Source organism: Lissotriton helveticus, chromosome 6 (assembly GCF_964261635.1).
Source record: "Lissotriton helveticus chromosome 6, aLisHel1.1, whole genome shotgun sequence".
Taxonomy (NCBI): Eukaryota; Metazoa; Chordata; class Amphibia; order Caudata; family Salamandridae; genus Lissotriton; species Lissotriton helveticus.
Window position 1 is genome coordinate 1,755,102,683 of NC_136067.1, and position 144,179 is coordinate 1,755,246,861.

Sequence of the window (144,179 nt, forward strand, 5' to 3'; positions counted from 1 at the left end):
TACAAGGGGGAGAGACGAGGCAACTGCTATCATATATTTCGATATTGACACTGTCGATGGAGGCGCCCCTGACATTGCTAATATCCAGCTGGAATGCATACCCACAACACCAAGCCTTGATTTGGAGAATGAGATTGAAATGGGTGAGCAAAGTAATAACTCATCGCTCGTACCAGAAACTGAGACAATCATAAGTAAACTTACACTTGAGAAGCAAGTGGCTGACAATTCAACTGGAAAGAACGACTGCTCACTAAACGATGAAATCGAAAGGGCAGAAGAAAGTTCCAACTATGAATATGAAGAAATCTCTGAAGAGGGCGAGTTAGAAAAGGAAGCTACTCCTACTAGAAACCATGTTGGTCTAGCCACAAGTACAAGAAGAACAAAACTAAAGGCTAAGACCAAACAAAAACAAATGACCCGCAAACTATTGAGTAAAGATCCTGTCGCCAATAGAAAAGGGCGCAAGGCTATAGTCGACGATAGCCCATTGAGGAAGTGGATCGAAGCTAAGGGAGGAGTGAAGGGTATGGCCCTGAGGTTATCTGGAGCAAGCTTCGATGACAACTTGCATGTACATGTACGTGATAAAAATATACTCCCTAGACCAGACAATGTGGAAAACACAAAAACCAACCTGAAAGCAATAACAATAATAACTTCACCAACTTCACCAATTGAAAATAGATTGGTTAACCCCGATGATACTATTGCTGTACAGCTCAATGCTCTAACTACTCCTTTATCTGCCAACTCGATTAAGGACCCGGATACAAGAGACGCAAGAGAGCCCGTTAATTCGCCCACTGCTTCAACAAACTTTAGCATAAGGTCAATACCGATTGAAACCGACATTTACCCATTGGAAATTTCAAATGCTGACCCTGCTGATCTTACTGAAATAACGACTATTATTTCAAGTCGGACCTCCCCGGTTGCTAATCACTTGACTGTAACATTAGAACCTAGTCAAATAATAAACAAACCGCAAACTTCAACGTCTAAACTAGGGGAAGAAACACATAACCAACTAGACAATATATCTATGGGCCTAATCATGCAAACTCTTATGGCACAGAGGCAGGAAAGTCATCAACAACACCTACAGCTGAGAGAGGACAATATTAAACTACAGGCTTCCATGAGTGAAGTGTGTCAGAAACTTGGTGGGGTCACACAAGAGATGGAGGACTTGAAGCAACGAGTCGTGGGAATCGAAGAAAACACTTCACGATCAGAGCCAACCACGAGAATTCACTCAGCTCGCATCTCTCAACTAGAGGCTAAAGTCGAAGATATGGAGAACAGGGCACGTCGACACAACCTAAGACTGTTTGGAGTCCCCGAGGGTGTCGAGGGGGCTGACCCCCGAACTTTTGTCGTGAAACTTTTTCAAAAAGCTTTCTGTGATCTATCTGATTGGGACTGCGACTCCCAACTTCAACGGGTACATAGACTGCCCTCCTTCCAAAGGAATCAAAACAATAAATTTCCTAGACCATTTATAATATACTTTGGGAACTTTCTATTGAGACAAGCGGTAGCTCTTAAAGCGAAAGTCAATAATCCAGTCACTTTAGATAATATCACTTTTTTTGTACGCTCTGATCTGTGTAAGGCTACAATGGACCGACGCTGGGAACTCCGCAAACTAATAGATTCTTTTAAAGCTATTGGCTGCACAGTCTACCTACAGGAACATGCCCGCCTCAAAGTCATCAGGGATAGTCAATCACTATTCTTTACTGATCCAGAGGAGGCGATAAAAAATTTAGAGAAACTTACGAGAGAGAAAGCTTAAAAACTCAACAAGACTCAATAAGACTCAATAAGATACAAATTTGACTATTTGAAGTCATATTACTAATGGAGGAACACTCCGACTGGAATATAATCATTTTGATTATTTCTCTTGTGTTTCATTCTCTCTGTCTTTTTATTACACATCTTTTTAGTCTACTATTTTTCTCCTTTTTCTTTTCGCTCTCCTCTCTTTAATCTATATTCTTTTCCTCTGCCACTTTAAAGCTCTCCTATTCTGTTGATATATATATATTTTGAGCGTTAGCGGAAAGGAGCAGACTCCATGCTCACAACTTCACTGTGCTGCCCACCAGCGGCAGCAAGGGATAGAGGGGTGCTCCCCCCTGGGGGATCTCAAGGTGAGGGGGTGGTTGGGTGGGATTGAGTTCTTTGGATGGGTAGGGGGCAAAAATGGGAAAAAAAATTATTGCAAGAGCGAAAAATGCACAAAAAGCTGTAATCAGGCTATTGAATTTATTTTACGGAGGAGATTGAGCAATATCAATATAAGTTATGTCTTCTCTTAGATGTTTGGTTTGGAACGTTGCCGGTCTTAATAATAAATGTAAAAGAAATTTGGTACAAGAAGAAATGAACATGTACAAACCGCATATGGCATTTATTTCAGAAACCCATATTAGATATCATGATCCCAAACTCCTATCACAAATGGGCTATGATCTCGTTGTTTGCTCTACCCTAGGGGCATCAGTCCGAGGAGTTGCTATCTTGAAACAAAAGTGGTTAAGAATGAATGTTATCAAAACTGCCGCCGATGCTAAAGGCAGGTGGGCAATAGCTCAATTGCAATTTAATCCAAAATGCTATGTATTCTGTTTTATTTAAGGACCAAATTTCGCTTTACCCGAATTGTATGAACAATTGACTATTGAGTTACTTGATTGGGATGGGGAATTGTTGATAATGGGGGATTTTAACTGCGTTATGAACTACGCTATAGACTCTACAAGTAAAGGAGTTAGAAATAGGATGGGCAAAGTGAGATCAGCTATAGTGGAATTAGCTAAGATGCACAACCTGAAAGATGTTTGGCGTATCAAACACCCTACTACTCCCGACTTTACATATTACTCAGCCCCACACCAAACCTTCTCTAGAATTGATATGGTATGGACAACAGACAACATTTTAGAGAACTGTGAAATAGAAATCTGCCCTAAAGTTACCTCAGATCACAATCCGATATTGTTTGCATTTAAAATCTTGGACTCTAAACAAACAGCCCGGCAGTTCACATTCCCCAGATATCTACTTATGGACCCTAAATTCATTATGGGCATTAAGAACCACATACAGGAATATATATCACTAAATATTAACTCTACTGCTGTCAATTACGTATGGGATTCATGTAAATGTAACATTAGAGGCTACGAGCAACAATATATCTTTCGGGACAATGCTGAAAAACGAGGGGTAGAAAACTCTATTAAATCCAATATTCTAACAGTCGAACAACAACTTTCAGATGCTATAATACAAGGCAAAACCAATATTGAAGAGTTAAGTCTAATACTAGTTTCATTAAGGGCAGCACTAAAGAAGACTCTTAGGGAAAAATATAGCTCTAAAATAAACAAATATAAACTTGCACAATACGAAGGGGGAGACAGAATCGGGAAAATTCTGGCTTACAAGGTAGCAGACAAGAAGACCAAAACTACTATAAAATCAATAAAAGGATTAGACTCTAAAATATATAGAAAACCAGAGCAGATCTTGGAACAATTTGTCAAATATTATTGTCATCTTTATACCCCAGAAAACACACCTACTTTAGAAGCAATAGAATCATATCTAGAAACACGTTTACCTGAAAGATTGGACCCAGAAATAACTAGACTACTCAGCACTAAAATTTCCACTGAGGAAATAAGTAAAGCTATACAAACACTCCCCCTAGGTAAGGCCGCAGGAGAAGACTGTTTGCCTATGGAGATTTATAAGATCTGTGAACAGGAATTACTCCCTCTACTCCAGCAGGTGATAGACTCTATGGGGGAAACAGGAAGCGCTCCTACTTCATGGCGCACCGCCAAAATAGTCTTTTTTTTAAAAAAGAACAAACCACCGGAAGAGCAGGGATCATATAGGCCAATCTCACTAATCAATACCGACGCTAAAATCTTTGCCAAAGTACTAGCAAATCGCTTAGCTCCTATAATGCCTGATCTGGCTAACTGCCAACAACATGGATTCGTGGTGGGGAGAGACACCACTGCACATGTCAATACTGCGGTAACTGCTTTCGACGTTGCGGCGGTCACTCTTGCCCCACTCGGAATGGTCATGTTAGATGCAGAGAAAGCATTTGACCGAGTGGGGTGGGAATACCTCTGGGCAACATTAAAGGTGTACGGTATACAGGGACAATCTCTGGGATGCATCCAATCTCTATATGAGACACCAACAGCAATAGTCAGCTATCTGGGAAACAACTCGGATAACTTCCCAATAAAAAGGGGCACTAGACAGGGGTGTCCTCTTTCACCCCTGTTATTCGCTTTAGCTCTACAACCATTTTTAAACGCGCTAATAGCTCAAGAGTATATTACCCCAATAGAACATGAAGGCAAGCGCTTAAAAATCACCGCTTTCGCCGATGACATCGCCATATATACCACTGACCTGGCACAGGCCATACCTAACATAATCAAGGAAGCCAGCGATTTTGGCGATGTCTCGGGATATCGGCTAAATGTCAATAAAACACAAGTGATAGCGAACTATCAACCTTTACACCCGATAATAGGACTATGCCCTAATGCTACCTACTTAGGAGTGAAACTTACCTTCAACATCGATAAAATCATTCCATTAAACTATGATCCCCTACTTAAAGATATCACTTCCACTCTTAAAAATTGGCACAAAATACCACTCAGCTTGATTGGACGTATCAATATAATCAAAATGAAGATAGTACCGAAAATACTTTACCTACTTGGATCCATCCCGCTACAACTGAACAAATCATACATTAAGAAAATAGAAAGCATCTGTAGCAGCTATATCTGGGGATACAAAAAAGCCCGTAGGTCAATGATGGCACTGAAACTATCAATCGACAAAGGGGGACTAAATTTCCCCGATCTAAAAATGTACTTCTTCGCCACTTTTATTCAACGCATACGTAGTCTTTTGTCTAAAGAAGGTCCTCTATTCTACCACCAATTTATGCTAGGATCACAAAGTAATCAATCTTTGTTTCGGGTACATGACCCAAATTACTACAAGAGAGTCAAATTTAAGATTGCTAGAGCTATTAAAAGAATTTGGGATCAAATTATGGACACTGATAAAATACCTTTTTTTAATGCTGAACTACCAATATAGGGGAATCCAGGGATGCCAAATATTTTTTCCGATGGCGCTTGTGCACAATGGATAGATCAGGGTATCAACATCCTAGGAGATCTTTACGGTCCGGAAGGCTTTTTAAGCTTTAATACACTAAAAATACTCTATAAAATTAAAGATACTACGTATTTTAAATACATGCAGATACAAGATTTCTTGATCAATAAAATGAAAATCGAGAGAGTAGAGCAATCAGACATTTCTCAATGTATCTACTTGAACCATACTAAATCTCTCATTAGTAAAAGCTACACTCTCCTAAATAAAGGCCAAGTAGGTGATTGTGGGAAAATGGCGGACAAATGGACCAATAGGTTGGGAATTAATATTAACCCTAGCCAGATTGCGGGCTCACTTAAACAAATTAATCGGGTGGTTCAGTCCTCAAATTTGAGGTTACAATTCAATAGGACAATCACTCAAATATATTATACACCACAAAGAATTTTTAGCTGGACCGCTGGCAACATCTCCAATGAACGCACCAAATGCTTAAAATGTAATAAGGAAGCTTCTGGCATAAAACACATGCTCTACCAGTGCCCGAAACTCTCAACTTTTTGGCTGGGAATAACTGACGTCCTTAACAAAAAACACATAACAACACCTGCTCTTTCTGCCCATTTAGTTCTGCTAGACATACAAGACATCAATAGCAACTTTAAAGACTTAGTATCAATTATTTTTGCTTGTGCCAGATTGGCTATTGCGTGGACCTGGATATCGAAAGAACCCCCAAGTGTCATGGAATGGTGGTATCTTATCCATGAAGTATACACTATGGAGCTCTCATTGGCTAAACTAAGAGGCCCTAAAGCATTAAAAGGACGGTAAAAAATATGGGGAACATTTATCAACTAAACGGATGATCTTACCGAGTGACCGGCACGTTCGTACTTCTCTTTGGTATGTTTTAGACCCTCGTGAATATCTGTATTACAATCTCCTGCTTCTTTTTCTTCTTTTTACTTTTTTCTTTCCTTTCTTCTTTTTCTCTATATAACGATAATTATATGTAATGATAACTATGTATATACGTTCAATTAATGTAATTTTATTATTGTATTTTTTTTTCTTCTCATCTTGCAATAAATAAAAAGATTTAAAAAAAAAAAAGTGTGCACCCAGTCCAAACAGGAACCACAATCCTAGTCAGGTTAAGTCACAACACACCCTAAATTATCCTGTGCTCACCCTCCGGTAGTATTTGTGCAACACTTCAAACAGCAACATAGGGAAAACACCACAACACAACTCCACACCAGGTTAGAAAATAGAGAATAATTGTATTTAAAAAAGCAAGACCAAAATGACAAAAATCCAATAAGTAGAAATTGAGATATGAATTTTTAAAGAATAGACAGAAAAATAGTGCTTCAAAGTAATAAGCACCTATTTTAGATGTGAGATGGAGTTGTTTCTATGCCAAAGAAGCTAACTCTCAAATCACCCTTGGTGTGAGCCTGACATGTTGCGGCATGAAGTGCTACTGGGTATTTAGGGTCCTGTTTGTGGATTGCACGTATGTGTTCCGCAATTCTGTCCTTTGGAGGTCGAATAGTGCTGCCTACATAGAACTTGCCACAGGTGCGTTCAATTATATATGTGACGAATCTGGTAGTACAATTGATGTTGGTCTTGATGGTGTATGTGTCTCCTTTGGCACTGGTGAAGTCTTTGGTGCTATGTTTCACCCACCTACAAACGGAACAGAAGCCACATTTGAAAAAAACCCTGATTATGTGGCGTAAGCCAATTAGCGGCTGTGATGCTACGCGAACAGTAGGGCTCAAACTATTCTTTAAGGTACGTCCTTTTCTAAAGGTAATCTAAGGGTAATCAGAGATGTGATCATGCAAGCTTCTATCAGCTCACAAAATGGCCCAGTGTTTGGAAAAGCTCTTACGAATTTGATGGTGTAAATCATTGTAAATCATTGAAATCCATAATCATGCGTGTAGTGTTGTCAGATGAATGGGTGCGAATCTTGGATTTGAGGGTGTCTGCCCTCTCCACTTTGTTTTACCCTTTTAGCTGCTGTCTGAAGTGTGGTGGTGGCGTAACCCCTTCTGGAGAACCTGTCCTGCTATTCATATCTGTGGCCTCACTATAGACCACCTAAGAAGTATAAGTGTTAGAGAGTAAAGTACACTAAACAGTGTTACCAGTGAAATTGTGATGCACCCTGATATTCCTCAAACTCAGCTTCCCGTTTCTCACAGACACTTCTTTGCTACACTACCCTCACAGCAGGCTTCTCCGGTAAACCACGAGTTTTATCACACGCTAGGTGCTTTTATTTGGCTACGGTGCACATAAGTTGATAGTCCCTCTTTGGGACAAGTACCAAAGTACCTCATTTGTATGCATAAGTGCCAATGTTTCCACCAATTTCCCTTGTATCATTCCCAGCCCTGAGGAGTCGGTAGACGATTGTCCCGAAGGTGACGAAACACGTGTCGGCTGGTTTGCCCTTAAGAACGTTAAAATTACTTCACTTTTCAAGAACCTATCAAAGAGAGAAAACTTTTTTGACTACTCATATGGCTTTGTTTTTGTTTGTGAATGTTTTTTAGTGTCCACCTGTTATATTCAAATAGTGTGTGCAAGGGTATTGTGCTGACATTTCAAGGTGTGTTGGCTTTGGCCAATAGACATACTGAGGGGTTTTAGGGCTCATCCCCTCACCCTTTATGCACCCTTTTTACAACCAAGATTTCTAAACACACATGCGTCCACTTTTTAGCAGTGCGCCCTGTCTTCTCTTTTCCTTCACTCAAAAGCCTTTAGAGACCTTTTACTTAGTGACGCCGGGGGGGCAGCCGCTTAGCAAACTTTACTCTCTAACACTAATACTTCTTAGGTGGTCCACAGTGAGGCCAAAGATATGGATAGAGACAAAGCCGCGATGGAACTTTTTGATAACTTAGCCAAAGGAATGTCTACACATGTAGCGTCTTCCAGCGGGAACCAACCGCAAATGGAAGGATTAAAAGAGAAATTTACCAAGCTAGAAAAACTGAAGAAACAAGAAAAATCTAAGTCAGAGTTCTTCAAACTGTGGGGCGGGCCCCCCCAGGGGGGTGCGACACCATCCCAGGGGGGGCGCGTCGCAAGCCTTCACCCATTACAAATGGAAATTTTCTTTCTTTAAAGAACTCCCGGTGACAGAGGGTTGGAGGGGGGAGGGAGGGGAAATCATTGGGCATGACGCGCCCATGCGTTTGTTTGTGAAGTGCTAACTGTTCACCATCCCAGGAGGGGGTTAATAGGTAGCGCTGACATAGCTGCCAAGGTTTCAGATTGCTATGTATGACATTCCAACTTCTATGAGTGACATTTTCTCGCGAACAAAAATAATTCAGTCAACACGAAGGAAACTTCCAAATATCAGAAATTGCAGCCATTTGAATAACAAAAAACTCTTGCAACTGCTTTAGAGCACCAGAAATGGAAGGACACTAGTGGCAAATCACACACCGGCACCCGTAGTCTAAAGAAAATACCTGAGCCTCAAGTGAAGTACCCAAGAAGGATGACGGCCTGCTGAGATTACTGTCTGCAGAATTAAATGAAATCTGAGATCTCTTGCAGATGTAAACTTGAAGGATGACGAGCGGCCCTGCGCCTGCAGATTTCTGTATCTTAGTTAATTATCATCTTATCTCAATGATGTTACAACAGATGAGAGCGGACAGTGGGCATCTGAAGAATGCTGATGATGACGTGAGCCATAACGGGCCTCCTTCCTTTCCTCCCCCTCCCCAGCCGGGCCCCAGTGCCGAGAGAGCAGGGAGAGCGTGCTGGTAAAACTGTCAACCATAGTCTGTGAAGATAAATCTAGTTAGTCAGGGCGGCCATGATAAGGATGAGGAGACAGAGCAGCCCTGCGGCCAGGCCTGCAGATTTGAAACTAAATTGATTGTGTGAGTCAGACTGAAATAATTTACCAGAGATGATCAGACTGAGTGTGCGTCTCCAAGGCAGCGCTAATGTCACACAAGCACTAATTAAACTGTGTACACTAAGTCTGCCTGGCACGTAAACACTTACATAATGAACTGGAGTTGCTTCAGACTGCTACTGTCTCTGCGTTCCGGTCCATCCGGTGGCTGCGGCGTGAACCACACAGGGGCACGCTGCATCATGCACTCTTCTTCTCCCAGCAGTCACTCACTGACAAGTCCCCCACCCAGCCGCACTTTGCGCCCGCGATGTCTGCAATGCCTCTGATGCGCAGCGGCGCGGGCAGCCATGTGTCCTGTCAGTCATTGTAGTGTAGCAGGAGTGACTAAATCGGTCACTCACTTACTGCTCTGTCCGGCAACGCTGCGGGGTTTAATTATATTTGCGTCACAGACAGCAGTGGCAGCGTACGGAGGACTCGAATCTCAGTTTGAGTTCCCCGCCACTACTGAACTCTCTTCCTCCGGTCCAGGACATGACGGAGATTGGGCCACCTGGTGTGCCACAGCGTTAGCAACCACTGCTGAGCCAGCCTGGGCAGGCCTCGCACCCGCTCTCGGTAATTGTCAGAGTGTGAATGTCACTCAGTGTGTCTGATGCGTCTGGTGTGTCTAAAAGACGCGCAGCGCGGGAAATATAAATGTTGCCAGCACGAGTCAGCTGTCGGATTTAATTTGTTGCCATACATTGTAACACTCTCAGCCACTCCAGAGCTGAGAGCAGACAAAATTAACTATTAACTTACTGCTCAGTGCCTGCAGCAAGTCTGCAGGGAGCAGCTGGCAGGCGCTGACGGCGCGCTCTGGCACCCTGCTTGCCAGAGTTTCAGAGTGGCAGAAATGCGTGACAATGCATTTCAGTGTGGTGATGCGGAACACCGCACCGAAATGCGTTAGCATCACACCTGATGCGTGATGCTTGGCAGGCCTGCGCTGAAATGCTTCAGCTGCAGTGGGAGGCAGGATGTCTCCTCAGCTAAAACCGAAAGCACAGGAAGAGACAGTCCTGTTCCTTTGCATTCGATTTCAAAGCAGAGGAGACTCCTTGCCTCCCACTGTAGCTGAAATGAATGTTCCATAGCTGCCAAGGTTTAAGAATCCTTTGTGTGACACTTTTATAATTTCAGTGTAATTATGAGTTACATTTCAACCACTGAGTGACACTTTTCCTGCAAGCAAAATCAAGCAGTAATGACGAGGGAAATGTATATAAACATTAGAAATGCCACGCATATTGGAGCAATTCAATATATTCACTTGTATAAATTCTAGACCGCCTTGGCTGCAGAGTTTATGTGAGTTATCAGTTCTTTAAAAACAATTTCTCTAATATCAACATTTGCATTGTGTTGCTTGGCTTTTTATTCCATAGGATAACTCTGTTATTTAATGAAAGAATCATACATTGACTTGAAAGTCAAAATTGGCTAAATATATTTACGAACAAGCTACCTGAGAGCTTCAGAATATTAAATGGCTTTTAAATGTAACATATTGTTTACGATTGCCATGCTGCCACCAGCATTCCTATTTGATTATATTTTCTGAAATTCAAATGCTTTGTATGATCGTGGCGGTATTTAATTCACAGTTCTTCTTACCCCCATGCACAGTCCTCCTTCCTGTTGCCTCACTTAGGTAAACTTCTGTGCCATCCTGCTCACTGGCACTTGGATCGCCGGTGGAAAAGGCCTAACGCCACTGTATGTCGATTGGATAGTAAAGACTGTGGGCCTTGTAAAGTTATTTTCTGCCTCGTCGCCACTGTAGCAGACGCAGTGTCTCTACCATGCCGGCGGTAGCTGGGCTGCCAAATCTACAGTTGTCTTCTGTTAAACAGACACATACATATATGACTAAAAAATACATCATGCCTGCAGGTCAGCCATGCCAGCATGGTGTTCTTGTCATCAGTTGTGGCCCCTGACTGTAGGCCTCCCAAAGCAGAAGGTGGTGAGTCCATCCTAAACTAAAATCCCCCATGCTGTGGTAGTGCTCTTCCGTTGCGTGGTACTTTTCTGCCCTACTACTAGCACTATACTAACCTAGACACATAGCTAAAAAAAACTGTAACAGCAATCTATTCACGGCAGCAGCGGATAAGTGTTTAAAAGATTTCACTGATAACTACAGTTTAGATAATAGATATGGCCCGTGATATGTACGCGGCGGTCGATTATGTAGTGTACTAGATTCCAGAAATTTCTGTCAGGTGGTGGGGGGGCCCAACATCCAAAACATTTCTGCTGGGGGGGCTCAACCTACAAAAGTTTGAAGACCTCTGCTCTAAGTGGTGGGACGGCTCCACTTTAAAGCAGTACATGAAGCTCAAACGCATCCCGAGAGGACTTAGAGCACAGATATTCCCTACCTATGATGATTTAGATCTAGACTTACTAGGTAAATGGGAGGAAGCACTTACTCACAATTCATACACCTTGATGGACATACTCATAGAAAGTGCAGATCGCAAGGTGTCCAAACTGCAGGTTGAAATATCAACATAAGAAAAGGAGATCAAAGATTTGAACCTTCCAGATGCCACTGTCAAAAACTATACTATTCTTGATGACATCCTTATGAAACATCAGAATGATATCAAAACTAGAAAGGCCAGACAGCTAAAGAGAGATGAGATCGACTACAGAACAGGGAGGGTCTTTACATATGCTAAGAAATATGACTCCCTGGTGCGTAGTACTCTGACTCCCAAGGAAACTACCAACGTAGGAGTAGAACTCAGCTCAGCATCGTCTAGCAACACTTCATTGAGCCCAATCAGTACCAGTGAGAGTGAGACTAACGTTACAGATAATATGGGACAACAAACATCGTCTTTTTAACAGGAACTACAACGCATCAGGCGAGGGTAGAGAATTCCAGCAACCCGAGAAGGGGTAGATCCAAGTTTGGCGGGGGGAGAAGGGGCAAACTCAGAAGAATACATGAAAAAACTGAGGTAAGGGACAATGAAGCGCTAATCAGCCATGTAAATAATGAGGTGGAGGTTATCAACCTTTCTTCCAAAACTTTAGCACCTGATATGATCTCTCTTCTCAGTACCGGTCTTTCTTTTTACCCCCATGCTATGGGTGATATCTGCCGTTTGAAAATTTACTTATTTAAGTTTGTTAGGAGTCTTGAACTCAAAAAGCACTTTGCATGTAACATGTCCACAAATAAAGCATCTAAAAACATTCCAACTCTCTTTGAGTCTGATGTGCTCACAATTAATGACATACAAACAACCCAACTTCTTCTATCTATTGCAGACCAGGAACACACACCTTATGAAATGGACTGACTATTGGAAGAACTTAATATAGAGCCTGACTACAGCATTGCCAGTGGCCTCAGATCCAAATCCAAGTGGATCCCAGCCCTACCTGGGGGCAATGCAATTGACAATTTTTATAAACGAATGTTGGAAGACATTGACAAGCTTGAGCCACAACATAACGGATACACTTTCAAATACAAAGACAAACTCAAACGGGGCGAGCGCATAGCTCTGACCTCAATCACCAATGACCAAGACATAACAATAAGGGAAGCTGACAAGGGGGGGGTGTAGTGGTAATGGATAGAAGTGAGTACCAAGATGAGATACTCTCCCAGCTCAGTGATGAAACTTGTTACAAACGTCTAACACACAACCCAATAGGACCACTGACCATTGAAATTAACAGGAAATTGGGTTTGTGGAAAGAAGCAGGATTACTAGACAATGACGAATACCTCTACCTGAAAGTCTCACGTCCCTCATACCCTTGGTTATACACATTACCTAAGGTACACAAGAACCTACTTTCCCACCAGGCAGACCTATCGTGTCAGGCATGGGTGGACCCACTGAGAGGATTGCAGAATACGTCGACCTTTTTCTGGGCCAACTCGTGCGTAACCTTCCATCCTTTATACAGGACACCAAACACATTCTTAGTACACTCTCTGATCTCCAATGGCAGCCAGGTACCATCCTTGCGACCCTGGACGTGGTAGCTCTCTACACAAGCATTAATTCAGAACTAGGAATGAGAGCGGTCCAACTTGCCCTACACAATAGGCCAGCCACGATGTGGCAACACACGACCATGCTAGTGTCCATGATGGAGATAATTCTGAATAACAACTTCTTCCTCTTTGACAAGGTCTGGTACAGACAATCGAGGGGGTGGGCCATGGGATCCAAATTATCACCCTCTTTTGCCAATCTCTTTATGGGCACCCTAGAACCAGATCTCATGTGGGGCCCTAAAGGGGCTGAGTTCATTGACTCAATAATATTTTGGGAACGATATATAGACGATTGTATTCTTCTGTGGTCCGGCACCCAGGATCTTTTGCACAAATTCTTCCAATATTTGAACACAAGCACATGGCAAATTAGTTTCACCATGAATTCAAGTACTTCCGAGGTAGAATTCTTAGATATTGAATTTTACGTCAAAGAAGATGAGTTACACAGCAGACTTTTTAGGAAAGAGACTGCGTGCAGTGCAATTCTGCACGCCACCAGCTCTCATCCTAGACACCAGATACAGGCCATACCATACGGCGAATTCCTGCGAGTCAAAAGAAACTGCAGTGAAAAAACAGAATTTGAGAAATATCTATCTGAATCGCAGGACAGGTTCTCCAGAAGGGGTTACTCCACCATCACACTTCAGACAGCAACTAAAAGGGTAAAAAAAAGTGGAGAGGGCAGACACCCTCAAATCCAAGATTCGCACCCATTCATTTGACAACACTACACGCATGATTATGGATTTCAATGATTTACACCATCAAATTCGTAAGAGCTTTTCCAAACACTGGGCCATTTTGCGAGCTGATATAAGCTTGCATGATCACATCTCTGATTACCCTCAGATTACCTTTAGAAAAGGACGTACCTTAAAGGATAGGTTGAGCCCTACTGTCCCGCGTAGCGTCACAGCCTCTAATTGGCTTACCCCACATAATCAGGGTTTTTTCAAATGTGGCTTCTGTTCCGTTTGTAGGTGGGCAAAACATAGCACCAAAGACTTTACCAGTGCCAAAGGAGACACATACTTCATCAAGACCAATATCAATTGTACTATCAGATTCGTCACATATATAATTGAATGCACCTGTGGCAAGTTCTATGTAGGCAGCACTATTCGACCTCTAAAGGACAGAATTGCGGAACACATACGTGCAATCCACAAACAGGACCCTAAATACCCAGTAGCACTTCATGTCGCAACATGTCAGGCTCATACCAAGGGTGATTTGAGAGTTAGTTTCTTTGGCATAGAAACAACTCCTTCTAACATGCAGGGTGGCAACAGGGAACTACGGTTGAGACGCACTGAGGCTATGTGGATTATGCACCTCCGTACAGTCGAATGGGGCCTAAATTATGACCATGAGCTGCAATATTTTCTGGGGGACTAGTTGCACATCCACTGTGTGACTCGCCCAAGTTACTGGCCAAGGGTCACTTGAATGAACGGCATAACATATCTCCCTTGGTCGATTTCTGAATTTTGATTTACAATGTACCGATGCATTCTGTATTAATTGGAAATGGACTCATTTGTTCATCACAACGAAGGAGTAACGTCCAGAGATGTTCTATTTATTAGGGTCTGTGTCACTGAACCATGAGCATTTCCCTTCTTATTTAGTTTGTATTGTATATAAATTGTCATGTGTAAACTACTACTCGAGCATTACTAAACTCTGAATCCTAAATGTTGCATTGTCTAATCTACGTACTGCATGGATTGTATATTTGAATTGGCAGAAATATCCAACTAATTATGGAGCGTTTTCGATTTACTTTTCCGCATTCTTACCAAGTGATCAATAATATTTTGTTCGGTAATTGTTGCGCTATACCGAACCAATTTATCCCAACATGTCTAAATTCAGGGTTCATTTTAAATACTGTTAAATATGAAATAATGTCTTTATGAACTGGGATATTGAGATGTGACTGCCACTCAAGTCTGACATGATCCTTGTTAATTTATCTTGTTGAACAAAATGTTTAGATTGTTGAATCTTTCTTATTCGCACATTAATATTTTATAACATGAAGTGGGGCTGCTTCTCTAGTCATATATGATCCTTGTTATATATATTCTGTGTTACTTCAAGAACTTTTGCATGATATTAAATAATAACACAATATCTTTCTTCTAAGCATGAACACATCACACAAAAAAGTCTTTTCACTGCGAACCAGCTCACTCTTATGCTCCACCTTTTCGATTTCTTACATACTCTTTTATTATCCTCAAAGTATTTTCGGGCTTCCTCCTCTCCACAGTGTCTTTATTGTCTAGACACTTGCACAATCGTCCTGCGCATATCTGTATTCGAGATAGCTTTGTTTTTATTTAACCAGTTTGATAATGGCCCCGTGACACATAATACTGCCGTTTTCAACCTCACTGTCAGGATTGGTAGTAGCTCAAGGATAAATAATTGCCACTAACCTTAACCTTGTGACCAGCGGAGACGATGTATGAAGAAATGCTTCCCAGTTCCTCCCAGGCACGATTACCAACAAAGGAGGATTGAAACCCTCTGCGTGAACTCGTGCCCCAGGGGAAAAGGGAAGTGGACAAAATAACAAACTAGCTGTGGTCTCTGTGATTCCCTCAAGGTCTGGTCAAAAGAGCTGCTAGGCACCAGGAAGGACTTCCACCCTGCAAAAGGGGAAGACAAGGCAGAAGATATAACACCTGTTCTCTCCTGAATGATAATAGCTAAAGGTAATATAGCTTTGTCTCTCCTTACCAGAATTCCTACAGCTAAACGAGGTGAATCTTCCCTTTTCTCTCAAAACAAAAAGTGCAAAACAAAATAATATTGTCCAATCCAAAGGTTTCTTTTGTAGGTGTATACAACCAAAACACAGTGTGTGACTGTGACTGGAGAAACGAAAAGTGAAGGATTCCCAATGTCACTCTTAGTTTAAATACACAGAAAGAGTTCATGTCCGACAAGGCAAGCGTTGTTAAAGGCACAACGCTATTTTAAACATACTGTTCCTCAGGTGTTAGGACTTGGTTAGAGACTTGCCGGAAGCAACAGATCCGCAGGGTTCAATACAATGTACGTGCCGTATATTGGACAAACGGCTAAAATTCATTAGCAGGATAAAAGAAGCAGCGCTAATTTCCCTGAACACTGCTAGTTACGATATTACACGGAACGCGTCTTAAGTATCAGACGCGTGCAGAGGCAATATCGTATCTCACCCGCTGACTGCAATCTAAACGCGAAGCAGCGCGTTTAAAACTGCACCGCGTCTTTTCTTTATAAAGCATACAAGAACACGAGGCAAGACGCGGAGGAGTCGAGCCCGCACTCCGTCCGCTAAAGTACCTGCTACAAGTCACAAGAAAACACGGATCTCCAGTACAGCGTCCCGGACCACAAAGGCTTCAATCTTCAAGCTGAAATCCGGCGGGGAACACCATCCGCCATTCCTGAAGAAACCAGATTGATTGACAAGCACCTTCTCAACATGAAGGAGGTGCTTTAGTAAGTTCCGCCCTGAGCCTCATGAGTCTTGCCCCATGGCATGCTGGTCGCTGTAGTTTTCCAGATGATCACCCTTGTGTTATGTCGACCAGGGAAACAGCGGAATCTACGAGAATGGTATGGTAGTAGCCCTGTCGGCAACGTGATCGCTACACTCACTGACGGGTTGACATTTCAGCTTTTTTGATCCGGGCTACCATATGATCGATGACTTTTCACTATTTAGTCACTTCCGCATCCGGTCACGTGTCCAAACACACAACACAGAACGCGCCGAGCGGGAACATGATCACGTCCTCACCTTCTGGTAAGTCCCTGAACGACCAGGCTACACGATTGTTCCAAAACCGTTTTGCTATTTGTTTCAAAATAACGACTTTACAATGGAGCTCATCCAAGTCTCCTCTTCTTGTTATCTCACAGACGGCGCTACAATACGAGGAGTTATCCGCTCCTGTACACGCCGCCCCAGCAGCCTTTGTGAACAACTCCATGGGGCATTTCCACACGGAGTATGGTAACTAATATTTTCCCGCTAATTAACTCACCATGATTTTCTCCGCCCAACGGACAGATCTCATTGGCATTTATCCTCCACCCCCCTCCCTTCTCTTTCACCAGGTTTTCACAGAACTTACAAAGATTTCTCGATTTCTCGATTGAAAGATTGATTGACATTATCAACAGGACCCAAAGATACGATTTTATCATTCCTTAATCTGGTGAGTTCTCCCTATATATCTTAATATAAGGCACTCCCCCCCCTTTCGGAATCTGACTCACCAATCGGCCATCTAGCCGCCAACTGTGGGGACCTCTAATGTTTATTCCGCCCCCTTTTCTTCCTCTCTCCAGATCATTCTGTCTCTGAATACTTACACTTTGGCATTAGTGCCCTGAGCCCTGCCGGGTTGGAATTATCACCGGCGGAGCGGTGAGCTTCCTTACCCGTTACCCCTTTTGAGTAATTACACTTGCCATATGCCACCTTAACTGATTCCCATTTTTCTCGTGTCTCCTGCTTCCTTTCCCTTTTCTAGACCTCCAATTTGAACTTTACGTGAATCCGCCTGTACTCGGGTGGAACAGAATACTGAAGGGGGAGACGTTTTGAAGTAGCAGGCGGCGGCGGGATACCAAGATTACTGAATTTGAATCGGCAAATGCGAGACCGGCTAGCAACACGTGTAGCTTTGAATTGGAATCTGCGGCGCCAGGCTGAAAAACTGTATACCGCACGCCCTGCTTTAAATACGCAGAACAAACATGGGTACAATCTTATTTATTGAGAGAATCTTCAGTGAGAATTGAGAACTGGAAAGGAAGTTATTGATGCCAAGGAGATACGGAGGAGTACATAGAGTTGAGCCCTGAGGAAGCCGGAGGGTTTTCTTTAACCACGGCGAAACGCGTTGGCATGACATAAGGTATTGGAGTTGAGAAACAATTAAAAAGAAGAAAGAAATCTTCAAGAGCCCAATGAATTGTCTTATGTCTTCTATATAACCCATATTGTTGTTGTGATAAGTGGTGTGCTGCGATTTCTGTTGTTATAATTTTACGTGAATCATAGGTAGGATACAGCCGTGTTTACACTCCACTTAGGCACCTGCATGTTTTGATCATTGAAACACCTGTCCCGTCTGTTTTTGATGTGACACTTCGTGCACTAAACTACTATCAGACATTACACCAGTTGTAACTCTAGCAACGTTGTCTGTGCCATGTGGTGTCTTTGCAACAATATATATTTATATATATCTATATATCTATATCTATATCTATATCTATATATATATATCTATCTATCTATCTATATCTACATCTATATATATATATATTCACTGAAAAAACCATAGGTTATACACCATATATAGTTAGGAATTAGCATTTAAAAAACCTTATTTTACTCACACAAAACCATTGAAATTCCATATATAGTTAGTTGCACTAACTATATATCGCGCACCCGCAATCCACTGCTGATCATGTCACATATTACATCATTCATGACATGGTCAGTGACATCACTGATGACATCACTGATGACATCTCAAATGACATCACTGATGACATCTCAAATGACATCACTGATGACATCACTGATGACATCTCAAATGACATCACTGATGAGATCACTGATGACATCATCCAGTGACTGTGTGTTTCTGTAAAGTTTAAATATGTTTTACATATTGAAGAATGAGTAGATGTATAAGTGTCTGGACGAAGGATTTAGTAGGTGCATGACTGAATGTATGAGTGAGTGATTAAATGTGTCTCACTGAGTGCATGGGTTAGTGAGTAAACTGTCTTAATTTGTGCATCATTATGTCTGTTGTTCTGTAAACTGCTGCATGTGTTGATCAGTAGCTATATGATTAACTATATGGGTTATTGATTGATTGTCCAAGTATTTGTATAGGAGACTGAGTGTGTGTGTGGCTGGCTGGGAGGTGTGTGACTCTGTGCAGATCAATGTGTACTTGTATCAATGATTGTATAAGAAAGTAAGTATGTGTTAGTATATGTTTGAAAATGTAAGGTGCTCTATGTTTAACTGTATAGACAAGAAAATGGAAGTGTGATTGATTCTTTACAGGACTGACTAGGTGTGTGAGTAACTCCATGGATGAGTGGCAGAGTGTAAGTGTCTGTATAGGTGTATGAGTGCATATGATAGTGTTGTAAAGATGAGTGATTGTATGTATGAATGATTGTATGGGTGAATGAGTGAATGTGTGTGTAGACGTAGGAATCAGTGAGTACGTATGTAATAACTAGTATTGGTGTGTCAATGGTTTCAAAAATTATACTCTGTATTTAACACTGGGTGAAACAGAGGTTATATTAAAACGTGAGGAGATGCATTGTATTGTCACATGAATGATATCATCAGTGATGTGGTCATTGATGTCAAATGAGATGTCATCAGTGATCTCATCAGTGATGTCATTTGAGATGTCATCAGTGATGTCATCAGTGATGTCACTGACCATGTCATGAATGATGTAATATGTGACATGATCAGCAGTGGATTGCGGGTGCGCGATATATAGTTAGTGCAACTAACTATATATGGAATTTCAATGGTTTTGTGTGAGTAAAATAAGGTTTTTTAAATGCTAATTCCTAACTATATATGGTGTATAACCTATGTTTTTTTCAGTGAATTTTCAAGGTTTTGTAAATGCTAATTCCTAACTATATATGGTCTATAACCTATGTTTTTTTCAGTGAATTTCAATGGTTTTTTAATAGCAAATATCATAAGCTGTCGAATGTCAAGTACGTGGTAAGTGAAAACATTTTCGTGTTTATGCACACTGATCTGCTTTGAATGGTGCCCCCCCCCCCCCTCATTTCTATTAGGAGTACTCTCTCTTTGCAGATAGTGAAAGGTAGTTAACGCAGGCCTTTGCCCCCGTTGTAATCCGTCGTGCCTGCTTCTCTCTCCATTTGATTGATTGTTATCCAAGTATTTACTGTTTTAGAATTAGTTCTCTTTGGTTCATTCTCTATTTACAAACAAACACAGAGTCGCAATACTCTGTTTAGTCTTTGCAGATAACGAAAAATCGTGTAAAAAAAAAGAAAAGGAATCGAGCAAAATCAGTAGGCCACTAATGGGATCTCTTTTTGACCTCGCTAAAATAGAAACATTAGGAACAACCCCTCATGACAAATACAAAACTAGTGAGATGAACTGAACTCCACACAATGATGGCTGCAAAACAGCTCGGCTCCGCCACCCACCCCGCCCAAAATAACGATAAAGAGCGGCTGCCATGATTGGTTGCGGAATGGCCACAACGGAGCTACGAAATGGTGCTGCTCTCATGCTAACCCCAGCTTCAGTCTGAAACATCCAGAAACACTGTAGACTACCAATTCGATCAGTTCCGGTAGCGCCCCAATGTAACCCGGTAGAGAAGAACTAGCCCTCCCCTCTTTGACTGATGGTTCTTGTTGCCTGTCCTTTCTGTTGTCATTTAACAGAACTATTTAGCCTGCTGAAAGGGGTTGTGTTTCGACCGCTGGTTGGTGGAGACATTTTGACTATATTCTGGACCTGCGTTGTCGCGTAATGCGTCATATGACGCGCCGCGTTAGCGCATCCGGAAGTCATCCGGGGCGCGCAGCGCGTAACGTAAGCATAACAAGTCATGTGACTTGTTAATAAAACTTTTCATTGGTTCATTTTACTTTTCTTATTCTAATGATGAAAGCCTTGGTCATATCACCTAAAAATTACGCTTTTAATTACTTCCGAACATTATTTTCTCTTAAATATATGTTATAATGTTCCAGGCTAATGTACTTTCCCGGAAATTTTACAACTGTCCTGCAAGTAAAATATATTCTTTTTTCGAGAAAAAGAGCGTTTCTTCGTCCCATGACGGAGCCGTTGAGCAAAAGAGGGTCGACCTGCTGTCTTAGTCGCCGATACGCCTGAATATGAGATTCTTATCGATCACTTTATGTTGCAGGAATAGAAAACACAACAGCCCTTGACCATTTATCTTTACTGCGTTCCTTCGTATTATACCTTTTACCCTTCATGTAATTGGTCTGCTTTATTTCACTTGCCTTTTAATGATTCTAAAACAGTGACTATTATTAAAAACTTTACCAATGTATACACTACTACCATGTTTTCTTTTAAAAACCTTTATTATGAAAATTTCATTATACAAATACGAGCCTATAACCACGTGGGCCTGCCACGGAGCAAACTGTAATCGTATATGATGAATAGACATTTACACTGTAGAGGAACGTAACGGGCGGGCCATTAGGTTGCAAAAACTAAGGTGTCTAACAGTTACGGAATCGGTGGACGTACATTTTATAATTAAAATACGACAGGGCCAGTTACAATAAAATTATCTAGATATACATTTGCGGGCAAGTACCATGGGTGACGTTAATTCGAATTTTCAACAGTACAGTAATCAATAACACATCAGAACTTAATATCAATAGGGATGTCGAAATATTCAATCAATTCTCGTCCCCGCCCGCCATGTGCTTCAAAACTGCATACGTATCTCGTGATTTCAAGGTTCTGCAACCAGTACACAACAAGGAGTTACGAGTCCCATTTATTCCGGCGCCATTTTGGGCGAGGACGGGCAGGTCCAGGATATAGTCAAAATGTCTCTACCAACCATCGACTATGATGATGTTCATATGCTGTATTTATTAGAGTAACACTCATCTGCCCACATGAAATTAATTTACCACAATCTAAACATGTCATTTTAATCTTTCCAAAGTTCTTCTAAATATTTGGGACCGTTTCCCTTGCCTCTGAAGCTCTCAGTGCCACTTCTTTGATGAATGTACTAGCAGGTCAGGGGTTCTCCTCCAAATCTCTCTTTTATGCAGCACTATAATTAATTGGTGCCACCTCTCCATATGACGATGCATGGTATAGTTACCACAACTATATATTTTTTCGGTTCCTCTGGAGAGTTCATCGTGGCAGATGAAGCGTGTAACATACCGGGCATTTACCTTTTTTTGCATGTACAGGAAAGGAAAAAAAAATCGAGCGTTCGAGTTCTTAGGTGTCCCAGGGCCATTTTAGTGGACCAGGCCCAAATCCAAAGAACAGCTATCTCACAGGCTAATGGGGCGACCCACGCCGAGTTTCAGCATTGTAGGATGACCACACAAGTACAGCAACTTGCTAGACATCACCTCGGTGCCATCCGGATCTCGGCGCCCCACTGCAGATGAAGTGCCTCTCAACTATGAAACCACCACGGTGACATCCGGATCTTGGCGCGTTGTGCTGCCTTCGGCCTATTCGCACATCGGTCCGCTACTGACGCCATCTCACAGGCTAATGGGGTGACCCACGCCGAGTTTCAGCATTGTAGGATGACCACACCAACTTGCTAGACATCACCTCGGTGCCATCCGAATCTTGGCATCTCAACGCCTAGTGGTATCTTCCATACAGAAAATATTGTTACGCTGCCTTTGGCCCCATTCGCACATCAGTCCGCAACTTAGACATCACCTCGATGCCATCCGGATCTTGGCATCTCAGCGCCTTGTGGTGTCAGTCAGAAAATATTGTTGCGCTGCCTTTGGCCCCATTCGCACATCAGTCCGCTACTGACACCATCTCACAGGCCAATAGGGCGCCCCACGCCGACTTTTACCATTGTACGATGGCCACACCAGTGGCACAACTTCCTAGACATCACCTCGGTGCCATCCGAATCTTGGCATCTCAACGCCTAGTGGTGTATTCTCTTCAGAAAATATTGTTGAGCTGCCTTTGGCCCCATTCGCACATCCGTCCGCAACTTACACATCACCTCGGTGCCATCCGGATCTTGGCATCTCAGCGCCTTGTGGTGTCTTCTACTCCGAAAATATAGTAGAAAATATTGTTGCGCTGCCTTTGGCCCCATTCACACATCAGTCCGCTACTGACACCATCTCACAGGCCAACAGGGCGCCCCACGCCGACTTTTACCATTGTACGATGGCCACACCAGTGCCACAACTTGCTAGACACCACCTCGGTGCCATCCGGATCTTGGCATCTAAGCGCCTTGTGGTGTCTTCAAATCAGAAAATATTGTTGCGCTGCCTTTGGCCCCATTCGCACATCGGTCCGCTACTGACGCCATCTCACAGTCCAACGGGGCGCCCCACGCCGACTTTCAACATTGTAGGATGGCCACAGAAGTGCGACAACTTACTAGACACCACCTCGGTGCCATCCGGATCTTGGCGCGTTGTGCTGCCTTCGACCTATTCGCACATCGGTCCGCTACTGACGCAAACTCACAGGCCAACGGGGCGCCCCACGCCGACTTTCAGCATTGTAGGATGGCCACACCAGTGCGGCAACTTACTAGACACCACCTCGGTGCCATCCGGATCTTGGCGCGTTGTGCTGCCTTCGGCCTATTCGCACATCGGTCCGCTACTGACGCAAACTCACAGGCCAACGGGGCGCCCCACGCCGACTTTCAGCATTGTTGGATGGCCACACCAGTGCGACAACTTACTAGACACCACCTCGGTGCCATCCGGATCTTGGCGCGTTGTGCTGCCTTCGGCCTATTCGCACATCGGTCCGCTACTGACGCAAACTCACAGGCCAACGGGGCGCCCCACGCCGACTTTCAGCATTGTAGGATGGCCACACCAGTGCTGCAACTTGCTGGACACCACCTCGGTGCCATCCAGATCTTGGCGCGTTGTGTTGCCTTCGGCCTATTCGCACATCGGTCCGCTACTGACGCCGCCTCACATGCCAACGTATTTTCTCCTAATTTTACACCCTATGCCGCATAACAGGTCATGTGACTTGTTTATAAAACTTTTCATTGGTTCATTTTACTTTTGGTTTCCTAATGATGGAAGGCTTGATCATGTGACCTAAAAACAACACTTTTCATAGGATGAAAACTTTTTTTTTTCCCCAAACGATGAAAGCCCCACCTTGTTTCTGGATGTTTCAGACTGAAGCTGGTGTCAGCATGAAAGCACCACCATCTCGTAGCTCAGTCGTGGTCATTCCGCGAGCAATCATGGCAGCCGCTCCCCACCAGAAGCCTGCAGGAGTCGGAGCCCCCAAAACTTTTGATGAATTCTCAAGGCGGAGGGGACGCTTTCGAGAATGAGGTCCAAGACCTAGCAGACAAGCGTCCGATTTCCAAGGTGTCCCAGGGCCATTTCAGTGGACCAGGCCCAAAAAGGAAACAGCCTGCCGCCATTTTGAGAGTCCTGTGACAGCCGCCTATCGCTGCACCGCAAGAGTGGGCGCAACTCAGCTGAATTGCGGCTTTTGACACAGTGGACCAAAAACGGACGGAATGGCAACTGAAACGGTAAAGGGGCGCCCCACTACAACAGATGACACTCCACCTGGAGAGGCCCGTTCACGCCGCCTCCCCCGGGGCGCTCCACGCCGTTATTCGGAGCAGCATTGTAGGATACCAAAACCAGTGCGGCAACTTACTGGACATCACCTTGGTGCCATCGTTCTGCTGCCTTGGAACTATTCGCGCAACAGTTTGCTACTGATGACCCACCCCCCGCGACGCCCCATGCCGTTATTTGCTGGGTGGCAACTTACTAGACATCACTTTCGTGTCATCTAGATTTCAACGCGTTCTGCTGCCTTGGAACTATTCGCACAACAGTTTGCTACTGATGACCCACCCCCCGCGACGCCCCACGCCGGAAATCTGGACGTTGTGCTGCGTTGGGACTATTCGCACAGCCGACCGCTACTTCGTTGTTTTTCCCTAAAAATGTTTATATGTTATTACTATTTTTGTTTTCTTGTATATATTTATAAATTATTAAAGTTTTATAATCTTACTACTTTGTCGGAGTGCTATATATTTTTAATGTGACACATAATTGTAAAAACTTTGATGTACAAACAGTCATCCCTGGAATCTTCCGCTTCAGGCTCGGTCCCCTCCCCAATCACAATACAGGATGGTTTTCAGATAATAGCAACGCTTCTGCTGTGACGAATCTCATCGAGTGTGGGCCTTGATCTACTATAACTCCTTTGAAGAGGGGTGATTCTTTACAGCTGTGGCCATAAACTACATCTGCAGGGCTAGCTGATACCCTAGGACCAGCCTGGACAATCGGACACAGAGGAAAAGGAGTGTCAGAGGGTGCGGTAGTGAATAGGGCGAAAGGGAGGTGTCGGGCGGGCACAGGGTGTGATTCTCAGGGAACAGCAGCGCAGATGGGGGAGGTTTATTACCCATGCATAAGACAGAGAGCGGGGGTGACCACTGCCTGGGGGAGATGTTGGCGAGGGTGGGGAGCCATGCTAAGGATCGACAGCGTGCACAGAGTGGGTCTGGTCAAGGCATCTAAAATGGCTGCCGTGCACGACAAAAGTGTGGCATTTGAAAAAAGACAAGATGGCGCAGACAATGTTTTTCAACACTTCCTGATTTCCTTCGAATCGAACGTTAACAGACGTTGGGGCATATTACCAAAGTTAAGCGATATTTATCCCTAACGATGCTTAGCAACGATTTTTTTACCGTCAGAAATTATCGCAGATAAACCTTGCTATTATCAAGGTTTATCGGAAATACGATAAAAAACGACCGCAATGCATTAATATCGCTGAAAACTCAGCGATATTCATGCATTACCGAGCTAATGCTCTTAGCCATGTTATCCACCTCCCATTGGATAACATGGCTAAGAACTGCTCAGGGCAGGTGGTAGCTTTTAGAGATATTCGCCCTTATCTCGAATATTTCCAAAAGTTGATAATAGGAGATAGCGATGTTAGCGACTGTTTCCAGTCGCTAACATCTTGGCATGCCCACTTTGCATGTCATTAGTGATAAATATCACTCACATGCAAAGTGGGGCCCAAGATGGTCACTATCTTCTACTAGCCGTCGCTAACTGGTGTTAGCAACAGCTAGGTAATACACATATAATTTTATCTCCGCGAAGCGGAGCGCTGTTACAGATATATATCTTGTTTCTGAACGTTAATTTCTCAAAATGCACTGAAGCACATATATTGAGACCTAGCAAAGGCACATCGGGCTACCAGTCCCTACAATTTTGCCAAGTTTCGTGCAAATCCATTCAGCTGTTCGATCCTACCGAGAGACAAGATGGCGGCCGCTACGGACTGTTTGGAATGTTTACAGACACCGGAGAGCCAATCAGCTTCGCTTCGCAAAGCTCCGTAACGCGAAAAGTACGCGAAGCGGTGCGCTGTTACAGATATATACCTTTTTTTGAACGTTAATTTCTCAAAATCCACTGGAGCACATATATTGAGATCTAGCAAAGGCACATCGGGCTACCAGTCCCTACAATTTTGCCAAGTTTCGTGCAAATCCATTCAGCTGTTCGATTATTATTATTTTTATTTTTTTTTGCCCCGCGGGGCCCTTTTAAAACCTCCACATCAAACCTAGGGGGTGAGCGACAATGTACTATGCCCCCTTATGGTCATTTGCCCCTTCGCTTCGGCCTCCTCTTGTCTCTCGATCCTACCGAGAGACAAGATGGCGGCCGCTACGGACTGTTTGGAATGTTGACAGACGCCGGAGAACCAATCAGCTTCGCTTCACAAAGCTCCGTTGCGCGAAAAGTCCGCGAACCAGAGCGCTGCCCGGTCCGCTGTTACAGATATATATCTTTTTTTAAACGTTAATTTCTCAAAATCCACTGGAGCACATATATTGAGACCTACAAAAGGCACATCGGGCTACCAGTCCCTACAATTTTGCCAAGTTTCGTGCAAATCCATTCAGCCGTTCGGGCTAAAAGTGAGGCCAACCGCCCTATGGAAAACTCAATGTTAAAAACACGTTTTGGGACCCCCCTTTTTTCTCGGCCCCCACTGGACGAACCCCCCCCCAAATTTTCAAGGGCTGCTCAGAAACAAAATGTGCCATTTTCCTGAAAATTTCAGCCGATTCCGTCCACAAACGCCAAAGTTATTAGACATAGAATTTTCAAAAAACCCATAGAGAAAAAATCCTAACTATATATACCTACTGGCGACCGCCAGTAGGTAATAACTATATATATATATATATATATATATATATATATATATATATATATATATATATATATATATATATATATATATCGCAGCACAAATCAACTCCATCAAGTTGAAAAAATGGCAAGCACACTGGTATCCGACTTCCAAGATGGTTTATTGCAAACCCCCCTTCACCCCAGACAGACGCGTTTCGCTACACAAGCTTCGTCAGTGTCAGTTCGTGTACAAAAAATAATCGCCATTTAAACCCCACCAATCAATGCTTTCTTCATCAACATGAAAGAAGGTTTCAATGATAAAGGCAGTGGCCATCTTGTAGTATATAAAATTACATACATTTCATTGGTTTAAACGGCTGTTAATAAAGTGCTAAGTGCTCATTTTAAGAAAATAGTTTTGGAACAACAAACAGTTCATTTTTTGAAGTACATTCCATAGAAAAATTAATCATGTGCATTAATGCATAAATGGTCACAATATAATTTTTATATATAGGTGATGTTGCCCTGTATGGGCATTGATTACATTTTTTTATATATGACCTGAGCTGTGCTGTCTCAAATTGGATGTCAAAGTATTTCGAGGATACAGTTGCTGTTCATTATTGTATGATTACATTTACAGATAGAATGGGCTTTTGTTGCACATGGTCCCATGTGCAAGATTACAAGTGAACCCACATCTTCTCATCATTATTGAGACCCCAAGGTGTCATTGTTTTGAGGTCAATAATGTATCTGGACTCTAAAATTCGGAGTGCCTTTTCCCTGTCTCCCCCACGTTCTAAGCGGGTCACTTGATCAATGCAGTAGTAACTTAGGAGTTCCCTATTACTCTGGTGGTATTCCAAGAAGTGGCGAGCAACCGGATAAGATCTATCCTTATTCGCGATTGCTTGCATATGTTCCAATATCCTAAGTTTGGTAGGGTTGATGGTGCTCCCTATATATCGTTTTTTGCAGGGACATTCAAGGCAATAGATTGTATAGTCCGAATTGCAATTTAAGAGTTTAGTTATTTTTCTGTTTTGTTTTCCTGTTCCCGTTCTACCTGGATAAACAGAGGCTTTTTTGCTGAATTTACACGCTTTACAGCGGAGACAGGGAAAGAATCCCTTCACACCAGCTAGATTCGGGGGCTGAATTTTGGATGAAAAATGACTGTGGACTAAGTGATCCGACAATGATTGACATCGGCGGTATGTTATTAAAGGTCTATCTGAAAGATGTCTTTTCAGGACATTGTCAGTGGCTAGAATGTGCCAGTTTCTCGTAAAACTTTGGACCAGCTCACCAGATTTTGTATTGAAATTGGTGATCATTCTGACCTGTTCTTTATCTTTTTTGGCATTTTTGACCAACAAGAGATCCCTCCTGTTCACTGTTGCACTTTATCGGCAGCTAACTTGAGTATGTTATTGGAGTACCGTCTATTTTAAAATCTTTCAGTGGCCTCAATTCGAGCCTGTTGGTAATCGGTGTTTGCTGAACAGTTTCTTTTTAATCGCAACAATTCAACGTAGGGTACATTTTTGATCAGACTCTTAGGATGATAACTGGCCGCATGTAGCATGGTGTTACCCGCTGTGGGTTTTCTATAGAGTCTCGTCTGTAGAGTACTCTCTTGTATGAATACCTCCAAGTCCAAATAACATACACTAGTTGAACTGATTGTACTGGTGAATCTCAAGTTTAGGTTATTGTTGTTCAAAATGGGGATATATTCCTCAGCCGAGGTTTGATCGCCACGCCACACTATAAACAAATCGTCTATATATCTGGTCCACAGTAAAATCTTATCATTCCATCTATCATTAGCTGCTCCCCATGCCTCGTGCTTCTCCCACCAGCCTACGAACAAGTTCGCATAGCTGGGGGAGAAGCACAAGCCCAAAAAAAAAAAATATATATATATATGCAACAAATCCAAGTCGCTGACTCGCGCTATATCGAGCGCCACTCGTCGCAACACTGGACACAGACCCAGAGTAAGTGCTCAAGATGATGATTTTATTTTCCCAATGCCATTTTTGACGCGTTTCGCAGCACACAGCCGTGTGCTCACTCGACAAATGAGTGTTGCACAGAGTAGTGCTTTTAAAGTGACAGGGCACATCTATTGATCACGTGATCCATTCAACTATAGACATAGAAGACATATTTTTGCCCTTCATGAGTGTTATAATGTATATCTGTATAATACATTTGCTAGAAATATAACATTCAACGATAAAATCACACTAAAATAGTGAAATGAGATTGATAGCTTTTTTACAATCTGGCATTTTTCAATATAACACTCACGACTTACTATGTTGTACAAAATAGAGTACTATAGTATGGGTCACATGATCCAAAACATCATTCTGTGAATATAATGTGATAAAGTGCTCTGGTGCAGAAAGTGAATTAAATATAGAGAAACTGTTTTTATCTTATACCTGATGTGTATTAACTCCATTGCTTGTCAAATACAATTTTAAACAATTTAAGAAAAATTCATGATTTATGTATTGTTAAAATCTGATATAGAGAATCTATATATGAATTAATCCATTAGTAAGAAAATTGATATACATATATACAACCAAATACAAGTCTAAAAGGGGGAAACTTATTTTATATATATACATATGTATCAAAATCTTCAAATACTCATCTCTGTAGTGATGGATCAATGCTTATTTTGTGCAAAGTCATATGTGTTCGATCGTACTCCTGATTACTAGTGATATATACATTCATGGAGCTCCAATTTGTAGATCCCCAGTTTTTCTCTCTCAATGGCAGGCCGTTATATACAAATACCTGGGCATGTCTTGGTACGAACATAATACTGAGAATGCAGATTCTAGTTTGATGCATCCTATGTCATAATTTTGAATAGGCCTATGCACGCTATATACATTTATAAATATTAAATATTGAATATTAAATAATTGAATATAAAATATTAAATACTAAAATGTATCAAATATAAACTATGATATTAAAATAAGAAAGAAAGAGAGCCCTTATCAAACTAAAATAGCATGATTGTGTCCCTTCCGAATATGTGTTGATTGTCTTCTACCAGGACTGTTCTATGGGTATTCTATTCATATGCCTGCCATTAGTATGTGTACTGAAGGATTACTGCTGATTTTAAGAATTAGTGAACCAGCATGGTAATTGATATTTGTATATTTTCATGTTTTCGGTCTTAAAGACATGTGCACAAATCCTCAGTAATGTTTAATCCATTCGGATATTTAGTATCAAGTTGTGATATATATCTTGTTTCCAACTTTCTGAGTTTACCTTCACGATCCCCGCCCCTTCTGTTAGGTGGAACGGCATCGATTAGAAAGTAAGTGAGGCTCTTATTATTTGATTGGTGACATTCTTTAAAGTGCCTCACCACTGAATATGTGTTGTCAACATTCTTTATGGCACGAAGATGTTGGAGAATTCTAACAAGGGCATGTAGTTTTGTGCTGCCAACGTAGCGTAGGCCACATGGACAGATTAAAACATATACTGTGTATTCAGCCTTGCAGGTTAACAATTTTGAAATTGTGTAGGGTCTATCACTAAAGAGAGTTGTGTATGTAATGGTGTTAATTCCGTGCGTACAAGCCTTGCATGTTTTGCAACGGATAAATCCCTTGTGTGTTTCAAGCCAGGATGTTTTGTCTAATATTTCGGGATTAGATACTACCAAACAATCCCTCATTGAGGGTGCCCTACTATGAGTAATGGACACCCTCCGCGGAAGCAGGGGTCCTATTACAGGATCATTAAGGACTAGAGGCCAACACGTTTGCACTATTTTGTTGATTTCCTTATGCTGGCTACTGTAGCCCATGATAAGACGAAATTCTGAAGTAGTGACTTTTTTGTCTTTTGGGTCATTACACACTACTTGTTCTGAGGATGTCTTGGCTGTTAGCAATGTGTTGCGGTCTAAGGTGTTTGTTTTTGTGATCACCTGATCCACTATTTTATGAGAGTATCCTCTGCTCAAGAAGCGCTGCTTACTCTGTTCTTGAGCTATCTCGAGTTCACTTTTTGTACTACAGATGCGCTTGAGTCTAAGCATTTCACCATATGGTATGCTGTTTATCAAATGGCGTGGGTGGGCACTCGTGGCATGTAATACCGAGTTAACTGCTGTCCTCTTGCGATAAAGCCTAGTTTCCAACTTGCTATTTTCAACAAACACCTGAGTGTCCAAAAAATTCACACTTGTTTGGCTAATGTCTGCTGTGAATTTAAGGTTCAGGGAGTTTTGGTTAATCTGGGTTATGAACTCTTCCGCTTCATCCTTAGTGCCCTGCCACACTATAAATAAATCGTCGTTGAAGCAGAGACATACCTTTACCTTGTTCTCCATAATTTCTGAAAACTGTACCTTGAGGACCAGATCCTCCCATCTGCCCATATGCAGGCAGGCATAACTACTCCCTGAATTTGTTGGTACAACAAGTTGTTGAACATAAACACGTTGTTATGTAAACAAAATTTGATCATGGCAATTAACATTTCACTATGATCTTGATAAATATAAGACCGTTGCGCCAAATAATGTTGAATTGCTGTAATACCATCCTCATGTAGAATACTCGTATACAATGCTGATACGTCTAGTGCGATTAATAAAAAGTCTGGACTCCATCCAATGTCCTTAATCTTGTTAAGAAAGTCGCTTGTATATATATATATATATATATATTGGACAGACCACACAGAGAATAGAAGCTAGACTATGTCAAAACCATAGCAGGATTAGAGGCAGGTCTTGTTAGCACCCCTGCCTGCACATTTGTTTGGGAAAAAACACAGTGAAAATGACATAAGATGGCAAGCCATTGAACTTGTAAAAGAAAAAACCCATGGAGCAAATCTTCAACTCTTAATGAACAAGCCACAATGCCCTTGAACCTTAAAATGTAACAGTATTTGGAATGAATTGAACTCTATAGAGGCATGCAGTTCTGTTAAATATAGTTGTAATCTTTTTTCACACAAATATCTCTGTTCATCGATCTCCAGTTCAAGGATATCCTGCAATGAGATCACAACCTTAGCACTGGTTTCCGTGAATTTTGCAATATAATGGCATTATGCTGCAGATCGTGTCTAATAGTGCATGTATGTCCTCCATGGGGTTATACATGTTATTGAAATATTTTGGATGCTTAATATTATTCACATAACAATGAATTGTTAAAACATGCATTCATATTGCATCATATCTGGCTGGGCATGCACCCTGAATTTGGAAACCACAATATCGATGGGACACAATATTGAGGACCGAATATCAAAAATAAAATATTACCAGGTAAGTAAGTATGGATTTTCTGTACCTAACCCCCATACATGTACCTACAAGATACATATATCTTCAAGGTAAGTAGTTGTTGAGTTAGGAATAGAAAATCTAGACTTCCTTATATGCACGTAGCTTTCAGTATTTTGTCCATTGATTTTCTGTCCTTGATATTCTTTTACCACAGTATTGTTGTAGTCAATAGTAAGTAGTACTATCTGGCAGTAGCCACACAGTGTGTCCTTTTGGGACTTATTTTAATTATTTGTTACATTATATTTTACAATGTATAGTTCACCCAATCAGATTTCATTTAATTGTTTGAATCTTATAATGAATTGGTTGAACGTTCCATCATTCTTGTATTACATACATGAACTTTCTCTGTCACTCAAACGTACTGAATTATTTAAAACAAATGGTCTGCACTGTGTGCTGTAATCCTTACGAACAGTCTACAGCCTGCCAGCACTGCCAAAAAAGTCACCAATTATCCCTCTATTTGTCCTTTTTTGATAATTAACATTTTTGCATATTATGCAGTTTTTTTAATCCCCTATATTTAGGTCTGGCATTAGCCAAGACCTTTTGATTTTATTAAAAAAACATATATAATATATTTATTTAATGGGGCTTTCAGCCATCCCTCTTTATCCATTGGTCTGTTGTGTCATTCCCATTTTGCTTCCACCCACTACAGCATACTGCATGGGGCAATGGGTCAGCCTACTTGAGCTTCTGGTTCACGTCACTTTGAGTGACTGAATTTCGCTCTTTCACAAGGTAACATTCACAAACAGTGTAGTTCCCTTAGGGGCCAGTGTTGTCTGATGTGATAGTAGGGTGCATTTGAAGTGAGCATAGGGCACATTCCAGCATTATCAGTTTCTGTCTCCTTCCAATGCTGTTGTAAATTCCTTTTGAAGTGGACTGCTACTACTTCACAGTATACCATATTGTGTTCCTGGACTCGGTTTCAACATTGGTTCTTTAATAAACTTTGCTCAGGAGGAAAACAAAACTTTATCATGTTTAGCACTTGTAACATTTTTATTTAAACATAGGTGGGGTATAAATTAAATCAATCAACTCGGATTTGTAGAGCATGGCTAATCACCCACGAAGATATCCAGATTCTAGGTTCTTGCTGGGATCAGTTGAAGAGACAGGTCTTGAGTCCCTTTCTGATTTCATGTAGGGAGGATAATGTACGGAGGTGAAGAGGAAGGCCGTTCCAGGACTTGGCGGTGAGGTAGGAGAAGGATCATCCTCCACTCTAGCTTAAGCGAATATGGGGAGTGTGTTTGAGGGAGAGGAATCCGGAGCATAGGGGACTGGAGGGTTGGTGGAAGTACAGTTGATGGTTGATGTGTGGTGCTTCTTGGTAATGGAGGGTTTTGTAGGCATGTTAGCACCTTGAATTGGCATCTTTTCTGGATGGGGAGTCAGTGCAGGTTCCTGAGGTGGGGGTGATGTGGGTCCATTTGGAGCGGTCAAGGATGAGTCTAGCAGCTGAGTTCTTTATTGTCTGGAGTCTCTTCAGGAGTTGGGTGGTGATTCCTATGTACAACACGTTGCCGTTGTCCACCCGGATGAGGTGCCGCAGACTGTGCTCTTAGATTCTGAGGTGAAGGGTTTTACTATCCATTACTTTATTCGTATACCCTCTTTCTTTCATATTTTCCATCTACATTCTTTCTTATTTTTCCAATGTACTTTCACTCTTTCTTTCTTTTTTCTTCTTTATTTCTTTTTGCTTTCTTTCATACCTTCTTTTCTTCTTTTTTTGTCAATCTTTTTTCTTTCCTTATCTATCCTTTCTTTCTTATTTGATTCTTCCTTTTTACTTTCCTTCCTTCCTTTCTTTTTTGCCTTCTGTCCTTCATTTATTTTTTATTTTTTGTCTTCCTTCTTGTTTCTTTCATTCTTCCTTTTTCTTTCCTTCATTCGATTAACATTCCTTCTATCTTTCTTTTTTCCTCCTTTCTCTCTCTTTTGCTTTTCAATCTTTCTTACTTTCATTCTCACTTTTTCCTTTTTTCACATTTCTATTTCTTGCCTTTTTTCCTTCTTTCTCTCTTTTTCCATCTTACCTCTTTGCATCTTTAGTTCTGGCCTTCTTTACTTTGTTCTTCGTTCTTTCCTTCTTTGTTTTTTTCTTGCCTTCTTTCCTCATAACTTTTTCCTTCTTTCTTTGTTTTTCCTTCTTTCCTTTATACTTCCTACTTTCTTTTTGCCATCTTTCACTCATTCTATCTTTCTTCCTTCTTTCTTTCTTCTTCTTTCTTTTTTGCCTTCTTTCTGTTTAGCGTTATTTCTTTCATTATTTACTTCTTCATTTTTTTCCTTCTTTTCGCATTCTTTCTTTTTTCTTTCCTTTCTTTCTTTACTGCCTTCTTTCTTTCTCTATTTCTTTCTTTTTGCATTTGTTCTTCCTTTCTTTCTTTCCATCTTTAATTTTTACTGCATTTGCTTCTTTCTTTCCTTCTTTTTTGTCTCCTTTCTTTTCTTTTTTTGCCTTCTTTCTTCCTTTTTTTCTTGTCTTCTTTCCTTTTTTCTTTCCTTCTTCCTTCTTTATGCCTTCTTTCCTTCATCCTGCCTTCGTCCCTCCTTTCTTCCTTTTTTACCTTCCTTCCCCTTTTGCTTCCGTCCCTTCCTTCCCTTTTGCATTTCTTTATTTCTTTTTTCCTTCCGTTTTTGTCTGTCTTCCTTTTTTCCTTCTTTCCTTTTTTTCTTACCTTCTTTCCACAGAGGAGGCTAGAAGCCAATGCCAGACTCACACAATTTTTTAGATCTGTATTATCCAAGACCTATTAGTTGTGTTAAAATGATATATCACCTAGTTATAGGGGGTTTCAGTCAGAACTCATCCATTAGTCTGTCTCCATGAATAGAACCAGAATATCTGAACCGCCGCCTCGCATTCCACATACCCGTTAGACAACTCTGCTCTGCCCAACTTGCCCTAGTCCCCATCCCACGGATCCACAAGACCAGAACCGGTGAAAGATCCTTCTCCTACCTCGCCGCCAAGAACTGGAACACACTGCCCCTCCACCTCAGGCAATCCGCATTGTTGACCCAATTCAGAATGGACATCAAGACCTGGCTCTTCGACTGAACCTCCACGCCCAGGCAGATCAGCGGCTCTCATCAGTGCTTTGAGAACCTCACGGGGTGAGTAGCCATGCTATATAAACTTCGGAATGATTGACGGTGTCATTCACGTGTTTCTTACACCTACTCCATGCATAAAAGGGCAATGTTAGCCCACTTCAGCCATTGACTGACTTCGCTATATGAGTTGCAGCATGCTTCCCTTTCACAGGGAGCAAATCCACGCACAAGGAAGTTCCCTTCAGTGCCCGGTGTACCATCGTAATGTGTACTTGTTTGAGACCAGAAAAACACTTTTGCCTTTAGCCATGTTTTTTTTAGATTCAATGAGGGCCCAGCAGCTTCCTGTACAATAAGGTTTTTGCAGAAAGCATGACAAAATAGTTGCCAAAAGGCTGACAGCCATACCTATTTCTTTGGCAATGCTTGTTCCAAATATTTTTGTTCGATTGCAGCCTAGTATTCATGTAAGCACAATTAGGATGTATTTCCATTTCTACTAATGTGCTTCAGCGGGTGGCCAACTTCGATATATCGAACACTCCAAACATGCAAACTATCTCATCTAGAAAGAGCACCGAATGATCTGTGGGGTTGCTCCTCATTTCAGTTGAGTTCTTGCAGCCCAGTAGGTGGGCACACCAAGGGTGTATAGAGGAGTGGTTAGCACTACTGTTCTCCCAAACACTAAGCATTCACATTTTGCTTCAGTGCTCCGGTTACATTTTTGGGACTCTCCTCTCAAACTCCAGGGAACTATATGTTAATTTCCAGATAATCACCCTCCTCCAATTAGTGAATAATGTTACACTATTTTGGACTAAATTTCAATGATAACCACAGCAGTGTCCTTTTCCCCAAACAGGCGAACTACTCTTGCTTTTTTCCGTCCATCAGTAAGTGTTCACTGCTCCTTCCATAGGTGATGGTTCACCCGTGCCCTTTTTTCACTCTGTAGCACTATTTATTTGCAGATTTTTCTTCACACTGTATCCGTTTCCAAATCCATTGCAGATTGAGCTCTTCTACTCAACCCCAGTGAAAGACATCACTTAGAATTTTTCATTCCACAGTTTTATTAGTAAATCTCAGCCCCTTTTTTAGGTCTCGCTGAACCAATGCGTAAGCATTGTTCAGCGAGATTATAGTAAAGCTTCCGAAAAACCTCCCCAAACTGCGGATTCGATCCAGTTCATGTGAGCCAGGCAAGTGCACAGCGCCAGCCACATCACACACCATGCCTCGGCATCAGACTTCAAAGGAAGCAGCTTCCCGCCCCACCCCCAATCAGACTTCAAAGGAAGCCGATCCCCCGCCCCCCTCCGCGCAATGCCAGAGCTTGTTTTTCGCGCTTTTTTTTTGTTCTTTGCAGCCCGGCCGCGCGGCCAATGCTTCATTCCACCTACCACTTTACACTGACTTGTTCACTTTCCTTCCATTCCTATCTCCTTTTCTCAATCTCCTCCTTCGTGTACTCCTCTTTATCAATCTCCCTGTCTCCCATTCTTCATCTTCGATGCATCTTTTATTTTCTTACATGCTTGTGTGTACTTTCTCCTTTCTTCACCTTCCTCCATATTTTCTACCACTTTATCGCCTGTATTCTCATGTCTTCTTTATTACTGCCTTCCTTATTTGATTTCCTCTTCTTTATTCCACCTTCCTTGTTCTTGCTCCTGTTTTCTCTATCTTACCTCATTCCTCGTTCTTTTTCAACATTGCCCCATCCTCTTCAGTTGTTCTTTCTCTCTGTGCTTCTGCCTTTCTCCGTCTCTCCTTCTGCTCATTATTTCTTGTGTCCCCCATGTGCAGCTTCCCGTCTTTATGCCATCCATTCTCTTCTTTCTACCCTGTCGATCTTTCCCCTCTATTCCTTCCACCCTGCATGCCTTCCTCTACTGCTTCCTTCATTTTCTCTCGCTTTCGCGCTTTATTTCCTTAGTCTTTATTCTGTCAATCCACTTCTGTTCTCCTCCCTCATAACCCCCTCCTCCTTTTATCCCTCTCTTCTCTTGTCGCCCCTCCTCCTTTCTTATCATCTTATTTTCTTCCTCCTCTCCTTTCCTCCCTTGTCTTCCCCTCTCTTTCTTGCTTCCTCGGTTCCTCCGTTCCTGTCTGTGTCCAGCTCCCTCTCCCTGGCACCTCCCACCTCTCCCGCTGCCTGTCGACGGCCCTGACAGTCGGGAGCTGGAGCCTGTGGGGGCAGAGTGGGATTCGCCGTGATTTATGCCGTCGGTATAACAGCAGACACACTGCAGTCCATCACTGCAGTCTCCCCCTGATTAAAATTCAGCTCTGGCCCCGACTGCAGCACTCCACAAATGGAATATTCTCCATAATTTCCGAAAATGCTTGTTTTTCTTGTTTAAAAAAGTGACCTTGTGTGACGTAATTAGTGTTCATTTAAAGCGCTGCAATACCTTCCGATAGAGTTTGCGCTAAATAAAAGTGCAGAAAAAACACACAAGAAAAATCAAACGCTTTAAAGCAAGAAAGGAACTCCTCGGTAGGTGAGTCACCCAGTTGGTGTCACGAGGCCCCCATAGGCAAAGCGGATGTTTTTTGCCATCCCCAGACCCCAGCTCTGCTGATTATCCCGCAGCTACCAGACCTTACAGTGACACCTCGTCCGCCAGAAATCCCTCGGCCCCCCTCTCCAATCTCACACCTCACCAAAGAGCCTTAGATCGGCATTGAACAGGCCAGTGCTCCCCCCTGGGGTGCTACCTCCGGCCATAAAAGACCCAAAGCTTTGAAGTATAGCACTGCAAACCGCAGCCTGGAACAGGCACTGTCTCCGCACAGACAGCGCCTCCGGGACCATAGAGCGCTACAGCTAGCACGTTCCACTCCGGTGACGTCACTAGCTTATCTCACCCGACGCTGCACAGGCAGAGTGAGCTGGACTGGGGGCAGCTTTATGGAGCGCGAGCTGGACCGGAAGAACACCCGTTACATTCACATTCATTTTATGTTATTATTATTTTTATAGGCAAGGGGAGATAAAGTGATTTGCCCAGAATCACAGGATGTTGAGCTGACGCCGAGATTGGAACCCGATTCCCAGTTCCAAAGTGAACAGCTCTGGCCGTAGCACCACATCCTCTCCCACGTAAGACTAAGCCACCACCCTCTTCAGTATTGGCCTACACATTGTTGGCAGTTTCTGAGAATGTCCCATTCCCAGTTATGCCCCAAGGTGGGCTGTAGGTGACTGTGCACACAAGACAGCCAGCAATTCCCAGAGTGAGAAGAGCAGGCCAGGGAGGCAGCCCCCTGCCCCTACATCATTCCAGCAATATGGAAGGGATCCTCCCAGGCCCCTCCCTAACATCCCACATACAGTCCAAACAATACCACTCAGTGCCACATAATTACAAGCCACACAATTACACTGCACTCCATGCACCATACACTCCAAATACCACTCAGTGCCACATAGTTACACACCAGATAATTACACTGCACTCAATACAATATACACTCCAGATACCACTCACTGCCACATAATTGCACCGCACTCCATGCAACATACACTCCAAATACCACGCAGTGCCACATAATTACACGCCACATAATTACACTGCACTCAATGCAACATACATTCCAAATACCACTCAGTGCCACACACGCCACATAATTACACTACACTCAATGCAACATACACTCCAAAAACAACTCAGTGCCACATAATGACATGCCACATAATTACACTGCACTCAATGCAACATACACTCCAAATACCACTCAGTGCCACATAGTTACACGCCACATAATTACACTGCACTCAATGCAACATACACTCCAAATACCACTCAGTGCCACATAATTACCCGCCACATAATTACACTGCACTCAATGCAACATACACTCCAAATACCACTCAGTGCCACATAATTACACACCACATAATTACACTGCACTCAATGCAACATACACTCCAAATACCACTCAGTGCCACATAATTACACACCACATAATAACACTGCACTCAATGCAACATACACTCCAAATACCACTCATTGCCACATAATTACACTGCACTCAATGCAACATACACTCCAAATACCACTCATTGCCACATAATTACACGCCACATAATTACACTGCGCTCAACGCAACATACACTCCAAATACCACTCAGTGCCACATAATTACATGCCACATAATTACACTATCTATCTAACACCCTCACTCTATCTATCTATCTATCTATCGCCCTCACTCTATCTATCTATTTCCCCTCACTCTATCTATCTATCTATCTATCTATCTATCTATCTATCTATCTATCTATCTATCTATCTATCTATCTATCTATCTATCTATCTATCTATCTATCTATCTATCTATCTATCTATGTATCTATCTATCTATCTATCTATCTATCTATCTATCTATCTATCTATCTATCTATCTATCTATCTATCTTTCTATCTATCTATCTATCTATCTATCACCCTCACTCTATCTATCTATCGCCCTCTCTCTATCTATCTATCGCCCTCACTCTATCTATCGCCATCACTCTATCTATCACCCCCACTCTATCTATCGCCCTCACTCTATCTATCGATCTATCTATCTATAGCCCTCACTCTATCTATCTATCGACCTCTATCTATTGCCCTCACTCTATCTATCTATCTATCTATCACCCTCACTCTAGCTATCTATCGCCCTCACTCAATCAATCAATCACAGCATTTATATAGCGCGCTACTCACCCGGAGGGTCTCAAGGCGCTTGGGGAGAGGGGTCCGCTACTGCTCGAACAGCCAGGTGTTGAGCTGCTTCCTGAAGGCGAGGTGGTCTTGGGTCAGGCGGAGGTGGGTCGGGAGGGAGTTCCACGTCTTGGCGGCGAGGTAGGAGAAGGATCTTCCTCCTGTGGTGGCTCTTCGGATGCGGGGGACGGCGGCGAGGGCGTGGTTGGTTGAACGAAGCTGGCGTGTGGGAGTGTAGAAGTTGATGCGGCTGTTGAGGTATCTTGGGCCTTGGTTGTGTAGGGCTTTGTGTGCATGTGTGAGGAGTCGGAACGTGATTCTCTTGTTGACCGGGAGCCAGTGCAGGTCTCTCAGGTGTCCGGAGATGTGGCTGTGTCGGGGGATGTCCAGGATGAGTCTTGCTGAGGCGTTCTGGATTCGCTGGAGTCTCTTCTGAAGTCTGGCAGTGGTTCCGGCGTAGAGGGAGTTGCCGTAGTCCAGTCGGCTGGTGACGAGGGCCTGGGTGCCCGTCTTCCTGGTCTCGGTGGGGATCCACCGGAAGATCTTACGTAGCATGCGCAGGATGTTGAAGCATGACGAGGAGACGGTGTTGACTTGTCTGGTCATGGAGAGGGAGGAGTCCAGGATGAAGCCCAGGTTGCGTGCGTGGTCTGTTGGTTTGGGTGCGCTGCCCAGGGCGGGGGGCCACCAGGAGTCGTCCCAGGGGGAGGGAGCAGATCCCAGGATGAGGACTTCCGTCTTGTCTGAGTTCAGTTTCAAGCGGCTGTTCTTCATCCACGCGGCTACGTCTTTCATCCCCTCGTGTAGGCTGGCTCTGGCGGTGGCGGTGGCGGGGTCGTTGGTGAGGGAGAGGATCAGCTGGGTGTCGTCGGCGTAAGAGATGATGTTGAGGTTGTGTTGGCGTGCGATGGCCGCAAGGGGGCTCATGTAGACATTGAAGAGGGTGGGGCTGAGCGAGGAGCCTTGGGGCACGCCGCAGATGACTTCGGTGGCTTCTGATCTGAACGGGGGGAGGCGAACTCTCTGAGTCCTTCTGGCGAGGAAGGAGATGATCCATTCCAGTGCCTTCTCTTGGATTCCGACGTTGCTGAGGCGCTGCTCTAGGGTGCGGTGGCAGACAGTGTCGAAAGCCGCGGAAAGGTCCAGGAGGATGAGGGCCGCTGTTTCCCCGTTGTCGAGCAGGGCTCGGATGTCATCAGTGGCAGCGATGAGGGCGGTCTCGGTGCTGTGGTTGGCCCGGAAGCCGGACTGCGAGTGGTCGAGGGATCCATTCGTCTCGAGGAAGGCGGCCAGCTGCTTGTTGACGGTCTTCTCGATGACCTTGGCCAGAAACGGGAGGAGCGAGATGGGGCGGTAGTTTTTGAGTTCGGTGGGGTCCGCTGATGGTTTCTTCAGTAGAGCGCTGAGTTCGGCATGCTTCCAGCTCTCCGGGAAGGTCGCTGTCTCGAAGGAGGTGTTGATGATGTCCCGCAGGTGGGGTGCGATGACGGAGTCGGCCTTGTTGAAGACGTGGTGAGGGCAGGGGTCGGTTGGAGATCCGGAGTGGATGGAGTTCATCGTGCGTAGGGTTTCCTCGGTGTTGATCGGGGTCCATGCACGGAGGGTGGTGGTGGGGGGTGCAGGTGCTGTCGTGGGGTGCGTCGGTTCTGTGCTGAAGCTGTTGTGTATGTCCGCGATCTTATTGTGGAAGTAGGAGGCGAGGGAGTTGCAGAGGTCTTGTGATGGGGTGATGTCGTTGTTTCCTGCGTAGATTCCACTCTATCTATCTATCGCCCTCACTCTATCTGTCTATCACCCTCACTCTATCTGTCTATCTATCGCACTCACTCTATCTTTCGCCATCACTCTGTCTATCTATCTATTGATCGCCCTCACTCTATCTGTCTATCTATCTATCTATCGCCATCACTCTATCTATCGCCGTCACTCTATCTATCTATCTATCTATCTATCTATCTATCTATCTATCTATCTATCTATCTATCTATCTATCGCCCTCACTCTATCTGTCTATCACCCTCCCTCTATCTATCTATCACCCTCCCTCTATCTATCTACCACCCTCCCTCTATCTATCACCCTCCCTCTATTTATCTATTGCCCTCACTCTATCTTTCGCACTCACTCTATCTATCTATCGCACTCACTCACTCTATCTATCTATCGCATCACCAGAGCATCACTCAGCACCACCACAGCATCACTCAGGGGCACCACAACATCACTATGCGCTACCACAGCATCACTGAATGCCACAGCATCACCCGTCGCCACCACAACATCACTCAGAGCCAACACAGCATCAATCTGTGCAACCATTCAACAACAACTGGTTCAAATATGTTTTCTCAATGTTTCAAGCTTTATTACAAATGTCACAAAAATATGTTAATATTTCACTTCTGTTCTTGGATTTTCGTCACAATAAAATACACTGAACATAACCTTCACAAAAGTTATTTACAAAAGTTTAAGCTATTGCCATTATAAATTACAATAACTTTTATTTAAGTATTAATTATTAAACAAAAATTAAAAGCCATTGTTATTTGAAATATCAATACATCTAAGTCACGTAAATACAACACATATTGCATTACAAATGCTATAGGTGTCACATTTGCAAAAGTTATAACTATCGGCATTGTAAATGACAAAGCTATTAATTTCGCTATTTTCAAAACCAACACATAAATAAAAAATTTATCATTTACAATACCAATAGCTCAAACTTTCATAATGCGAGACCTATTGCATTGCAAATGCCTGTTCCACTTGTAGATGATCTGCTCTTGCTTAATACAAAGTTCTTTAGTCCTGATGATTACCCTTAAATTCCCATAGGTCCAAATGCCATCAACGATTCTGGCAACTGGAACCAAATATCCATGTATTGATTTGTTCCCTGGGCTCTCAGGACCAATTTACAAAAATATATTATTGTTCCATTGCCTCTTGTATGATACATAGTTACACTGTTTTTTCTTCACTCACTGTGTGATCACCAGAGCACTGAGGTCTACATGAAGCTTTAAATACAAATATCCATGAAAGTCTACTAGTGGTTCCATTGGTTTTCATTATTATTATTTTGTACATTCATGAATGATTGTTCATTTGTTATGTTATATTAATTTGTATAGGGCACTAATCACTTGAGAGGGTATCCCGGCACTTCGGCAGGTGTGAGGGTTTGTGGTCCCCAAGGTGCTTCTACAAAGAGCTAGGAATTCAGCTGCCTGCGGAACTCAGGAAGTGAGGAGGAGGCTCTTAAGTTGAGGGAGGTCATTCTATTTCTTGGGTGCGATGTAGGAGAATGAGCGACCTCCAGTTTTGCTTTTGCGGATGAGGGGAATATGTGCGAGTGAGAGTGAGGCAGAGCTAGGTGCCTGATGGGTTGGTGAAAGTGTATGCAGCTGTTCAGATATTCTGTTCATGTGTTGTGTAGGGCTTCGTATGTATGTGTGAGACATTTGAATTGGCTTTGTTTGTGAATGAGGAGCCAGTGAAGTTTCCTGAGGTGCGGTGTGATGTGGGTGAGGTGTGAAAGGTCGAGTATGAGTCTTGCAGCGTTGTTTTGTATGGCGTAGAGTCGGTGTAGGAATTGTTCGGAGATTCCAGCATAGAGAGTGTTGCCATAATCCAGCCTGCTGGTGAAGAGTGCTTGTGTGACAGTCCCTCTGGTGTTGTGAGGCAACCATTTGAGGTTTTTGGCAGCATGCATAGGATGTGAAAGCAGAAGGTGCACACTGTGTTGATTTGAGCTGCTATTTTGAGCTTGTCATCTAAGCTGATCCCTAGATTTCTTGCGTGGCCTGTGGGATGTTGGTCCTAGTTATGACAGCTACCAGGAGAAGTCCCATTTGTGTATTCCTAACTGATTGCTCCACATGGAATCTTTGTTGAATATGTGTTCATATGCCCCTGGTAGTTTTGGGGCTGCCCCTGTTAAATGAAACTAGCATGTGGACAGCCACCAATTTGTTTTATCTGAGTTGTGTATCATGCTATGTCCTGAGATTACACAATGAACTCCCTAAGAAGTGCATGTACCACGTAATTTATCTTACCAGTACTATACTCTGCAATATATATCTCTGCAGCAAGTGCATAAACACCCTTTGCTATCTTGCAGACTATTTGTGGCTAATTATGTAAAACCAAATTGTTTTATTATCACTTTATTTTGTATCAACTTCTGTGGAGAAGGTGTAAAAAAATAATGCATAGAATAACTTACACTGAACAACTCCTCATTACTTCTGACTCTATAGTTCGTGACTAAGCCCACTTTCTAGTCAAAATCCCCAGGATCCTGGAGGCAAGTTTTTTCAATTCTAGCACTCCCTTGTGCAGTTGAACTCTTCCACACTCCTACACTTCCACCACTACCGGGTCCAAGCTTCTACACATTAGGCCTTCTGCACTTCAAAATCACTAATAACACACACAGAATTCAAAATCACTGATAACACACACGGAATACACAAACTGGAGGCTTTGGAGCCAGAATTCTCCTTTCCTTCCTTAAAAATGGTATATATTTTGTCACTATCGTCATGATCCTGCCTCTCACCATAGACACAACAAATGTGGTTGTCCTTCTATTAACCTTCAAAGGTCTATGTCGATCCTCTTTTGACTAAGACAGGGGCCAGCATCGGGCACGCCACAAGTATGGCGGTTGAGCCGGCCCCCGATGATGACAAGGGAGGCGTGCCAGGCTGCGCCCAATGGTGACGCGACAGGCGCGCCTCCATGGTGATTGGTTTCGGAGGCTCGTGAACCGGAAGTGATTAGATCACCTCCAGTTCACTCGGCAGTGAAGCGCCAGGGGCTGGTTAGAACCGGCTCCCAGCCAGGGAACGAGTTTAAAAAGTGGGGGAGCGGTGAGATCAGCCTCTTTTCCTAGCCACTCCTACAGCCAACAGAGCTCCGCTGGACTCACTAGGAGGCTTAATCTAATCTAAAACAGATCAAATTGTCCCTCATCGGCTAGGTTGTTACTGGAAGGTTTCAGAGCTGGTTTTAGGATTCCTGCTCCAGATTATGAGGGTTCACCCGAATGAAGGAATCAGCTCTCGGTGAGGACAAATCCAGGGGTGTCAGCAGCAAAAATAGAGAAGGAGCTTCGCTTGGGCAGAATTGCAGGCCCATTTGACAGCATACCAGTGAACAATTTTGTCTGTTATCCACTGGGGGTGGTCCCTAAAAAAGAACCAGTGGAATTTAGGTTGATTTATAATCTTTCTGCACCTAGGGGTCAATCCCTGAATGATGCCATTGATGATGAGCTGTGCACTATCAGGTACTCGTCCTTTGATCAAGCTGTTGAGATGCTCAGGGTTTGGGCCCTGGTGCGCTGCAGGCAAAGTCAGACATTGAGTCAGCTTTCCGCTTGCTGCCAGTCCATCCTTTAGATTGCAATCTTCTGGGTTTCCAATTCCAGGGGAAGTATTACATGGATAAATGCATGCCCATGGGTTGCTCTGTCTCCTGCGCATATTTTGAGAAATTCAGTACTTTTTTTGAATGGGTTTTTAGGCAGGTAACAGGGCACCGGTATGTTTTGCATTACCTTGATGACTTTCTTTTCCTGGGAACACTGGGAACCTAACAGTGTGGGTGGGCACTACGGCAATTCTTCAGGCTCATCCAAGGTTTTGGGGAACCACTGCCCAAGGAAAGACGTGGGCCCATCCACGACGATTGAATTTTTAGGGATATTGCTGGATTCGGCCCAGGGTTGTTCACGTCTGCCAAAAGAAAAATCACAAAATTCAGGTCAGCATTACAACAATGCCTGGGTAAGGAGAAGTTTAAACTTTGCTTTGCGAGTCATTCCTATGGTGCGCCCATTCTCGCGATCCATATCACAACCCATGTTGGGTCTCAAAGAAAAACACCATCACACCAGGTTGTCAGGAGAGGTTAAGCAGGATATGCAGATTTGGATGGCATTCCTGTGACTTCAATGGCACGGTATTATGGCCCGGGCCGCTTACACCTTCCTCAGAGTTAGGTTAAATGACTGACGCTGCAGGTAGCGAGCGTTTTGGAGCTATACTTTGTACCGACTGGGGGGCACAATGCTGGCTGGCATGGTGGGTTCAAGAAGGGGGTGGGCCACAGACCCCAGGTGTCCCTGCGGCTGTTCCACCACCTCAGCAGGATTTGGTAGCCTGTTTGGCAGCTGTTCTACCCTGGTTGGGAAAGGTTGGGAAATGGTCCCCGGCAGGTGGGATGTCGGACAGTGGGGAGAACATACAGGACAAGGCCAGGCAGATATTGGTTCAGTTAGAGGGGATATCGAGCGGGAAGCCAGGAGGAGGACAGAGAGGTTCATCTCCTGTCACTCCAGCTCCTATCGCTCCAGTGGGTGGGGCAACCCCTTTTGGGGCCAGCATGGAATTTCAGGCAGCCAGCACAGGCGCGGATACAGCAAAGGAGGAGCCAACAGAGCCGGCAGGTGCAGCAGCATCAGGTAACATTGCCAGTGTTGGGTGTGGGGGAAGCGCGTACCCCCAGAGAAAAATTGGCTAGGCATGTGACACTTGAAATGAAAGAAAATTTGGAAGGGGTGTTATGTCAATATGTTTTCGTTATTGTTGGTTGAAACTGAGAGAGAGTAAGCTAAGAAAAAGAAGGAATGGATGATCCAGAGGGAATGGGCAAGTGAATTGCAGAAGTATAGGATAGAGGAGTCTTTGATTAACTGGGTGAGGGGATCTCAGTTTACATGGCAGTTATGGCAGAACAGTTCCCAGGTTTAGCGGCAGAAATGGTATGCTACCAGAGCAGGATCACTGGGGCACACGACAAATATGGCGGGTTCGGGTAGAAGGAATATGATAAAGATTTTAGAAGAGCGAAGACTTCTGATCCTGCCCTCTCATGGGACCAAATTGACATGATTTCGTGGTTAGACCACTTCGACCAGAGGACGCAAGACAGTGCCAAAAGCCAGTCATTTCTATCCTCTGCAATATATATCTCTGCAGCAGGTGCATAAACACCCTTCGCTATCTTGCAGACTATTTGTGACTAATTATGTAAAACCAAATAATTTTATTATCACTTTATTCATATCAACTTCTGTGGAGAAGGCGTAAAAAAATAATGTATAGAATAATTTTCATTGAACAACCCCTCATTACTTCTGACTCTATAGTTTCGCCACATTTTTAACAAATAAAACTTACTTAGTATTTTAAATTGCACAGGATTTGAGCCTGCACTCTCGCATCCCCTGCATTTTCAGCCAGCCCTCAGACGATTAAGGTACTAAGGCAGCCGGTCGAGGGGACTGATTTCGAGCGGCCATCTTGGGTTGGGAGGAAGACACTCGGGCAGTCGAGATAGGAGTATAAAAATAGATCGGCATGCCTCCCCGCAGCGGACGCGATCAGCGGACGTGCCGGACCTGTGCCGGAGTCGTGCCAGAGTCCTGCCCGTCTGCGCCCGTCAGCGCCTAGGAAGCACCTGGGGCCAGAAACCCTGTAGGATCTGGCTCCCAATCAATTTGCTACGGTAGGGACACTTTACTAATGCTACGACCTAAACGTTGCGCTTTCCGGCACTCAAGACCATCAGACCTCATTACCTCCTCCTATCCATGTAGGCCCTGTAATTTTGACCATGATCCAGGTAACCCCGTGACGTCTTGCTCACTTTCACAAGAATCCGTCCGGCCTAATTTAGTAAAAAAAGAATTACTCTCAAGGAGGGCTTTATTAATTGCCGCTCCATGGTGAAACACTCCCTCGATATAGCTCAGACCTTGACAGACGACAAGTGGGACCTTCTTTTCCTGACGGAAACTTGGTTGGGTGATGAATCCAATCCTGCCTTGTGCCTGGCTATTCCCCCTAACTATAATATTCTGTGTGCCAATAGGCTAAGTCACAACCCTGGAGGAGGCGTAGCCATAATCTACAGATCACAATGGACTATCTCTTCCTTTTCCTATGCCCAAATTGAACTCATAGAAGCACTACCATTCTGCATTAAATTGGCCCCAAATATTACATGCTCCGGCCTTTTAGTATATCGCCCTCCTAAGTCCAAGGTATCTTTTCTTCCTGCTCTCCTAGATTTTGTGCTTCAGGCTAATTCTCGCTATGCTAATTTCACCCTGCTTGGTGATTTCAACCTCCTCCATGCAGAGAACACTTCTGATCTTCCCAGTCTTAATTTTCTCTCGACCTTAATGGATGGTGGTTTAACCACTTGGATTCTAAGGCCCGTGGACCCTCTTCATGTAATTTCCATTGAAATGAATGGGCACTCCATGACGAGCTGAGCTCGTCATGAGCGTCCAAGGGGTTAAACCAACTGGTTTCCCACCCTACCCACAAGGCTGGACACACACTCAACCTTATCTGCTCAAACCTGGCAGATAGTTCCGTTAGTGAGCCCTACCCAGTGATCTGGCCTGATCACTTTCTGATCCCATTTTCTATCTGCCTGTCTCACCAAGTCAGATTGAGGGTACCGGCTAAGACGGTTGGCCGTAACTGGAGCAAGATCACTCCAGATAGTTTAGTCAAACATCTCCCTACCGTTGCCCCCAAAGATGCACCTGACCTGGACACCCGTCTGATTAATTTTAACAACTGGATTTCCTATGCCATTGATTCTATAGCCCCTATGAGGCCTATTAAAACCTTTCGAGACGCTCCATCCTCTCCCTGGTATTCTGATGATTTACGCAAGTGCAAATCTGCTTGCAAACTTCTGGAACGACAATGGAGACATTCGTACTCTCCAGACGGGAAAGAGAAATACAAAACAGCCCTTAAAGAATACCGGAAGAAGATAATTGTCCATAAAAGAAAGCACTTGGAAGAGACAATTAATCAAGCACAAGGCTCTACTTTGGAAATCTTTACTACAGTTAGAACTTTTTCTGACCCTCTGGCCCTCAAAAGGCTAACCCCGGTGTCCCAGTCTCTCTGCACCCGCCTCTCTGATTACTTCGAGGAAAAAATCGCAACCATCTACGACACCTTTCCCTGCGGTACTAACCCAGATTCTGAAGGAAAACCCATAGAGTGTTCAGTATCTGTCCCTGTTTTCTCAGAATTTGAGGAGATTACTCTAGATCGCTCTATGGCAGAACTTTTAAAATGCAAGTCAGGCTCTCCACTTGACCCGTGGCCGGCCAAACAGTATAAAGCACTGGCCCCCCTCCTTAATCCCTTATTGAATGGCATCTGGAAAGAGTCACTTAGGACAGGCATATTTCCCGAATCTTGGAAACATGCCCAACTGGTTCCTATTCTAAAAAAAAACAACGCAGACCCAGATGAACCAGCTAATTACAGGCCCATTTCCCTGTTGCCGGCTCCAGCCAAGGTCCTTGAAAAACTGGCCCATCAACAATTAGCAGGTTATATTGAAACCAATGGCCTTCCCCATGATTCACAACATGGATTCAGACCAGGCTGTAGTACCAAGTCTGCCTTAATAGAGATGACGGATTCCGTACGATGGAAGCTGGACTGGGGTTCGAGAGCGGTGTTGGTGCTGCTTGATCTTTCGGCAGCATTCAACACCGTCTTTCACCCCGTCCTGCTTGACCGCCTTCGATCTATAGGTGTTCAAGGTAAGGCCTTGGACTGGCTATCTTCCTTTCTATCTAACTGGACACAGGCAGTGTTTACCCCCCCCTACACTTCCATTAGCCGTCCGTTAAAGTGGGGACTCCCTCAGGGCTCCTCACTGAGTCCCCTTTTGTTTAATGTTTATTTTTTCCCCCGGCTGAGCTTATTTCTCAGTCAGGAATTAAGGCAACTTTGTATGCTGATGCCATTCAGCTTCTGTTTTCTTATGACACTCCTACCCAGACTACCTTTGACCCACTGAAAGATTGTCTTCGAAACATCGCACGCTGGATGGATAACAATTTCCTTCGGCTGAATGCAGGAAAAACGGAGGTTCTCTTTTTCCATCAACCTTCCCCTCTGAATTCGAACCTCTGGTGGCCACTAGATCTAAGTGCGCCCCCCCCCCCCCAAGGAAACAGTAAAAAATCTGGGGATCAGATGGGATACTAACCGCTCCTTCCATAACCAAGTCCAGATGGTATCTGCTGCCTGTTTTTCTAAAATCAGAATGATAAAAAAATGTATCAACTTTCTCCCCAGTAACACCAGGAAAATCATTGTCCAGGCCTTAATAACATCCCATTTGGATTATGCCAATGGCCTGTACCTTGGACTTGCTTCTGGCCTCTGTCATCGGCTTCAGACAGCCCAGAATGCTGCAGTTCAGCTGGTCTGTGGCCTCTCTCTTCGGGAGCACATCACGCCTCATCGACGCAGGCTACATTGGTTGCCAGTCCAAAAAAGAGTGGAATTTAAAGCCCTCACCTTGGCTCATCGTGCCACCAAAAGAAAGGGCTCTGCGTATCTCTCTTCCAGCCTTCGCCCCTACAGTAATAACAGACATCTCCGATCCAACTCAAAAGGACTGTTGTCTACCCCTATATTAAAAAAAGTTCGATCCTAGGTATGTGCAACCTCTCAATGGAACAAACTCCCCATTTCCGTCTGAATGATTCAGGAGGAGCTACCATTCCGCAAAGAGCTAAAAACATTCCTCTTCTGCTAAACCCATATATGTAAGATTCAGCAAATATGCAAGAAGCGCCGGGACACCCCGTTGGGGTAGCTGCACGCTATATAAAACACACTAAATAAATAAATAAATATCGTTTGTAACTATGCCCACTTTCTAGTCAAAATCCCCAGGATCCTGGAGGAAAGTTTTTTCAATTCTAGCACTCCCTTGTGCAGTTGAATTCTTCCACACTCCTACACTTCCACCACTACCGGGTCCAAGCTACTACACATTAGGCCTTCTACACTTCAAAATCACTAATAACACAAACATAATACACAAACTAGAGGCCTTTGAGCCAGAATTCTCCTTTCCTTCCTTAAAAAGGTTATACATTTTGTCACTATAGTCATTTTCCTGCCTCTCACCGTAGACACAACAAATGTGGCGGTCCTTCTGTTAACCTTCAAAGGTCTATGTCGATTCTCTTTTTTATTTATAACCCAATTTAGTGTAAAGATGAGGTTTTTTTAGGCTCTTTAAACAACACAAGGCTGACATTTTTCTTTTGGAAACCATACTTTATATTCCTTTTCATGAAATGCATTCTCACATTATGACAGTAAATGTAAAATACAATGTAAGGAATAGGCAGGGCCCAGGGGGTACTGGAACCAGAAAAAACAAGCATTTGCAATGAAATAGGTCTCACATTAGCTAGAGTTTTGAGGTACTGGGTTTTTAAGAACCGGTACCGAACCTACAGAACCGGTAACCCAGCGGTGCCAGGGGATCAACACCCAGAGACCTCGGGTTCTCCTGAGTCAGACCTACAGAAACTTCAGAGTCTTCCAGGTGAAGTCAAAGATTTGTTTATTGGCTGCAACCAAGGTGACAGGGTCCTAGAAGTACAATACCAGTATATTCAGGAGACTGCACACTTTCACAAAGTTAGGTTTCTCTTCTTATACACAATTTTCACCCTTGGGCAAAACATTCCTTGGATTCGCGGTATTTCATTTATGGTTACTGATTACAGAAGAAAAGCAGAGTCATGATGACATGTACATATTTCACGTCGTGCTGCTCATAACAAATCATCCGGCAAGGCCCAACATTTCATCAGATATCGCTGGACCCCTAATAAAAATGGTCACCTCCCCATCATAAAATAAGTGAGGAAAAGGAGTGGAGAAAGATGTGAGCGAGATATGGCAGGTGTGCGTGCTGAAATGGCTTTATGGCCGGTTGGGCCTAGATGCTATCTTGCTCGGCCACTGGGAGGGAACTGACCTAACGAGTTCGGCCTGGGGCAATGGTTCTAACTTGTACTGGGGTCAGGGAGAAGTCGATTAAGGAGTATGTGTCCTTGTGGAATCAAATTCGACTGGATTAAGGCCTATGTAGAGGGCAACATGCAGCTAAGGGTTTAGAAGGTAAATGACGATTTCGAGGTGAAATCGTCACTCGAATATGCCGAAAATACATGTACTTGATGTACTCGTCATTCTCGGTCTTTTGATACCAAATTCGTCCTATTTCGACGAAGTTTTTATTCTCGAGTCCAATACTATAATATGAATCCAGATTTTTCAGAACCACAGACCCTCCTTTTGCCCTTACATAGGCAATTAATCTATCCTCATGTCAATCTGAGTCCAGATCTATATTCCTAAAGTCATTGAGATGTTGCTGCAACATCATTCTAGTGCTGAGCTCATGTCTTGACACAGGCTTCCTTACACATGATGTAACACAGAGGCCACATATTGCAGGAGCACACTGTATGCATAGACAGAACAGAAGAAGAATGGCTAAGACCATCCCAATGACCATCAGAATTTTCCATCCCCAGGCAGATATCAGTCCCCAGAACCATCCCATTAATGACCAATCTCCTTTATCCACATGAATAGATTCGGAAATCTTATGTAGTTTGGAGATGGCCCCGTACACTGTTGGAGCATTATCTGGAATAAAAATGCAACAACTGGACTGGATCAATTTGCATACTCCACCTTGGTCCGCAAGTATTACATCCAAAGCGACCCGGTTCTGAAGGGTCATCAGTCGATCCGACTGGAGCTCAGCAGTCAGGTTACTAAGGGCACCAGCAGTTTCAATCACGGTGGATTCAACTACCCTTGTTAATTGCCTTATGTTTCTGCTGTTAACCATGGCTCCCCAGAACGGCAGAACACCCATTGCAAAGTTACCAAATTCTTGACCTGCAGTGTCTTCTTTACTCAAAACACCTCTAACTACCCTTGTCCGATGGTAATCCGCCGCTGCTGTGTAGGTGGGAGGTAACAGGAATGAAACAAAACATGAGCCCGAGAAGTCAGGGGGCAACCATGTATAGGCTCTATCATGACAGATGAAATAAGTACCCTTAGCGGCTAAAAAGGCAGGGGAAGTCGAGATCCAAAAACGTACGTTTCTGTGCAGACACTCTTCCCTAGCTGAGCTCTGGGATTCTTACCAATACCTTGCAGACACAGGTGACCTTGATGGGGTACGATCCAGATAGGGGACGATCTCTTGGCTTGCTATTTCTCACTTAATGTAGTGCCATATCCGGTCACATTCCAACCTACATATGCAAGTATCTCATCATCCGGGGTATCTTCGTAAGAAGTTACTTGCTTGATCATGTCAACTATACCCTTGACTAGGGCGCTAGTCTTGAGGTTGTCTTTTACAGAACGTAGGGGTTGGATTTCTCGTGCATATATGAACATTGTCCTATATGCCCATACTGACCCATTGTGACTAAATGGCAGGACCAAATAGGGGATACCTCTATCCGTGGTGTGGGGCATGAGACCACACACCCAACAGTTGGTTGTGTTCATTACAAGTTGGTGTTGGTGTAATAGCTGAACGAAGGAGTTATTAATGAACTCTAATCTCCTATTTGATTCGTGGTCAGGCAAAGGGAGGAAAGAATGAGAGGGAACAGTAGGAGGAGGTATGGGTGATGTAGTGGGCGCAAATGTCACATGAAAATAAAATAAAACATAGCTTATCAAAAAGACCATTACGCTAAGTAGCATAAAAATACACATTATTATAAAAATTTTCTTTTTCATTGTTTTCAAAAGTCTCTGCTTAAAGTTCATTTGTTTGGCAGTTCTCTCCACATCAGGAAACTCCATCCTCTCTAAGGTGCTGCCCGCGGCGGTAGGTTGTTTCTGCTAAAGGATGCTTCCGTCAGTCTAGGGTGACTCCCTTGGACCAACTGGAACCAGCGACCTATTGTCGTCAGCTGCACCCAAAAGTCTTTAATCAACCGCGACCCTAGCAGCGGAACCCGGATGGCGGTTCAAGAAAAACAAAAATAAGCAAGTTACCTAGATGGGAGAATCTGCACTTTCAAAAATAGGATTTGGGGGAAAAAAACGTATTTTATTAGTCCACAGGTTTTTCTCTCGGATCATAAAATAAATCACTTTTACTTTTAGTCTGTTTTTCTTGGTCGCAAATTGTAGCGTCTTTTCCCGGGTACTGTCTGGTCCAGAAATAGTAGCTCAGGTTCCACAGAGTTCAATTGTTCTGATGGCGGCGTAGTTTCTTGAAAAATGTTCCCACTCTTACAATCACGTTTAGCTTCTTTTACACGTTCATCAGTTGTGCGCTCTGAGTCAGTGCCTCCTTTTCGGACCCCTTGGTCATGTGGCAGAGGGAAGGGTATCTTCTTACAATGGATCCCGTGGACCCAATTGGCCTTCCCCTCCACTTTAACAGTCGACCTTGTGGACAGGAGGACGAGGTGAGGCCCGGTCCATCTGGGCTGGTCGTTTCTTGTCCTCTGGAAATTGCGGACCAATACCCAGGAGCCGGGGTCAATGGAGTGACCCGGTGTCTCAGAGACCGGAGGCAAGGTGTTGTGGACCTGTTGATATAAAACACGCAATTTAGCCGTCAATTCATACAAATAGTCAAGCAAAATGGGGTGTTGCAGCTCGCTAAACTTCATGGGCCTAGGCACTCCCCATATGTTGGCTGGCCGACCAAAGATTATCTCATAGGGGCTGAGCTTCATTCGCGAATGCACAGTCATTCTGGTGGATAGGAGTGCTAAGGGTAGAGCGTCGGGCCATTTAAGACCCGTGCTCGCTTGGATTTTGGCCAATTTAAGTTTAAGCGTGCCATTGTAACATTCCACTAATCCAGCTGATTGGGGGTGATTTGCAGCGTGGAACTTCTGCCTAATGCCTAGCCCTTCACACACTCTTTTCATCACACAACCCACAAATTCACTTCCGTTGTCCGACCAGACCATTCTAGGCATTCCGAACCTGGGGAAGAACTCTTTCACAAGGGCTTTCGCTGTGGACAAGGCAGTATTGTCCCTTAGGGGATAAGCTTCTACCCATCTTGAGAAGGCACAAACATCCACGAGCACATATTTTAAGTTGTTGCACCTCTCCATGTGTATGAAATCTAGCTGCAAAACCTCGAACGGATACGTAGGAGGTGCAAAATGACCAGCTGGAGTTGGGGTTCCCCTACCAGGATTGTGCTTCAGACATACCATGCAATTCTTGACAACATTCTCTGCACACTTGGGAATCCCTGAATTCTTCCACACTGGGGCCAACGACTCGCAAATCCCTTTCGCGCTGATATGGGCCATCCCATGAGCCATTGTAACCACTGCAGGCACATATGCATCGGGTAACAACCATCTCTGTTGCTCTGTCGATTCAATCCAACAACCATTTGCATCCATTCTCCCTGTACTTTCTCTCCACATGCTTAACTCTTTCTTCGTGGCCTCAGCTTGGATGGACTTCACACTTTCTATCGTGTCTTCACATATTCCAACATCACCAGTCCATCTTTCTGGGCTCGCGACATACATTCGGCTCATCATATTCTTTGCCGTTTCCTTAGCAGTTTCATCAGCGAATGCATTTCCACGACCAACATCATCAATCACTTTCTTGTGTGCACTACACTTCACGATCGCTACTTTCAGGGGCAACGTCAGTGATTCAAGAAGCTCATTCACCAACTGACCATGCTGAATCTTAGCTCCATGCGAAGTCAGGAACCCACGTTCTCTCCACAATCGTCCAAAACTGTGAGCCACTCCAAAAGCATACTGACTGTCGGTATAGATAGTCACTTTCATTCCTTTGGATAACACACATGCTCTCGTTAGTGCCACGAGTTCAGCGGCTTGAGCTGAACCATGTGGTATTCGCGCAGTTTCAACGATTGTGTGCAAAGTTGTGACAGCATACGCTGTAGTCACGTTACCATTTGGGAGTTTAAAGCAGGAACCATCCACCCATAATGTACCATCACATTCAGCAAGAGGAGTGTCGAATAAATCAACTCTCCCTTTTGTCTCTTCCTCTGTTCTGAGGAAACAATCGTGCTGTTCTGAAGCATCCGATTCCTCAGTAATTGGTAACAATGTGGCTATGTTCAAGGTACTGCATCTTTTGATGTGCACATGGCTCGCTAGTAGCGTCAATTCATAACTGGACAGTCGAGCACTAGTTAAATGCTGTGTCTTGGTCCTATTTAACAATGTGTCTACTGCATGTGGGACCATCACGATTAGTGTATTATTCATTACTAGACCTGCAGACTGTCGAATAGAAACAGCTGCTGCTGCTGTGGCCCTTAAACAACTTGGCAATGCTCGTGCTACCGGATCCAAAGTTGATGAAAAATAGGCGCATGGCCGCTGTCTATCTCCGTATAACTGAGTCAGCACGGACAATGCACAGCCCTCCTTCTCGTGGACATATAATGTGAAAGGCTTACTGTAGTTGGGGTTACCTAACACAGGGGCCGAACATAATACTGTGCGTAATTCGAGAAAACTTTTCTGACACTCATCGGACCAAGGAATGGGATTGGGTGTATTTGTACACGTTAGTGCCAATAAGGGTTTGGCTAATAACGAAAAATTTGGAATCCACTGTCTACAGTACGATGTAATGCCCAAGAAAGCGCGTACTTCTCTCTGCGTTCTTGGCACATTCAATTTAGCTATTGCCTGAATTCTTTCTGGGGTCAGTTTCCTTCCCTCCTTCGATAAGAGATGACCTAAGTAGGTCACTTCTTGTCGGCAATATTGAAGCTTGGAAAGTGACACCTTGTGATGTAGATCACATAGATGACGCAGTAATTCCAACGTGGCCATTTTACATATTTTCTCAGTGTCCGCAGCTATGAGCAAATCGTCCACGTACTGTACGAGAGTGGAACCTTTGGGCAAAACCATTGTGTCAAGCTGACATTTCAGAGCTTGACTATATATTGAGGGGCTTTCACAGTAGCCTTGAGGAGCGCGTTTAAAGCGGAAACTGCGACCACCTAAACTAAAGGAAAAAATATCCCTGCTTTCCTCAGCAATCGGGATACTGAAGAAAGCATTTTTCAGGTCAATCACCGAAAACCAGGATGCGGATGCTGGAATCATAGTCAATAATGTTGTAATGTCGGGGACAACTGGGAATTGTGGCACCACTATCTTATTTACTTCCCTAAGATCGATCACAAATCTATACACAGGTGGCTGAGAAGGGTCAGTTCGTTTTAAAACAGGCAGAACAGGACTATTGCAAACATTGCCTCGTGTTTCTTCAATCACATCCTTTTCAATCAATTCGTAAACAATTGCTAGCAAAGCTTTTTCACCCTCATTAGATATTCTGTATTGGGGAATTCGTGGCATTTTGACATTCGGTTTCAATGTTACAATATACGGTGGAATTTCTAAAAGACCTACATCATTCGGACCAGTAGCCCAAAGAATATCTGGAAGAAATGCCAATTCTGCTGGAAGTGCATTTCTCGACAAATACATGGGAGAAACCACTTTCTTACCTAAAGTAAGTTGTACTCCTGAGGGAGAACAGTACAGAGTCGCATACAATCTTTTTAGCAAATCTAATCCTAGCAAATTTTCACCACAACCTGTTGTCAAAATAAGGGGTGCTTCGAATTCACAAGGACCAACAGAAAGAGATAAAGGGTCAGAAATTGGATTTCTAACCGGGGCGCCAGAAAAACCTACGGAAACGTTCATTTCGCCAGACAAAGGTGCGCCAGGGAGTTTGGAGTGCATAGTCGAACTCTTTGTAGCACCAGTATCCAACAGAAAAGGTTCTGACACACCCGATGTAATCACCTCAACGTAAGGTCCACTCTGATCTACTGGAACTGAAACAACTCCCTCTCTTTGTCTAAGGCTGTCCTAGCAATCATTACTCTCCCACTGCTCATTTTCTGTGTAATACTCATCGACGTAGTATTGAGCTGTCCTGTCAGATACGTTATTTTGCTGGTCAAACCTGTTCATAGAGTTTTGTGGTGGAAGGGGACGTGCGTCCTGAGGGGCGTTTCCACGCCCTCTACCTCTAGGCGCTTGCTGACTACCACGACCTCTTACGCCAGAAAATCCATTTGCCCGTTGTGGCAGGGCAGGACAGTCATATTTGTAATGACCCTCTTGTTTGCAGTATAAACACTGGTTGGGACCTACGCGGTTTTGATTGTAATCGAATCTCTGCAAGTTTCTCTGAGGCTGCTGAAAAGTGTTCTGGTACTGATTCGGACCATTATTATTTCTGTTACCACCACCACGTGGCGGATAGGCTTGCTGTAGCAAAACCTTTGTTTTGAGTTCTCTAGCCTTCTTCTCTACTTTATCTTTCTCATCCTTGTCTCTATTCTCGTAGTACTGTGCGGTAGCTAATATCTGGGCTGAAGATGAGACTGCCCAAGAACTTTCTGAATCTTTTAATTTCCTACACAAGTCTGGAAGTAGATTGTGCACAAATTTATCGACAAACAATCTCTGACCACCTTCTGTGGTCATATCTTGACCGCTGTGGTCAATGAATGTTTCTTCAAATCTGGTGAAGAAATCTGAAACAGTTTCTTCTTTCTTTTGCTTGCATGCAGATAACTTATCCCAATTTACGCGTATTGCAGGCATTATTGTTTTCATGTAATCTACTATCCTACCAGGTAGTTCCGCTATTAGAGGCTCAGGCTTGGCACCACCAACTTGTCGTGCATCTGCAGCAGTAATATTAGCCCACGTGTCACCTAATTCCTGGTCATGATCTACATGACAAATTTTTCCCCATAAAGGCTGTGGAACGACGTTCCCGAATAACATATCGATATCGGCCAAATTCATTATACATGACCCAGCAGTTTGCGACAATTCTTTATAGTACCCTGCAGGATTTTTACGCGGATCTGGTAGTGTTTGTTTGAGTGCTAAAACTTCAGCTCGCTTCCATGGAACATGTACCCATACGCGGTGAAAGTGCGGCAGGACAGGTGGGACAGCTGTCGCGTCACCCTCTCTCCACTGTGGGGGAACTTCTCTCATAGGGTATTGTCGTGCCTTTTTCCTACTAGATGCTCTAAATTCCGATGGTGACCCAGAACTGCTTCCCTTACTTCGATATGATAATAGCATTTCAACTGCTTTTTCTACATCGGGACCTACAATCATACCCTCTCCAAACTTAAATCGTACACGACACATCTCTTGTGGGATGCATTCTTGATCATTGTCTTCTAAATCCTCGCCAAGAAAGACACACATTTGTTCGAACACATATCTCTGTGTCGCTGTTTCCCATTGATGGAAAACTTCCATGACAGACTGTAAATCATATTTTGCAGTGTCCATGACCCATTTCCGAGCTAAACCATTCAGGGAATCTCTCTCTTGATAATCAGGCAGTTGACTTCGCAACTGTCTTCTACTTATGTTAGGGGTCGCAGCAGGCGACCCAAAAAGGGGTAAAAGAAGATTAGTAACAGTGCTGGCCATTTTCTGCCGAAGGGAAGGTGAAACTGAAGGACAAACAGATGAAAAAACGGGGTGAGATAAGGCTGTGGTAGAGATGGCTGAAGAGGGATCAGTAATAATAGATGTGGTACTAGGCAAATTCGTAGAAAACACAGGAGAAGCAGAAGTTGTCGGTGGGCCTGAAGGAGGCTGCACCGAAGAAGTAGGAGCCAGCTGAAGAACAGCTGGTGGGTGCTGTGGAAGAGCCGGAGGCGCAGCTTGTGCAACTAAAGGTTGCGGGGGTGCTGTGGCATTCTGCGCATAGGGGGGTGGTGAAGTTAATAATTGCGACATTAATTGGTCTTTTTCACGCTCTTTTGCTGTCCCTTGCTGAAGAGACGGCAAAACTGGATAACACTTATCTATTGCCATTTTACGTTGCCTGTGCAACTGCTCATTTATCTGCTCTTCCTCATTATCTTTAAACTGCACGGCAGCTTTCATTACTGAAGGTCCCCCTTCTCTCTTATTTTTCTTAGCTAATTTAATTTCTTTTTGTTTGGCTTCTTTTCGCCATAGGCGGAAAGAGTCAAACATCGCCGGCCGGGCTTTCTTTTTGAAGAGTTTAACTTCAAGGTTGTCTAAGGTTTCAGAATCAAAGCTACCATATTGGGGCCATTTTAAAACACCATCTTTCCTAGTGTATTTAATCCATACCTCGTTGTAAACGATGGGGCCTACCCCATGTTTAACGTACAGCTCGTAAGTCGGAGTTCCAACTGGAGGAACCGGACATGAGTCCTCCAATCGGGAGTCCCTATTATTACTACCAAGACAAAACCAATTCCCGAGTCTAAGACTAGGCATCCTCGCTCTCTAGTCTAGTTCCAAAACTTCAAAGGATTTATCGATTACGATATTTTCGTGAAAACACGAGTCCTTCGGTTATGGTGCTTGCAAGTACCAATAAAAACCTTATGTATCTCCAAGATACCACAAAGTAAGTCCAACTAAGGACTAGGAGACGCTCCACTTATACTTAACTGAAAAATATCGATGGCTTCACCAGAAGACTCGTCTCAGCGTTTCGCTCTACCGAAAATTTCAAGGGTCCAACATCAGGGCGATAGCCAGGGCAGCAGTCCTTGTAGCCGTCGGGAAGCGGGGAACCTCGTAGTAAAGACCTTCGGACCACGTCGACATGCAGGGGTCGATGAGGTGGTGGGCCCTCCTCCGGAATTTTCACACGAAGCTCCTCACGATCTTCAGGCTGATTGGTACCACTGGAATCGCCCCAAACGCTGGGCGCCAAATGAGGTACTGGGTTTTTAAGAACCGGTACCGAACCTACAGAACCGGTAACCCAGCGGTGCCAGGGGATCAACACCCAGAGACCTCGGGTTCTCCTGAGTCAGACCTACAGAAACTTCAGAGTCTTCCAGGTGAAGTCAAAGATTCGTTTATTGGCTGCAACCAAGGTGACAGGGTCCTAGAAGTACAATACCAGTATATTCAGGAGACTGCACACTTTCACAAAGTTAGGTTTCTCTTCTTATACACAATTTTCACCCTTGGGCAAAACATTCCTTGGATTCGCGGTATTTCATTTATGGTTACTGATTACAGAAGAAAAGCAGAGTCATGATGACATGTACATATTTCACGTCGTGCTGCTCATAACAAATCATCCGGCAAGGCCCAACATTTCATCAGATATCGCTGGACCCCTAATAAAAATGGTCACCTCCCCATCATAAAATAAGTGAGGAAAAGGAGTGGAGAAAGATGTGAGCGAGATATGGCAGGTGTGCGTGCTGAAATGGCTTTATGGCCGGTTGGGCCTAGATGCTATCTTGCTCGGCCACTGGGAGGGAACTGACCTAACGAGTTCGGCCTGGGGCAATGGTTCTAACTTGTACTGGGGTCAGGGAGAAGTCGATTAAGGAGTATGTGTCCTTGTGGAATCAAATTCGACTGGATTAAGGCCTATGTAGAGGGCAACATGCAGCTAAGGGTTTAGAAGGTAAATGACGATTTCGAGGTGAAATCGTCACTCGAATATGCCGAAAATACATGTACTTGATGTACTCGTCATTCTCGGTCTTTTGATACCAAATTCGTCCTATTTCGACGAAGTTTTTATTCTCGAGTCCAATACTATAATATGAATCCAGATTTTTCAGAACCACAGTTTGAGCTATTTGCATTATAAATTACAATGCTTTTTATATATTTGTGGGTTTTGAAAACAAATAAATAAAAGGCATTGTCATTACAATGCCTAAAGCTTAAACTCCGGCAAATGCGAGACCTATTGCATTGCTAATGCTTGTTTGTACCAGTGCTGATGACAGCAGCCAACACTGAGAAATCAGAGTAGCAACTGATCAAAATTATCAAGGACCTCTGTAATCTAAAACTGACTCCTTACAAAACTAAACTCACTGCTAGAGATGACATGGTCCCACTCCTTTCAATAGAATGGCCCACATGATGCTTCTTGTTACCATGATATGTATTTTGTGCATAGCACAGAATTTGCCAATTATATAGGCTACCTCAATGTGCTTGGCGAGAGATAGCAAGGTGAGGGAAGGTGGAGAGGAAACATCAGAGTAGATTTTTGACTATACTGAGGCCTTTAAACACAAGTAAAAAAATAGTTTTTATTGTTAGGTGGGGGTAGTTCATCATAGTAACATAATATAACGTGTATTTGTAAAGCGCACTTTCACCCGCAAAGGGGCATCTTGGCGCTGAATAACAGACGTCGATTGGTTACCCAACTCAATAGCACTCATTTTCTCGACCTCAAAAAGGATGAAAGGCTGAGTGAATTTTCCAGGATTTGGACCTGTGACCATGATTTCGAACACAGTCCCCTGCAGTGCAAGTTGAGAAGTGGAGCTGGGCAAGGTGATCTAATAAAACTCCAACTACTAACAAGCTAACTAACAAGCACTCTTATCGACACTGACTAATATCGCAGCGTCCCACCATAAGCTGGTCATTCTGGGGGATTTTAATCTTTGGTGCAATGGCCCCCTGGATATGGGTTTCCGTAACCTGCTTCAATCCTGCGAAAGCTTTGGTCTTTCTCAGCAGATTATTGGAGCCACTCACAAGGCAGGGAATCTTCTAGATCTACTGTTTACGGTCCCTGACTTGGTGGTAATGGGGGAAACATTACCCACAGACTGATCAGACCATTACCGTGTAAAATTCTTTGTAAACATCTGTGATGTTCACACTAAGGCTCCATTAGTCACTAAGGAATTTTGGTGTAGAGACTGGAAGGCGCTTACTCGTCTGAGCTCACCAAACGGGGTTTTCAATGTGAGTGAGGCTTTTAGTCTGGACAGGCAAGTTGAGGAGAATTATTCCTCACTCTGTCTGGAATCACGGCGGTGTTGGATGCTTATGCTCCCCTAAAAAAACGTTGCTGTAAGGGGAGTGCTTCTGCCCCATGGTTCAATGAGATGCTGGCTAAACTTAAGCAGGGCTGTAAACAGGCAGAAAGGAGATGGAGGCGGGAATATGACGAAACATCTAGGCTGCTTTGGAAAAGCAAAGTCCTGGAATACAAAAGTATGATCAGAAAATCTAAATCGGATTATTACTCCTCGGTCATCTGCACGGCTGCTAACAGCTCCAGGAGCATCTTCAACATTTTAAACAGCTTAACCAGCCCTGACTGTTCTAAGAATGCTATTGTCCCATCTCAAGAACTCTGTGAAAATCTGGCTAAATACTTTAAGGAGAAAATTGAGCTGATTGTGAAGAACTTGGAGGGGGACAGGTCATCTGCTGGTCACTCTACTGACATCACACCTGAAGTAACAACAGATCTGGCAGATGACTTAGCCTGGTCGTCGGGGGAATTGCTATCTAATTTCCCTCTTCTTACAGACGATGCATTTTGTGGGCTGGCTATGGGGATCTCCTCTGGGTCTCCTCTGGATCCGGTGCCATGCAAAATTTGGAAGGAGCATAAGGAGGAACTGTTTCCCACACTCCGTCTAATCTGCAACCAGTCTATTGCTACTGGCATTGTTCCAGTTCAGTGGAAACAGGCTGTGATTTCCCCTTTGCTGAAAAAGCCTTCCTTGGATCCTGACTGTTCCAAAAACTACAGGCCTATTTCTCTGCTGCCTTTTCCTGCCAAGGTGGTTGAGCGAATGGTCAGTGCTCCCCTCTATAAACATCTTGAAAAGCATCACCTATTAGAGAATGATCAATTTGGGTTTCGCCCTGCTCACGGGACTGAAACAGCCCTGGTGACGGCCGTGGATGAACTTCAGAGGCGTGCAGACAAGGGACAGACAGCATGTCTGATTCTGTTAGATATGTCTGCCGCCTTTGATACGGTCAATCATAAGATCCTATTGAACCGTTTATCTGATGCTGGGGTGAGAGGCAGCGCTCTGGCATGGTTTCGCTCTTTCCTGCAGGATAGGCAGCAGGCAGTGTCTCTGCCTCCTTTTCAGTCTGTATTTAACATGGTGGCTCATGGAGTCCCACAGGGCTCGGCGATTAGCCCCATAGTTTTTAATTTATATCTTAAACCTTTGATCTCACTTATTAAGACCCATAACATCAAGACTGTGAACTATGCAGACGATTTGCAGATGATCCTCTCCTTTGAGGGAGAGGAGTCAACATCAGTGGAAGTTTTCCACAACTGTATGCGGGACACGTCACGGTGGCTAAAGGCTAACACGCTGCAGTTTAATGCTGCAAAAACGGAGGTGCTTTTTAGCACTGGGAATAAGATCGCCCGCCCGTTTCCAGAAAACTTTTGGCCTCCTGAAATAATGACTACTGTACGACCTGTGGCCTCAGTCCGCAATCTAGGGGTCATGCTTGACCATAAACTAAGTTTGGAGAGGTATGTCAACAAAACGACCGCTTGCTGTTTTGCTATTCTCCGATCTCTGAGGAAAATCTTGCCACTCTTACCATTCTATGCTCGTGCTCAAGTGGCAAGGTGCATAATCCTCAGTAGATTGGATTATTGCAATGCTCTACTATTGGGTTCCCCTGAGTTTCTTCTGGACAGGCTCCAGAGGGTGCAATCTGCAGCTGCCAGACTGGCTTTGGGGCTTCCCAGAAGAGCACATGGTGCGGCTGCCCTTGCCAAACTGCACTGGTTACCTGTGCGACAGCGGATACAATTTAAAGCCCTCTGTCTGGTGTTCAGGGCTCTTCATGGAATGGGTCCCGCCTCCATGCAATCTAAATTTAATTGGTACACTCCAGCCAGGCACCTGCGGTCGTCATTGGCCAGGCTGGTGAAAGTACCTAGGTTTAAAAAGGTTAGAGCAGGAGGCAGATCCTTTGAAGTGACAGCTGCCAAATTGTGGAATCTGCTCCCACTCGATATAAGACAAACCACGCAGCTTCTCCCTTTCAGGAGAAAGATTAAAACCTGGTTGTTCCCTGAGTAACTTGACATGTGGTCTCTGCTCTGCCTGTTACCTGTCCTCTGCCCATGAGCTATTTCAGCGCCAGGATGCCTGCAAGGTGACAGTGCGCTTTAGAAATAACAATAATAATAATAATAATAATAATAACTACTTTGTAACACTACAGAGGCAATGGAACAAAAGAGAACTGAACTATATAAGGAAAAGAAAGCACCTACAAAGTACCAATGGAAAAGATTAGAATACCAGGAAAAACCTGAAAATATCTGTTTGTTTAATTGACTAATGTCAATTGAAAATAATTTGGTTACGACAGTTTCCTTTCCCTTTCCTTTAAAGTAAATCTATGCTCAAAATATGAAAATAAACATAAACCATACACTACCGAACAAGATATGTAATCCAAAATCAATCCAGAGATGAAAAAGGGTGGTGTCTGCTGGCAAAGAGTGTGCACACTACTATCTAAAATTTACTGAAAGAGGTCAGTTATTTTTAGCATAAAGCTGAGATACTTGTATGTAAATATTTTATGAAATATTGTATCCTGGAGCCGTGATATTTGTATCCCAATACCCTGCTTCATGGTCTTCAACCTCCTGACACATCTCGCTGAATCACAGTTTATGTCTAAATGATGGTCATGTAAGGTCCTGGATAGGATTGGTATAGTGTTATAGTGAACAAGAACAATTATAGCACGTTATTGGCGAGAGAGAGAGAGAATGTATGTTGTCTCATTGTTGACACAAGGCAGCACATAGTGACATACATGCCAACAGACCCGATTCAGGCGGGAGATTACCGATTTTTCAAGCCAAAAATTGCTTTTTTTTTTAGCTGTCTTTTCAACATTAAAAGACAATGGGGAATTTCATTCTCCTGATTTTTTACTTTTAATCTCCCACGTCCCTGTCCTAAAATGTTGGCATGTATGTAGTGAGATCACCAGACTGGAAGAGAGTGCGCATTTTTTATAAATACGTGTTTGTGCCTGAAAGGTGGTAAGAAATGTGCAGTGGCCTCAGTGCCCCATGGGGTGTCGAACATAACTCTCTCCTCGTTTACCAGCAGGGGTGCACTAAACTCATTCACCTTTCTTGAATTAGGGCCTATGCACGATCACACGCCACTGCATGTATCACTAGCAAAATGCACTACCAGCGCCAAATGAACATATTCTTCAGCAGATCCTCACAGCCTGAAAAAAAATAGGCTTTCTGTAAAATCTGAGGTGAGGTAACACCGCCTGAGTTCAGACGGTCGGCAAACGATAAACCGAACAGCAAACAGCAGTCCTCTCCCCGCTGGTCGCAAGTCAATCGTTTCCCGCTTGAAGGCCGGGTGTCCTCCCTGTTTGAGATAGGCCACGGTGCAATCTTCTGGGCCGAGTCCCAGGGACGCTCGCCTTGAAGGGAGGGCAGAGAGCCTGCAGCTTTAATTGGCAATAAATCAGCATGGCCTCCTCTGGATGGCATTTTTTCACAATGGCCCTTTCAGACATAAAATGAAGAGGCTGGTTTTACAGAGTGTGCTTGCGCTGGTGGTGAGATAACCGTCCGGGCACCCGTAGCGTCCTCATTACTGCGCGCGCTAGATAATCAAGGACTCTATTACCGGCAGATTACCTTTGTGTGCTGTCTGCTGCCTGCGTCGCACCCACTTTAACCATAATCCGTTTGCTCGTTTTATTTGTTCCGCTTTTTAACGTGCGGTCAGCTGTATTTGCATAATATCCATTGAGCGTTTAACATGAGTTTATTAAAACACACAGCCGGGTCTCCGTTTAGCTTTCTTCGGCATTTGATAGAGATGAGAGGATGGCGATTTTAGTAAATACATCGTGGGAAAAATATTTGTAAAAATGAAGCCTTGTTCTTCACATGTTAACCTTCAATAGTACTGCACTGCAGTTGTCGGTGGATGTTTGCATTATTTGCAAAAAGACTACGAGCTTTTACTAATGGGCATCATTGAAGCAAAGAGGGTAACAATGCCAACCCTGCTTATTGTTTTAGCTGATTCCTATTTTTTTTTTTAGCCAATGCGTTGCTATCATCCATAACCACCTTAGCCAGACAAGTTTGGCTGAGTTTGTGCTGAATAAATACCACATGCATACATAGCACATACATACGGTAAATAACATTACAACAGGAATAAGCCAAACCTCACTGCTTTATGTTGGAAAACTAGTATGTCGCAAGTAACAAGTTTATTTAAAAAAATAAAAAAGGGAATGGAATAATTTACAGGCCATCCAAGGGTGGCCATTGACAACTATACCTAAGCAGTCTGCTCGCCTGGCTCGTTAAGAACCCACAGGAATGGATATCAACTGGTGTTGTACTATTATTTCTGCTAATTATCGCTTTATAAATTAATTAATTTTTCATTTTCTTGTGGTCGCTTTGTGCACCAATGTCCTTTGAACCACCCTGTAACTTGTCCTACAACTTTGAGAAACATAATCACAACAAGCATAGCTATTAATGTAAACATTTGTACTGAAGTGTACCAAACAAGGTTGATCAGGGTATAGCATTGTTGTGGGTTTCGCCCCAATGGAACTACAGAGAGGGTGATCAATTGGTGGATCTGAGTTTAAATAGCATCGCCTGTACCTCACCCCACTCTGTGGCACTGCACTGCAGGGAAGGGGTACAGACGCCCACCCACATGAGCCTATACTGACTACCCCAGCACACTACTGGGGAGAAAAGGAGAAATTTTAGCATGGCATGAGGAAACAAAGCTAAGTTTCTTCCCTCCAACATGTCACCTTAAGTGTTGCGTGGTCAGCTTCTTGTGTAGGATGAGACAAGCACTGACAAAGGTAATAGTTTGTCTTTAGTGTAGTAAAACATATTGAGTGTTTAGTTAGCACAACATGAGTTTTCGGGAATATACCATGTCCAATTGAAGGCTTTCAGCCTATCAAACTTGTGAGAGCCAGTAACAGCTGTTCCACTCAAACTTTCTATTATAATGCACTGGGCTGGCTGGATTTAGTATGGGTTTGGCGATCTTTTTGAGTAAGAACAGGGTAAAATTAAGTTGATTCTAAATGAGGTGTCTTGAGAGTTGTGACTGAAGAGTCAGTACTACCTATGAGAGTCTGTGCACAAACATGAGGACTATAGCAGGTGACGTGCCAGAACCCTGGGATGCTATTCACTTCAAGACGAAGAAAGAGAAAAGGGGAAGGGAAAAGAGAAGAGGGAGGAAGACAGTATGAGATATGGGTGGAGTGAGAGAGAAAGAAAGGAAAGAGATCAAATAGAAGAGGAGCCTGAAATTAGATGCTTGAGTAAAAGGATGGATAGACAGGAGATGGGTTGAAGAGAATGCATCTGAAGGGGGAGGGGAGCAGGATAGAGTGAAAACATAGCATGAGGGGGACCAGATAAGTGGGAGGAAAACCATTAATATTAAAGAAAAGAAGGTATCCATGTGGTGTTCGGATGTGATGAAATGCTGAGGGTCTGTCTGGCATAGTATAAAAGCAAATGCTGCATAGTATTGGCTAGCTCCTTAATACTGGTCGATATTGGCACAATAATTTTTTGTGACTGCAAGACATTGTACACCCTCCTTGCAACCATCACTGCAGCCCTGTGCCACTGCAGAGGTTCCTACATTGTACCGTAAACCTAGAGACAAAGGAACTAAGAAGGACATGAGCAGGCAACAGATGTCAGGAGAAGGGAGGTGTACCGATCAGGCCAAGGAGGGACAACAAGACGATAGAGCAGGGCAGGAACAGATATAGGATTGGGGTGTAATGCAGGCCCATGCAATCCCTGTAGTGCAGTCTGGCCTCCACCCTCTAGAGGGCCCCCATTCATCTTAAGGTCTGCGTCCGTCTGGGGGACTCAGAGGGCCCTCACTACATTCTGCAGGGTGGCGTCATCATTTTACATTACACCACTGATTCAAGGGCTAGTAATGAATAAAGAGGAGAGTGACATGAAGGGGGGAGCAGAACACAACCAATGAAGAGGTGTCGCATGAAGTATGATGTCTGAAAAAAAGGGTCAGAAAAAGTGTCAGGGAGAGATAGCCTAGCAAGATCCTACAGAAAAGGATGGGGGGATGATTGGAGCATGGCAGGGAATGTCGCTAAACTAGAGATGGAAGAGACAGTGTCCTAAGGGTTATTCAAAGGGGTTACTTCATGAGTAACTGGAACCGCTCTGTCTGTCCTTGTAGTGAGGGAATTAGACATTTAGCGTGGTGCGCAAGGCTGATTCTGTAGTTCTAAACCTGAAGGATTTGCTCTAGACTCTCATTCACCTTAAATTCTTTCCTAAAGTATTAAAGCCTTTTCCCATTTGAGAAAGATCCCCCTACATGGTGTCACCATTCCTGCCTTTTAATTCTGGCTACCACACATCAACCCTGATTGCAAGTGAGCCAGGAAGTCTGTGTTTGGTAAAGTTAATACCATTGGGCAAGGTATTTATAAGGTGCAATAATTACCTCAAAGTCCGCGGTTTCCTCTGGCAATGGAGGCAATACAAGGGGAATTGGAGTTTCCACATCAAATTCCCCATGTTTCAGAAGTGACTGCCTGTTTTTCCCCTGGTATGTTTTAGCAGGGTTGACCTGCCAAAATTTAACAGGGAAACTTGCGGGTGTGCTGTGTTTACCGCAAATCTCATAATTCAGCTCTCTGTGCAAAACAGATTTTCCACACGGATCACAATTTACCATCCCAATCTGAATCCTGTACCTAGGAACTGCCACTCTATTGCACTCTGCACCACTCTACTCCATGCAACTGCACTCTACGCCACTGCACTCTACTCTGCATCATGCTACGCCACTGCACTCTACATCATTCTACTCTGCACAACTCTACTTAATACCACTGTATTCTACCCTGCACTCTCCTGTATACACTACTGCATTCTACTCTGGACCACTCTACTCTACTCCACTGCACTCAACACCACTCTACTCTATGTCCCTCTACTTTACTCTGCATCACAGCACTTAATGCCACTACACTTTACTTCTGGGTGCACCACTCTGCTCTACACCACTGAACTCTATGCCACTCTACTCTACACAACTCCACTTTATGCCACTGTACTCTATGCAACTGCGCTCTATGCCACACTACTCTGCCCCACTCTACTCTATGCCACTGCACTCTACTTGGCACACTCTACTCTACTCTGCATCACTTAACTCTACACCACTGCACTATACACCACTCTACGCCACTGCACTCTGTTTTACTCTGCACCACTCTAAGCCACTGCACTTTATGCCATGGCACGCTATGCCAGTGCACTCTACACCACTCTACTCTATGCCACTGCACACTACGGCAGTTTACTCTGCACCACTGCACTCTATGCCACTTTACTCTTCACCACTCTACTCTACGCCACTACACTCTATGCCACTGCACTAAATGCCACTCTGCGCCACTGCATTCCAAACCACTGCACTCTGTGCCACTCTACACAGCACAACTCTATGCCACTGCAAATTACACTAGTCTACTTCACTCTACGTCACTGCCTTCTACACCACTGCACTCTATGCCTCTCCACTCTACATACGCCATTCCACGTCACTCCATTCCACTCTATTCCACTGTACGCCACTGTATGCTACTCCACTGTACACCATTCTACTCTACACCACGCCACTCCACTCCACAAAGGGCCACTCTAGGCCAATCTAGATCACACCACTCCACACAATGCCACTCTACTCTACGCCACTCTACTATGCACCACTTCACTCTATGCCACTTCACTCTACGCCACTACACTCTGCGCTACTCTACTCTACCCCATTCTACTCAATGCCACTCTACTCCACGCCACTCCACACCACCCTATGCTATGCCACTTCACTTTAACCTACTCTACTCTGCTCCCCTCCACTGTAAACCACTCTATGCCATTCTAGTTTCCTCCTAGCCACATTGAGCACGTGCCAAGCAGTAAAGCATGCAGTGACAGGTATTTCCAGTATCTGTATTGATCCCAAGCCACTGAATCAATCGGGAGGGCCAGAATGGGGAACCAAAAGCAGCCCTGGCAAAAGTGCTCAAATCAGCCGCACTCCCCTCATCTCCTCACGCAACCTTTCTCTTTCCATCCATCCCCTCTCTTACCTTCTCTCTCACTTCTACCTCTCTATACATTTTCTCTCTACTTTCCCCCTCCCTCTCTTTCTCTCTCTTGTGAAGCATCCCCATGCTTTGTACAATTCACATTAAAGAGCTGGGGAAATTGACAGGGGCTTCAGAAGAAACACTGGGCTTTCAAAACCGGACCCCAAGGGATCAAGCCTACTAGGGAATGCCCAGTGGAATAAAATACCTGTTCGGCCCTGGCAATTGGAGGTGAGTTTGGTGCTTTGGCCAGCCTCTGGTTAAGGTACTCAGTAATATACAACACATTGCAGCTTGCCCTAGCTACAGCAGGTGAGGCCCACCCCAAATACGGGGAAATTGAAGGATTTCGGAAAAATTGCAACTCCTTGCATTAGATATACTTACTACTGTAAACGCATATGAATGTTTAAATTAAGTCCCTCTTGATCAGGATTTAAGTTCAGATCACGCTTTCTTTCAATCTTTGCTCAGCATATTTTCTGAAGAGAAACCATATTTACTTACTGCATCATCTTCAAGGTGCTTATCATTTCTGACATAAATTGGCCATAGTTCCTCTGTAGTGGACCACTCCTTGACGTCCATCAACCAGCCTTTCAATGCTGGATATTCCACTCAATTTATCACAATCGTGCAATGAGCTACTACCACTCCATCAAGGCTAATCCTTTCTTCAGTTTACATTTGTCTCTGAAGTGGTGCAAGACAAAAAGTCAAGTCTCAGGTAAGTTCAGGATATTTAGGTTTGTGGTTGATGCAATCTTGTTTATTATGTGTTGCTATTACTCCTGTTGTGGGGGGCATTCTCATATGACAGGATCGAAGGTTACAGGAGGGGCACTGTACTTAGGACTATTTTTACCAATATGAATATTGATTATATGCAGCATCAAAAATGTTACACTGGTGCAATTTAACAGATAAAATTGAGAAATCTTAAATTTGCATTACCCGATGTTTCAGATATTACTGTATGTGCTAACTACCATTCCTTCTCAGTTCTTTGAGAGCCATAGTCACCTTCCCATTTCTCCCTTCTTGACAATGGTGTCGGAGACACGTCAGGTCTAAAGGTAGGTTACAGGTGTCAATTTATCACCCATCTCCAAAACTCCCAGCTAAGAGAATGTGGCTGAAGTCTTTGGCACATCATGGAATGTGGACCATTTTTATTAGCCCTGAGCACTACCTAACAACGTATCTACATTGTGGGTGGAATCATGGTATAGATATATATATCACTGAACAAAGCAAAGATTCAAGTGACGTTATAGTTAGTAAGTGTCATTAGAGAAACCTTAATAATTCACGGAAATATGCAAAGGTAAAAGAACATTTTAGTAAGGTGAAAATGTCAGTTAAAGTATACAATTTTGAATGAACAAAACCACCAAAATTCACCAGTTATAGTTATTTTAAGTACCTATAACTTGTGCCCTGGAGTAACTATAACTTTCACCCACTAAGCACAGTGTTGTAATGATGTCTTTTCAGATGTTGCATTGATGTTGTCACTGGTGTCGTAGAACAAATTATAAGTGATGTAATATGTTAGGTAATTAGCAGTGCATTTAAAATGTTGGTGGTGCCTATGCCCCTTGTAGGGCACCACCAGGCTCCAAATAAGTAAAAGTAAAAAGCCATCGCAGGACATTATGGGATGCTCCTTGCAAGGACCAGTGAATAATAAATGGTGTTTATTTTTTGGGTTCATCACTGCCCACCGGGCGCACACACATCTTTTTTCTTTGTTGTGATAAATGGGAGGACCCCCAGGGCCCCATGGTCAGCATTCTCCCTGCAAGCATGCAGGAGCTGGCGACGATTTTCTTTTTTTTAAACTGGGGTGTCCCGGTTCCCACCCAGGGCCCCCCACAGCAATATTTTTTTTCGGGGCCATGAGGGAGCCGCATGGCCCATGTGGCCCCACCAGCTACTTGCAAGCAGCCCCATGGGCTGGGCAGGAGCCGTTTTTTTTGTTCTTTAAATAGTGGGGTTCCCTGGTGCCCACCCAGGGCTACTCACATCATTATTAACATTGGGAGGGTGTGGGAGGAACCCCAAGGCTCCTGTAGCCCAGCCAGCTTCCCTGCCAGCACTCACCCCAGATGTGGCAAGAGCAGACCGCTTTTCTTTGCTCCCCTCGGGCGGGAGCAATTCTAAGTTTTGATGCCCTCAAAAGCACAGGCAAGAAGAAACTTTTCTGCTTCCACCCGGGTGGAGGATTTCTGCTCCTACTGGGTGGGATCACATTAGACTTCCCTGTGCGCACGAGGAGGAAAACCTCAGTGTTTGGGGGTTGGGGTCCACAGGGTGCCATTCAAAAATCAGCTCTGGGATTATGGGGCGCCCTGAACCATAAAATAACTTAGGAGGGGGTGAATGCCCCTCCCGCATTTATGTTTATTGCCCCCAAGGGATGGTGTCTCTGGGGCTTCAAGGAGGCTCGGGAGGGGGCGGGAGAGGCCATATGCCTCATTCCTCTTTAATTTTTATTCTGCCCTGTCGATGGTGCCCCCGGGCCCGAGGAATTGCGGTGGGCGGGGGAGAGGGGGGTGGAAAGGGCTGCAAGTCCCTGCCCTTATTTAAAGAATTGGCTCTGGAGGAAGGGGTCCTGTGGGTTTTGGAATGGCCCAGGGAGGTGGCTGCACCCTCTCCCCTTATTTAAAGATTCGCCCCTGGAGGATGAAGTCCCAGGGACCTAGAAATGGTCTGAGGAAGGAGGCTGCTGGCCCCCTCTACTAATTAGGTAAACAGCCCTTGGGGCGGGGGTCCTTGGAGCCTCCTGGAGGCTCAATGAGGGGCCTGCATGCCCCCTTCCTGTAAAATACCTTGTACCCCCCCCCCCAATGGACCCAAGCCCACCCTGGGGGATGTAAAGGGGGAGCTATATGGCAAACATACTAGGTTTTTTTTATTTTTCAAAAATAAAATCCGAAAAGGGGGTTTTCTTTTGGAAAATAAAACATACAGTACCCCCCTTGCTATGGGAATTTCCTCCCCTTGCTCTTTACCACAAGGCTTTTCCTAATGGTGCTGAGCACTGAAAAAGAAATTTATGTCCACTCATCTAAATTAGGTGAGTGTGCCTTTAGCCAAACCTCAGTCTGCCCGATGTTTTGCCAGTCTACGCCATCATCAAACTATGGTCCACCTGCATTTAAATCAGGCAGGTAGGCCATAGACTTGGCCTGTTGCAACGGATTTCACTCTCTGCCAAGAACTAAATTGGGAGTTAAATTTGTGAAAAATACTAAAAAAGGGATCAACCTCTCCTGGTGGGCATGCCAAGAAGTTGCTGGATACTGTGTTGCTACTGGAGAAAAGTCTAGATATTGCAGAGGAGGCTAGAGAAACTGACAAACTCACAATCTAATATTACCAGATTCACTGTCTGGATGCCAAAAGTGTGGTATTTTTCCTAGGAAACTGGAATTGTGCCAGGTCCATGGAGAGGCTGCGTTCCCTCCTAATAAAGATTGGCACCAACCTGGGAAAACTGGCTACTACGGAAGTCGGCCCGGGGACAGGAAGGTCTTTTTGTGGACCCCATCATCAAAAAACTAGGCAAATTTGTTTGCACATTTTCACCTTTGGACATGGTGCAACAGTCAATGAACAAGTTGTCAGTTAAAAGGTTTTTGGAGGGGCTTATAGAGGCAGGGGGTGCTCCACCGGCCTTCTGTTTACGTCAGTCTCCATGAGATTGCATACCAGAAGGCCCTGCAGTGGCAGGACCAAAATAAGCTTGTTTTTTTCCCCAACTAGAGACCTGGACAGAGGTCTTGGAGTCAGAGAAGCATTCTGAGGAGGTGCTAATGCAGCAGGAGGACCAACAGATAAGTGCTACCCCTCTTTCCCAACTAAATGTGGGAGGAAGGTTATGCCTTTTCGTTCACAAGTGGAAGAAGATAACAGCGGATGCATGGTTCCTTCGGACAGTGACAGGATTCAGGCTAGAGCTCTTTGAAATGTGGAAGTGCCGAGGCAGAGGTGGAAACCATGTCCCATTTTCACAAGAGAGGACCCTCATACACCAAAAAGTGCAGTCAGTGTTGGACAAGGATGCAATAGTTGAGAAATATTTACACCTCAGCCAAATTGTGTTGGTGATAAAGATGGATCAAGGTTATCGACTGGTAATCAATTTGAGGGATTTAAATAAATGATTGGTTTACCACCATTTCAAAGTTAAAGGGGTCTCTTCATGGAAACCATCTCCTACTGAACGACTGGATTATCAGTCTGGGTCTGAAATCTGCATATCTTGTGATCTCCATTTTTGCAACACACACAAGGTTTCTCCAGTTACTGGTGAAGTATGTGGTGTAAAGTTTCAGGCCGTACCCTTCTGTTTCTTCTCCACACTGGTGTGTTTTACAAAGGTTTTGACGCTGGTCCTAAGAGCGGATAAGAGCTTAATATCTACCTTGAAAATATCCTGCTCATAATTCAAGACCCACACATCTAGGCAACAAGTGAGATGTGGTAGTAGAGCTCTTGCAGGATCAGGGGACATCTCCACGCAGGAGATAGTCAGAACAGGAAAAAACATTTCACATACATTTCGTAGAACTACTAGCAGGGTCATTTGTGGTGGAGAGCCTGATACATAAACAGACTCAGGAGAATAACATTTAGACTTCTAGTGGACCTAGCCTGACATTTCTGGCACTTTTACCTAGACAAGAAGATATCCATCACATTGGAGTATTTTCAGAAGAGACAGAACTCAATATTGAACAGAAATTCCAGACAGCTGAAAGATTTCAGTGCATGCCAATTGTAAATTGAAGTATTCTGGAGAATAATGAGGTAGTGGGCCTATGCCAGGTCTACATATTATGTCACAGCTGGATCATCAACTTAAGAGGTTCCTTAGTTGGAGGCAGGACCCTATGGCAGGGGCGACCTATGAATTCCTTCAGGACTGGAGCCTGGTTCTGAATGATATGTTCCCACCATTTCCAATAATAACCAAACTTACAGCAAAAGTAAGAAGACAAAAAGCAGAGTTCATGCTGGTGAGTTCTCTATGGAGGTCGCAAGCATGTTTTCCATTTCTTGTAGAATTTCCTTCAGATTCTACGATTCTTGATCCCTAGTTTCTTAACATTCTGTAGGATGTTCAAGGCAGAAAGCACTAACAGCTGGGAACAGTTGGGAATGGGAAAATGCTGTGGACTGCCTGAAGATTTGGGCGTTTTGGTCTGGAGGCTAACAACAGGTATCTAGAACCATTGGAGAGACATTGAGACTCACTCCACAGCTGGTAGTCCTGGGGAAATTGAATGATCATACACTTCCCAAATATTTCATTATATTCACTAACCTTGCACTAATGGTGGCTAAAAGAGATATTGTTCAACGTTGGGGTAGTAGAATGCCTCTGGGGGTAAACCGCTAGGCGCGCACATGGACTTGTATATGCGTGCAAAAGAAATGATTTATCGGGCATGTGGTTACCCCTTATAACACTCTAAGATTTGGGGCAATGGGAAGAATTTAGAGGTGCTGTCTGAGACCACTTGCACTTACAAGGGGAGAGATGCAGCCCTGGCTTGACACCCGGGGACACTGGCTTGAGGCCATCCCTGCAACAACTTTGGACCTAATCCGCCCCCTTTTGCCTGGCTCTAGATAGGGCTCTAGATGGGGCTTGCCCAGTATTTGATCATGACCTGGTTCATTCAATCATACTGCCTTTACATTCATGTGCTATATTTTACAGTACCTGGCGAATGCTATGTATTGGTGTTCTTGCTTACCTTTCAAGGTTGAAAGTAATAAAAAGAAATGTAAAAGAAAGGAGTCATGTATAATCTTAGCAATAACATCGTCAAGAGAGTGTGCAAAGTTTTTGCCTATGATAGTAGGGGAGGATCACTGAGACCCCACACTGGATTCATATTAACAATGATTTTTTAAAAATCTTTTTATTTTAAAAGTTTTATATAGCGCTAGCTTGACCCGTAGGTATCAGAGCGCTTTACATACACACAGTAAACAGCAGAAAGGACATTACATTACATAGTAGGCCGGCAGTAAGGAAGCAAACCAAAGGAAAAAAACAATACAGCATGGGAAATAAATATGCAGTGCAGCGGATGGGGAGAGAGCAATAAAAAAAAGAAAAAAGGTGCGAATGACATAGTCCGGTCACCCACTATCCTTGAATGTCCAGAGAGAGAGGAGACAACTCGGATATAGATGTCTAGGTAAGTTAACGTTGGTCATGAAAGTATTTGTTTAGGAGATGGCGTTTCAGGTCCCTTTTGAAACGGATGTATGTCATCATAACGCATGCTTTTACTCCGCATGCCATTACAACGCAGTTTTTACAACGCAAGTCGTTACAACGACTTGCGTTGGGGGGCGCTGGATAGTGGATTAGTTTAATTATCTATTCCAACTCCAGTCCCCGTGGATAGTAGGGAAGGTGTTGGATAGAAAATTAAACTATTCCCTATCCTACAGCGCCCTCCAGCGCAAGTCGTTGTAACGACTTGCGTTGTAATAGCTGCGTCGTAATGGTAGTGCGGAGTAAAAGTTGCGTTGTAAAGGATGTTTCCCTTTTGAAACAGGAGAAGGAAGGGTTGCATCTGAGGACTCCAGGGAGAGCGTTCCATATCCTGGGAGCGTTGCCAGAAAACGATCGGTATTGGGTGGTTTTCTTTTTCAGTTTCGGAGGAATAAGAAGGAGTGAGTAGGAGCTTCTCAGCGTTCTGGACTGACCTGCTCTGCAATTTGAGTCTGAGAGTAAAAGTGAGTACCACAAGGTCTACTACTTCACAATCTGAATTCTTCCTCAAAGACTTATGATTTCTCTTGGGTGTGTGATGAACTTTTAGGTCAACATCAAAGTGTTTCTTGGTTTAAGTCTTAGTCACCTTTCATAAGAAAGGGACCCCGAAGTAATTCACATCTATATGATATTGAACCAATAATGGCAGCCAGGGAAACTGGTGCTGCACTACCTGAAGTGGTACAAAAGGAGGTGGTGATGGACGGAGCATCTGAACCAATCAAACACTCACACCCAGTCAAGAGATCTGGGTTTAATCCATCACTGTTCTTTAGCCCACTCTGCCACCCCAGTTCAGACATGGCCATATGCAACTCAGTCTGACCCTGTGCCTCTTGGGAACAGTCCAGCCCGAACTGCCAAGCCATGCCTTCCCTGGACCGGAAACAAGCTTCCGAGGACCAGTTTCTGGCATTTCAGTCGTCTTCAGCCCGGCTTGCTTGAATCCAGTGGCAAAGTGAGCAAGGGACTCACGTCTGAGCATACCCTGCCAACTTATGGGGAACAAAGTGGTACAAAAGGAGGTGGTGCTGGACGGAGCATCTGAACCAATCAAACACTCACACCTAGTCAAGAGATCTGGGTTTAATCCATCACCGTTCTTTAGCCCACTCTGCCACCCCAGTTCAGACATGGCCATATGCAAATCAGTCTGACCCTGTGCCTCTTGGGAACAGTCCAGCCCGAACTGCCAAGCCATGCCTTCCCTGGACCGGAAACAAGCTTCCGAGGACCGGTTTCTGGCATTTCAGCCGTCTTCAGCCCGGCTTGCTTGAATACAGTGGCAAAGTGAGCTACCTGAAGTCATCACTATTTTCCAATTACAAGGGGCCCACCTCCAATCACCAGCTGCTTATTGGTCATACATTAGAGACAATAAACACATGGGCAAGAGGCAACCAGTGGCGTAGCTAGCCCTTGTGTAGCATGAAAGAGCTGGGCCCATCAAAGAGGGGTGGTGGGAGTGGCGAAGGTCGCCGCCCTGAAAACTCGTGACACCCGGGTAGACCACCCCCCTCATCACTGTTGCTACGCCACTGGAGGCAACTGAAAACAAAGTATACAGCAAACAATTTTTGCAAGAAACAGCGAAGACCAGACGAGTAGATCCTTTTGGTTTGTATCCCTCTCTTATTCTTGTACTTTTCCTTTAAAAAAACACGTGCAGCCAATGCGTTTTGCCTATAAAAGTCTTCCTGAGGGCAGTTTTAAATAACAAAAAACATCACCCAATCTGCTCAAACAACGTTGCAAAAGATAACCAAGTGTCCAATCTGCACTATATTTGAAAAGCGATTCAGTCACCTCAAAACTTCGAGCAATAAAGATTACGAGTCCAAACTTCCCGAATCTATCATCCAAGCCTTGTGCTGCACAAAATCACATCCAGCAATTTTTTGGGAGTTTGCTTTGGTAAAACAAAAATTTTGCTTAGCGACTGCATGAAGCATGGCTGCCACACAACTGACTTCCAGTGCCTTTAAGTAGCCACCGTGGAATTGGCTCCTCCGAAGGCATATAGATTTCCACAAGGCAGGTGGAGCTGTCTAAATATGGCAGGCATTAGTATGCTAGGGCAGTGAGGTTACATCTATTGCCCTGGCACCAGCCAATCCCTAAATGAGGGACTTTTTTTTAGCAAAGAACTGCTGATTCGTATTTTCTGATCACTGCCATTTTATAAAGTGTGGGGCTGCAGTTTTGTTGTTTAAGGTAAGGAAATTTCTAGGCCAGGCCTGCTCTTTGTTTGTCCCAGAGTAGTGCTTCAGAGAGGCTGGTGGCAGCTGAGTGAACCCACTTCATTGTTCCCATGTTGTGGGTGCTCCTGCTTGGTGACAGCCCCAGACAGCTCCAGACTTACCTGGTGTGAGAAGCATTGCTTTATACAAAGGCTGTGTCTGGAGTGCAGCTGAGAAGGACACTTGAAATAGAACCACCCCACAATGGCTCCACAATACCTTTATGGAAAATGTCTCTTAAAGAAGGATTCAAACCACCCCTCTTTGTTTCAGTCCCAATTTAGTATTGACTAAGGAAGTAGGTGCTGCACAGAATACTCAAAGGTTTGTTGTGTCCCAAAGGTGAGGGAACATCCCATGAATTCAACATTTTCTACTGGAGGAGCTCAGGGTCTGCTTGAAGTGCCTGCCTGCTGAGAGGGAAAGAGTGAGCTTAGCCCAGCAGGACAAGACCCTTTCTAGGAGGGCAGGCCCCTATGTTCCCAGTGAAGGGAACTCCATTGGAAGCTGTTGAACCAAATGGAGTGTTCTACGAGATATGCATGTCATGTAAGGGCTCTCTTGCATCTCTGTGAAGTTCATTGAATAAACTGCACCTAGTTGATCTTGAAACGTCACCTGGCAGTTGACCGTGGATGCGATCAGCCACCAACAATGAGGAACAAAGGGTATGCATCATCACAGACTGGAGAACCTGATCTGCCCAGAGGTGGCCATTGCCTGTAACCATTGTCATGAGAAGATTCTGCCCGGAGGCCGAAACAACCATTGGCTGAGCACTAGACCATAGCTGCCTGAGAAGCCTGCATCCATGGACCTGCAAGGAGTGTGTGCTGGGAAGGAGGAGAGTGCAACATGTCCACTCCCAGCGCAGGACTGCCGATAACGAGGTGTAGGTAAACCATGGAACTTAGCCTGCACCCAGGGCCCACAGACACAAAGAGGTCGGCCATTCCACCACTTCTGCTGAGAGTGTTAAATTAAGACTAAGGAACAATAAACTATTGAACTGCGCTGCAAAAATAAAAACATTGAGAACATTTGAGAGCACTGTAATCCCATAGATGTCAGAGACAGTATGAGCAGCCTCATTGCTGGAATTTTGCTGTGAGATTAAAAAGTACCTTCTTTTTTAGGAAGATAAACACTGTGATGGACATCATTATATATGTTTAATGATTGTTGGGTTCTGGGATTTTGCCCCACACACTACCTCACGGAGAAGCCCGTGACTGCTCACCCTCCCTAACATGACAGTCAAGTGTGGACATGGTTGCACCTGGCCCAGTTTGCAGAGCCACAGCAGGACGGTCCCCAGGACATGAGTGGCAAACGACCTCAACCACAATGGTTGGCTCCCAGTTGTCCCAGTCTGCCCTGCGGCCCTCAAACGAGGTCTGGCAATGTCCCTACTCGAAAAGGGCTTTGGCATGCTGAGAATGGAGTCTGTGTTTATTTGTGAGCGAATGGTGTATTTTAGCAATGCCCAGATTGTTAGAACAAGCATTGGAAATGCAATAGGTCTCGCAGCATTAGAGTTAGTGCTTTTAGAATTGTTTATGGGTTTTTGTGTAAATCTTTAGCATTTTTGTTTCCTGTAGCCAATGCTAAAGAATTAAAAAAAAAAAGCCATAAACATTTCTAAAAGCTCTAACTCAAATGCTCCGAGACCTATTGCACTGTGTGAGGGTGAGGGGTTGAGGGTGAGTGAGGGTGAGTGAGGGTGAGGGTGGGTGAGGGTGAGTGAGGGTGAGTGAGGGGTTGAGGGTGAGTGAGGGTGAGGGGTTGAGGGTGAGTGAGGGTGAGGGTGAGTGAGGGTGAGTGAGGGTGAGTGAGGGTGAGGGTGAGTGAGGGTGAGTGAGGGTGAGAGTGAGTGAGGGTGAGGGTGAGTGAGGGTGAGTGAGGGTGAGTGAGGGTGGGTGAGGGTGGGTGAGGGTGGGTGAGGGTGAGTGAGGGTGAGGGTGAGTGAGGGTGAGGGGTTGATGTTGAGGGGTTGAGGGTGAGAGGGTGAGTGAGGGGTTGAGGGTGAGTGAGGGTGAGGGTGAGTTAGGGTGAGGGGTTGAGGGTGAGTGAGGGTGAGGGGTTGAGGGTGAGTGAGGATGAGTGAGAGTGAGGGTGAGTGAGGGGTTGAGGGTGAGTGAGGGTGAGACGGAAAGTTGTGGAAAAAGTCGAAAAAGAGAAGACACTGGGCATAGAGAAATCACGGGTAGTCTAGAGGCTACCATCATGAGCCTGTGAAGAAAGTCTTACAAAACTTGTTATTGGAACTCTAGTCTAGGGGAATGTTTTTTTGGTGGGCAGTATTGCCAGTGCACCCTTTTGGGATTGGTGTTTGTTTTGCAGAACTTGAGTATCAACAGGGAAGCACCTGCCCCTCATAAATGTAAAATAAAAATGGCCTTTGTAGCTATTGCCCTGTGAATTTCCGAAAGTTATAATTTATGAATTGATCACTGAAAGCTGTAGGTTACAAATACAGATCGCTTGGAGATGTTAGCAGCAACGTTGCTGGGGTTAGGCCCCCTGGACAAATTGTGACTGACCTTGAGCAAGTGGTTTTGTCCTTGTGCTTCACTTTGCTTTCAAGTAGGGACTATGCCAAATATAAAATCATATTTAGGGAATTGGAGGTTACCAATGCCACCTGGCTATAAAGGTGTTTGTTTGCTTCACTGTTGCTAACTAGCTTCCATTGCAAAATCTGCAACCCAAGCTATACATTAATATGTTTTTTAAGATGGTGAACTAAAGGTTACTTGACAGCTTTGTGTGCACCTGGACTGATTTCTTGTTGTCCAATCTGTTATTGGTCCTTTGAGCTATTGGCATTGTAAATGGCAATGCCTTTCATAAAAAAAAAATGATAGGTATTTTCATTTACAATACCAATAGTTCAATCTTTTGCAAAAGCAATACCTATTGTATTGCAGAACGCTGTGTCTGTGTAGAGGGCGTTGCATTCATTATTAAAGTTAAAAAAAGAGCATAGTGTCCCTGAAGTGGGGTCCGTGCTAATTGCTAAAGTAAATAAATAATTAAACCAGGCGTGTTGTCCCTGAAACAGGCGTGTTGTCCCTGAAACAGGCACCACGCTTAACATCACACTAAAAAATAAATTAAAGCCAATGACCAATATGGACGGAGAGTGAGCGGGGCTGCTAGTGCAAACCCTAACACAGCATGCCTTGCAGAGTGTGCAGCGCATGCGCACTGCCACTAGGTTCAACCTAAACCAGAACTATACTCTCCATTTAGGACACTCTTGCACTTGCCCAAAGTGCCAGTCACTCGGGAGGTTGCATTCCAGGATCTGCTCCGCAAACAAAACCGGAGTGTGTGGGGAAACCTCTACCAAGCAGGACAATTTAAAAGCCGGCAGGAATTACTGCTTGGAGAGGGGGACCACGCCTTTCGAGGTCTTTCTTTATATTAGACTCCGCCACGAGATCCGTGGAAGAAGGAACCAGGAAGAAGAGCCTGTGGACCCTCAGCTCATGCGGTTAGATAACATGCTGTTAGCAGAGGGTGTGGCTGGGCCAGAGAAAGGCGGAGGGTCGGCAGCTGCAGCGGCTGCTGCCGCAGCCTCTGGCGGTGTGTCTCCCGACAACTCTATTGAGCACTCGGACTACAGGAATAAACTATCACAGATCCGGCAGATCTACCACTCAGAACTGGAGAAATACGAACAGGTAAGTCTAGTTGTGGAAAAGACATGGCTGGTGTGGTCGGATGGAAGAGCTCTGTTAAGACTTGTATAACTTAGTAGGATTACAGGGGAAATGAGGTTTATTAGAGAAACAAATATCGTTAGTGACCAACAGAGCTGAACACATGAATCAAACAAGACGGAGGGAAGAGAGGGGAGAGGGGAGGGGGGAGGAGAAATGCGACACGGCGGGAAGGGGCAGGCAGGATGACTCAGGGGAGGGGGCGGAGCGGGGCAGAGCGGCATGTGGGTGTAAACAAGCCGGGCCTTTGAAGTGAAGCTAAGCTTCACTTCAAAGGTGTCGGAGGAATGCGGGCGGCTGTGCACGCGCTTTTAAGCTCAATGCACATGCGCATTGAGCTTAAAAGTCACGGGCACTGCAAGGAATCGCCACGATTCCTTGCAAGTTAGATAAAGTGTGGATGAGCCCCTATAGTCTCGCTTGCTCGATGCGCATGCGCATCGACAGGCGAGACCTAAAAACTGACAAAAGTGCTGCTAGAGTGGCTTTGTTAATGGAGGACTACTCAGATGCGAGGAATGCACCCACGTTCAGGGTAGGAAGCCCACTCTGTTCTACATCACAGTTTGCACACCTCTGGTCATTGTTATGTTGATCATGAACCCGCCCCACCACATGGCTCTCAATCCAATCAGAGTGAGCAAGGGGTAATTACAGGCTGGAGGAGCGACCCTTAATGCACAGCATAATGTAACCTGATCCTTTCAGAGTGGGGTCTTAATGGACTTCCAGCTGGGCTGAGTGTAGTTTACTGTTTACTGTAGGTCCAAGGCAAATCATGTGGAAACCAGGACTTTTTTTGCACGTCTGAACCCCTTTAGTCTTCTTTCACGGCTCTGGCACTGCATTTTCTGCAAAGAATTGTGTCTTCACTGGCATGACAGCACCTTATTTATAAATGTTACTGGCATTAGTATGAAACAGTCCGTGACTTGGTCGACGTCATGAACAGGTTGAAAGAGATGCACATTAATACCTTGTTTTTAGAGTGGCAATGTATACTTCATTTCTGGCGCTTTTAAGTGCTACAAATCAGCGTTTTGATTGTATAAATTAATCAGTTTCCAGACCTCGGACGGATGGAAGGCTAACCTGACTATTGCCAGCGTTCGAACTCTGACATCAGTATACTCACTAAGTCAGTGACAGCTTGTGGCTGTTTTTCTTTTAAACCGTGCAGTGGTTTTGCTCAGTGACTGATTCACACTTAAAATAATATGACAGTGCCACTGGGCATGCTCCTTTTTTCTCGAGACTGAGAACGTGCCAGCCAGGTGGTTGTTTGTGCACCCAGCTTCAGGGCACGGCGGAGAACAACGCGAAGCATAGTTTTTAGGTGTATTCAACTGGAGGCATTGCTACACGTATCCTCACTGAAATCAGACAACAGATAAAAAATGAATATCGGTATTAGGATGTTGGGTGTATCTAAAGTTTATTGCAATAGTTAGTTTTGATTGAAGTTAACAACGAGGTATTTTTTTTCCAGCGCCACTTTATCTTGCATACTGTCTTTCTTTGCCTAAAAAAGCCTGCTAGATCTGGGAACGGTACAACAAAAGCACAGGCTCTTTCTTATCTCAGAAGTGTGATAATTACTCCGTTAATTAGGAGAGAGGAAAGACCTCTTTGTGTGTCCCTAGGCAAATGGCTGCGCCAGGATCATGCGCCACGGGAGGGAATCAGGCATTCCAGAGGCAGGCTGCTTTGATCTGACTGACAGGAAGTGAGATGAAGGAGAGACGTTTCCCTTGGAAAACCTCTCCGTAGCCACATTGCTTGTTGGGGAAACACGACAGGAGGCGACAGAATACAGCAAGCAGTTCTAGGAATTCTAGGATGGCATACATGGATGGTGAAAAGGGCAAAGGAGAGTCATATTGGTATAGTTGGGAAACTTGAAACATACAGCAGATATGGGCTGACTTCCGTTGTTTAATACAAGTGGCCACCCGGCCATATATCCTTGCTAGTAACTCATTTTTGACAACCTGGGGATGACGTAAAATGTGCTTAAATCCAGGCTGAACTGAAGATGTTTGCTAGGACTGGGAGAGACAGTTTTGTGATAAAGTTCCTCAGACGATTATGACTTTCTACTTTGGTTGTAAGTCTGAATAGCAACACATCAACATTGGCAAAGCCAATAGATCTCGCCTTTGGGACTTTTGGATTTGCCAATGCTTTTTAAATGTGCTATATATCATTGGCCACATTTATTGTTGCAGATGCTGTGCAATATGCCCGATAAATAAAAAGAAACAAAGGTGCGATGATGCGGCAGCTACTGTCGGCTGCATCATTTTGGACATGGGCATGCGTTATGATGTATACATGCATGTCAATATACAAGCGCACGCAGGTGGAATTTTATTAACTGATCATAGAAGGGTAAATAAAAAATAATAATTGATGCAGCATGAAAGTATTTCTTTTTTTTCAAACAAAGGGGACACCAGGAATTTGCTGCTTGATTCGTCAAAAAGATATGCCTACTGCATTTACCTACCTGACGCCAAGGACTTGCCTGACTGCCGTGAGGGGAACGGCTCCACTAGGACACTCGCACCGCCATTACCTGCCGTGAGGGGAACGACTCGCTGCTCCTCGCGCCCCACCAGCACCATCGCCGCCCCTGGGACTCCATTTCCCAGGTGTCCCGGCGGCCGTGGCGCGAGAGTGACGCCACCTGAGCGCCCGGAGGCGCGGTAAAAGACAGTAACGCCTCTCGCCCCCGCGAATCGCGCGCGGGAGCGCTCGGGTGAAGCCCGTGCCAAGGGCGGGCCCGTTTAAGCCCGTTCAAGACCGGAGAGGCCGGGTCGGGCCACCCCCCTTCCATTTACCATCCAGTATATCCGAGTGAGTACATTGTTAATAAAACCCTCCGTAACAAACTGGGAGATTTGATATGCCTTCCAAAGAGGCTAAGGGGAGGGCAGGTGCTGCAATATTCACGGGAGCTATGGACCAATTTATAACAAAGATGAACAGTGTTGTTGATGAGGGGATCACTATAATGGAGCGACGTGTCTCGCACGAACTAGCTATTGCAAGAAGATCTTCCATGGGACTAATTGCGGACGCTCGGACCCCTGACAACTTGATTGCCAATAGTGGCTTAAGTGCTTCCCCCATACTAGAACTCCCAATTCCACAGCTCCCCCTTTGTAATCTGTCACAGACTACTCTTAGCAGTCAGTCCACAGCCTCAGAATCATTGCTGTTGTCGCCTCAAATGTTTCCTACCGTAACCAGTGTAGTAAAGGTATATAATACTAGGCAACAGTGTGGGAAGGACCCAGGGGCAATACCTAAAAAGACCCACCAATTACCTAATAAAGCAGGTGGGAGGAGAAACAAAGGTCGTAAGGGCAGGAAAGCAAACCCACCCATCGCGGAGCAAGTTGTCGTTAATTCACATCTTGGTTTAACAGGTTCCATTCCGCCTAGCAGGGCAGTAGAGGTTTTAGATGGGTCACTAAGCCAAGAAATGCCACAGAGGGTGTTGGAGGTGGAGCCTAATACTGTCTATGACACTATTAGGCTCCTGTTAGCTCCACTAGAAGAGAGGTTGAGCAAGATCGAGGTCCACCTAAAAAGGATCGAACGTGATGTTAAGGGCCTTGTTGAACCCATTCTCAGAGTTATCTCACCCCCAGTAACTAAATTGTCTAAATTACCTAAAACCCGTAAGGAAAAAGTTTTCACTCCATCAACCAACAAGGAGTTAGTAGGTTTAGGTACAGCCCAGACGGCTATATCTGTTCCTATATCTGTTCCTGTAGCTATCCCTACTGACAAAGAAACAACTCGTCCCAATGTGAATAACTCATGCCAACGTATGAACATCCCAGACCAAAATATGCCTGGTGGGGGGGGGGGGGCAATGATTAACCAACCCATTGTGGGTAAAAAGATCTTAAACCTACCTCCGGAGGTTTGACCATTTGTGGTGGTCTTAGCGGGGGTTCCAGAACTGGGCAAAAACGAAAGGGAAAGCCCTACAAAACTATGGAATAGGGTCTACACTGGCTAAATGTGAATAGATCCTTGCCCTTGCACCTGGTGGGTAAAATACTTATGATTCGTAGGACCCCATGGGTGGGACATTTGGCCAAAAATATAAGGGGAGACTGTATTTTGATTAATTTCAATAATCCTAGAATTGTCGATTTCATCTGCAACTGGAGATACCCTAGTACAGGCATGACTGTCCATTCCCTTCCACTAACCTACTTCTATCCCCCCGGCCATTTTTCATCTCAACCTGACAGATGGATTATGGTTCCTGGGCGTAGGAGGGGCGTAGCACAAGGCGAATGGTCTATGCCCCCCGTAAACATTGATAGTTTCTTCCACTACAATCGTTATGATTGTCTGGATGCAGTCGATTGACCAGATGTTACCGAAAGCGAAATAAGTACTTCTTCTTTCCCCCAGGGTGACCACCCCTTAGAGCTACCTGCATTGCAATTGTCAGTGGGTATAATATCCACTGGCATAGCCCTGGACCCCGCAGGTATTATAAACACCAACGCCAACGCGACCTTGGGTGAGACTGCAAGTGTCTTAGCCCATGGTAGGGATAACGTTGGCAATCTTAAAATTGTTTCGTGGAATGTGGCAGGTCTGCGAAACAAGCTTTTGTTACCAGATTGGATTGACTTCATTAATGGGTTTGACATTTGCATGTTTCAGGAGACATGGAGTCTGGAACCGCTGAATATGCAGGGTTTTTCTTGCTTTTGTGTACCCGCTACCTTGGTTGGACGTGGTCGTCCCTCTGGTGGACTCATAATGTGGGTAAGGGTTAATCTTAACCTTAAGATTACACATCACACCCCTTCCTGTCCGGATATTATGAGACTTTCCATTGAGGGTATAAATGGAGCCCCTGCTTGGGAATTCTTCAATGTATATGCAAGAGGTACCCAGGGGGGGTCCAAATCGCCCGCAATTGACATTTTAACTGACTTGCTAAGGCTGTGTGCTCCTGATTCCTTAGTTCTGGTTGCTGGGGACTTTAACTGCTCATTCGAACCCTTGGCAGTAGAGGACATTTTAGGAGTACATGAGGACAATGCACAATGGGGCGTCCCGTCCCTAACCCTCAAGCCCGTGCGGAGATGGTCTCCTGTAGTCATTCAATTAAATGGTTTAATGATAGTAACAGGTTTAAGAGCTGCCAACGGCCGTACTACCTCCGATGCTCAGGGTGCTAAAACCTACAATAGAGTGTTGTGTGAGAGTAGGATTGACTACATAATGATAGATAGGAGGACTTGGAAGTCTGTAGTGGATATGGTCATTATACCATCGGTGGAGAGTGACCATAACCCCTTGTCCCTCACATTGCTAGACCCATGGCATAGAAGGGAGTGCATACCTTTAAAAAGTGGGGGTCTATTAACCAAGCAACTTATTCCATCTAATTGTAATAGATTTCTCAAGTGGCCAAAGTTCTGTCTGAATGAGTCAAGACTGCGCGAGCTGGGTGGAATCCTTGCAGAGCAGTCAGCAAGGCTATCTGCAGCTTGTGATGAGGTGGCTGGGTTAGCAGAGGTAGAAAATATCTATACTGCCACTATGGACCAGATTGGCAAGTTGTTTACGGTCCCAGTAAAGAAGAGCCTGGCAACCACCAAGCCATTGCAGGACTGGTTTGATAGTAATTGTAGAAGGAGGAAAACCGACTTAATTTCTGCCATCAAATCCTCTAATCCAGTATCTGTACGTTCGGCTAGATTGTCTTATAGAAAGGCAATTACAGCCGCAAAAAGGGCTTGGGAAGAGTCCCATTGGGAAAATCTTAGAGATGGAAGCAGAAATAAGGATGGTAACTTGTTTTGGTCACTAGTCAGAAAAACATCTGGGTGCAGCTCGAACCAAATCTCAAATCATATCACGGACAGTGAATGGTTTGAACACTTTTTCAAACTCTATGGTGGGAATGACCTGCCCGGAGTCCCTGGGCATTTGAGCGGTGCTCTGGTTGATGGTTCCGGGCAGCTCGCGCAAAGTAGAGTTAATAAAAAAAAGGTTCTTGCTGCAACAGCCAAAATAGTATATGCCAAAGCCCCTGGACAGGACGGTGTGCCCGGTGACCTTTTTAAAGCTAACCCTGATGGTTGGGCAACGTATTTCTCCACCCTGATAAACGCAATGATGGCAGGCTCACCGGTCCCTAATTCTTGGAAGGCGGCCGAGGTGATTCCCATCTACAAGAAGGGCCATAGGGAGAACCCTGCCAACTACCGTCCAATTAGTCTAATAGACGCTGGACAGAAACTGGTTGGCAGGGTTCTCCTTGAAAGGATCCTCTCGTGGGCAGAGGAAAACAACATAATTTCCCCTTACCAGGCTGGCTTTAGGGCATGCACAGGTACAACTGACCAAGCGTTCAGGTTGCTACTCCTTCACTGGAAGGTGGTTACCATTGGCAAAGGCGGTCTTTATTTGGCATTTATTGACTTGAAGACCGCCTTTGACCTGGTTCCCCGGGACCGTCTGTGGACTATATTGGAGGAGATGGGGATTCCGCCTCCAATCCTAAACCTTTTGGCACGTATGCATGATAGTACTTATGCCCGTATTAGATGGGGCTCCCAAGGGCAGAAAACCGGTAGGATTCCTGTGAAGCGAGGGGTCAGACAGGGGTGCGTGTTAGCCCCAACACTTTTTTCTCTGTTTGTGAATGGTGTGGTCTCTTTTCTGCTTGAAATAGACGCAGACGCCCCGGTTCTGGCGGGCTATAAAGTGCCCACCTTACTTTTTGAAGACGACACGTTGTTGGTTTCAAAAACCCCTGTGGGCCTGCAAAAGTTGTTGAATCGCTTCAGTTTGTTTTGTGAACTTAGGGGCCTTGTCATTAACACCTCGAAAACTAAGGTTCTCTATTTCAATCCCAGTAAGTCCTCCAGGTCCACCCTCTTTCTTGATGGAGAACCTTTGGAGCGTGTAAAAGAATTTGACTACCTGGGAATTAGAATCTCTCAAAACTTGAAGTGGCAGCCACATATTGATAAAATGCTTCTGAACCAGGTGGCTGGTGTTTTGGGGCAGGAACATCGTATGTCCACCTCCAAGCCCATTGCCCCTGCCCTGGATATATATGCTGCAAAGGCTGTGGGCAGCGCCCTCTATGGTGCAGAGCTGTGGGGCTTCGAATGCATTAGCGGCCTCACCACTTCTGAGAATAAGTTCCTTAGAGAGCTGGTATCCCTTCCAATGGGCACCCCCATCAAACCATTACTGAGCGATCTGGGTCGCCGCTCTATCCGGGACCTAGCCAGGCTACGATCTCTTTTATATTGGGCTAGGCTATGGCGGACCCCTGAGCTCTCTAAGTACCTTGATGGAGGTTATGAATCTCAATGGCTCCCACAAACTCAGCTGGATCCGTAACATTAAGAAGCTTTTGAACGACACTGATTTGCCAACCAATTGGGAGCTTGGAGTTCCCTTATCCAAGCCTGAACTTAAGCGAGTCTACTGGAATTGGGTGGACGAGCAAGATCTAAGGGACCCAAACCAAGGAAGGCTGACCGAAGAGTTTAAACAGCATAAACCCAAGCCTCGCTTGGAGCCTTACTTGGATTTCATCAAAAAACCAAGGGATAGATCACTGTTTATCCAGTTCAGGCTGGGAAACCTACCCTTACACGATTACACCTGTAAGTGGAAGCCCCCGTACCAAACCCCACCTGACTGCCCAACTTGTGAGGGCGTCACTGAAAGCATCGCTCATGTTTTTTTTGCATGCCCAGCCTATGCGAAACCGAGACAGAAATGGCTAAAACCTGCATGTCTTTTGCTCGGAACCAGGAATCATTCCGTAGCTTTGAGAATACTTAAGACTGACACTAGCACATGCTTAGTCTGTGGAGTTGCCAAATTTCTGAGCTGGGTATGGGTAATTAGAGCAAAATCTATGAGATGACTTAGTTTTTAATCAAAATGTTTAATTCCACAAAGCTTCTAATGTTTAATATGCCTCTTAATTTATTTATTGTAACATGAATGTTTTTACTGTAACTAACCCTGTAAAATGTAAGATTTATGAACTGTGGTTTTTCTTTTAATCTTTGTATGTGCTTTTATGATATCTTTGTGCATATCGAAATAAAGCTTTGAACTGAACTGAACTCAAAAAGATATGTTTTTTTTTTAAAGGACTGCAGAAGTGGGGAGCAGAGGAGATTTGGTTGGGTAGAGAGGATTAACGCTAAAATAAAGCTGAATGGGGGGGGGAAGCTCCACACAACCAAGAGTGAACAACATGATGGGGGAGAGAAACATGAGGGAAAGAGCAAGTCAGTAGGCCAGGGGAGATGTACACAAGGGAGAGAGCCACATCGAGCACAGAGAAAGGGAGAGAGAAGCACTTGAGAGAGAAGCTCATAAAGAACAGAGCTGGAAAACACATGCACTCTTGTGTCGTGTTTAACAAAAAAGAAAAAAGTAATTCCCTGAAAATGTGCAGTATAAGGAAACATTCAAAGGATGGTAAAGAAGCTACATCAAAGGGATGGGGTAAATCACCAACTGAGCCTACAGAGTCGCCCCACTGAAATCTACAAAGGCCAACAAAGCCTCAAAACATGCCAGCTGGTACATTCCAGCGCTCAGGACCACCAAGCACAACTGCTACCAGCTGGAGAAAAGATGGCGCGTCACGAAGAACCCGCCAACAGATCCACTCACAAAAAAGCCCTCAGCAACTATCACCTGCACATCAAGGATGCCAGGAAAGCAGCCATTACCACCCAGATCGAAATCGCGGCCAACCACACTAAGGAACTCTTGAAAATAGTCAGGGAATTTTCCAACCAGACAGCCACAAAGAACACCATCCACCACTCCAAAGAGCTTTGCAGCACTCACTCAGACTACTTCCACAGCAAGATTGCCACCATCTACAGCAACTTCGATCGCCAACTCCCCACCCTCGACCTCACCCAACCAGGGAACACCAGCCAAACAATCCCCACCCGGTCTCTGCTCACTACCCGGACCACCATAGTCATCACATCTTCCATCCTCTCCAGGGCGCCCACTGCCCCCTGCCCCCTGCCCCCACCACCTCTTCAACCTTAGTAAGAACCCAATCAGCATGGAACTCACCAGCATCCTCAACACCTCATCTCAACAGCCACCTTCCCGATCAAATGGAAACACGCAGATGTCAGACCCCTCCTAGAAAACCCTCCCCTGACGCCCATCGACCTACAAAATTATCAATCAATCTCCCCGTCTCCCTTACTCGGCCAAAGTACTGGAGAAAGTCATCAACCAACAGATAACCGAATACCTGGAACAAAACCACCTACTGGATGCCTCTCAATCAGAATTCCGGGCCTATCACAGTATTGAGACTGCGCTAATTGCTGCCACAGATGACATCAGAACTCTCCTCGACAATGGAGAAAGCGTGGCCATGATCCTCCTAGACCTCTCTGCGGGGTTCAACACCCTCTCCCACAAGCCCCTCATCAATGGACTACACAACATTGGCATACAGCAAGACTCCTTCAAGTGCATCACCTCCTTCCTTACAGCATGCACACAGAACTTCGGACTGCCTTCCTTCGCCTCCGCACCAAGGACATCATATGTAGAGTACCCCAAGGATCAACCCTCAGCCCCACCCTGTTCCACACCTACATGAACCCCCTCACAGATGTCGCCAGATCACACGGCCTCAATATAATCTCCTAAGCAGATGACACTCAATTTATCCTCTTGCTCATCAAGGACCTCGCCAATTCCAGAAACAATTATTTCAATGCCATGACCAACATAGCCAACTGGATGAGATACAACTGCCTCAGACACAGACAAAACAGAAGTACTAATCTTTGGGAACAACACCTCCTCCTGGGACCACAGCTGGTGCTCAGCCAAATTTAGACCTAATCCCACAACAACAAACCATGTGCTCATCCTAGGGATCATCCTCAACAGCCAACTGACCATGGAAAGACAAGTCAATGCAGTCGCCTCCTCCTGCTTCCAAACACTTCAGATGCTCCACAGAATCTTCTGCTGGATCCCAATAGACACCAGAAAGACAGTCACTCAGGCCCCTGTCACCAGCCATCTCAACTATGGCAACGCTCTCTACACTGGCATCTTCACCCAGTTCCTCAGAAGACTCCAGATGATACAGAACACTGCAGCCAGACTCATCCTGGATCTCCTCAAACAGTCCCACACTACCCCCTACTTCAGAACAGAAACCTCCACTGGCTCTCCATCCACAAGAGATACCAGTTCAAGATCCTCATGCACACCTAAAAGGCCCTCCATGATGGGGAACAGCGTTTACAATGCAACTTTTACAACGCAGTACCTTTACGACGCAACCATTACAACGCAAGTCATTACAACGATTTGCGCTGGGGGGCGCTCTAGGACAGGGAACAGTTTTAATTTACTATCCAACACCTTCCCTACTATCCACGGGGACTGGAGTTGGAATAGTAAATTAAACTATTCACTATCCAGCGCCCCCCATTGCAAGTCGTTGTAACGACTTGCGTTGTAAAAGTTGCGTCGTAAAGGCATGCGTTGTAAAAGCATGCGTTGTAACGACGTGCATCCCTCCATGATCAAGGACCATCCTACATCAACCATCCACTGACCTTCTATTAACCTTCTAAACACATTCTCCTATCTAGCCATCGCACACACACACCCCGCATCAATTGCAGCTGCAACGGTAGCCGCTCCTTCTCCTACGTCATCCCCAAAACCTGGAACGACCTGCCCCATCACCTTCGAACAGCACCCTTCCTAGCGGATTTCAGAAGGAGACTAAAGACCTGGCTTTTCTATTTCAACGCAGATGCAGCTCCTTCTGCGCCCGGAAATCCCAAGGGGTGAAAGTGTTGCGCTTTACAAATGCTGATTGATTGATTGATAGGGACAAGCACAATAACAGGACGGCAGGCCAATGCAAGTTGGTGTAGATTTTCATTATTTAACTCCACGTCTATGTACCTTGACGATATACATCTCGTAAAGGTGTATAGATGTGGCCTTCTGAGTATCTTAAAACACTGCATTTTTTCAACAGATGAGCTTGACTGGGTCTAATGCATAGTTTACATTGACTTTGACTGATCTTTGAGGTCTGCAGCAGTTTTCTTAAAAAACAGTTTCTGTGGATCCAGACTTTATTGACCACTGAAAGATTTCAGACATCTGAGTATTACAGTAGGACAAAATCCATCTTGCACTTTATTTCTTAAATACAGATCTCATTATCCTACCTGCCACAGCATCGCCATTCTATTAAACTACTGAAATGTGGGCAATCCAGACTGCTGAGGAAGAAAATGTCAAGCGCATGTTTTAGAAATCTTTGACCCTTCCTGTCATCAATAATAAGTCTTCGTTGTTCCAGTACTATTAGTGGAACCGCACTCCACAATCTGTCATTAAGCTATGTTGCTGGAGCGTCTGTGCAGTTATAGAGGACTGATCCTGCTGCCTGTGACCTGAGAAGGGCCCGAGGGACTGAACCTGGTGACCCTTGTACTCAGAGCAAATAAGTGGACTCCAAGGTTCTTAAGGCTAACCTTCTTTTCAAGCTACAAGGCTACAAGAAGCTAAAAGAGGCCTTTCCTGTAAGTTCCCTGCAGATCAGTGGGAACTGGACGTGGACTGAACTGTGCTGTTTGTCCTCTGTTTGACACCGTTTGAGTCTTTAAGTGCATTCTCCGAGGTCCTTGTTGGCTGGGATGGATTGGGCCTTAAAGGGCTAAAGTTAGATGGTAAAATCTTTGACCAGGATGAATCTCGTTGGTGATTCCAACCCGCACTCAATCGCGGTCAGTACCTAGGTCTCCGTCTACCGAGTATCATTGTATTGTATTGTAATTGCATTTATATAGCGCTTACTAACGCTGACGAGGCGTCAAAGCGCTTTTTCGGCGAGTAGCACGCTACTCCGGGACCCATAGAGGATTGGTGTTGAATTAGTATAGTGAAACATGCAAGTACATTTTAAGTGGTGGATAGGTTAGTCAGTTATTTGGATTTGGAATGAAAGCAGAAGGATAGAGGAGAACAAAAGTTTGTATTTAGATAGCGCTTGTTGATGCACGCTATTCAGGAAGCCTACAAAGGATTAGTGGTGAATTAATATGGTGAAATATGAAGTCATTTCAGTGGTGGATATTAGTCAGTTACTTGGAGTGAGAAGGAGCGCGGAGGGATAAAAGGGGAAGAAAGATTTGCATTCATATAGCACTTGTTACCCCTGATGGATGTTGAATCGCTTTTCTGGTGAGTAGCACGCCACTCCGGAACCCATAAAGGATTACTGTTGAAAATTAGTATAGTAAAAAAATATGAAGTAAATTGAGTAGTGGATATGTTATTCAGTTATTTGGGTAGTATATTAGTATAGTTTAATATGGAATTTGAGAAGGGAACATGTTAGTCGGTTAATTTCGATTGAAAAGGATAGTGGAGGGATAAAAGAGTGAAAGATTTTTATTTTTATTTTTTTGTATTTATTTATTTATTTATTTTTTAGGTCTTAGCAATAGGAGGAGGCTTTTGGATGAGTAAAAATGAGTTTTGGAGGGGAGGACTCAGAGATAAGAGTTTAGAAAGGTTTGTTTTAGGGGATCGGTATAGTAAAAGAGGTGTCAGATGATACATGGAGGGGTAGAGTAGGAGAGTGTCTAGAAAGGGTTATTTTGGCAATCATAGTAGTGGTATGGGGTCTGGTATAAATGATAGAGTGGATGCAGAGAATATATTTATAGATTTATAGGATGAGAGATAGGGTAGTGCATTGGAAGGAGTAGTAGAAGAAGTTTGAGATGAGTCAGAAGGTTGGGCTAGAAGATATATTGAGCGAAGTATAGGCTGAGAAATAGGGTAGTGCATTGGAAATGCTAAATTAGAAGAAAGTGATAAATATGTAGATCCATAATTACATTGAAAGTTTATGTGTTGCAAGAGTTACAAAGTGTGGTGGTGTGCAGTGTGTATGTTGTGCGTTAGTGTTATTATGGTAGAAGGGAGAGGAGGGTGTTTGTTGGACAACTGATGGAAGGTCTGTTAGGTGTAATTACAGCAGGGAGAGTGTGTCTGAATGGGATGTAGTTATGTATGGTGTTGATTGGTGTTGTGTTAGTGATGAGTGTATTGGTTAGTGGTATAGGATAGAGTTGTGTACTGTTTGTAGGTGATGGTGGATATGTGTGGTAGTTGGGATAGTAGGGTGCGTAGATGAGGTTTGGTTGGGTTTGTAGTGCAGGCTGGTATATTAATCTGTGCATAGTGTTGTGCGTGGTGTACATTTGGTGTGAGTGTGTTGCTCTGTTTGTGGGTGTGGTGGTGTGGGATGGGTATTGCTAAATGAGAAAAAGGGCAGCATTTCTGGCCCTAGTCCTGATCAGTCTCGAACAGGCTCAAACAGGAAACTGCCCTTGTCCTCTCTGCCCTTAACAGGCTCAAACAGGAAACTGCCCTTGTCCTCTCTGCCCTTAGCCTCAACGCCCGGGCTCAGAAGCCCTAAGCCTGGCCTTTTTTATAGCCCTAGTAATCAGGTGACCCCTTCAGCCAATGGGAACCCTAGCCCTATGTTGTATTCTATGTTGTCCTGCCTCTGGCCGTGGAATGTGGAATCTGGAATCATGCACTACATGCAGTTGGTTCCAGATTCCCCTCATTCCGACTAGGCGGTTGCTGAGGCAGGAGCCCTTATACTTTATTCAAAGCTCAAATAAATCCTATCTCTATTCACCTACCTGGCCTCCGGTGTCCGATCCATCTACGATATTTTGGCGACGATCCTGCGAACCCTGTCACTGTGCCTGCCCCTCTGCCATCGCGTCTTCTCTGCGGTTGGTGCTGGACTCCTGGTGCTGCTGGGACTTCGTCTGCGACTCGGCGCTCAACCCTGAACTTTCCTGCTGATGTCCCGATGGTGCCGTGAGTCTGCTCTTATTTTTCCCGTTTAGGGAAAAGAATTATTATTTTTGCCCGTCAACGGTTGCGGCCTTTCCCGAGTCCTGGTTGCTAGGCGCCACAAAGCGTCGCGCGCATCTTGATCGCGCTGAGATTTCATTGTCGTGTTGTGCGCGCACCACGTCATCACGTCTCCACGCATAAACAGCACGCACGGCGGCCATTTTAGACAACCTCCAATTTGCCAACCACGGAGTGAGGTTTCTTGCCAACCACGTCACAAAGTCCGGATTTAACCGCTACGACTATTTTTGGAAGCAGTGCAAGATACGCCTTATTCTTAGAAGTGGCAAAATATTGACTATTATTATTAAAATTGGGAAAATGGAATAAAAAATAAAAGAAATAAGTGGAAAAAAAATAAAAAAATAAATAATAATTTTTAATTTTTTTTTTCATTTGTTCCATTATCTTCCATACTGATAATATATACCTTGCACTTTTACAAGGAACTGGTTCATCATATTCAACCGTTTCACATTAAATTAATCTGACTATCTATTGATTGAATTTACAACTTTTCCTGCCTCAGCATAATTCCGCATTGATTTCCAATTTTACTACTATGGCCACGACAGCGAATTCCACCATTGCACCTCCTCCTCCATTTCTGGCCGAAGGAGATACACCTATCTTAAAATGGGAAGAATGGATTGGTGTCTTTGAAAATTATCTTGAAGCCATTGATGGCCTTAGATTTCCCTTGTCTCGGAAGAAAGCAATCTTACTAAACTCTCTAGGCAAGGGAGGTCAACATGCATTCAAGTTTTTACCTGAATTACGTGGTGCAGATGGTGAGCTGGTTGATAATCCATATATGGAAGCTAAAATGAGACTTGAGAAGTACTTCGGAAAGAAGGTGAACATTGTCATGCAGAGACACAAGTTTTACACTATGCCTCAAAAAGACAAAGAATCTGTTGACCAAATGGTTACACGTCTTAGAGAACTTTCACTGAAATGTGATTTTGGACCCATGACTGATCAGATGATCAGAGATCAACTAATCGTACAATGCAAGAACAAAAGGATGCAGCAAAAACTTTGGGCTGCGAAAAATCCAAACTTAACAGAAGCCATAGCAATTGCAAAGGTAGTGGAAGAAGCCGACAAATGCATGGAAGAAATGCACAGTTTGGAAGCAAAGAAGGATGATTCCATATATGTCGTGAACAAAGTGGATAAGAGTCTCACTTCCACAGACGTCAAGTCTAAAACCTTTGTTTCAAGTGATGTTAAACCTAAATTCTCGAATTTTAGACAGAGAAATAGAAATACTGTTTCAATTGGGAAGAGTACATTTATGGGTTGTTTTCGCTGCGGTAGCATGTCTCATGCAGCTGATTTTGCAGGTTGTTTTGCCAGAGACAAAACCTGTATGAAATGTGGAAGGAAGGGACATATTAGCAAGGCCTGTAGGGCACCTTCCATTAATAAGGTTGCTTTTGTTGATGATGAATGTGTTCCTAATGAAATGTCTTTATGCATTGAAGGTTGTGATGATGTGGGAACATGCCTTTGCGTTGGTCTTCAGAGGCCAAAAGCCAATTTTGTGGTAAATGGAGCTACCATAACGTTACTTGTTGATCCGGGATCTATGCATTCCATATTTCCTATGTCTTTATTCAAGAAACATTGGCCCGATGTGACGCTCCAAGTGAGTGACATCATTCCGAAAGGGTACAGTGGACAAATTATCAACATTATGGGCGTTATGGATGCTTCATTTGAATTTAAAGGCAGATGTTCTTCTGGTAAGGTATACATTTCAGATGACGGTCCGGCAATTTTAGGCTGGATACAGCAGTACGATTTACACATTATTTTAGACCCGCGTTCAGCAGAAAGTGTCTTAGTAATTGATGAATTCCACAGTATTGATGTCATTTTAGATAAGTTTGCTGATGTCTTTCGCACAGATTTGGGCAAGTTGGATGGATACATGCATGTTATAAAGCTAAAAAAAGATGCCTCTCCTGTAAGACACCCTCTCAGGAGAATACCCATTGCCATTCGTAAGGAAGTGAGAGATATGTTGGATGACATGCAAAAACAGGATATCATAGAGCCTGTAGAAGTGTCAGAGTGGCTTTCGCCTGTGGTGGTCACTAAAAAAAAAAAGATGGAAAACTGCGTTTTTGCGTGGACCTTAGGTCCCTTAACCAGAATATTGTGGTGGATAAGTTCCCGCTCCCTAACATTTCTGAGATGGTGCTGTTAATGGACAAGGCAAAATTTTTTAGTAAGCTGGACCTCCGCTCAGCATACCACCAGGTAGTTCTTCATCCTAAGTCCAGGGAACTTACTGCTTTTATTACTGTTGAGGGAGTATTCCAATTTAAAAGATTACCCTTTGGGTTGGCTTCCGCAGCCAGTGTGTTTCAGCGCATGATGCATTCGTTGTTTGGAAGTTTAAAGCAAGTCCATTATTTTCAGGATGATGTTTTAGTAACAGGGATTAATGAATCCGAACATAATGATAATCTAGCCAAGGTGTTGCATCTCTTTTGTGATGCGGGCCTCACCCTTAGAAAAGATAAATGTAAATTCTTGTTAACAGAAATAGATTATCTAGGATACACTATATCACATTCAGGTGTCAAACCCAAGGAAGACTTGTTAAAAGCCATCAGATGTGCTCCCCTTCCCTCAAACAAAGAACAATTGAAATCATTTCTGGGACTAGTGGAATATTATTCCAAGTTTGTCCACAACTTCTCTCACAAAACTGAAGCATTGAGATTACTTCTCAAGAAAGGTGTACAATTTGACTGGGGTCCACTACAATCGGATTCGTTTGAAACAATCAAGTTAGAGATTGTCAATGCAGGTATTCTTTCCACATTTGAACCGGGTAGAGATACATTTGTGACTGTCAATGCAAGTGCTTATGGCATTGGTGCTATTCTCTCTCAGAGAAGGTGAGACTCAGAAAAAACAGTAGCTTTCGCTTCACGCACCCTAACGGCTTCAGAACGCAATTATGCGGTCATAGAACGTGAGGCGTTAGCTGCTGTTTGGGGTGTGTCGCACTTTCGTACGTATGTATGGGGCTCACACTTTTCTTTGAGAACAGATCACAAGCCTCTCCTCAAAATACTTTTGCCTGGGGGTGCCAGTAAAGGTTCTCCTCGTCTCATGAGGTTTGCTGCAAAGTTACAGGAGTATGATTTCTCATTACAGCACATCTCTGGTTGGAAGAATGTCCAAGCGGATTGCTTATCCCGCCTTCCCGTTGATTGTGGAGAGTGCTATGACTTTGATGATGAGACTGTGTGTTTGGTGGATGATTTCAATGATGCTTGCTCAAATGGTTTTAATTCTATATCTAGAGAAGAGTGGCATCGGGCAGTTTTAGCCGATTCAGATTTTGCAGAACTCATCACTGCCATTCGCCTGGGGTGGAAACGTGAGGGTGATATTAAACCTGCTTTGCGTAGTTTTGCACAGATACAGGAGGAGCTCAGTGTAGGTAGCTCTGATGATTTTGTTTTGCGGGGTGAAAGATTTATACCTCCCAATCCTTTGAAGAAGAGGTTGTTTACTCTGGCCCATGAAGGTCACCTCGGTCAGAGCATGACTAGTAAACGCCTCAAGACTAATTTTTGGTGGCCAGGTCTAGATGATGACGTAAGGTGTTGGGTTGAGAACTGCCTGTTGTGCAAAGAGAGTGAAAAGAGATTAAAGGTGCATTCACGTCCCTTGGGGTCTATCTCCAGCTGTGATGATCTACCTTGGGGCAAAGTCTGTTTAGACTTTATTGGTCCCATGGACTACTTGCCTGCTGATTGTCGGTTTGCGACAGTTTTAGTGGATGTATGTTCGCGATGGTTGTGCGTTGAGTTCATGAAAAACATAACTACTGAGAGTGTGATTGGGTATCTTAGGTCTATCTTTATGAAAGAAAGCTTCCCTTGTATATTATTGACAGACAACGGTACACAATTAACTTCCTCTTCCATGCAGATTTTTCTATCCAATCACGGCATTAGGCACATGCATACATCCTTATATAATCCACAGGGGAATGGCATTGTGGAGCGCATGAACAGGCTAATCAAGGGTGTCATTCAATTGGCTGTGCAAGGTCGACGAAATGTTCGTTGTGCTGTGGAAGAAGCTGTTTGGTCCTACAATACCACAGTTCATAGCGTGACTAATAGAGTTCCCTTTGAAAGCATGAGAGGTAGAATTCCCAAAACTAAGATGGTCCCTCAGTGGTTGTTGGAACTTAAGTCTCAAGGGTTTGAACACTTTGGTGTTAGTCCCATGAATGACAAATGTTGCTTCAAGGGGAAGGTTGGTAGAGTCGATGTTGGTGACTATGTCAAAGTAAAGTTAGGTAGGAAAGAGTCTGGAGCGAACAAATTTTCAGACCCTTTTAAGGTGAAAGAGGTGCACAAGTGGCATGTTGTTCTTGAGAATGGCCAAAATTGGAACTTTAGGAGAATTGCTTTATTTGCGAAAGGGAGTGGTGGTGTTGCCAAGAATGTAATTGATGTTGAGTCTGATTCTGAGAGTGCTTCCTGCTCCAATAGTTCTGGAGTCGTTGTCAATCCCAAGTTTATCCCTAGTGGGTCTGGGCGAGTTAATGAGCAAGTCAGGGTACCTGCACAAGTGGATCCTCGTTTTTCAAGACAGCGTAGTACTCCCAGGAAGTATGATAACTTTGTGTTATATTGATCTGTTTTTACATTTCTATTCTTTCTGGTTAATTGCTCTCCTTGACTGATTTTATGCACGTTATATTACAGGTACATAATTTTGTGATGTATTATCTAAATACCTTTAGTTTATGATTTTTGCAATGTGTTCATGATTTTGCAATGTGTTTATCGTATTCTTTCTTGTTATAGTAACCTTTCTTGCATAGGTTATATACACACTTTCTCGGTGTGCTTCCACTTTACAATGTACCCCTGTTCCAAGTGTAAAGTTTACATGCTCACTTTCTTGTCATTGCTGTATAATCACATGGTTTATTCTTTGTTCATTAAGAAGAGAGGATATGTTGTATTCTATGTTGTCCTGCCTCTGGCCGTGGAATGTGGAATCTGGAATCATGCACTACATGCAGTTGGTTCCAGATTCCCCTCATTCCGACTAGGCGGTTGCTGAGGCAGGAGCCCTTATACTTTATTCAAAGCTCAAATAAATCCTATCTCTATTCACCTACCTGGCCTCCGGTGTCCGATCCATCTACGATACCCTAACACTATCCAATCACAAAACTAGCCCTAAAATCTAGGAACCAATAGGAGACCAGGACCTTACAGCCAATCTTAGCCCTAGTCCAAGCACCCAATCAGTTCAAAAACCCTGATCTCTACGTCCAATAAAGGCCCTAGCCCTACCAGTAGTCCCAAAACAAGTCCATGCAACCAATGGCACAGGTAGCCCTAGTCCCTACTTCCAATAGAAAGCCTAACCCTACTCTAAGTCCCACACCTAGTCCAGCAACCAATCACACCAGAAGCCCTAATTGTTACCTTCAATTAAAGGTCGAACCCTAGCCCTAGGCCCACCCTACTCCCAACAACCAATAACATAGGAAGCCCTAGTCCCTACTTGTAATAGAAACCCTAACCCTACAATAATTGAATCACAGACCCAGAAACAAATCAGAACCCTCAAATACCCAACCAATGAGGACATTAACCCTAATCCAATAGAAACACCAGATACAACCACCAATCAGTGTAGACATGTACCAACCACTAGCAGACCATATATGGTCCCAGCGACCTCAGAAAAGGTTTGCTGGCCAGGGAGTTGGAAGCTGCTTCTCCTGTTCAGAATCCTCTTGGAGACAGACAGGCTCAATCCACACTTTGGACTTCAGCAGGTAAGGGCCTCACTAACTTGAAATCTAACAATACTATTTGAATAAAACTTTACTCCCCCTGCTGGCCAAAAAACAAAGTGCACAGGCCCTAGTAAAACACAGTTTAAACAGCTCACAGAAGCACCCTCTGATGTAGAAAAATCCCTGTTGCGGGGGGGGGGGGGGTGGAGGCGGAGGCAGGGTAGCTGGTTTCACTGGCTTGTGAACACAAAATGGTGGCTGGGAGTGCACTGTTTTAACATACGGGTCTTAGCACAGAACAAAGGAGAAATTTGGAGGGAAAACAGAATTGTCACCAAGAATGAGAGGGACAAACTACAGAGGTTGGACTGCAAATCCCACAATTCAGCACACTAAATGGAGGCAATCATGGGCAGGGAAAACCACAAATTTAAAACACAACACAGGTGTTAAAATATGCAATTACAGGCAGGCTAAAACTACAATTTTTAACTGTAACAACCACAGGCATAGACAGTAAACACAGAAAGTGAAAATCGTTTTTTAAACAACCTTTTGTCTTGGGAAGAGACATCACTAGTCTGTCTCTTTACCACTTCCTGGACTCTGCTCACTGCAATCTGGGGCACAGGTAGGCTGCAACTCACAAGATGGAGGATAATGATTTGGGGTGCATCCAGCAAGGCCTTAAGGGGCCTGGGCAGGTGTGAGAGGAGGGCTCAGACTTGCCTGGTAGCTGAATAGCCAATGGTCTGCTGGCCTGGGGGTGGGGGCTGGGTAGCTGCTTCTCCTTTTCAGAATCTCCTAGGAGACAGACAGGCTCAATCCACACTTTGGACTTCAGCAGGTAAGGGCCTCACTAACTTGAAATCTAACAATACTGTTTGAATAAAACTTTACCCCCCGTAGAGGCCAAAACACGAAGTGCACAGGCCCTAGTAAAACACAGTTTAAACAGCTCACAGAAGCACCCTCTGATGTAGAAAAAATCCCTGTTGCTGGGGGGGGGGGGGAGCAGGGGGGCTGGGTTCACTGGCTTGTGAACACAAAATAGTGGCTGGGAGTGCACTGTTTTAACATACAGGTATTAGCACAGAGCAAAGGAGAAATTTGGAGGGAAAACAGAATTGTCACCAAGGAATGAGTGGGACAAACTACAGAGGTTGGACTGCAAACCCCACAATTCAGCACACTAAATGGAGGCAATCATGGGCAGGGAAAACCACAAATTCAAAACACAACACAGGTGATAAAATATGCAATTACAGGCAGGCTAAAACTACAATTTTTAACTGTAACAACCACAGGCATAAACAGTAAACACAGAAAGTGAAATTCGTTTTTTAAACAACCCTTTGTCTTGGGAAGAGACAGCACTGGTCTGTCTCCTTACCACTTCCTGGACTCTGCTCACTGCAATCTGGGGCACAGGTAGGCTGCAACTCACAAGATGGAGGAGAATGATTTAGGCTGCACCCAGCAAGGCCTTAAGGGGCCTGGGCAGGTGGCATAGGAGGGCTCAGACTTGCCTGGTAGCTGAATAGCCAATGGTCTGCTGGCCTGGGGGTGGGGGCTGGGCAGCTGCTTCTCCTGTTCAGAATCTCCTAGGAGACAGACAGGCTCAATCCACACTTTGGACTTCAGCAGGTAAGGGCTTCCCTAACTTGAAATCTAACATTACTGTTTGAAAAAAACTTTACTCCCCCTGCTGGCCAAAATACAAAGTGCACAGGCCCTAGTAAAACACAGTTTAAACAGCTCACAGAAGCACCCTCTGATGTAGAGAAAATCCCTGTTGCTGGGGGGGGGGAGGTAGGGGGGCTGGTTTCACTGGCTTGTGAACACAAAATGGTGGCTGGGAGTGCACTGTTTTAACATACAGGTCTTAGCACAGAGCAAAGGAGAAATTTGAAGGGAAAACAGAATTGTCACCAAGGAATGAGAGAGACAAACTACAGAGGTTGGACTGCAAATCCCACAATTCAACACACTAAATGGAGGCAATCATGGGCAGGGAAAACCACAAATTTAAAACACAACACAGGTGATAAAATATGCAATTACATGCAGGATAAAACTACAATTTTTAATTGTAACAACCACAGGCATAGACAGTAAACACAAAAAGTGAAAATCGTTTTTTAAACAACTTTTTTTCTTGGCAAGAGACAGCACTAGTTTGTCTCCTTACCACTTCCTGGACTCTGCTCACTGCAATCTGGGGCACAGTTAGGCTGCAACTCACAAAATGGAGGAGAATGATTTGGGGTGCACCAAGCAAATGCTTTTTGGCACTATTCATTCTTAAAACAATCATATTTCCAGTTACCCCAATTGGATTTTTTAAAATTTTCTGTCATTTTGTTTATTACATAATGCTCTTTTTTCTGATTTGGTTTGGCATTTGTATTGTTTTGCATTTCAACTCTATTGCTGCTTAGTACTGCATAAATACTACGTACATTGCCACTAATTTAAGCCTATCTGCTCTGTGCCATATCTATTAGGGGATTGAGCACAGGTTTATTTAGTGACCTTAGTGGCTCACCCTGACAAAGACTGTGATAATTCCTTGACGTGGGTAGTCGCCCACCCCAAACAATAATCCAATTTCTTACACTGAACAGTTATGGTATGAGACATTCTAACAATCAGCACAACATAGTCTGTGCTTAGTGAGGTGAAATATCACACCATACTAACAAGATAATTCCATGAACAAACATCTTTCTGCCGATATCTTCTATGACATAGAGGCCACAAGTCTCGCTTCTGGCAAAGCCAACTCAGTCTTCCATTCTTCTGAGGCAGGCAAAGTGAGTCCCTAAATAAATAAATGTAACACAAGTTATTTAAGGAGCTTAGAAACGGTAGAGAGGTGCAGTAGGAAGAAGTAGCACAAGTTGCTGTTACATTAGTGAGATTATCTTGTCATGCAGATTTTACCTAGGTATATAGATCATTAGATAAAGACAGAACGACTTTGTAGTTTAACCTGCCTGACAGTAAAGCTAGAGTGCGTATCTTAACTTTCCACCTTTCCACTGTAATCCGTGAAGTAGTATTAGCCTTATGGGCCTAACTTATTTTCATAAAATTGCAGTTGCCAGAGCCTCCTCCTGAAAGTGCTTCAAAAGATTTTACCAGAAAGCAAACAAGACCCATTTTACATGATTGTCTCACCCAGAGACAGGTTTTTGCTGCTTGTTTGCGAAAGACTTCTTGTGGACCATACCAAAACCCCACAGTGAGTTTAGAGACCACCCATTGCTTACCACTGCTTGGCTTTTTTGTCACTCTCATTTGCTTTCTTCTTACTCAATAGCTTTTTTATCATCCATTTGATTGGGGTTCTTGTATCTCTTCACTGCTCACAGTTAGGGAACTACTTTTTCTTTTCATTAAGTACTCCCTAAGAGTGAATATGTTTTCTTACTCTCTGTCGTGTTCTACTTCTCTTGCCCCACTTGCTCTCTGTATCATGTGCTTCTTTTCCTGATCGATACCTACCCCGACCCAACATGTTCAGTGTTGCTTCCTCCTCCCCAACTCCATCCATTCTTTCCCTCGCCCCAGTTTTTTTAGGTTGAGTCTACAGTCAGCGCGCACGCGCTGCTCTGGTGAAGATCTGCTGTAGTTCAGTATGTGAGGAAAGTCCCGTCCACTCCCCGTCCATATTTTCCATTGGCTTGTGTCTCTGTCCTTTGTAAATTCTGCCTTCAAATTCGTTTATAGGCTTGGTAGTCCCTCCTTATCACTGCCATGTCGTCATCTGTATCCTCTCATTGCTACTGGCCCCGTTACTCCGAGTGTTACACGGTATGTGTTACTGTGAGCACTATTTTTTTAATGAGGTTCTTCTACTGCCTTCTCTACCACCCCCTCCCTCCTGTTGTCCATGCATTCTCACTCCCTCCCCTGCCTGCACTCCCGCTGTCTGTGCCTTCCCGCCCGTTCTCCCCTTCCCCCACCCACACTCCTGTTGTCTATGCCTTCTTCCCCCCTCCTCCCGGCCACACTCCAGTTGTCCGGGCCTTCTTCCCCCTCACTCCCGTTGTCTGTGCCTCCCCCCACCCTCCCTCCTGTTGTCTGGGATGATTACCATTTGCAATGCAATAGATCTCGCGTAAATGCGAGTCTTATCGCATTGCAAATGCTTGTTCTTCACAGACGCCGAGAGCTCTGCTGCCCCCTTTATCTCATTCTGTGTTTTTGGCAGCAACCTTTTTTTTCGTCCTCATGGGCTCGCCCCCAGATCATTTTCGTGTTAGCGAGATTCCTGTTTCCTAATTGTAGCCAAGGAGATCTCCGCCTCTCCACCCCCTGCCTCCTCCCCCCTCTTTTTTTGGCAGCACCAGGATGTCCGGTGTGGTAGCAGATCTTATTTTTGTGGAATATTTAAATGCTGGAAGGGGGAGAAGGGATTTTTGTATTAAAATCTAGCAGTGTTGGGGCGTGGCCAAGCAGCATGGCCGGCAGGACGTGAGCACCTCCGGCTCCCGGCAATCTGACCCTGAAATCCTGGTCATTTATCCTGTATGGGTAACTGAGGCGTGGAATCGAGAGCTACACGACTCCCTGGTGCCTGGGGACAAGTCCTAGGGCGATATTAGGCGGGCCGCCGAAAGTGAAGCTGAGATAATTGCCCGAGCGGTGGAGCCCTGGGCCTGGGATTACGCGAGGCTGGGGTCGGAGGCCTGCATCCGGAGGACGTCAGAGCCCGGTGTGAAGAACCGGGTCTTTTTCAGAACCGGCGGTGCCAGGGACACACCCGAGGTCTTCAGATTCACCTGTCTTGGCAAACAGAGACACGGAATACTTCTAGGTGGCGTCAGAGATCAAATTTATTAGCTGCAGCTAGTAACAGTGAACCAAGCAATACAACACGGTGTACAACTCAGGAACCTGCTCAATTTGTGTAGAGCAAGACATCATTTTTTATGCACAGTTTCAACCCATTACGAATGCACACCCATTGCGGCAAATTCTGACCAATAGAAACACATTTCTAAACATTATCACATTCCAAAAAGCTCACTTTACATTGTACCAAACCTACAAGTTAATTATTAGGACTGTCCCAAAATCGATTACCAAAAGCCGGACAAACCCATAATTGAAAGCACTACCCATGTAATGAAAAGACATAAAGGAAAGAGCAATTCAGATGTAGAGTAGGATAAGATATGTGCAAGAAACTAAAGGCTAACGATATCCTGAACAATGATTGGATTTCCAGATTACTATCAGCTAACGAAACTAGTTTCGTAGAAGGGTCAATTTCAGGTGAAGGGGTCAGCATCTTGCAGTTCACTCGCAAGTCGAAAAGGCCCACGTTAAATTGTACATGAACAACGAGGCCCATGCAACTTCGTTCGTTCGTTTACTACTACGGCCTACGTGAGGGCAACACAAAATGGCGTCTCGAACAACGCAAAACAAAATGGAGTCCGGTCCCAAAAACCCACGGAACCTTAGACCCTCCTTTTGCTATTACGTAGGCAATGACCTAAACTCACGTCAATCTGAATCCAGGTCTATATTTATTCTCATCAGATCATCAAGGTGTTGCTGTAACATCATCTTATTCTCTTTCACTTCTCGCGAAACGGGTCTTCTCACACAGATCGTAGCACAAAGGCCACAAATGGCGGGACCACACTGGATGCATAAGCAACACGAGAAAAGGATTGCTAAAGCCATACCAAGAAACATCAGAATCTTCCATCCCCATTTGGACAGCAGTTCCCAAAACCATCCCATCAACGACCAGTTACCTTCGTCTACGTGTATAGACTCAGCAAACTTATGCAACTTCTGGATGGCTTGGTACACCGTCGGGGCATTATCTGGTATGAAAACGGAGCAACTAGATCCAATCAATTTGCATACTCCACCTCTATCTGCCAGTATAATATCTAAGACAAAGCGGTTCTGTAATGTCATAAGGCGATCCGCTTGAAGCTCAGCCGTAATATTACTAAGGGCACCTACAGCCTCATTTATAGTGGCCTCAACCACTCTCGTAAGCTGACGAATATTCCTACTATTAGCCATAGGACCCCAAAAGGGCAGGAAACCCTTAAAGAAGTCTCCAACTTCTTGTGCGGCAGTATCTTCCACATCGATAATACCTCTACCAAATCTTGTCTTGTGGTAGTCGAAAGCAGCTGTATATGTAGGGGGAAGCAAAAACGCTACATAACATGTGCCCGAAAAATCAGACGGCAACCATGTATATGCTCTGTCATAAACAAAATACGTGCCTTTGGCTGGCACAAACGGAGGAGATTTCTGGGACGTATAAACGTATGTGTGAACACACACACTCTTACCAAGCTGAGCTCTCGGATTCTGACCATTACCTTGTAAACAAAGATGACCCTGGTGGGGTACAATCCAAATAGGAGGAGATCTTCGCTGTCTCTCTTTGTCTGTCAAACTAACGCTATATGTCGTCTTATTCCAACCGACATATGCTCGTACCTCATCTTTGGGGATAGCATTATACGCGTCGATATCTCTAATCATATCGACTATTCCCCGTAGCAAAGCATTCTTATTCGCATTATCCTTAACAGAACGCACTGGAGAGGCTTCATTCGCATAGATAAACATCGATTGGAGTGCCCAAACTGACCCATTAGGTGAAAAAGGCAAAACCAAATATGGCATTCCCTTATCAGTCGTATGTGGCATAAGACCACACACCCAACAATTTGTAGTATTCACAACTAGCTGATGCTGATGCAACATTTGTATAAACGAGTTGTTCACAAATTCTGATCTACGTGTCTGTTCATGTTCAGGTAACGTATGAAAGTCTTGTGGAGAAACAGTAGAAAAAGAAAGAACAGGTTGGGTGGTAGATGTATTATCAAAAAACAATGGTCCTAAACCTATAAATTATAAACCTTATATATTTCAATAACTTTGCTCATTTACTTCTTAGGAGCACCTACAAACAGTCTGCTCTGATTGTACTGAAAACTTAGTACCACAAGATTAACATAAAACCACGGTTAGGAGAAAACATATTTAATTTCGTTTTCCATTTTCTACAGAAAGCATTTTTATATACAACATCATTATTGAATCAGTAAAACAAGGTGGTAGCCCAGACAAAGAAGAAGGAGTGCAAGAAGAACCGTGCTCAAGAGTGTAAAGTAAATAATCCAAAAGGCGAAATCATAGAGGTGCTCAAAAAGTAATAATAATATTCAGCAAAACAATATCCAGCATATATATTGTAATATTAGAAACCTGGCCAAAGAATAAGATCAAAAACAATGTTATTACATCTAGGCATATAAGTCCTAGGATTATTTAGCACTATTGCAAATGGCGTCGACGTTTCGACTCGTCTTATGCCCATACGGAGATTTGAACCTGGGGAGTGCGAGTCTTCATCAGGACGAAGAGATACAAGGGCAACCAAGGGATAATGATAACCCTAAAAAAATTTACAATTAAGAATGTTACTAACCGTGGTCCTAAGAATTAAAATTAAAAACCTATCTAGCTCCACATAGCGGTAAAGTCATTACTCTTACCCTACTGGTTGGGAGGTACGGATAGGTGCTGGTGTCAATTCCAAATGTATGGCTAATACAATCCTCACTGGTGATTGATAGCGAATTATCACATAGATGATACCTATGGTTGAGAGATAACAACAGTGTCTCCTTCAGACTAAAATGAATTATTTCTATCCTCATGTAAGAAATAAAGTCAAGTCTCTTACCCTACTGATTGAGTAAATGCCAATTACCAGCTGATACAATTCTCACTGGTGATTAATATCCGAAGTAGTACATAGATGGTACCTATAATTAAATGATAGCTTTTAGTATATACTTCAGACTCCATACAATATGGGTTTCAGGGCAAAATATTAAAAATCCTATTAATCAGAAAAGGTTTTACCTGGTCGAAAAAGGATTATCGTATTAGTGGGGAGGCTCACATCGTTGGCTCCACTTCACTTGTTCAAATACAATCCCACGTTGTAGTGGAAAATAGTTGATAGCGCCAAACACTAACAACTTTCAAAACGGTTGGTAAGGCTCCTAATTATTGAAACCCGGTAGCTGCAGGGGAAGACATAAAATTATATTCCCACTAAGTTACCGATCATCACTAAAGTCGATAAATGAAGAGCGAAAAAGCGAAAAAGAGGCCGGCGTATCAGCTTACCCCTACACGACTTTTTCACTCGTCTAACAGCAACCTGATTCCGCAGTCAACCCAGTTGCAATGGCACTGCTCTTCCGCATTCACGTATGTACCCATGAATCTCTCTGTTTTATAAACATAGAGAGAGGACTTGTCTCCCGATGCGAAGTACAAGCCGTTTTTCGTAACCCGGAGAATTATATATTACCATGCAAGCTAAATCGTTTAGAATTGGATTAAGATTGCGCATATATCATCACTCCAAAATAATTAGGGGCCTTTCCAGCGCAATTAATCGCAAAATTGAAAAACCAACATTGTTATTAGTAATTCATAAATCAGCTAATCTGATGATATGACCGGGTAGTGATTAGTAAAAATACGGGAAGCAGCAATTTAGAACCAATCCACCAGTAATTCATACTACATGGTAAACATCAAAAAAGGACTAACGCGTGAACATTTCAAAAAATTATTTGGAGGGGTAAAATCAAAAAATTCTTGGACTTCATGAAAACATTAGGGTGAACCCATACCACACTTTCATCATAATATGATACATCAAAGCAGTAGATAAAACATTCATAACAGAGTCCTAGGCAATTAAAAAGAGCTTCTAATTCAATAGGAACGGAAAAATGTATCTAGGAAAACTTCAACCATACTGCTGTGTATAGACAAGGTGGTATACATATATACATTATCATATGATTAATCCTAATCATATACAGTTTTTTAACAACCATCTATTTAGTAAAGTTTCCAATTTTTACCACCAACATTAATTAATGTCCAAGCACATTCATATACCCAATAGGGCGACTTGTTTATTCATCTCCTCAAGTTCATTGAGTCCCGAGTTCACAGTGTTAAGAGTATATATCCATTTACACTCCCTTCTATTGAGGATGTTGTGCAAATCTCCACCTCGTTGATTCTCTGTAATTTTCTCTATGACCCACCATCTCAGGCTGTGTTCTGGATGTTCAAATCTGCTGAAATGGTCCACCAATGGGGCCCCCTGAACTTTACAGCGAACCCGGCTCATGTGTTGCAAAATCCGACATTTTATTTTCTGCGTGGTTTGTCCCACATACAGAAAACCACAAGGGCATCTAATTGCATAGACTACCCATGAGGTGTTGCAATTGGTATGTATTTTTAGTTTATATGTCTGGTCATTGTGACTAAACTCATTTCCTTCTACTGTGAGTGCACAAGCTTTACAAGATCCACACTTCCTGTGTCCAATAATTGTGGGTGCACCCCAAAGTGTAGGCTGACTCAGACATTGTTTTTTAGGTAACAAGGATTTCACAAGGTGATCACGTATATTCATCCCTTTACGGAATGCATGTAATGGAGGTGGTATCCCTCCAATTTCACCACTAATTAAATGCCAGTGTCGATTCACACACTTTTTAATAGCATTGCTTTTAGTGTTGAAAGTCGTCACACAGACCAGCCTTTCTTCTTTTTGTTTTTGATTAGTACAGAGTAAATGCTCACGATGGTTGTGCCATGCCCGTTTTTTTGCTTTTTTAAGGAGTCTAGTAGGGTACCCACGTTCCCCCACGTAACGTTCAAAAGCATTAGAAAACACATTATTAAAAAACATTTGCTACGAACCAATATACATATTCGGACTTTAGAATCCACTTTCCTAACACTCTGGTCAGACTCAGAAAACTCCATCCTCTAACGTGCTGCTCACGGTCGTTACCTTCTTCACTTAAGTGTGCGCCAAGATCGGACTAACAACCCTGGACCACAGACCTTGCGTCATTACGTGGCTCACCCCTTAAGAACTTCCTACCGTGACCCTGCAGCAGAGTCCGGATGGTGACTCGAAAAAGGAAAAAGAAAAAAAAGTTTCCTGATCTGACAAGGTGTAAATTCACTATCTAAAAAAATTCCAGTTTCACGTTTTATTTGTCGATATGTACAAGCTTTCTTGGTCTGGAATCGTAGCGTTCTTTATCAGGCACAGTAGGATCTTGAAACAAAAGTTCCGGATTGGTGGTATCAATCTTCAGATGTGGAGGCACAGCAACTTGCAGAACATCATCATCCTCGCGTTCTGACCGAGTCCATGTCAAATGAGCATCACTAAAAGGAATGAATCTAGGGACTCGCTCACATTCCGAATCAGCTATACCATCCCTCACCCACTGATCATATGGTTAGGGCAAAGGAACTTTTTTACAGTGGGTGGCATGCACCCAGTTCTTTTTGCCAGCTACTCTAACAGCGGTTCTAGTAACTAAAAGCACTAAATAAGGACCTATCCATCTTGGTTCCAAGTTCTTGGTGCGCTGGAAATTCTTGACGAGAACATAATGTCCAGGTTCGATGGAGTGTCCTGGATCTGTGGTAGCTGTCGGCAAACTGTCATAGACCTGTTGGTGGAGAACACGTAATTTAGCAGTCAAGTCATGTAAGTAATCCACCAACATAGGGTACTCAATACTGCTGTATTCTTACGGACAAGGCACACCCCAAACATTCGCTGGACGACCAAACACAATTTCATACGGACTAAGTCCCACTCGAGAATGCACAGTCGTCCTTGTTGACAAAAGAGCCAACGGCAAAGCATCCGGCCATGTGAGACCAGTGCTCGCTTGTACCTTAGCTAATTTCAGCTTCAAGGTACCATTGTAGCATTCAACAAGTCCAGCAGACTGGGGGTGATTCGCTGCATGGAACTTCTGCCTTATCCCTATTCCAGCACACACCTTCTTCATAATTTGACCCACAAATTCACTCCCATTGTCCGACCATACAATTCTCGGCAAACCATACCTAGGAAAATACTCTCTCAGCAAAATCTTGGCTGTAGACAAGGCAGTATTATCCTTCAAGGGGTAGGCCTCTATCCATCTGGAAAAGGCGCAAACAACCACAAGAACATACTTCAGATTGTTGCATCTTTCCATGTGAATGTAATCTAGCTGTATCAACTCAAACGGATACGTCGGAGGAGCAAAATGACCAGCTGTGGTTGGAGTTCCCTTACCAGGATTATACTTCAGACAAATCATACAATGTTTCACCACGTTCTCAGCACATTTCGGAATTCCAGCATTCTGCCAAACCGGAGCCAACAACTTGCATATACCTTTTACACTGAAATGAGCCATTCCATGAGCCATCGTAACCACTGGGAGCACATACGCATCTGGTAACAACCATCGCTGGTGTTCTGACAACTCAATCCAACAACCTGTAGAATCCAACATACCTGTACTTTCTCTCCACGTACTCACTTCCTTCTCTGTAGCTTCAGCCTGAATCATCTTCACACTTTCTATTGTGTCTTCACACATTTCACCAGCCATAACCCATCTTGCAGAAACTGCAACATACATACGGCTCATCATGTCTTTCGCCGTTTCCTTCGCAACTTCATCCGCAAACGCATTCCCTCGACCAACATCATCCACAACTTTCTTATGTGCACTACATTTCACAATTGCAATCTGCTCTGGGAGAGTGAGAGATTCCAAGAGTTCATTCACTGACTGCCCATGCTGAATTTTTGTGCCATGGGAAGTAAGGAATCCTCGTTCTCTCCACAAACGCCCCAAACTGTGAGCAACACCAAAGGTATACTGGCTATCGGTATAAACATTCACTCGCTTTCCTTCCGACAACACACAAGCTCATGTCAATGTAATTAGCTCTGCTGCTTGAGCTGAATTCTGTGGTATGCGTGCTGTCTCAACAACTGTATGTAAAGTTGTGATAGCATACGCTGCAGTCGTTTCACCATTCGGAAGCTTAAAGCACGAACCATCAACCCACAGAGTACCATCAACATTCTCAAGAGGCGTATCCTTCAGATCGGTCCTAGCCTTTGTTTCTTCCTCTGTCCGAAGAAAACAATCATGCTGTTCTTGAGCATCCGACTCTGTAGAGATCGGCAACAACGTAGCTGGATTCAACACATTACATCTCTTAATATGAACATGGCTAGCCAACAGTGTCAACTCGTAACCTAAAAGACGTGCACTAGTAAGGTGCTGTGTCTTGGTCCTGTTTAATAAGGTATCCACTGCATGCGGAACCATCACAATCAACGTGTTATCCAGTACCAAACCAGCAGACTGTCGGATAGAAACTGCAGCTGCCGCTGTAGCTCTCAGACAACTCGGCAACGCTTTAGCTACCGGATCTAACGTCGCTGAAAAATACGCACATGGACGCTGCTTGTCCCCAAAAGGTTGTGTCAACACTGACAACGCACAACCTTCTCTCTCGTGTACGTACAACGTGAAAGGCTTGCTATAGTCTGGAGTACCCAACACAGGAGCCGAACACAATGCATCACGTAATTCAGAAAAACTTTTCTGACATTCGTCAGACCAAGGAAGAGGATACGGAGTATCTTTCGTAGTCAATGCCAACAGAGGTTTCGCAAGAAGAAAAAAAATTGGGATCCATTGTCTACAATACGAAGTAATACCCAAAAAAGCACGAACTTCTCTCTGTGTAGCTGGCACACTCATTTGCGCAATCGCTTGAATTCGTTCTGGGGTTAATCGCCTTCCCTCCTTCGACAAGAGATGACCTAAGTAGGTTACTTCTTGGCGACAATATTGCAACTTTGAAGGTGACACTTTATGATTAGGCTGTTCGGAATTCGGTTTAAACCGACTCTAAACGACAGTACCCTACCGGATGAAAATCAGCTGACCTGGTTTAAACCGAGTGTCACTGATTTTCATCATTGTTGCAGGTTTTGGCCACTGGAGGGAGCCAACGCATAATAAACTGGCGCCTGGCGTGGAGGTGTCAGGCGAAAACACTGCTTCTGGGCCGGTCCACACATGGGGAGCCATGGTGTGAATGGCCCCAGGACAGAGCAACACCAGGACCCCTCCCCTGTCTGTCTCACTTGGGGGGAGAGGAGGTGTTGTGCTCTGCTGTCTTACTGCAGCGGCCAGCCGCACCCGAGTATTTCACAGGTCTTTAAAAAGACCATTTACTTAACAGGGCTTTGATGTTGTTAACAAAGGAGTGGGCGAGAGGAGTGGGCACCTGGGAAAGAGGCGGCACACTTAAATTTCTTGCCCCACTCCTGGGCTTGTCATATCTGGTCTCTCACTCGTCTCCTCTGGCTCAGCTATTTCCTCACCTGCAGCTTTATAACCTCTCTCTCCTGACGCGCGTTCTCTCCCTCTCACGCTTTGCTATCCAGTCCCTCTTCCGCTGACATGCACACCAGACACTATTACCTCTCTCCTTGTGTGTGCTCTGTTGGTGTTTCCTTATTGTCCTCTTTCGTTTCTCTTCCCCTGTTTTCTCCGCCTGTTCACTCTCTGTTTTTCTCCCTCCTTATATGCTCAGGGAGAGAGAGTTGCAGGGTCACCTTCTCTTCTGGTCTCGTAAATTGCAATAATAAAATAAAATTGTGCACCTATGTTGTTTTTTTGTTTTTTGCCGTTTGCCACGCATTGCAATTTCACGAAAATCGAAGAAACATTTGCAAGCCAAAAGAAATGCAAGCGCTTCCCCTTTAGCTCTGAGGCCTTGCATCAGTCATCGCCCTGCCTGCATTTCGCGGGTGAGGCAGCCTGTAATTGTGTCATTTGGCAGGTTTAACACTTCCTGGCAGGGGGCTATTAAGGCGAAGTATTTGCGCATAACTATCAGAGGCAGGAACAAAAGCGCGCCCATTTCGATGTGTGGCACTGCTATCCTACCCACCTTCACTCCCTTGCACGCACTCCCACCCCCTTAGGCTAAACTGCAGCAGTGTTGGGGGTCAAGCCAAGGAGAGCACCGAGGTGTCATTAAGCAGACCCAGAATATGTTTTTGTGATGGCAAATTTGTGTCCGACCTGAAAACTATTGTGATTCCGAAGGAAAATGCTTATTAAGAGTTGTGGCCGCTTTGAGGAGACTTGAGGCTGATGTCACGTCGAGGACTGCTTTGAATTTAACAAGCACCATCGTTGTTTGCTGGTAATTTATGTCACCTTTTCCCAGTCTGTGTAAGCTCTTTCTTTTATTGCGTGTCATTTCTGTTTTACTTCTTGAACATTTTCCACTCCAGCAACTACTGTTGAAGCTATCACATTGCTATAATATCTTTCTTGTCCATGGTTGCTGTGATTTTTCTGCCGCCCAATGATACATCAGAACATTTCTATTGCATTATTGACCTTTATCAAAGCAGCTCCCTACATAGAAAAAACTTTTTATTGTTGTGCCTTTTTTATTTGTTGCCACAGTGTAGCACATTTCAGCACATCATTGCCTTTTGGGGTGGTGGAGGGGTGGTGGCAGCGTTTACGTGTATTCATAGAACAATGCATTGTCAGAAAAGATGTGTGTTCAGTACGTGTTCCTTTTCCGTGGTTCAGTTCCAGAAGTACCTCTGGGCTCTGTGTCAGCTAGAATTGCACTTCTGTGAATATGCACTTACTCAAGGCTGCTTATCTTCCCTTTTGGCCCAAACCTCCAGGCATGGCCTTTTTCTTTGTCATTTTCTTGATATGGAAAAGCCAAACAGTTGATTATCGTTAATCTCATTTCATAGTTTCAGCCAATCCCTAGATTGGCTGAAAGATACTCTCTGCTCCAATGTTGAGAATTCCGTTTTCATAGAGAGGAGCTTTGGATACTAGATTTCTGGAGTGCAATGGTCCGTCTGCCTCCAAAACAACTGCACAGCACAACCAGAGCAAAAAGAAGTTAACAACTGCAATATCTATAGGTTTCAGCAAAATTCCCAATTTCTGCAGCTAATGTGTTGGCAGTGAGAACATTTGACTATCTGTGATATGTATTTGTATGTATTTAATGCTTATTAAGCGCAACTGTCACCCAAAGGGTATCCTGGCGCTGAGACCGAATCCAACCATCGGGTGAGTGCCTTAGATTGCTCTTGGAAATAAGTGGGTCTTGAGATACCTTTTGAAAGAGGACAGATCTTGTCTACTCCTCAATGTCAGAGGTAGGGTGTTCCATAGCGTGGCGGCCGCAAAGCTAAAAGCGCGGCCGCCCATACTCACTCTGTTTATCCTGGGAATCCTCACCAGGAACGCCGAGGAGGATCTCAAAGGTCTGGCAGCTTGGTACCAAAAAAAGAGGTTTTGGAGTGGTATCGGTCCTAGTCCGTGCAGAGCCTTAAAGACGAGGCATAGAGCCTATAGTGATAGCGAGCCGGCAGTAGCGTACTAGAGCAGGGTCATGGCAGAAGCCTTGACCATACTTTGTGGTTTCCACATTTTGCTCTACACTGAAAATCCTGTGAGTCTGTGCAAAGCACTTAATCTCCCCATGCCTAACAAAATGATGAATATGCCCTCATGTAACGCAACTGGTGCTATGTAAAGCGCTCTGATAACCGATACCGGGTTCAAGTTCGCACTGTATAAAACTCTGGAAAAAAAGCACCGATCAACTTCCCTTCCTCCTTCCCGTCTTGGGACCGTGGGCAGAGGACTTAAAAATAAAAGAGGGTTTGCTTTATGATTGAACAGAAATGGTCACATTTGGAATCAAATGAACAGTGCTCCTGCAACTCTAAGTGTGAGTGTTTAAATGTAACTAACATTGTAAGGGATTGTAATTGTTACTGATAGGAATGCAAACTGCCACACAGGCAAGAAAGAAAGCTCAGTTAAACGCTCCCACGCGGGTTTCCGGAGTTAGCCTACAGGCCACAGCAGCAACCACCACAAGGCAGATTCCACCCTTCATCCTTCTAAAGTCGACAAAACGAGCATTGTTGAGTTGGGCCGATGTGATTACATTGGCTACTTTCCGCTTTAAAAAAATGGCTAATTACACGAACAGGTACAAAAGGGGTGGTGATGGACGGAGCATCTGAACCAATCAAACACTCACACCCAGTAAAAAGATCTGGGTTTAATCCATCACCATTCTTTAGCCCACTCTGCCACCCCAGTTCAGACATGTGCAAATCAGTCTGACCCTGTGCCTCATGGGAACAGTCCAGCCCGACTGTCAAGCCATGCCTTCCCTGGACCGGAAACAAGCTTCCTAGGACCGGTTTCTGGCATTTCAGCCGTTAATTACACAAACAAGTACCACGTAGATTGCAATGTGTTGTTGTTTTTTTAACATTCAAGTAGTTTTATTTGTGTACAATTATAAATTATTTTGTTTTTTTCTTTCTAAGATTCACAAACTAATGTGCTATTGATAGATTAGTGTTGGGAGCAAATGAGGTAGGCAGCGGGATTTTATACGTATGTTGTGTTACATCACATTTGACTTTGGCTCAAAAGTAACATCTCCATGTATAACACTCAGCGTATATCGGCAGCCAGAAAACGACTCGGCAAGCAACAGTTAATGTTGTTGACCAGGGATATTGTGCTGCAAAACTAAATACTAATAAGGTCCCAAAGGCGAGACCTATTGTCATGGTGCACCTAACAGTACCTTATTGCATTTCAGTACTTGCTACACAATCCTGTTGGAGAGAGGTCAAAAGAGCAAAAGCTACTATCACTGTCGGACAAAAAAAATCAAGTGCAAAAAAAGCCCCAAATACTTTTTTTTTTGCTACAGGAAGTCTTTTTCTTAACCCCATTTTTTGACTTGCATATGCCTCTTCGGCCACACTGCAATTTCATTATAGCATTAAAAAAAATTCTCTACGTATATTTATTGACAAACTCTGAGTCACCAATTCAAGCTTACATTTAAAACAAGTATTTGCAATGGAATAGGTCTTGCATTAACGCAAGTTTGAGCTGTGGACATTGCAAATAACAATGCCTTTTATTTTTGTATTTGTATTTAAACATAAATAAAAGGCTTTGTCATTTACAATGCCAATAGCTTAAACTCGCATAAGTGCGAGACCTATTGCATTGCAAATGCTTGTTAAATCTGAGCTGCAGAATCAAAGTACAATGGAAAGTATTTCATGACTGTATTAACTTCTGAAATGTAGAGCATGATACCATTTCTGAAGAAAACGGAAAACGCAATAATAAAAGCGAAACGTTCCACAAACACCGGTAAAACACTGTTTCAGTTGGTTTTTTTTGGCGCGAAAATGAGTAACCACTGAAAAGCACTGTTTTTTTAAGGTATGAAAATCACTGGAAAACACTGAAAAAACACCACCAGAATTTACCAAAAATAGAAACTGAAAACAGGAAAGCCTATTTATGATGAAGGTCAGACAAATACCGCAACAACGAAAGAGTAGCCTCTTTACAAATCTTTTCGTCATCAGCAGTAATCAACAAATCATCAACGTATAAGAGTAGCACCAACAGGTAACACAAAACCATCAAGCTGAGTTTTCAACGCCTGACTATAGATTGAGGGACTTTCACAATAACCTTGGGGAGCTCTCTTAAACCGGAAGCTTCGTCCTCCTAAAGAGAAGCCGAAAATATCCCTACTCTCCTCGGCAATCGGAATGCTAAAGAAAGCATTCTTTAGATCGATCACAGAAAACCAAGCTGCCGAAGCAGGGATCAGAGTCAACAAAGCAGTGAAATCAGGGACCACAGGAAACTGTGGCACCACAATCTTGTTTACCTCTCGAAGGTCGATCACAAACCTATACACAGGTGGCTTAGAAGCATCAATATGCTTAAGGACAGGCAAAACAGGACTGTTACACACACATTTCCTCTCGTTTCTTCAACTACACCCTTCTCAACCAGATCATAGACAATCGCCAAAAGAGCTCTCTTGCCATCGCTCGATATTTTATACTGTGGAATACGAGGTAGCTTAGCATTCGATTTGAGCGTAACAATATACGGTGGAATCTGCAAAAGGCCCACATCATTTGGACTCGTAGCCCAAAGCGTATCAGGAAGCGAACGCAATTCCAGTGGCAAACAATCTTTAGACAAATACATTGGAGAAATCACTTTCTTACCAAGAGTAAGTTGTACTCCTGAAGGAGAACAATGCAATGTCGCATACAATCTTTTCAGCAAGTCCAAACCCAACAGATTCTCATTACAACCAGTCGTTAGAATAAGTGGAGCTTCCAATTCACAAGGGCCAATGGAAATGGACAAAGGACTAGAAACCGGATTACGAACTGGGGCGCCTGAAAATCCTACTGAAACATTGGTCAAGCCAGACAAAGGTGCGCCAGGGAGTTTAGAATGCATAATAGAACTCTTTGTCGCACCAGTATCCAAAAGAAAAGGTTCTACCACACCTGATGTAATCACTTCAACATAAGGTCCACTCTGATCTACTGGAACTGACACTACTCCCTCTCTTTGCCCATGGCTGTCCTAGCTATCATTATAACCAGAACTCTCACCTTCGACATAGTAATCCTCAACATAATACTGAGCAGACTGACCACTCAGAACATTCTGTCTGTCAAAATAATTCGCAGAATTCTGAAGGGAAGGAGAACGATCATTCTGGGGAATCACACCACGTCCCCTACCCCTAGGGGTTTGCTGAAAACCACCACGACCTCTCTGGCCAGGTGCACCATTTGCACGTTACAACAAAGCCGGGCAACTATTCTTGAAATGACCTTCCTCTCTACAATAAGCACACTGATTAGGGCCAGGAAAGAATCGTTGAACATAAGGCTCAGGCTTTTGTAACAATCTCTGAAATTGTGGAGGTTGCTGAAACTGAGGCTGATTCTGACGAGGCGGATAAGCTTGCTGCAAAAGAACTTTCGTCTTTAAATCTTTCGTTTTCTTCTCCGCTTTATCCTTCTCATCTTTATCCCTATTCTCATAGTATTCGGCAGTAGCCAATATCTGGGCCGACGAAGAAACAGCCCATGAACTCTCTGAGTCCTTCAGCTTATTAGAAAGTTCGAGAAGCAAATTAAAGACAAATTTATCCACGAACAACCTTTGACCACCTTCCGTACTCATGTCCTGACCACTATGATCAATAAACGTCTCTTCAAACCTAGTGAAGAAATCAGACACACTCTCGTCTTTCTTCTGCTTGCATGCTGCTAACTTATCCCAATTCACTCGTAACGCAGGCATCATCGTTTTCATCAAATTAATAATTCTACTTGGCAATTCTGATACTAAAGGTTCAGGTTTAGCACTTCCCTCTTGTCTAGCATCTGCAGCAACAATATTCGCCCACGTATCTCCCAACTCTTGCGCATGATTCTCGTGACGAATCTTCGCCCACAAAGGTTGCGGAACTACATTACCCATCAACATGTCAATATCAGCTAAATTCATAATACACGCATCTACTGTCTGGGACAATTCTTTATAGTAACCAGCAGGATTCTTACGAGGGTCAGGTAAGGTCTGCTTAAGAGCCAAGACCTCTGCTCTCTTCCAAGGGACATGTACCCATACTCGCTTAAAATATGCCAGAGCGGCAACAATATTACGATTCGCATCAGCCTGAACTGCTTCCTTCCATACAGGAGGAACTTCTCTCATGGGATACTGTCTCGCTTTTCTTCTAACAGAGTAATCAGGTTCGTACAATGTCTGAGGCAGAAGTCTAGACCTAAAAGCCAGTATCGTCTCTACGGCATCTGTAACATCAGATTCCACTATCATCCCTTTAGCAAAATCTGACTAAACATCGAGCACATCCTGGGGAATCGGACCCAACTCATTATCTTCCCATTCCTGACGCAAAAAAGTAGACATCACATCGAAAACATACCTTTGCTTAGGCGGTTCCCACTGAAAGAAAACATCCATAGCCGCTGGCAAATTATACCTTGAAGCATTTATAATCCATCTACGAGCCAACAAATCCAACACAGCCCGTTCCTCGGAACTGGGAAGCTGACTACGACTCTGCTTACGTTCCAAAACAGGGGTCATATTCAGTGACCTAAACAATGGAGACAACAGATTAGAAACAGTCTCTGTCATTCGTTTTCGAACAGAAGGAGAAGAAGCAGACATAAGAACAGGAGAATAAGTATTTTGAGGCAAAGAAGGTGTAGGAATAAGAACAGTAGGAGTCTCAGATGCAGAAGTAGAAGGCAAAGGAGTCTGAGGCAAAGCTGGTAGCAAAGCTGGCGACCCTAGAGCGGGTTGCGCAGGAGGAGGTAAAACCATCAGGTGGCTGAACAACAGCAGGAGGTTGAACAACGAAGGGTGGAACAACCGGGGGTAATACAAGTGCAGTAGCACCCTGCACATAAGGAGGTGGCAATCTCCGTAAATGAGAGATCAAAGGATCTTTTTCAAGATCTTCAATCGCTTTTGTACGAGGAGACGGCAAGGCCGGATAACATTTATCTATGGCCATACAACGCTGCCTATCTAGAACTTCACTCGCTCGCTCCTCTCCATCATCCCTATACTGCCTAGCAGCTTGTAGTACTGACATATTCTTATCTTTCCTATCTCTCTTAGCTTGTTTAATTTCTTTCTGTTTGGCTTCCTTTCGCCAAAGGCGGAAAGAGCCAAACATTGCCGGCCGGGCTTTCATTTTGAATAACGCAACTTCCAGATTATCTAAAATATTTGATTCGAAACTACCATGTTGGGGCCATCGTAAGACACCATCTTTTCTAGTATAGCGGACCCATACTTCATTATAAGTAATAGGACCCACTCCGTGTTTTGAACAGAGCTCATAAGCCGGAGTTCCAACCGGAGGTATCGGACACAAATCCTCTGGTCGGGAATCCTTGTTGCAACCACAACTAAACCATTTTCTAAGTTTGCTAAGACCAGGCATCTTATAGCTCACTAATCTAGCTTCCAACTTCAAGGGGTTATCGACTATCGATACTCTCGCAAATATACGAGCCCCTCGGCTTCGATTACTGCAGTGACCGAATCAACCCAATACCAAGAACCAAACAAAGATCGTGGGAGCGACCCACTTATACTTAACCAAAATATCTGTCACGCCACCAGAAGACCGTCTATCGTCTCGCTCTACAAAGGATCTATCGAGGGTCCAAGACAGGGCGCCAGTTAGGGCAGCAGTCCTTTGTAGCCGTCGGAAAGCGGAAAGCCTCGCAGAAAACACCTTCGGTCCACGTCGACATGCAGGGGTCGATGAAGTGGCGGCCTTCCTCCAGAATTTCCTCACGTGGCTCCTCACGATCCTCGGGCTTGGACCGGTACCGCTGAAGTCGCCCCACGTTGGGCGCCAACTGAAGAACCGGGTCTATTTCAGAACCGGCAGTGCCAGGGACACACCCGCTGTCTTCGTGGTCATTTATCCTGTATGGGCAACTGAGGCGTGCAATCGAGAGCTACACGACTCCCTGGTGCCTGGGGACAAGTCCTAGGGCGATATTAGGCGGGCCGCCGAAAGTGAAGCTGAGATAATTGCCCGAGCGGTGGAGCCCCGGGCCTGGGACTACGCGAGGCCGGGGTCGGAGGCCTGCATCCGGAGGATGGCAGAGCCCGGTGTGAAGAACCGGGTATTTTTCAGAACCAGCGGTGCCAGGGACACACCCGATGTCTTCAGATTCACCTGTCTTGGCAAACAGAGACACGGAATACTTCTAGGTGGCGTCAGGGATCAAATTTCTTAGCTGCAGCTAGTAACAGTGAACCAAGCAATACAACACGGTGTACAACTCAGGAACCTGCTCAATTTGTGTAGAGCAAGACATCTTCTTTTATGCACAGCTTCAACCCATTACGAATGCACACCCATTGCGGCAAATTCTGACCAATAGAAACACATTTCTAAACATTATCACATTCCAAAAAGCTCACTTTACATTGTACCGACCCCACAAGTTAATTATTAGGACTGTCCCAAAATCGATTACCAAAAGCCGGACAAACCCATAATTGAAAGCACTACCCATGTAATGAAAAGACATAAAGGAAAGAGCAATTCAGATGTAGAGTAGGATAAGATATGTGCAAGAAACTAAAGGCTAACGATATCCTGAACAATGATTGGATTTCCAGATTACTATCAGCTAACGAAACTAGTTTTGTAGAAGGGTCAATTTCAGGTGAAGGGGTCAGCATCTTGCAGTTCACTCGCAAGTTGAAAAGGCCCACGTTATATTGTACATGAACAACGAGGCCCATGCAACTTCGTTCGTTCGTTTACTAATACAGCCTATGTGAGGGCAACACAAAATGGCGTCTCGAACAACGCAAAACAAAATGGAGTCCGGTCCCAAAATACCACGGAACCTCAGGTGAAGGAGGCCTGCGGGGGTCTGGAGGTGTTGCGTCCGCGACAACGCCATCTAGTCGACGGAGCCCGCCGCCGGCTGGGGGCCCGACCTGAGGTAGATTGCGGGGGTGCCTGCCCGGGCTTGGGGAGGCCTGCACTGCCGGTACCGACGCTGTTGCTGGTGCGGTAGGCGGAGCGGCTGCGCCTTCGCACCTGCCCACCTACCTCGCAGGTGAAACTTCGCCGTTGAGGACTCTAACCGGCTGCGGGGGTCCTCTGGAACTGAAGAGTGCCCGAAGGAGCTCAACAGGCCCCGACGAGGAGGAGTGGGGGTGCCCCCGTTGCTGCGAGAGGCCCCAGACTGCGGCCTGCACCTCCGGAGGGGCGGGGCCCCGGAACCTGGCGTGAGCGGCATTCGGGGCCTGAGGCGAGGGCCGATTGGCTCCGGCGGGGGGCCCACTGTCGTCTGTGGGCCCGGGATGCAGAGAACTGCCACAAATTGGCCATCGGCAGAGGAGGGGGCTCAAGCAACTGCTAGCGCCGGCCGGCGTTGGGGAAGAGGAAGTGACCCACGCGGTCTGAGTGCTCCACTGGGCCCAGTTCGGAATGCGCCTGGACTGTCTTAGGGCCGGCAGCCACTTGGGCCGGCAGTGCAGAGTCGGACCTGCCATCAGACGGAGAGATCTGGTAGGTACCATCGCTCGATGTGTAGACTCTGATGGTAGGGGGGATGGAGCAGAGTCTATCGCTCGATGTGTAGACTCTGATGGTAGGGGGCTGGAGCTGAGTCTCCCGGGGGCCATAGACATTGCTGAGGTCCTGGGGGCCACTGGTTGATGCAGCGGCCTTGAAGCGTTGCGGTCTGTGTGGGAACTGGCAGCTGTCCCTTGATCCGCCAGCACAAGTCAGACTGAGTACAGATTACCAGTGGGGAGGCCCCGAGGTGATGAGACCAGCAGGTATGCCCGCGGCCCCCCTGGTGAGCAGGGCACAACGCTGAGGGGCGAGCCGTCTTCATGGTGGGCAAAAAGACCAGGAAGAGGATTGAGGGCTTAATTGAATGGCGCAGCGGTCAAGCGGACGGAGGCTGACTGTCGACACCTGGATGTGCTGAACCTCAGGGGAACCTTGGCAGAGAGGGCGCTCCCATTGTTGGAAGGATCTGCTACGGATGAGACACCTTGCGAGACCCGGGAATTCGGTAGACCACCGGCGGCCCACTGGCGCATCCTCCCACTGAAGTGGAGGCGCTTAGAGGTTAGAGTAGCAGCGAGACATAGGTCGCAACCCTCTGGTGCGGGAGCGGGGGTCGGAGAAAGGCACCCCTAAGATACTGAGCATCTCCTGACAACCGCGGACCCCTGGGAGAATCGTGGTGGCCTGTTGGCGAGTGGCGCGGCAGAGCGCCTTTCTGGGGCTTGTGGTCGGAGACTGGCTGGAAGGAGATAGGGAAAATAAATACTGAAGACCCCGCTATCCCACAGGGAGCTGAAAAGGACACAGGGGGCGCCTGCAATGCGAAAGGATAGGATGTCTTGTTCCACGCAGCCGAACACAATAACGCAATACACCACCCAACGGCTGCCATCTCAGCGGATCACGTGCCAGTCGGGCCAAGATGAGGGGGCAGAAGCTCCCGGGGAGCCCTCCCGGGCGGAGCTCCTAAAGACAATCCAGGGCTCACACTCAGCTCTGGAACGCCAAATAGAAACGGTGTCTATAGATGTGAATTTGTTGAGGACAGACCTACGGAAAGTGTCTGATAAAGTCTCCGACGCAGAAGGAAACATAGAACAGTCGCAAGAGGAGGTGGCATCCCTCAAAAAGACAGTCTCACAACTCACGGCCAAGACGCGAGACCTGGAGCGGAGAGCGGAGGATGCGGAAGGGAGGGCGCGCCGTAGTAACATCAGGGCCCTTGGCGTACCGGAGCGGGCGGTGACGGGAAACGCAGAGCGCTTCTTAGAGAACTGGATTCGTACACAGCTGTGCCTGAGAGGTCTATCGGAGGTATTTGTAATTGAGAGTGGCCATAGGGCGCTGGTCCCGCGGCCGTGGCCGGGGGCTTCCCCGTGGGCCCTAATTGCCAAAATCCATCCTTAATTACCGGGACAGAGACTGCAATCTGAGGGCGGCAAGGGAGACGGCGAATCTCACCTTTGAAAATAGCAGGATCTCCATTTATCCGGATTACACCCAGCAAGTCCAAGAGCAATGGAAGTCCTTTCTGGGAGTCAAACAGAAATTCCTGGAGATGTCCCTAAAGTACATGCTGCTATATCCGGCCAAACTAAAGGTACTGTCTCAGGGGAAGGCACACTTCTTTGAATCCCCGGAGGATGTCTGGGAATGGTTGGAGATCAGGGGAGACGACCTCCCGCCGGGCGAACGTGGAGGACCTTGCGGGACGTGGGGAACTAGACCACCGAGAAGACGCACCGACAGAAGATGACGCCGCTCCGAGGCAGCTGAGAGTGAGGAGAGACACAGAGTAACGGTGGGAGACGATGGGGCCATGCATCTGAAACCGTCCGAAGCTGGAGTTGGATCGGTGCTCTTGAACCCTAATGTGCCCGAAGAAATATTGGTCCCGGATACACTGCAGGTCACGGCAGAGGACATATTACTTACCGCCCCGGTGATCCCTGAGACTGAGGGGGTCTGGACTCCTGAGACGGTGGATCCTTCTTGAAGTGTTTGATTGGTTGGGTGTGGGGAGTGTATGATATATAGCAAGTTTTCGGACCTCATAGGGTTGTCTCCAGTAAGGAGTGTGTGTGTTGCAAAAAATATGAAGGGGGCTTCTTCTCTCCAGGTAGTGTATGAGGGGGGGGAGGGAGAGAGCGAGGTTGGGGAGGGGGAGTATAGACTTGGGCTGGTCAGTATGAGCCCGGTATTAATGCTTAGAAAATGGGTCTTGCTAGGAGTCAGGGTGGGGGGGAGTTTTTTTGCTTACTGAAGTGAGTTTGCCTCGTTGGGCGAATGGGGTGGCTGTGCGCGTCCTGGCACCAGCAAGGAAAGGGCATATTGGCATGTTTGGTTGTTGCTGGTATATTGCTCGTGGGAGAGGGGGTGGGGGGACTGTTCGAAGGGGATGTTGAAGGGGAATGTTTTAGGCATCATCTGTATTACAAGTCGGGCACTGGAGGGGAACTACACTGTGAACAGACAGATGCGGGGGGTAGATTATGTTGGAAATCATGGGGTGCAAGTTTCTGAGTTGGAACGTGAGGGGGCTAGGCACATGCACTAAGAGGTACAGAGTCCTTTCCTTCCTCCGAAGGCATAGAGTATCCATCGCATGCCTCCAGGAGACCCACCTGGTAGATGACGGGGCACAGAAGTTGAGGAAAAAATGGCGTGGACAGATGCCAAGGGAGTTCTGATCTGGGTGGCGCCTGGGGTACCGTTCGCTATTCAGTATATGGAAGCGGACATTCATGGCCGATACCTGCTCCTCAGGGCTAAACTAGATGGCAGGGAAATTGTCATTTTAAATTCTTATGCACCCAATACCGATGACCCGCCCTTTTTTAGGGCCTTGCAAGATGCCTTGATTCACGACCTGGGAACCCCGATACTTTGGTTTGGGGACTTTAACTGTATTCTTGACCCAGTACTGGATAGGTCTCCCCCTCGGGAGGGCACAAAACCCCGTATGACTGCACAGCTCAGGGAGGTCATGGGAAACATAGGTGCGGTGGATGTTTGGCGCCTAAAGAATCCAGCACTGAACGTGTACACCTGCTTCTCCACCACACACAACACCTACAGTCGCCTAGATAGAGTCTTAGTGGTGAATGCTGAGCTTAACATGTCCGTGGATGTTACACACCAGGCTCGTTTTCTATCAGACCACTCTCCAGTGGCTTGCGTGGTTCAGTGGGGGCCCCCGGTTGTCCGCCCTCGTACTTGGAGGCTCCCAGTAGATATCCTCCAGGACCAAGTGGGAAAAGCGCATGGAAATTGGACCTCAATTGAGGAGAGGGAGGCATGTCCTCAGCCACCAAGTGGGAGGCCCTGAAGGTGGTAGTAAGGGGCAGTTGTATGGGGCTTACCTACGGCGTCCGGAAACAGCTCCTCCAAGATCTCCAGAAAGCGGAGGACACCCTCCTGCAGGCCCAGCATGTGGCGGACCCTAGTGCCCTACAGAGGCTAGAGGAACATGCAGCAGCGCTCGGCTACATGACATCCTAGATAGGCTGGACAAATATACCCTGGGCCAATATAGGCAGCGCCTTCACAGGGAGGACGATAAGTCAGGGTGGCTCCTGTCTTGGATTCTGAGAAGAGAGCAGATCCCCGAGCGTATTTCAGCCCTGCGGGACCTGAACGGAGACGTGGTCTATTCGGAGCGGGCCATCCTTAGGGTTCTCCAATCCCATTTACAACAAGTATACACGGCGGACCCAGGTATCTCCGAGGTCTCTTATCTCCCCTACTTACAGGGGTTGCATATGCCGACCCTTTCGGACTCGGACCGGGAGGAATTGGATGCGGGCCTGTCATTGACCGAGGTTCGTATCCCACTTGCCGCGTGCAAAGTCACCGGGGAGTGACGGGTTCCCACCGGAGTTTTATCATGAATTCCGGGACATGTTGGCTCCACTCCTGCTGCAGGTCTTCCATGAGGCGTTCAAAACTGGAGATCTCCCACAGAGCATGGCTCAGCGGGAAATCTGTATGGTCCTTAAACCAGGGGGGGACAAACATGACCCCTCCGCCTTTCGTCTGATTACAATGATAAATATGGATATCAAAATTCTGACTAAATTATTGGCCACCGGGCTAGCACCCCATCAATGCGGTTTTATTCCTAGGCGGAACACGGCGATGAATCTGAGACGTTTGAATCACATTCAACATGAGGTACGAGGTAGGGAAGAACAGACGGTCTTGGTCTCCATAGATCTGGCCAAGGCGTTTGACACTGTCGACTGGGGCTACTTACAGGATGTCCTCCGGATGATGGGCCTGGGGCCCAACTTCGGCCGTTGGATTCGTATTTTATACAGCTCCCCTTGCGCCAAGGTGCGTCTGGGAGCCGCGAGATCGGAGGAGTGGCAGCTGGGACGGGGCACGAGACAAGGGTGCCCCCTCTCGCCACTACTTTTTGCCCTAGCCATCAAGCCGTTTGCTGTCAAGATTTGAACTGAGATCAGGCAATGGGGTATGCAGGTGGGTGACACATGCAATGTAGTGTCGCTATATGCGGATGACGCCTTGTTTTACTTGAAAACCCCAAGAGAGGCGCTCCTGATGTTACTGCAATACCTGGACCGTTTTGGCGAGGCCTCGGGCTTGCGACTTAATCGTAGTAAGTCCCTAATTTTCCCGCTATCGGGTTTAGAAACGGTGCCCCTGGAGGACTTGCCAGAGCTTGGGCTGCGATGGGAACGGACCAGTGTGACCTCGACAGAGGAGCAATCCCTCGCCTGCAATATAGACCGGGTGATTACATCTCTCTAACAATCCGTGTCTTTTTGGAACACCCTACCACTGTCTCTAATGGGGCGACTGGTCGTCGCTAAGATGGTGATGCTACCAAGGACACTGTATGTCCTTCAGAACACGTTGTTCCCTCTTCCGCCTAGGATTTTTCGGACCCTCAACACGCTGCTCACATCCTTGCTTTGGGCGGGTCGGCGAAGCAGGGTGGCCCTCCGTACTGTTGTGCGCTCCTTTGAGGAGGGGGGATTGGAAGCCCTGTGCTTCGATCTATACTATTACGCAGCGCAGCTACTTCCGGCTGCCAGATGGTTTGCAGACGCGGATGTATGGGAGACGCGATTACTAGCAGGAAGGGCGACGGTGCAGGAAATCCAGTTGGCATTGATGCGCGGGTCGGGGGCCCAACCCGAGCTCCCCTATGTGGTGAGACACACAGCGGGCGTATGGCAACGCTTCATAGAAAGGATCCTACGCTCTGCGCCATTTCACAGGGATCTACCGATCTGGATACTGTACCCCATGGTAGAAATAGAACACCATATGTCTTTCCACGAATGGAGAGAGGGGGGCTGTGAGGTCCTGGCGGATCTGTACCCCTCGGAGAGCTTCGTGGCGTACGAGCAGGCGGAGGAGTCATTTGACCTTAGTGGCGGACAATACTTGCATTACCAAGGATTGCGTTCTATAGTGCGCTCGATCTGGCCACAGTGTCCGGAGATACCCCCGATGACTCATACCTTACATATCCTCCTGCGCTGCGGCAGAGGACGTAGGTTGATAGCCTTGCTGTATGCGGCTATGAAACGTGATTCCGCCCCTCCGATGCCACCGACATAGGTGGCATGGGAGGCAGACCTGGGAGCGCCTCTGGACCAAGGGCAGCGGATGCGTATAGGGGTCTTGACGCAGCGGGTGTCCTGTAACGCGCGCTTTAAGCTTATTCATTTTAACTTCCTCCACCGAAACTACCTCACTCTGAAGTCTGTGAGCCGCTTCTCGGAAGATAGGAGAGACAACTGCCCCAGGTGCAGCGCGGCAGAGGCGGGATTTCTGCATCTGGCCTGGGAATGTCCGTTGGTGGGGAGCTTTTGGACAGGGGTTGTAGGCCGCATAACGGCCACCACTGGCCTCCGGATCGAACTAACTCCCTTACCTTGTCTGTTGGCATTGGTCCCTAAGCCTAGGAAACGGAAGCTTTCATATAAATTACTGCAACTGATGTTAGTGCTGGCAAGGCGCAGGGTCGCCATCACGTGGATGGGACAGAGGGCCCCTGACGTAGACACATGGCTTATGGATGTGAGGGAATGGACACTCGCAGAGGAAACACACATGCAGACCACTAGGAGGGATGAAAAATTGCAGGACGACCGGCTGGCATGGCGTACCATGTGTATGACAGGATTGGCTACGGAACGGCACCCCTCACACAGTGACTCTGAAGGGACTAGTGGCGAATTATTTTCAGCGCAAGAATCGGAGGCTGAGGGGGAGGGGGAGGGGTTAACTGAGGGGTTACTCGAACAGTGCACGGAGCTGGGCCTGGCCTGTTTTCCTCACGTTGTCATTTGTTATCTGCTTGTTATTCTGCTGTACCACATGAACTTACGGGTTTCCAGATGTTGTCCTAATCCGTGATGTGCCATAAATAGTCTGTCGATCTGTATACAAATGTTTTTAACGATGCCATGAGGGGGGGTTCTTTGTTTTGTATATTGCCAACTTGAAAAATAAAGTTTAAAAAAAAAATCTAGCAGTGTTGTGAATGTTCTTTCTTTTTTATTTTTTTTGTACATGTTTTAGGGTGTAAATATTTTTTATAATTTTGTTGGGGTTGTGGACAGCAGCGATGAGCACACAAGGTGAAGGAGCCGGGTAGCCTTCAACTTCTGGCCAGAAGCCGCCTGCACCCTCGGAAGAGACCCCAAAGAGGGGACGGGGAGACAGAGGAAACTGCAGCAGGGCAGGTACTGCAGGGGTCACCGGTGCGGGGGGTTGGGGGTGGATTTCTGGTTTACGCTCACATTATTTCACACCAGAGCACATCCCACATGGCTTCTCCATGCACAGGTCCTTTCGGGTGATACACCACATCCACACCAAAATATACCACCCACATGCATGCCACCAACACACACCATAGTATAACACACCTTCACATTCCACACCATGACACTGCCCCACGTCTGTACACAACAAAACGTACCCCATATCACAACACTAATACATATAATTACACACACATATGAAGGCAACGGTAACCTACAATACATCACTGAATACCACACACTATGACTACACACACACCCCCAAATACTAACCCACATTGCTGCATTCCACAGACGCTCCATCTCGGCAATATACCAAGGTTGCAGTACAGGGCTTTAATTTTTAAACTACTTTAACAACATCACACGCACAACACAGCCCATAAGGTCATGCAAATATTGCATACCTTCACTGAGTGCATCTGGTTATACCACCCGCAGGCACAGGCTACACTCTGTGCCACAACCCATTGAATAACTACTGCCACCGCACACCGCTGCTTCACTCCCAGCTGTGTGCTATGCGGCTTGTACTGATCAGACTTGCCACAACAACCTCACACCTCGCTGCTTCTCCCATCACTGATCCCAGAGAACACGCTCACAGGCATTGTACCACACTCATCCTCTGTTGATTTCCCACTCTCTGGGAGCCCACATCACCTATCAGGCACTCAGAGGAGAGTGTTGCCCCCCACCCCATGGTTTTGTTTGTAAGCTCAGCATGGGCACGTGTCATATACACACAGGAGCTTTCGCACCCAGCCAGGGGGCATCCGCATCCCAAACTCACCGAAGGTACACAAGGCACTCCCTGTCTTGTTACCCGGAGGACATGTCACCGGGAGGGGGGACCACACACACCCAAGCAAAGCTCCAACCACCACCAGGTTCATGCAGCCAAGCAGAAACTCTTGCCAGGAATCAGTTATCATAAGAGCCCAACACTCGCTCCCAGTCGACCCTCAGTATGACTTGTACATGGGACGCATGGCCTCATAATCAACCCACGCACACTTTGTACGTTTTAGAAACCCGTGGGTGTATCACGCTACATAGCTGGCTGTCTTGCACCATGTCGATCCCAACGTAGAATACATGATGCCCCCACCCCTCAATTAATAAAATGCATGGAGGGTTGGGCGCGAGATGTAAACCGTGCCTATCTTTGCTGTGGGCGCCTGGCTGCCTTATCAGGGGTATGCTGTAAACTACATCCTGCTCAGCAGCAAAAACAGCAGATGACCTGGCTTGGCAGTTCTGGCTGGACTGTTCCCATGAATCACAGGGTCAAGACTGATTTGCATATAGCTTAGTCTGAACTGAGGTGGCGAAGTGAGCTAAAGACGATGATAGATTCAACCCAGATCTGTGACTGGGGGTGAGTGTCTGAAAAGTTTCAGCGCTCCATCCATCATTTCCTTGTGTTTGCTTTATTCGCCCTAAGTTGGCAGAGTATGCCCAGACGTGGGTCCCTTGCTTACTTTGCCACTGGATTCAAGCTGGAATGCGTTTTATTTATGCTTCAAAAACCAAAACATAAATAAAAGTCCTTGTCATTTACAATGCCAATCGCTCAAACTCGCGTAAATGCGAGACCTGTTGCATTTCAAATACTTGTTTGTTTATTGGTGGCCCCATCCAAAGCTCGTCTGTTGCTCCACCAGACCAATCATTGCTAGTTCAATCCACTGTCCTCTCTCACCCGCTGCTCTGTGGCCCCCCCACTCCTCACAGTCCTCAAAATAAAATGTTTCCATTTTTCTTTTAACTTTGATGTTGAGCGCGGCGGACACCGCGCTCTGTTTTATTTTTTATTTTGAAAACTTTAATACTGGGCGCAGGGCCCGACTCAGGGACACCGCGCTTGATTTAATTTTTATTTTTTTTAAACTTTAATAGTGAGCGACACCGAGCTGTTTCTTTTCATTTCTTTTTTTTTTTTTTTACTTTAATAGTGAGCGCGGCGCCCGCTTCACGGACAAAAATACAATAGGTTTTGCTTTTGCAAAAGTTCGAACTACTGGTATTGTAAATGACTATGCCTTTTAATATTATAAAGGCATTGCCATTTACAATGCCATTAGCTCAAAAACTCGCAATTGCAAACCCTATTGCATCGTAAATGCTTGTTTTAAATTTACTGTTCCAGATGGCGTCCATCATCCTGGATCTATAAATAAAATATATAAATGAAATGGCCCATGAGACCTTTCATAGGTGGACTGCTGCGTGAAAAATGCTGTCATCAGTAGGATCATCATGCGTACTTGTGTTGCCTTCATTGTATCCTTCTTCTTTTTTAGGTCTCGAATATTTATCACTTAAGTGATAAATGGACGAGAGTATTGAGGGACAAATAAGCTTTGAAACCAACGATGGATTTGCCACAGTGCATGTGCTCCGTGCGCGTTCACAAACCAGCTACGTCACAAACCACCATTTGTCTCTCAGTGCCTCACACTCTTCAAAGGCTCCGCTCCCCGCCCCCCGCCTGCACACTTCCCCTCCCACCTCCCACGGCCGCTCTTCCCATTCACGTGCTCGCACATCAAAGGCTGCTGCTCCCCTGTCAATTCACTCCCTCCCCACAGCAATGCCAAGAGCTTGTTTTCTGTGTGGTGAGCTGCTTTTAAACATACTGACTATTATTTACAACAAGGGGTGGTGATGGACAGAGTCTCTGAATTAAGCAGAGTACTCTCACCCAGTCAAGAGATCAGGGCTAGATCCAACACCGTTTTTTAGCTCATTGCACCATCCCAGTTTCAGAACCTGGCTGTATGCAAATTAGTCTGTCCCTGGCCCAGTGCATCATGGGAACAGGGCAGACCAGACTACAACAGCCAATTCTTACACTGGGAAGGAAACAAGCTTCCGGGGACCGGTTTCTGCCATTTCAGGCGTCTTCGGCCCAGCTTGCTTGAATCCTGATGGTGCAATGAGCAAGGGACTCACATCTGAGTATACCCTTCCACGCTTAGGGTGGACAAAATTATTTACAACAAGGGGTGGTGATGGACAGAGTCTCTGAATTAAGCAGAGTACTCTCACCCAGTCAAGAGATCAGGGCTAGATCCAACACCGTTTTTTAGCTCATTGCACCATCCCAGTTTCAGAACCTGGCTGTATGCAAATTATCTGTCCCTGGCCCAGTGCATCATGGGAACAGGGCAGACCAGACTACAACAGCCAATTCTTACACTGGGAAGGAAACAAGCTTCCGGGGACCGGTTTCTGCCATTTCAGGCGTCTTCGGCCCAGCTTGCTTGAATCCTGATGGTGCAATGAGCAAGGGACTCACATCTGAGTATACCCTTCCACGCTTAGGGTGGACAAAATTATTTACAACAAGGGGTGGTGATGGACAGAGTCTCTGAATTAAGCAGAGTACTCTCACCCAGTCAAGAGATCAGGGCTAGATCCAACACCGTTTTTTAGCTCATTGCACCATCCCAGTTTCAGAACCTGGCTGTATGCAAATTAGTCTGTCCCTGGCCCAGTGCATCATGGGAACAGGGCAGACCAGACTACAACAGCCAATTCTTACACTGGGAAGGAAACAAGCTTCCGGGGACCGGTTTCTGCCATTTCAGGCGTCTTCGGCCCAGCTTGCTTGAATCCTGATGGTGCAATGAGCAAGGGACTCACATCTGAGTATACCCTTCCACGCTTAGGGTGGACAAAATTATTTACAACAAGGGGTGGTGATGGACAGAGTCTCTGAATTAAGCAGAGTACTCTCACCCAGTCAAGAGATCAGGGCTAGATCCAACACCGTTTTTTAGCTCATTGCACCATCCCAGTTTCAGAACCTGGCTGTATGCAAATTAGTCTGTCCCTGACCCAGTGCATCATGGGAACAGGGCAGACCAGACTACAACAGCCAATTCTTACACTGGGAAGGAAACAAGCTTCCGGGGACCGGTTTCTGCCATTTCAGGCGTCTTCGGCCCAGCTTGCTTGAATCCTGATGGTGCAATGAGCAAGGGACTCACATCTGAGTATACCCTTCCACGCTTAGGGTGGACAAAATTATTTACAACAAGGGGTGGTGATGGACAGAGTCTCTGAATTAAGCAGAGTACTCTCACCCAGTCAAGAGATCAGGGCTAGATCCAACACCGTTTTTTAGCTCATTGCACCATCCCAGTTTCAGAACCTGGCTGTATGCAAATTAGTCTGTCCCTGGCCCAGTGCATCATGGGAACAGGGCAGACCAGACTACAACAGCCAATTCTTACACTGGGAAGGAAACAAGCTTCCGGGGACCGGTTTCTGCCATTTCAGGCGTCTTCGGCCCAGCTTGCTTGAATCCTGATGGTGCAATGAGCAAGGGACTCACATCTGAGTATACCCTTCCACGCTTAGGGTGGACAAAATTATTTACAACAAGGGGTGGTGATGGACAGAGTCTCTGAATTAAGCAGAGTACTCTCACCCAGTCAAGAGATCAGGGCTAGATCCAACACCGTTTTTTAGCTCATTGCACCATCCCAGTTTCAGAACCTGGCTGTATGCAAATTAGTCTGTCCCTGGCCCAGTGCATCATGGGAACAGGGCAGACCAGACTACAACAGCCAATTCTTACACTGGGAAGGAAACAAGCTTCCGGGGACCGGTTTCTGCCATTTCAGGCGTCTTCGGCCCAGCTTGCTTGAATCCTGATGGTGCAATGAGCAAGGGACTCACATCTGAGTATACCCTTCCACGCTTAGGGTGGACAAAATTATTTACAACAAGGGGTGGTGATGGACAGAGTCTCTGAATTAAGCAGAGTACTCTCACCCAGTCAAGAGATCAGGGCTAGATCCAACACCGTTTTTTAGCTCATTGCACCATCCCAGTTTCAGAACCTGGCTGTATGCAAATTATCTGTCCCTGGCCCAGTGCATCATGGGAACAGGGCAGACCAGACTACAACAGCCAATTCTTACACTGGGAAGGAAACAAGCTTCCGGGGACCGGTTTCTGCCATTTCAGGCGTCTTCGGCCCAGCTTGCTTGAATCCTGATGGTGCAATGAGCAAGGGACTCACATCTGAGTATACCCTTCCACGCTTAGGGTGGACAAAATTATTTACAACAAGGGGTGGTGATGGACAGAGTCTCTGAATTAAGCAGAGTACTCTCACCCAGTCAAGAGATCAGGGCTAGATCCAACACCGTTTTTTAGCTCATTGCACCATCCCAGTTTCAGAACCTGGCTGTATGCAAATTAGTCTGTCCCTGGCCCAGTGCATCATGGGAACAGGGCAGACCAGACTACAACAGCCAATTCTTACACTGGGAAGGAAACAAGCTTCCGGGGACCGGTTTCTGCCATTTCAGGCGTCTTCGGCCCAGCTTGCTTGAATCCTGATGGTGCAATGAGCAAGGGACTCACATCTGAGTATACCCTTCCACGCTTAGGGTGGACAAAATTATTTACAACAAGGGGTGGTGATGGACAGAGTCTCTGAATTAAGCAGAGTACTCTCACCCAGTCAAGAGATCAGGGCTAGATCCAACACCGTTTTTTAGCTCATTGCACCATCCCAGTTTCAGAACCTGGCTGTATGCAAATTAGTCTGTCCCTGACCCAGTGCATCATGGGAACAGGGCAGACCAGACTACAACAGCCAATTCTTACACTGGGAAGGAAACAAGCTTCCGGGGACCGGTTTCTGCCATTTCAGGCGTCTTCGGCCCAGCTTGCTTGAATCCTGATGGTGCAATGAGCAAGGGACTCACATCTGAGTATACCCTTCCACGCTTAGGGTGGACAAAATTATTTACAACAAGGGGTGGTGATGGACAGAGTCTCTGAATTAAGCAGAGTACTCTCACCCAGTCAAGAGATCAGGGCTAGATCCAACACCGTTTTTTAGCTCATTGCACCATCCCAGTTTCAGAACCTGGCTGTATGCAAATTAGTCTGTCCCTGGCCCAGTGCATCATGGGAACAGGGCAGACCAGACTACAACAGCCAATTCTTACACTGGGAAGGAAACAAGCTTCCGGGGACCGGTTTCTGCCATTTCAGGCGTCTTCGGCCCAGCTTGCTTGAATCCTGATGGTGCAATGAGCAAGGGACTCACATCTGAGTATACCCTTCCACGCTTAGGGTGGACAAAATTATTTACAACAAGGGGTGGTGATGGACAGAGTCTCTGAATTAAGCAGAGTACTCTCACCCAGTCAAGAGATCAGGGCTAGATCCAACACCGTTTTTTAGCTCATTGCACCATCCCAGTTTCAGAACCTGGCTGTATGCAAATTAGTCTGTCCCTGGCCCAGTGCATCATGGGAACAGGGCAGACCAGACTACAACAGCCAATTCTTACACTGGGAAGGAAACACGCTTCCGGGGACCCGTTTCTGCCATTTCAGGCGTCTTCGGCCCAGCTTGCTTGAATCCTGATGGTGCAATGAGCAAGGGACTCACATCTGAGTATACCCTTCCACGCTTAGGGTGGACAAAATTATTTACAACAAGGGGTGGTGATGGACAGAGTCTCTGAATTAAGCAGAGTACTCTCACCCAGTCAAGAGATCAGGGCTAGATCCAACACCGTTTTTTAGCTCATTGCACCATCCCAGTTTCAGAACCTGGCTGTATGCAAATTAGTCTGTCCCTGGCCCAGTGCATCATGGGAACAGGGCAGACCAGACTACAACAGCCAATTCTTACACTGGGAAGGAAACAAGCTTCCGGGGACCGGTTTCTGCCATTTCAGGCGTCTTCGGCCCAGCTTGCTTGAATCCTGATGGTGCAATGAGCAAGGGACTCACATCTGAGTATACCCTTCCACGCTTAGGGTGGACAAAATTATTTACAACAAGGGGTGGTGATGGACAGAGTCTCTGAATTAAGCAGAGTACTCTCACCCAGTCAAGAGATCAGGGCTAGATCCAACACCGTTTTTTAGCTCATTGCACCATCCCAGTTTCAGAACCTGGCTGTATGCAAATTAGTCTGTCCCTGGCCCAGTGCATCATGGGAACAGGGCAGACCAGACTACAACAGCCAATTCTTACACTGGGAAGGAAACAAGCTTCCGGGGACCGGTTTCTGCCATTTCAGGCGTCTTCGGCCCAAAACCAGTGGGTCAAAAAAGGTGAGACATTCTGGCATTGCCAATCCTAGTTTATTCCTAGTTTATTCTTTAAGCTTAAGGTGTTCGCCCTGCTTCAGAGAGAACTTTTGTTAACTCCATAGAAGGTAACTGTGATAATGGTCATGTCGGCTACTTTACATAATTACACTCTTTTTGCTTTAAACATTTCTTAACAGAAAATCACACATTTTTGTGACCTGACCTAATGGTACTAAAATAAACCACCCTTATTGAGGTCAGCTTATACTTTCTAATATTTTGGAAAATGATGGCCGACATCACATACCATGTTCTTTGGAAGAAATTCTATCCCTTTAAAGCTAATATTTTTGTTGCTGCTGCTGTCCGAAATTTCCTGCTGCACCGGATTTGTGATAAAGGGCTGCGTTTGTATACCGACAAACATTGCATTCTCTCTTTTTGAAATTCGGCAGATGTTTGCTTAGCTTTTAAATATCTGACTAGTAGACTAATACAAGTAGAGTTAAAGCATGCAGAAATTGTAGAGTTGTCAGCTTTTTACAAATTTGAGGAAAAACAAAATCCTTGCAAACTTTCATTTGAGGGGCACTGTCGAAGATGGTTTTCAGAGGGTGTGCTAATATTTTTGGTGAAGTCATATTTATTATTTTGAGATCAATTCAACACAGTTTCTTAAGGTATTACAATAGCCCCTATATATATATTTTTGTGTGTTGCATAATCTCTACTTTTTTGCATATAAGTATCAGTGATGTCATCAGTGATGTCATTTGAGATGTCATCAGTGATGTCATCAGTGATGTCATTTGAGATGTCATCAGTGATGTCATCAGTGATGTCACTGACCATGTCATGAATGATGTAATATGTGACATCATCAGCAGTGGATTGCGGGTGCGCGATATATAGTTAGTGCAACTAACTATATATGGAATTTCATTGGTTTTATGTCAATAAAATGTGCAGCTAACTATATATGGTCTCTAACCTATGGTTTTTTCAGTGAATTTTCAAGGTTTTGTAAATGCAAATTCCTAACTATATATGGTCTATAACCTATGGTTTTTTCAGTGAATTTCATTGGTTTTTTAAAAGCTAATATCTATAGCTGTAAAATATATTCTTTATTACGTGACGTATCACATAGCCACGTGACATGCCTCATGACGCGTCGCATAACCGTGACGTATCGGCTCTGCAGCGCAAACAAAACCCGTAACGTAAGCGCGCCGGAGCACGCTTACAGATATATATTTTTTTTTTAACCTTAATTAGACAAAATCCACACGTGCACATATCTTGAGGCCTTGCAAAGGCACATCAAACAAACAGTCCCTACAATTTTACCAAGTTTGCTGGAAATCTATTCCCTTAATTTTTTTTTTACTGTTTCTCTTGGTTTTCCCCTTGTTACGCTTACCGGGACGCTACCCGTTACGCGAACCGGACGCTCCAAAAACACAAGATGGCGGACTCCCGTTACGCTGCCGGTTAGCTGCCCGGTTCGCGTACCGGGACGCGCCTCTACGGCGAAAAATCTTTTTTTTGTTTTTTTTTTGCCCCGCGGGGCACTTTAATATCCCCCTCATCAATCCTAGGGGGTCAGGAGGGGTCTACCTTGCCCCCTTTCCTTCATTTCCCCCTTCGTTTTTCACCACATCTTGTCTCTCGATCCTACCGAGAGACAAGATGGCGGCCGCTCCGGACTGTTTAGAATGTTGACAGACACCGGAGAGCCAATCAGCTTCGCTTCGCGAAGTTCCGTTACGCATCAGGTACGCGAACCGGGGCGCTAACCGGAGCGCTGTTACAGATATATATATTTTTTTAAACGTTAATTTCTCAAAATCCACTGCAGCACATATATTGAGACATAGCAAAGGCACGTCGGGCAAACCGTATCTACAATTTTGCCAAGTTTCATGTAAATCCATTCAGCCGTTCGAGCTAAAAGTGAGTCCAACCGCCCTATGGAAAAATGAATGGGAAAAACGCGTTTTGGGACCCCCCTTTGTTCTCGGCCCCCCCTTGACGAAACCCCCCCAAATTTTCAGGGGCTGCTCAGAAACAAAATGTGCCATTTTCCTGAAAATTTCAGCCAATTCCGTCCGCAAACGCCAAAGGTATTAGACATAGAATTTTCAGAAATCCCATAGAGAAAAAATCCTAACTATATATACCTACTGGCTAGTAGGTAATATATATATATATATATAAATATATAGCTATATATATATATATATATATATATATATATATAGCTATATATATATATTTGTCTTTTTTTTTCTTTTTCTAATGCTCTGTATTTCCTCTCAACAGAGACTGCACTCCATGTAGTGCGGTTTTGAAGAATTTTATTTTATAATTACCCCATTCGCAGACACAAGCATTTACGAATGGAGTAACAATGCTCAGTGGGAGCCGAAACGCGTAGATGCTTGTGTCTGCGAATGGAGTAATTTTAAGATAAAATTCTTCAAAAAGGAGTTGTTTGCCGCATCCTGTATGAATTAAATACATGCTGAAAACAACAAATTGGGGCTCGGTGTATTCTCTTCACTTTTGAGAGAACTCTTTGCTGGATTTCGGAGGTTCGCGACCTCGCCGGTAGCCCGCCACCACTAAGAAGGCAGAGGTCATAGCGAAGCACGTTTTGACTTATACATATATATATATATATATATATATATATATATATATATATATATATATATATATATATATATATATATATCATTCCAACACCCCCTCCAACGGTGAGAGTGCAGAGACCAACAACGGAGAACTAGTGGAAACAGCATTTATTCCATTAAAGCAGGTAGGAGGCTTCCTTGTCACCCGCTTGAAAGCGAATGCATTTCGGCCTAAGATTAGCCTTCTTCAGCGCCGCGAGTGAACTGTTACAGGTGGTGGCACATTTCCCTGATACAAATACCACGCCCCACCTTATTAGTCCTGCATTGCTCCACCCCTTCTGGTCCAAATACCAATCGCAATTGTCCTTGGTAAGTCGCATCATGTACCGCGACTACCAGTCCCAGAATGCATTTCATGTGTTCATTTCTGGTGATGGTTGCGTGGGGATAGGAAGAATGCTGTGATGGTAAGGAATAGACTCCCCACTCTGCCGCCGAAGAACAAACTGCTTCCTCCTGTCTCCTACCGTCTCAACCTCCATACGCCTGGTGTCATCTGAACGGGGACAGGATGAAATGCTCTCTATATATATATATATATATAGAGAGAGAGAGAGAGAGAGAGAGAGAGAGAGAGAGAGAGAGAGAGAGAGAGGGGAGAGAGAGAGAGAGATAGAGAGAGTGAGAGAGATTTAATTTTGCAACTGCTGCAAAAAACATCTCTGCTGTGTAAAGGTGTACTCCCTTGAAATTGAAGTCCACAGTTGTAGGGTAGAAGAAGAGACAAGTCCTTCTGTCAGGTTCATATGCAGAGATGGACTAGGAACCAAAAGGAGCAGTGGTAAAAATGTTCTAACCAACTCCTTTCTCCTCCTCTTTCCATCCATTAATTTGCTGTCTTTCCTTGCTGCTCCCTCTTTTCTCCCTCTCTCCTTCAATCAGTCAATCAGTCATTTATAAAGCGCACTACTCACCTGTGAGGGTCTCAAGGCGCTAAGGGGGGGAGGGGTGTTGCTACTGCTCGAACAGCCAGGTCTTGAGGCATCTCCTGAAGATCAGTAGGTCCTGGGTCTGTCGTAAATTGATGGGGAAGGTGTTCCACGTCTTGGCGGCGAGGTGGGAGAACGACCTTCCGCCGGCGGTCGTTCTTCGGATGCGTGGGACGGTGGCAAGGGTGCAGTCGGCGGAGCAGAGCTGGCAGTTTGGGGTGTAGAAAGTGAGTCGTGTTTTGAGGTATGCTGGTCCGGTGTTATGGAGGGCCTTGTGAGCATGGGTGAGGAGTTTGAAGGTGATCCTCTTGCTGACAGGGAGCCAGAATAGGTTTCTCAGATGTTCTGTGATGTG